Source organism: Ochotona curzoniae, unplaced genomic scaffold (assembly GCF_017591425.1).
Source record: "Ochotona curzoniae isolate NIBS_2020 unplaced genomic scaffold, NIBS_Ocur_1.0 scaffold_4683, whole genome shotgun sequence".
NCBI classification, from domain to species: Eukaryota; Metazoa; Chordata; class Mammalia; order Lagomorpha; family Ochotonidae; genus Ochotona; species Ochotona curzoniae.
Window position 1 is genome coordinate 29,278,906 of NW_024467121.1, and position 121,896 is coordinate 29,400,801.

A 121,896-nucleotide genomic window follows, 5' to 3' on the forward strand; every position below is an offset into this window, starting at 1 on the left:
CTCCTGTACGTCAGGGCCTGCCATCCACTCTCCGTCTTTTCCACCAAGGAGGACCAGTTCTCGCAAATGGGCCTATGGACCCCAGCCAGGTGACCCAGGCCATGCTGGACCCCCAGCCCTCAGGGATCACGGACCCAACAAATGCCTTTTAATTGGCAAGTCTGAATTATACAGAGAGGAGGAGACACAGAGCAAGATCTTACCTCTGATCATTCACACCCCAAGTGGTCTCAGTGGCCAGAGCTGAGCTGATCTAATACCAGGAGCCCAGGGGCTTCTGGGTCTCCCACGCAGGTACGGGGGTCCCACAGTCTTGGACTGTCCTCAACTGCTTTCCCAGGTCACAAGCAGGGAGCTAGATGGTAAGTGAAGCACCTGGGATTAGAACCAGTGTGCATATGGGATCCTGGTGTGCTCAAAGTGTGGACTCCAGCCACTAGGCTACAGCGCGGGGTCCCAACAAATGCCTTTTAAGGGGAAAAAAATTACCCTACCCAAGTCATCTTTATTATTTTACTTCAAAAATATTCATTTCGTATTTATTTGAAAGGCAGGGAGACACAGAGCTCTCTCATTGGCTGGCTCACTCCCAATGCCAGCTGAGCCAAGCCACTCCGTCCAGGTCTCCCACGTGAGTGGCAAAGCACACAGATACTTGAGTCTTCTTCCAGACCGAGCATTAGCAGGAAGCTGGAAACGGGAGCAGGGCCAGATTCAAAGCTGGGCAATCCACCGCCGATGTCAGCACCCCAAGCAGTGCGATGTGCCAGTGCATGCCCGCAGTATAAATTCCGTGGATTTATAGCATTTCTACAATCATGAAACCAAACAAGTTTTAAAACTTAAAAGACCGTGGCAGTAGGCAGTACTGCAAGACAAACACACACACAATCGTTTTGACAGAGGGTTGCTGTGCCTAGTGCCCGCTCCCCTTTCGCCAGGCTGAGGTGAATTTTGCCAACCACTTTTCCCAATTTGCGTCCAGGGCATCTTCCAAAAATATCGTGGAATTGTGTATTATGGAAAACTCCGCATAGATTTCAAAACTTTTTTATCCCCCCCCCCCCAAACTGTGCCAACTCGGACACCTTCCCAACTCCCTCTAAGCCAAGCCGGGCGGTGTCCGTTTCCAAGGGGCGCGGGACAAGCCCTGCCACCCGTCCCTCGGTGCCCACCACCCAGGCCCGTCCTACGGGAGGAAGGCACCGCGCTCGGTTCCCACCCTGGCCCCCAGGGAGCCGGCCGACTTGCTCTCCCGCATTCCTAGAGGACAGCTCGGGGACGCCGCCGGGAACACGCTGCACCAGAACTAATCCCTCATGATTCACAGCTCCCAGCACCGACACTCGGGCAGTCTCGGCCAGCTCCCCGGGGCCAACGACACGTCAGCCGGATCCCCCCACCTCCTAACTCCTGCTTCCCACAGGACTCCAAACTAGAGTTACTGGGCTTCTTCAAAACTGAGACGCCCCCCCCGTCTCTGCCTCAGTGGCGTTCCCCTTTCCCGGCTACGTGGGAGCCAAGTGCCGCTGGTCGACCCGCACTACCTAACTTCCCCCGCTGGGTGGCGAGAGGACGCCAGTAGGGATGCGCATGCCCGGTGCGGGGCCTCTGCCACCGCCGCGACGACAGCGCGTGCCAAGGACTATGGGAAATGTAGTTTCTGAGTCTCCGGCTTCTCCGCGCGCGCCCCCTGCCAGGGATCCGAACACGACTTCAGCTCCCAGCAGGCCGGCGGGCGCGGGTGGGGACGGCAGGAGAAGAGGGAGGGGCGAGTGAGAGAAAAAGGTGGGCGGAGTCGGTGGGAAGGCCGAGCGGAGTGGGTGGGGCCTCGGCCGGCTGAGCCGCCGCTGCCGGCGGTCTAGGGGGAGCCGAGACGCGGGGCCGGGAAGCGCCAGGATCCCCTCACGCGCCCCCGGACGGGTCGCTCGGCCGTCGGCCTCGGCACTTCCAGGTTCCCTTCCCTGTCCGCCGGGACGCCCGAGAGCCCCGCGCGCGGCGGGGGCGCGTGGTGGAGCCGGCGGGGGCGGCCAATGCGAAACTGGCTGGTGCTGCTGTGCCCGTGTGTGCTCGGGGCCGCGCTGCACCTCTGGCTGCGGCTGCGCTCCCCGCCGCCCGCCCGCGCCTCCGGGGCCGGCCCCGCAGGTGAGGTCCTGGGGCGGCGCGAGGGGCGGGAGGCCCGGCTGCGGGTGGGGTGCCGCGGACGGAGCTCCTCCGGGAATGGCTGCGGGTCGGGAGGGGGGGAGCGCGGACAGCGACCGAACACCACGAGACAGACCTTGCTTTTCTCCCTCGGAATCTGAACGTGGGACAGAACTTGTGGGATATTTGTTTTTGCGGGTCCTTGCCGCCGCCCCTCACCTCCCTGCTCCCCTTCCTGGCCCCCCGGGGCCGGTGCCCGCAGCGCGAGTCCTTCGGCTGTCCCCCAGGCCTCGCGTGCGGCGCCCCAGTCCTGCTCGGCCGGACCCGAGCCCCCCTCCCCGGTGCCCTGCAGCCGCTGCTTTCTGCGAGCTCGGGCTAGCAAGTTGTGTTTGCGTCTCCCGAGTTGTGGGTCTTTGCGAGGTCAAGACGCTGAGTCTGATAGCGCCGTGGATCTTGCCTGTGCGTGTGTGAAAAGGTGGCTGGGTTTTACTTTTAAGGAATAATTTTGCTGTTAAGAATGTTCTGTTTTGCATTCTTAGAAGAAGCTCGAAGTCGGTTAAACAAATCTGAAATAAGGCACTGCTGTGAGTGGAAATCTTCCTTTGAGTTTAGTTGCAGTTATGACATACACATGGCCATAAGCAGGTTCTCTTTAACAGGCGTGCCCGTTTGCTGTATTAACGCGATCTCTGTGGCAGTGAAATCTTTGTTCCGAAAGGTTGGGAACTTAATAGAATGCTTTGCCCACGGCGGGTGCCCAGGGCATTATTTTACTAGTGGGTTTCATCACCCTCAGCAGTAGGGGTTTTTTTTGTTTTGTTTGTGAGAGCTTGCCCTAGGATAGGCAGAAAAACCTTGAAAGCTGTTTTGGAGATGAAATAATAGTCATTTTGGGTTTTAGGCACATTCCCACAGCAGTTGTTTACTTATGTTAAGATTTTTAAAAGTCAGCGTTGATTATTTGCGGTTCAGCAGATGGCTCTGTGTCTTAGCTTACAAGTAGAGTACTTGGCATTCCTTGGAACAGTCTCGTTGTTAAATGAGATTATATTGGGGTTATTGTGATAACGATCTTTTTTTTCTTCATTAGACAAACCACTAGCTCTCTGAAAGCCTGTTCGCCTGGGGCCAATAGAATTAATTACTATTTATCTCATCCAAGTAAGGTGGTTCGATCTGTTAACACGTGTGTTTGGTTTAAGTTTTGTAAGTGGAGCTAAGAGGGCGTGAAGTGCTAGGCAATGCATTTGGAGCTGGCGCTATAGCCTGCTTGCTTATTGCACAAACCCTAGTGGAATGTGCTTGAACAGCCCTAAGATACTTATGACTTATATCACGTCTTGGAGTTCAATACAAAGGCAAAAACCCTACATCCCAGCTTACATCTAAGAAGACCCCCTGATAGCCTCTTCGTTTGAGGCAAATTTTTCCTATTCCCTTAGTGCTTGGAGGGTGCCTTTATCCGCCCTCCAGCTAGACTACCTACATGAAGGAAAGACATAGATCGTCTTAGATGCTGATTAATAAAGAAGTGAGAAGTGCAGTGCTAGCCATATAAGTTAACTTCGACTTGAATGCATATTGTATTTTTTTCTGGTCAGATAATCAGGATATTTTATTTTGAACTGAACCTGATGAGCTTTCCTTTTTTCCCCCTCCTTTTGTCCTTTCTGAGTTAAAACTAGTAGCAGCATCTTGATTGCTAAGTTTTCTTTTTTCTATGAAGCTATTATATTTAAATGAAAACATTTGGATGTTTTTACATCTTAATACACTTTAAGCCTGACTAGGAAGAGAAAACCCAAGATTTTGCGAAGTGTTCTTCCCTTAAATTGTCATATAAGGATTTTTTGTTTGTTTGTTTTCTCTCTCATCTGCCTTTGTTTTCAGTCTCACTAAGCCATAGCAGTAATTCTGGAAGGAAATTTACCTTTCCTGAGTATTGAAAAAGGCCTTCTGTCTGGCAGCTGATTTAACAGATAGTGGGGTACCTGCTTTGCTAGCTCCTGTTGTAGGAGTTACTGCCGTAATCAAGCCGAAGCACCTGCCCTCCTGTGGCTTACAGTCTACAGGGGAATAAGGAAATAATCACAGCTGTCACCAGGGGTGGTGATGAGTGTGCTGGAGGAGAGGGAAGGAGTGTGCGAGGATAGAGGATGAGGGGCGGCTGTGAGGTTGGGGAAGGACTCGCAGGGACCAAAAGAGAACGTGTTCTGGTAGGACCAGGATCAGGCGCAGGTGCGGCTGCACTGAACATCTGAAGCCGGTAAAGGAAGCGTGAGTGGCATCCCTCACACCTGTGGGTGCCAAGGGCCAGGGAGAATAGGTACAGCATTTCATTGCACCGCACAACTTGGGGGCAGTGCCTTAGCAAGAATGGCTAGTTTCTAAAACTAGCATGACAGGACAGGCAGAGTGCGTAAAGACGGTGTGATGTTTGGGACGCTGTATTCCAAGTTGGAGTGCTTAGCTTCAGAGTCCCTACTCCGGAGGCGGCTTTCTGCTAACAGGTGCTCTGAGAAGCAGCAGGTGATAAATGGCGCAAATGGCTGGGTTCCTGCTACCCATGGGGGGACCTGGGTTGAATTCCAGGGTCCTGGCTTTGGTCTTGCCCGATCCTTGCTGTTACAGGCACCTGGGGAGTGAAGCTGCAGTTGGGAAATCTCTGCCTGCCTGCCTGCCTGCCTGCCTTTCAGTTCTTCTTTCTTTTGTAGAGATTTAATTTTACTTGAAAGTCAGAAATACACAGAGAGGAAAAGACTGAAAGATCTTCCATCCACGGGTTCACTCCCCAAATTGCCACAATGGCTAGAGCTTGGCCAACCTAAAGTTGAGAGCCAGAAGTTTCTTCTGAGTCTCCCATGTGAGTGCAAGGACCTAAGACCTTGAACTATCTTCTGCTACTTTCCCAGGCCGTTAGCAGTGAGCTTGATCAGAAATGAAGCAGCCAGAACTTGAACAGGTGCTCCTACAGGTACCAGAGCCGCAGATGGAGGATTGGCTTGCTACACCACTGTGCCAGCCCCACCTTTCAATTCTTCATTATTTTTAAGATTTACTTATTTTGATTGAAAAGGCAGATTTACAGAGAGGAGAGACAAAAAGAACTTCCATCTGCTGGTTCACTTCCCAAGTGGCGGCAGTTGCTGGAGTTGAGCAGATCCAAAGCCAGGAGCCCTCTGGGTGGTCTCCCACGTGGGTACAGAGTCCCAAGGCTTTGAGGCATCATCGACTGCTTTCCCGGCCACATGCAGGGAGCTGGATGGGAAGTGGATCAGCCAGGACATGAACTGGCGCTCGTATGGTATGCTGGTGCCTGCAGGTGGGAGATGAGTTGAGCCATCATGCTGGCCCTGCTATGAAAGAAAATTTTAAAAAATGTGACAAAGGAGAATTTTCTTTGTAGATACTGAGAAGAAGGAAATCAAAAGAAAGGAAAAGAGCATTTGCACTCAAAAAATATCTAAGTGTCAGGTGTGGTGCTGAGTGGATAGGCCTGGCTCTCAAGGGGCTCACTGACTTTGGATGGAAATAGATGTAGGGCAAGTAGGAGGTCAAGACAAATTGAGCTTGTTTTGCGATTTTGCCTAAGGCTGAGTCTTCCCAAATTATCCTTAGATGCTAATTATGTCTCTGTGCTTTGGTTTCCTTATTTATCAAATGATGATCTCATAGGGCCATTGTGAAGATTGAATTAATAAAACACCCTGAACAGAGTCTGTAGTAAACACTGCAGGAAGCCTAGGCAGGAACGGCTCGGTGGCTGCCTGTGCTTGCTGTGATCTGGGAGCTAACTTCAAGATCGGGAGAGTGCACTAACCAGGGTGCATCGACCTGTACATTGTTTTTGGAGAGACAATAAAGACAGGTCTTCTCCTCCAGTGGCTGCAATGGCTGGAGCTAAGTCGATCTAAAACCAGGAGACAGGAGTCACTTCCGGGTCTCCCACACAGATGCAGGGCCACAAGGCTTTGGGTCATCCTCTACTGCTTTCCCAGGCATCAGCAGGGAGTTGGATGGCAACCGGAGCAGCCAGGACATAAATCATTGTCCATATGGGATCCCAAGGCATGCAAGTGGAGGGTTAGCCAATTGAGCGATCATGCCAGGCCCTTAGATGTGTGGTGGGTTTGCATATCTCATGTTTAAGATGTTGGCCTGTTTGGGGTTGGTGACATCACACAGCATACACATGGAAGTGGAGTCTCGGCCTGATTTTTAAAACTCCCTGGGCATGTTTCTGAAGCATTAGCGTTGAAGTCAGCCTTGCTTAGACTTTAATGTACTTTTGGATGTCCACTCTCATCAGCGCCCAGCAGGTTGCCAGACGCTGAGGATCTATTACATATGTCTTCAAGAAACGGGATGGCTGTGTCCCTGGGGTGATGGCTTGAGGTTGTGATTTGCTCGTGCCGGTTTGAAGACTGTTTGCTGCTGTGTTGGGGCCTTCTAGAATGGTGATCATACAAAATGGCCAGGAACTTAAATGAGTGAATCAAGAGAGTGAATGAGTTTTTCACCTATTAAGCACTTAACAAGCCATGATGACCATGTCATTTATTTTTTTTTTCTGAAACAATAACACAAGTTATTGGTAGAAATGTTTGAAAATTTTTAAAAAGTAAAACATTGCATCTAAAGCACACCAATGTAGTGTTCTGAGAAAATGAATGTTTTAACGTGTGTTGCTGTGCCATGTACGTTCTTCACGCATGTAGTCGTACAGTCTGGTGTCTCTTGCCAGACCTCACTGATGAGCACCCAGATTTTAAAGCAAGGAGATTGCCGGTGCCCTGAAGTGGTCTCCATGCTCCCCATTGCTGCTGCCCAGGGTAGCCACCATCAGCCTGCTCTGCAGCAGCAGCCAGTGAACTGCCTCTGGACATTGCAGGAATGGAAGCAGACAGTTCCATGGACCGTTCTGGCAGCTTGCTTTTCTGACTTCATTTGATGTTGAACACTACCTAATGATGTGCTTCTAGCATCATTTTAATGACCGCATAGTGTTCTATCATGTACTTGTGCCATAAGTTATAGAACAGGTCTCATTTCTTGTGCTTTGATACAGCTTACAGCCTTTTACTGTTAATAAGGAACACTGAAGAGTAGAGATCTTTAAGGTGACCTCTGCTTATTTCTTTAGGATAAGTTCTCAGCTATTGATTTGCTGGAAAAGACCATGCTAAGGTCCTTGGTGCACAGGGACTAATTACTCTGCAGAAGATTGCACCAGGTGACATTCCTTGGCAGCAGTGAAGCCATTTTTGAAATTGTTATCAACGTTACCTTGACATACCCATCATTTGGTTATGATTTAAGAGACGTTTGTCAGTCTGAATGGAATGTAGAAGAAAACTGGAATCTAACTGCTGGCCGTAGGTTTGATTCCTAGTGAAGTTGAACATTTTGTAATAGTTGTAGTCAGCTTCCTAGTTTGTCCTGTTTTTAGCGCCCCCCTCCCGCTTTTTCTGTTTCAAGGCATCAGTGTCAAACTAGGTACCCTGTGCTTGCAACATAAAGCAAAAAGTAATGAGAGTATAGTCCCGAATTAATAAGGGGAGGGGGGTCTAGGAGCTGGAGCTGAGTCCTTACTCAACTATGTATTCAACACACGTACGACATCCATTTTACACTGTGCATGTAGCACCCCGGAGTCTGTTGGACCAGTTTGCGTTGTTGGTATGTCGTCGAAGGAGTTTTTTCTGAAGCCTGACCCGAGGGCATCTGAAAGCAGTAGTTCTCCAAAAGGCCATGTACTTCTCTGCAAGAAACGCAGAAGCAGCTTAGACAGGGATTAGCAGCAGGGAGGACTGACAGTGGCCGAGATGGAGAAAGATCAAAAAGTAGTTCACCTCCACAATCCAAGGGATTTTCACATGCCACATGATTCTCTTTGTGTTTATTTACTCACTTATTTTTAGAAAAATCTTGGTTGGCAGTGATACGGAGAAGTCGGCTAGGGTCCGCTCTTGTGCTAGTCCAGATGGATGGTAACAGGCGAACGGGAACAGCAGCTAAAATTAATGACACACAAGGGATCGACTGGAGGAACTTGTCATTGAGATTTTGAATCATGAAGAAAAATTAAATTGTGTTCCATTCAGTCTTTCTAAATGATTTGTTTCCCATAAAAAGAAATAATTGTCATCAAGAGTGGTTCTGTTATTTTGAAAATTTGCTTTTGTACAGCAACTTTATTTTCTTTTTAAATACTGGTTCAGTAGGTAGGGGGAGTTTCCCATCAGCTGCTTCATTTTGCCAAGTGCCTGCAGCAGGTGGCGCTATGCCAGCAGGAAGCCAGGAGCACACGCCAGGGCTCCCTGGTGGGTGGCAGGAACCCAGAGCCTTCACTGATGCCTCCCAGGGTCTGCGCTGGCCAGTGTGGCCTGTGGAGCCAGAGCTGGGAGTTGCATGCAGGCACTCATGCAGGACAGAGCTGTCTCCTGGGCCCTTCACCTTCGTTCCTGATGAGAGGTACACCAGGCACTTAGGGGAAATGGAATTTTATTCTTTTTTTTTTTTAAGATTTATTTATTTTCATTGCAAAGTCAGGAAGAAGGACAGAGAGGAGGATCCTCCATCCGATGATTCACTCCCGAAGTGACCAACGACTGGTGCTGTGCCGATCCAAAGCCGGGAGCCAGAAACTTCCTCCAGGTCTCCCACATGGGCGCAGGGTCCCAAGACCTTTGGCCAACCTTAACTGCCTTCCAGGCCACAGGCAGGGAGCTGGATAGAAAGTGGAGCTGCCAGGATTAGAACCGGCACCCATATGGGATCCCGGCATGTTGAGCGGGAAGACTTTAGCTGCTAGGCCACTGTGCCGCCCTCCCACCCTTCACTTTTAATGTATTTGAAAGGCGGAGTAGCAGTTCTTTCATCTATGGGTCTGTCTTCCAGGTGTCTAATAGCCAGGGCCCAGCCAAACCAAAGGAACTCCATTGGAGTTTTCCATGAGGATGGCAGAGGCTCAAGTTCGTGGACCATTATCATCCCCTACCTGCCTAAGCATTGTTAGGAAGCTGGATCTGAAGTGGAGGTGTAAGAACCCAAGTTGGCTCCCTGGTGCTCGGGCGCCACAAGCTGCTGCCCAGCAGGTGTTTTGAAACAGATATAAGCAAAGAATATCCAGAGGCATGTCACCTCAGGCTAAGCTGCCAGCTGTGACGGGGCTGTGGCAGCCCCTCGGAGCAAGTCTCCAAGTCCTGGCTGCTCCACTTCTGGTCTAGCTCTCTGGAAGGGCAGTGGGAGAAGACCCGAGTGCTTGGGCCCTAGCCGCTCATGTGGGAGACCTGACTGTCAGGCTCCTGGCTTCAGCCTGGCCATCAGGGCCATTTGGGAAGTAAGTCGGTGGATTGAAAATCTCTCTGCCTCTCATTCTGTCTTTAACTGCCTTTCACAACTGTAAAGGGGGATTGGGAGAGCTTGGATATCTGTCTCTCTGCCTATGGATTTCAGTAGCTTTCTGTTGAGCTCATTCAGCATGTTGAGTGTGGAACCACTAGTATGGCCTGCATTTGCCCCTTTCCGGTCATTAGAATGCACTCTGTATTCCTGTCACACTGGGGAGGAGCAGGTCATTGTTGTTTCATGTCAGCATTTAGGTTCTCCCAATTCCGGCTCATTTAGAATTTCAGTGATAGATGCAACTTTCATGAGTTACATGTCTGAGAAAAAGATGTTTCTGGGCCGTGAATTCAGAAAAGTGAATGAGCTGACCCTCGTCTCCAGTGATCTGCTTGTTACTAGCTTGATGCTTGGCCTGCTGTTACCAATCAAGAGATTAGAGTTTAGTCCAATAAGTTACATTAAGCTGTATAGCTCTAGAATAGAACAGGGGTGATGATTGGAGCTAACTTGCCTTGGATTAAATCTTAGCCGAGCCATTTACTAGCCTTTTTTTTTTTTTTTAAGAAAAAAGATTTCTTTTTTAAAGATTTATTTACTCGAAAGGGGGAGTTAGATCTTCCATCCACCCATTCATTCACTCCCCAGGTATCTGAATGTCCAGAGCTGAGCTGGTCCCAAGCCGGGAGCCTTGTGTTTCTTCCAGGTCTTCCATGTGGGTGCAGGGGCCCAGGTGGTTGGGGTCATCCTCTGCTGCTTTCCCAGGCGCATTAGCAGGGAACTGGATTGGTAGTTGAACAGCTGGGAATCGCGCAGACATCTCATGTGGGTGCCAAAGCTTTACCTGCCAAGGCACTGGCCCTCTAGCCCTTCAGCTTAGGACAAGTAGCTGACTTCTCTGTAACTGTTCCATTTGTTTGATAAATAGTTCCTTCATAGGGTTGTGAACATTAAGTGGTACTTGTCATACATTAAGTGTTCAGTACGTATGATGTGTTACTCAGCAAGCTTCATCCATGAAAGTTTACATTGACATTGAAGATTCTGCTTTTAGAAGAATTCACTTTGGTACAAAACTCTTAGTAGGATAAAATAACAAATATCTTTGTTTAACTTGGAATTAAACTATCTTTTTGAACATTTATTTACTTGGAAGGCAGAGTTAGAAGGCGAGGTGGACACTGCTGATTCAAATAGCAAATCATGTGAATGGTTCATTTTTTACTGTCTTAAGGTCCAGAAGGTAGAATTTCAATCTCTAAAACATCCTTAGAGGGCCCGGCGCGATAGCGTAGTGGTTTAAGTCCTCACCTTGCACGCCTGGGATCCCATATGGGTGCTGGTTCTAATCCCGGCAGCCATGCTTCCCATCTAGCTCCTTGCTTGTGGCCTGGGAAAGCAGTCAAGTACAGCCCAAAGCCTTGGGACCCAGCACCTGAGTGGGAGACCTGGAAGAGGCTCCTGGCTCCTGGCTCCTGGCTTTGGATTGGCTCAGCTCTGGCCATTACAGCCACTTGGGGACTGAACCATCAGATGGAAGATCTTCCTCCCTCTCTCCTCCTCTCTGTATATCCAACTTTCCAAAAATAAATAAATCTTAAAAACCCAAAAACTTATCCTTAGAAAGAAGATGGGAAGATAGTTTGTCCTTGTTTTTCATCACCATTTTTAAGGCTTGAGAGCTACGTAATTATGTATGGCTCTAATGGGAAACCTATTTCATCTTTATTCAGTGGTTGGAAATGATCCAAAGTATCCACAAAAATGAATTATTGAAGTCTAGAAATCTTTGCTACATTAGCCACAATGTTTTTTTAATGCAGTAGGCTCTAGGTATTTAGTCTGCACAACAAAAACAGATTAAGATGTTTTCAAAGGACCAAATAAAGTTTTTTTTTTTAAAGTCAAGGAGCAGATTCTTATGCTAAGATGATTTTAGAAGATTATGACAATAGGGACATAGGAGTTTTTGCACAATTATTTTCTGCCATGGATGTGGCAAGGTTTTAGTGGCTGGTGTCATGGTATAGTGTGTAAAGCTTCTGCCTGTGACTTAGGCATCCCATACTGTCAGACCAAATTCTGAACACACATCCCTCCTCCTTCTCAATTGTTAGATGTGCTCTGGGTTTATGCGTAACTACAGTTTTTTCTTTGTCATCCTCTGTAAACCTAAGCATGTTCTTAGGAACTTTATTTAGTGTTACATGTTGAACTCACAGGCGTTGAAACCACCTATTTCTAATTTATCTTTTTGCTTATTTCTAGATAATTCAGCCTTATCACCACAGTGGAAAACTAGGCACTATGATGTGGTAGTGGGAGTGTTATCAGCTCGCAATAACCATGAACTTCGAAACGTGATAAGAAGCACCTGGCTGAAGCATTTGCTGCAACATCCAGCGTTAAGTCAGCGGTAGGTTGTTGGAGTCTCCCCTGTCTAGTCTGCAGAAAGAAAAACCCGATTTGAGGCATCAGGATTGTGACTCAGATAAGTGGTCTCTGTCTCAGAGATGTAGCCGTTGAATTTTGCTTTTTTTTTCTCCCCCCATTGTAGAATTGATTCCCAAAAGTAAAGTCAGCCAAAAATTTGAAACCAGAATTGGTCTCATTGGAGAATAGTAAGCTGACTAGTTCACAGACTTGGTATTTATGGCTAGTTGAATGTGGATTTTTTGTTTGTTTCTTTTTTGGGGTGGTGGCAGGGGGGCGGGTTGCTTTAGAATAGCAATTCTTACAAGATTCTGTTCCAGACTTGATTTCCGCTTAGACATGTGTATAAATCTGGGTTTTTTTCCACTACTCAGAAACTTAATTTTTTTTTTTTCAGTTTGAGTAGGTTTTTCTTGTAACATAGTTTTTGTGTTTGTTGTGTAGTAGTCTTTACTAGGTTGACCTGCAGTGTGTGTGTGACATGCCAGACTCTTTCCAGGCTCCCGTAAGAGAGCAGAGCTTCCGCAGCCCCTGTCCTGCCCATGTCAGGTGGCTCAGTCGTTGGTGGGGACCTGCAGGCCCGAGTCCATTCCCTGGGAGCCCAGCCTTGGAGATGTTATCCTGAGGCACAGGGGAGAGTGGCGTGGGAAGTCGGACTTGTCATTAGGGGAAGAACATAGGTGATGAGCAGAGAAAGCACTCTGGAGATTTTATCAAACTAGTGCTTTTGTAACTGAGGAGCTCTATAAGCGAATTGCTGTTGTGAATTATCTTGTCACCGGTAGTGAGCATTTATAGATTTCTCTCTTACTCCTAACAGCATTCATTCCTTTTCAGACAGATTTCTTCAGTTCAAGATCACAATGATAATAGAACGTAATATGGGCAATTGCAAACTTTCACCATTATTACCAGAACCCCTCTAAAACCTGAGCTTCTTTTGCATCTCAGATAATAGCTCCTTTCTCCTCACTGCCTGGACGATAAGCCCCAGTGCCATGTCAGGCCGTCTCCCTGGTGCTGCCTGCATTTCAGTTCCAGAACTGAACCTTTTTCCACCTTCATTCCCACCCTCCTGACCTAAGCCACCCTTGTCTCTCACCTGGATTATTACTGGGGCTTCTTATCTGCCCTTCCTGCTTCTGCCTTTGATCCACTCCCCCCACCCCATATTCTGTTTGGAAGAACACCCAGAGTGGTCCTTTTCAGATTAATCATGTCATGTCAATTTGCTTCCCATACTTTTCTGTTGACTTTGCTTTCTTTGTTCAAGTGAAATGCCAGGTTTCCTGTGGTCTGACCAGGTCTGTGCCACTGTCCGCTGCAGTGGCCACCATGCTGTGGTTCAGTACACTACCCCTGCCGCTCCCAGTGGCTTGGCTCCCGCCGTCCTGCCTGCCCACCCGCCCTACTCTTAGACTGAATGTCCCTGAGGCTCGCTTCCTTTGGGACCTTGGATGTCACGCTAACAGATAAGCCCTCTGTTAAATAGCATCCCAGTCCTGTTTTGTGTCCATCTTCTCTTCCTTGGCTTGATTTTTTTTTTTCTTTGTAGCACAGCCAGCTATCATATTTATTACATTAAGTTGTACGTATGAATCACTTGTCTGTGCCCATGAGAATGTAGGATTGGGGAGCATTGGGGGCTTTCCATTGTTTGGTTGTAGGAAGGCTGTGAAGAGTCCTCTTAGGAAAAACTGCACAAATTTCAATTTGATTTAAAGCACATCTTTCAGTTCCATTTTCCATGAACTTTTAAAAGATCCCCAATACCTAAAACCCACCTTGGCACAGAGAAAGGCAGATGACTCAAAACTAAAAGTAGTGAGTAAACTTCACATTGAGACATGCAGCAGTAATTCATTGCCATCATAGCAGTGTTGGTTTAATTGAAATTTAGTAAGTACAGCGTTTTCTTTTATGAAAATGGTGAATATCTATATGAAAACAGATAAAGCCAAAAATGACTTGGTGGAGCAGAGTAATTTTCAGAATGTGGTCAGAGGAATTAAGACAGCTAAAAGGGGGCCCGGCACGATAGCATAGTGATTAAGGTCCTCACCTTGCACTTGCTGGGATCCCATATGGGTGCCGGTTCTGGTCCTGGCAGCTCTGCTTCCCATCCAGCTCCTTGCTTGTAGCTTAAAAAGGCAGTCAAGGATGGCCCAGGTCCTTGGGACCCTGCACCCGTGTGGGAGACCTGGAGAAGTTTCCTGGCTCCTGGCTTCTGATCTGCACAGCACCAGCCGTTGCGGTCACTTGGGGAGTAAATCATCAGATGGAGGATTTTCCTCTCTGTCTCTCCTCCTCTCTGTATATCTGACTTTCCAGTGAAAATAAATATTAAAAAAAAAAAGCTAAAAGACAATTCTGGTGTAGCATATATTTAATAACTTAGCATATTTGTCCAATTCTGTCAATACCTTTATTTCAAATGCTGGTTCATAAAAACCATATAACCTTATTTGTCCATTATTAGAAGAAAGTGTGTTTCTGTGGTTATGGCACACTCTCAGAACTAATGTTTCTCCAGAGGAGCAAAAATCAACATGTATTTTGATTAACTTAATTAAGCCTAAGTCTTTGTCATAAAACCATAATTTTGTCAATTTAACATATTCACTGTGTGTCTGCAGCAGGCAGATTACATAGGTAGTGCCATGGAATACAAAGGTAGATAGATGTGTTATAACCCAGGTGTTTGAGGGGACTTGAGGTCAATAGGAAATGGATGTGATAGTGTATGTAATAAGGTGTTACATATGTTGTGTTCTAAAGAGGTATCGTGTGTCAAACTGCCAGCAGTTGTATGTACCTGGGGTCCAGGGAGTACCATTATGTTGAGAAGTGACAGAGCATGCACCGCGGAAGAAATGAGGGACAGAGAAAAGCAGATTACAGAAGGGCAGGACTGTGGCTCACACCCCACATATTGCCTGTGAAATAATTTGGTCTGCCTCTGCCAAGGCACCTGTAGGTGGAACTCAGTTTAATACCTCTACAGCAGACTAATTTTTAAGTGCTAGTTTTGTATGGCCTACAAGTAATGTTTCTAATATCCAAATGGCCTTTGGCAGAAAGAAGATTCCCCACCCCTGAAAGAGAGGAAGGAGGGCCTGTGAGAGATGAACAGTAACCAGAGCGTGCAGAAAATTCTGTGGAAGGTTAAGCAGAAGGAAAGGCCTTTTCGGACCAGAGGGACTGAATGAACGTGGTGGCCTCATCAGACAGTAAGGTCATTGAGCATAGAAGAGGAGGGGCTAGGTTGACTGAAGAGTCAAAGCCCAGTCAAGCCAGGACTAGATGAGGAGAGCGGGTTTCACAGGGAGACGTCTGGGTTGTCGGGTTGTTTGAGGTCCTGCAGGCAGCAGGATACTAGTAAATGTTTACTGACAACTGTGGAAAGAAAGAAGTGTGCTTCTATGTGTACATGCATGTTTACCATCAAGTTTATTGTTGTACATACTCAGAATAGTCAAAGCATATTTTTTCCTGTAAATTCCTTTAGTCACTTGATGCTTGTAAATTGCCAGGACGTCTTGCCTCTGATCAGCTTAGGACAGCAATGGAAGAAGTAGTACAGCTTTGCCCTAGACGATGCTTAATTTATGAGACGGGTCACCAGAGCTTCTAATGTAGTAATCATTCACGGTCTGTTTGAGGTCCTAGGATTAAATACATTGTCCGGAAAAGGGCGTGGAAGGAATGAGTAGATCGGGAAGACACAGAGGGACCCAGCCGTGACTAACAGCCATTTTCAATCCTGTTTTCTCAATTTAAGGCAGAAGCAGTGAAGCCGACGAGCAGGGCCACGGAAGACGGAGGGGAACGTTTTGGGGAGATCAGCAGTGTCACATCCTAGAGGGTCAGAGGGAGCAGTGTAGAACAGCAACCACTCCAGCAACATCAGCAGATGTCTCTAGAATAGTGGTTATTGAAGCTAAAAACTCCTGTTTTTTTAAAATGGGTGGGAAGCGAGAAACTACAGGCTGGCATTTTAATTAATTTCTTTATGGGACCTCAGTATAAGGCAGTAAGAAAGGATGGTGGGTTAATAGAAATCACTAGTAAGATTTCACGACATCTGACACGGAGGGAAAGCACAGGGGAAAATGACAGACATGGGTGCGGTTTTGAGAATTTTGGTTTCAAATGATCTGAGCATAGCTGTAGCTAGGCTGATCATATTCATGTTCCTTTCATGTAGTGTTGCAGTAGAGCTCTCATTCCTAAGTCACTTGGTAGTCAGCAATTTTGGTTTCTGATTCTCCCTTTTTGCTAGACTGGAATAAAGATAGAGAATTAAGCTCCCTAAGTACTGTGTCTCCAGGGAAAGCTCTGAGATGAGGACACACGCATGTGCAAAGGGAAGATCAGTAACTGACGTTAACGCTACCACTTCTCTCAGTGTGCTTGTGAAGTTCATAATAGGTGCTCATGGCTGTGAAGTGCCCGTGGAAGACAGGGAGGACCCTTACTCCTGCAAACTGCTCAACATCACCAATCCAGGTAGGTCAGCTTTTTCTTAAGAGCGCCATGTGCGAGTTTGATGCTGAGCAGAAGTTGCCAGGTTTAGTAGTATAGAGTCTGTTTTTAATAGACTACATGACTTACTTTCTTTAATGTTTATGTCTCATTCTTTTTCGAGTGATTAATCAGGCCAGAGCTTTTACTATTGTACATTACTAGTGAAGGAGCAGCACTTTTCATTAGTAGAAAATTTTCATACATGTATTGATAGGTAACAGAATTCTTAAAATGTTTACTTAAAACTAGGTTAAAATTGTAGCTAATTTTAGCTTTTCGATGATACAAAAAATCATTTAGAGTTACTTCTGTGCCTGGAAGTCTTAATGAGCATCACTCATGATGCCATGGGTGTGAGGAAAGTTTGGTAAACAGTGTTATCAATGCAACAGGATTTCCTATGCCTTGGTGGCTTGAAGTGCAGGGTGCACTTGTTTTAAGTAAAAATAGATTTAAAAAAATACTGCCGTTTCTTAACTGTTTGCTTTTTAATACATATTGTTCTTCTGTAGATGTTCTTATTTACTGAATATCTTAAAGCAAAAATTTTGTTATTATCCAGTACAGGTGTCATTTATGCTGTCCGTCAGTTCTTTGCCTAGCTCATGGGAAAAATCTTTTATCTTCCTTTTTTCCCTCTTGTTCATGTATGTAATTACACAGGAGCCATCGCTTCCCTGAAGTCATATTTGATTAGGCACCTACTAAGTATAAAATAGCTTGTAGGGACTCTACAGTGGAGAGTCAGGTGATCTGCGAGAGTGTGGGAAGAAAAATGAAGTTTCTGTTTATCTGAAAATAAGAAAAACGTAATCTATATTAATACTGAATATATAGGTTGAACACAACGCATGTGTATGTTTTATGAGTGTACGTATAGGATTTGTTTTGAATGAGAAAGCTGTGTAATCAACAATTGCTTAAAGACAATGCCACCATCATACAAGGTGGCTGTGAGGATGCGAGTTTCGTAAGGAGTGGCACGCAGTAAATAAAGGCTCACTGTGTTTGACAGTCTCATCAGTGTTTCATAGCAAGAAGTGTTCAGTGTTAAGTGATTTCTGTTAATTTTATATTATACCAATTGTCTGGCATATAGCATGTTTTGAACTGCCCAAAAAGAAGAAATGTTTTTGCAATTTGCAGAACAAGATCAAATTTTCTGATTATTTGTGACTTTTTATTGTTCTTGTTTATTCATGTTTTTCAAGTGGTTGCTTCCAGTTGACTTAAATATAGTATTCTGTGATGTGCACACATGTGTATACAGGAATACATTAAAGTAGTTCTGACAATTGAATAACTCATATCATATGTGTCAGAAAACTTCACTCTTAATTTGGAATGTTTTGATTTTCTGGAAGCAGGCATGTGTGTCAAGAATGTTTTATAAATTCTTGCCATGTGTGAAGGAAGTATAGCCAGTGTAATTGCCTAGATGATGCTGTCAGTTCCATCACGTGCTTCACGTGATGAATGTAAAAGATTCCGGTGTTTAGGTGACGCCTCTGTTGTCATTGTCTCCTTAGTTCTGAATCAGGAGATTGAAGCCTTCAGTCTTTCTGAAGACACCTCATCAGGACTCCCTGAGGACCGGGTGGTCAGCGTGAGCTTCCGCGTTCTCTACCCCATCGTGATTACCAGTCTAGGAGTGTTCTATGATGCCAGCGATGTGGGCTTCCAGAGGAACATCACCGTCAAGCTCTACCAGGCAGAACAGGAGGTGTGTACTGCTCCGCACAGCGTTTCCCCCATTTTTCTTTTTTAAAAAACAATGTTTTCCTGTGGTGGATTGGAAGGTTATATAATTCTGTCTGGTTGGGAGACTTCCTACAGTTTGTTCTTCATTGATTGAATGCATGAATGTATAGTATGTTATAAAGCTGGTTTGGGGGAGATTACCTACGAATACACGTGTTATACCTAGAAAAGAAGTTGGGACCAGCATTGTTTAAGTGGGTTAAGCTGCCAGCATCCCAGATTGGAGTGCTAATTCAAGACCTAGCTCCTTCACTTCTAATGTGACTGGGAAGGCAGTGGATTATGGTGTAAGTACTTAGGTCCCCGCCACTCATGTAAGAAACTTGGAGTTCCAGGTCCCTGACTTTGGCCTGGCCCAGCCGTGGTTATTGTCAAGAGAACCAATACATGGAAGACCTTCTGTGTGTGTGTGTGTGTCTCACAGTTTGCCTTTCAAGTGGATGAATCAGTCTTTAAAGAGAAAGAGTTGGTCTGGATTAGAAATTCTTAACCTAAAATCTTTTAAAGCTGAAGCAATTTTAAAACTTGTTAACTGATGCATAAAATGTTTAGAACTCTTAGGTTATATGAGAATCAATGCCTCTTCCAACCCTAAAAGTCTGGAAAGAAGACTAATAGCTGTTTCAGATCTCTTTTAAAATTATATTTATTTGCTTTGAAACAGACAGGGAGGGCCTGGCACAATGGCTCAATGGCTGAATCTTCTTGCAAGTACTGGCATCACCATATGGATGCTAATTTGTGTCCCAGTTGCTCCACTTCCCATCCAGCTCTCAGGCTTTGGGCCTGGGAAAGCAGTAGAGGATGGTCCAAAACCTTGGTCTCTGCATCCATGTGGGAGACCGAGAAGAGGTTCCTGTCTCCTTCCTTTGGATTGACTCAGCTCTGACCATCTTGGCCATTTGGAGAATCAACCAGCAGATGGAAGATCTTTCTGTCTTGCCGCCTCTCCATAAATCTGATTTTTCCTTTCCAATAAAAATAAATGTAAAGAAACTGATTACTTTTTTTCCTCTTGAGAATAGATAGCATTTTCCTGTGTTATCGTACGCCTAGAAACTTCAGATTATATCCTAGGTACAACAAATGGTTCATTGAGAGCTCTGGATTCTTGCAAGTGCTTTGGTTTTTGCTTTTTGGTTAAGTGTACTTGAAACCGTTTCTCCTTGAAAGGCAGCAGCTAACATCTCTATGCGGTTTTGGCCTTAGATGGGCTGCTTTGGTTTTGTCTTGAATGTGTACTTCATGAGTCAGCCACCGATTTGGGCAGAGTTTATGTGAAGAATGTGTGATTCTTTCTCTGATTCTTTCCTATCTGGGAAGTTTTCATCCTACTTTTTTTTTAAGGTTTATTTTATTTGAAGGCAGAGTTAGAAAGCGTTAGAGTCATAGAGGGAGAGAGAGCTTCATTCTATGGATCATAGTGGCCAGGACTGGGTCACGCCAAAGCCAAGGGCTTTATCTGGGCCTCCCATCTGGATGCAAGGGTCTAAGTGCTGCTTTCTCAAGTGCGTCAACAAGGAGTTGGATCAGAAGTGGATGGCTGGGGCGTGAATGGCTTACCATACGGGATGCTGGTATTACAGGTGTCACCTTTACTTGCTATGCCACCCCTCATTCTCACTTTTTAGCTAAGGTGTTTGCCATAACTCTTTGGTCTGATTTTTTTAAAAAGATTTATTTATTGGCACTGGTGGTGTGGCATAGCAAGTAAACCCCTTGCCTGCCACACCTATGTTCCATATGGGCCCCGACTGGTGTCCTAAAAGTTCCACTTCTCATCTAGCCCCCTGCTAATGGCCTGGGAAAAACTGCCGAATATTGTCCGAATGTTTGGCCCTGTGAAACTCATGTTGCAGATCCAGTGAAACTTCTTGCTTCAGCCTGACCCAGTGATGGTCATTGCAGTCATCTATGAGTGAGCCAACACATAGAAAATTCCTTCATCCATATTCTGTGTCTCTCGCACATACACATTTATTAATTAACTTTGAAAGAGTAACAGAGAGGATAAAGTCTTTCATACACTGGTTCATTCCCCAAAATTGCCAGAACAATTAAAGCCAGGAACTCTCGGTTGCCCAGGTGGGTAGCAAGAGCTCAAGTACTTGGGTCATCTTCTGATTTCCCATGCATGCTAGCAGGGAACTGAATTAGAAGCAGAGCAGCTGAGAATCAAAGTTGCATTTCAACATGATATGACAGGGTTGCAAAAAGAAGTTTAATGTGCTGCACCACAGTATTAACCTCTGCCCTCTAATAAGTTTTCATTGGAAATTGTATGCCCTAGAATTGTGCCTTCAGACTGGTGCTTGTGGGGAGGTGCATACCCCATGCTTTTCTCTTCCAAGAATGGATTGTCTTCCAGTTTCTACCTGTTTGCTTATTTAGTTATCTCTAGGAGAACTGATCTGTTATTACCAGAGGCAGCACCTCATTCAAGTTTTCTTGCATTGTTTTTTATTGATGTTGATTGTTAACAAATAGTGCATTTTAAAGCGTCATTAATTAATACACAAACTAAGATTACATTTCTTTTTTTAATCATTTTTCTTAGTCTAAAAAATTAGTTTAGCAAGTGTTCATACACATAAATAAGAGAACAAATTCTGATATTTGCAGCTGTTTGGATTACACTGAGAAGAGCTTTCTCAAGTTACTTGAGAATTTAACTGTGGTTAAGGTAGTCGGGAGTCATTTGGAATTATTTAACTGTAGAGTTGGTTAAAGATTTAATTAAAACTGGACCTCAGATAGATATTTGAAATAATATTCTGAATTTTGCTCATTTAGGAATTTCTGAAGTAGTTGTTTAATTTGCTTGATATAGTCTCTTTTAACTTAATAATGTCTCAATTATCAGTCCAGTAGTTTGGTTCATACCTGTTTTGGTTCTGTGAGTGGATATTTTCAGTTGCCATGTTTATAGCCAGAGAGAAGTTAATAATCTTTGTCCTCAAGAAAAGACTAGTCTAAGGTGTGTGCTGATGGGTTCATGGGTGGTGACAGTGCAGAAAGGACTTAATGCCCTTCTAAGGACTGGCATGCATGAAGGAAATAGACCTACTGCATTGAAGCATTCTTAACTTTGGCCTTTGGCATGCTCCTGGTATCTTTACCAGACACTTTGCCGTGGCAAGTTGAGAGTATCAGAGTTAGGAGATGTTCTGGCCTGAAGAGTGATGCACATGAGGAGCAGCCTCTAGTTGGTTTCACTCATGTTAGTCTGTGAAGGTTTTGTTGTTTTTGCTGTTTCTATTAAAGGATTTTCTTTTAAAAAAAAAATCTACTTGAAAAGCAGAGTTGGATAAGAAGATAACAGAAGTCTTCAATTCACTGGGTCTTTCAGGCTCCCGTGTGGGCCTTCTTGCGCTTCTCTCCCAGGTACATTAGCAAGGAGATAGATTGAAACTGGAGCCACTGGGTCTCGCACTGATGCCCTGTAGGGTGCCAGCACTCAGGCTGCAGCAGCCGCTTAATGTTTTGTCCCACAGCTCCCAGCCCAAAAGTTGTTTAATTTTTAACAAAAAATGTAATTGAAGGGCAGAAGTAGACACACAGAAATCTTCCATCCACTGGTTTCCTCCCCACTGCCCACAATAAATAAAGTTGGGCCAGGGTGACGCCAGACGACTACAGCTCAATCTGGGCCTCCCTTGTGTGTGTTGTAGGGCCCGTGTATTGTAGCATTCGTCACTCCCTGCCTCCGAGGGTGCACATTAGCAGGGAGCTGGGATGGGGAACAGAGCCAGGACATTGAAACCAAGCAGTTTAGTCTGCAATGGGAGCACCCTAAGCAGCATCTTAACCACGTCACTGCATGTCCCGCCCCACTGCCCAAGGTTGGTTGTGGAGACTCCTGACTACTAAGAGACCTGTGACCTTTCCCTTTATCCTCTGCCCCTGGAGGGAGTTTTGGGAGTACAGGAACTTGGCATAACTTAATAACACTTTTTATCTCCTGTGGTGCTTTTCATTGCAAGGTCAATTTATATATTTAAGTTAAGTGAGAAATGAAATGATGAGAATTTCATGACGACTTTAGTTATTTTTAATGTCTCTTTAATAACCACGAGACACTGGCATTGAGGCACAGCATGTTAAGTTACCACTTGTATACATCGCATCCTGTATGACAGTACCAGTTGGAGTCCCAGTTACTCTGCTTCCCATTGAGCTGCCTGGTCATGCACTTGGGAAGGTAGCAGAGGATGGCCCAAGTACTTGGGGGGTCTGCCACCTTTGTGGGTTTGGCCTGGTCCAGCAATGGCTGTTGCAGCCATTTGGCGAATGACCCAATAGGAAGATCTGTTTGTCCCACAATTTCTGTCACTTTCCCTTTCCAGTAATACATCTTTAAAACTGATAACCAGAAGACCCAAGCGCTCTTGAAATTCCAGAAGAATGTTAGTGTCTGGTTAAGGTCATTGTGGATGAAAGGTGTTTAAAAACTTACTGCATATGTAGAATATGACATCAAGTTTTTTTTTTCTGTTTCTTCTGCCTCTTCTCCCCTCCCCCATTTGTAGGAGGCCCTCTTCGTCGCTCGCTTTAGTCCTCCAAGCTGTGGCGTGCAGGTGAATAAGCTGTGGTACAAGCCTGTGGAACAGTTCATCTTGCCAGAGGTACGGGGTGGAATGAGGTGTGCCTATCTGCTCCTCCATGGAAATGGGACATGAGCTCTGCAAGGTGGGCACTTGGTGTTGTGCCCTCTCAGGGCGGCTCTCAGAGTGGCAGCTGAGGGGACCCAGCTGGATGTCCCCGAGTGAGGCACTCCATAATTGCCTCGTCAGAGAACTTGATACCTCAGATTGCAAGGTCACACTTTCTGACACGTGTGGCACGTGGCCCGTTTTTACTCTGTGGAGTAGACAAGTGCGTGAATGTTGTAATAGCAAAGGAGAAAACTAGTAATGGATTGACAGAAGACCAGAAAAACAAATCAAATAGTTTCCTTACCTGAAGAATGGGGGGAAGAAATCAGATGGGCCCCATTTCCAGGCTGGATAAGACCTTTCCTGCAGGGTGGGCAGTGGTGGACATTCTTAAGTAGATGTGTGCTGGCATCTCCCGGTGCCCTGAGCCCTGGGGTTAAACGCAGGGTGGTTGCAGGGACACATACTCTCTGAGTCTCAGCCTTCCCAGGCTATTTTAGTATGGTCTGCTTACATTCCTGAGTGCAGTGCTTTGGGAACCAGAATAGCGAGTCTGTTTACTGGCCATCCCTGAGATCGCTGTGGATGTGCCGTAGGGTTCCTGTTACAGCACCAAAGCTGAGTCAGGTTGTGAAAGCTGCACAACCAACTACCCTCCCGGCTAACTGGGAGACTTACTTCCACTCATCTTTTGGAATGTGCTCATATGAATAGGCTGCAGGTTGTCTCAGCTCAGAGTGTGTGTTTAAAGTTACATACATGAGGGCCCGGTGCAGTAGCCTAGGGGCTTAAGTTCTCACCTTGCACACACCAGGTTCTAATGGGCACAGATTCTAATCCTGGCAGCCCCACTTTTCATCCAGCTCCCTGCTTGTGCCCTGAGAAAGCAGTCGAGGACGGCCCAAAGCCTTGGGACCCTGCACCCATGTGGGAGACCTGGAAGAGGCTCTAGGCTCCTGGCTTTGGATTGGCTCGGCTCTGGCCATTGTGACCACTTGGGGAGTGAATCAGCAAAGGGAATATATTCTTCTCCGTTTCTCATTCTCTGTATATTTGACTTTCCTATAAAAAATTTTTTTTAAATCTTTAAAAAGTTACTTACATGAATTATGTGAATATGAGAGCGATCCCCTTTCTACGTGTATGTAAACCTCTATTAAAAACATTTAAAATACAAGCAAAACTGACGCACACTAGAAGATAGTGGAAAGCACGGATAGGCTAAAGGTAAGCATTAAAGATGACCAGGTTTCCATATTCCAGAGCTAATCACATTTACCAGTGCTGCTTCCGTGCATGTATCGATACTAGGACTGTTCCCGTTCATCCCATCTCACTACCTCCTTTCAACTTACCACAAACTTCTTTGGATATACACTCGTTATTTTATATTGGCTGCGCAGAATACCACTGTGTGGAAATACTGTTACTTAACCCCACAGTTGGATGTCGATATATTTCTAGTGCTTCGGTGCCTAGAATGAGGACTGAATGTACATAGCTGGCTATTTTCTTAGGAAGAATGCACATTTTTAAAGCATGCAGTCCTCCTCTGAGTAGTAGCAAGCAGTTTGTATCAGCCTGGCTGGCCCTTAGCAGTAGGTGAGAATACCTGTTTTCCTGTGTATCTAATTTTTTAACTTTCATATATGAACTTTACTGCCTTTTAAATATAGACTGTGCCATAAGGTTAATCATTTAACTAGAATAGTGGCTCCAGTGAGAGTCTTGTTGAGGCCCTGGATCTCAGTGTTTCAAAGAAGCCATTCTTTGACTTATTTACTCAGTGTATTTATGGAGAGCTTACTATGAGCCAAGCGCTGGGGCCATTGTTAAGATACAAGACCGACACCCTTGCCCCAAAGCAGCTTGTTCACTGCTGGAGAAAGAACTAACACTTTGTGCTGTGTGCTACTGTTAGCTCTGTGTGTGTGTGTGTGTGTGTGTGTGTGTGTGTGTGTGTGTGTGTGTGTGTGTGTGTGTGTGTGTGTTTAACTAATTGCTAAGTTCTTTTGGCACTGAGGCAAGTCAGCCTTTGCTTTCTGTTCCAGTCTCCTATGGGCACAATGACAAATGGTGTAGGAATCTCAGGCTAGCTGTCCTGGAAGTTGGGAGCTGGTACCTTCTGTCATTTCACAGCAGAAAGTCTTTTCTGGGAGGTGACTGTGGCACTGAGACTCTGCCAGTACAAGGAGTTTTAGAGGAAAGTAAAGTACATAGCACAGGTGCCATGGTTTGAATATCATTTCTTCTCCTACCTGAACTTATGCAGGAGTTTCTTTTTTTTTTTAAGATTTATTTTGTTTGTATTGGAAAGTCAGATTTATAGAGTGAAGGAGAAACAGAGAAGAAGATCTTCCGTCTGCTGGTCCACTCCCCAAGTGCCTGCAACAGCCAGAGCTGTGCCAATCCAAAGCTAGGAGCCTCTTCCAGGTCTCCCACTCAGGGGCTGGGTCCCAAGGCTTTGGGCTGTACTTGACTGCTTGCCCAGGCCACAAGCAAGAAGCTGGATGGGAAGTGGGGCTGCCGGGATACAAGTGGTGCCCAGATGGGATCCTGGCACGTGCAAGGCAAGGATTTTAGCTGCTAGGTTGTCGTGCCTGGCCCTTGATTTTACTTAAACCTCAGTCTACAGCCTTCCAAACCATGAGACATAAGGGCTCGTTTTATGTAACTGCTGAATTAGTTCAAACTTAATGTCTGCCTGCTGTCCAGTCACAGCCTTAAATAGGTGCTTTTCCCCGCTTGAACATTTGCAGTATCTTAGTTACCACTGTCCTCAAACTCCGCCCCTGCTACTGGGGTGACCTTGCTGAAGCTGGAACAGTGTATCACCCTGGTGCTTGCAACAACCCTCAGTCTTCCCTGCAGCCGGCTGTGGAGGTCAGAATAGCAGGAGAGGCAGACTGTTGCTTAGGCTGTGCAGCCTGAGCCTGCCTTTGATGCCCCCAAGCCCCACCGTTTCCAGCCTTAAGTCACGGCAGTGTGTCTCTCTCTCTCTTTTTTTTTTTTTTAATTGATTACATTGCATTATGTGACACAGTGTTATAGGCACTGGGATTCTCCCTCCCTCCCCCCCCCATACCCCTACCCATGGTGGATTCCTCCACCTTGTTGCATTACCACAATTCAGGTTCAGTTTCTAGAGCAATCCTGATGGTCATTACAAGAGAGGGTGGGGTCCCAAAGTCGGAACCAGGCAAGGACCAGAGAAAGCTCCTCTCCCTAGTCCCGAAGGAAGTTTTCTGCGGACCGCTCAGTGCTCCTGGTTGTCGTTCCAATGGCAGGATTTGGGCTTCTTCCATCCCATGTGATAGATCCAAATGGGGTGGGTGACCTCAGAGTTCTCGGCCTCCGAAGAGTGCCACTTTCTGAGTGTGTGTTGCTGTTGCTCCCACCTGCCCGGCTCTCGTGGTCATTGCAAGTTCAGGCTGAGATCCCCAGCTGGATGACTTTGTTCCTTGCTGCATCCATCATGGCATGTTCTAATCACTTGAGGAGTCACACAGGGGACCATTAGGACTTCAGCAGCAAAACAGGAAATGACTCCCAGCCCAAGGCACCCAGACACTTGCGGTAGCTAAACTGTAGAGAAGGGAGTTTTCATTTTTACAAGTTTGTAAGCCATTCAGCCATTGTTTCACATGAATTTGGATGTAGAAGTACAAGGCAATGAGGACTCATTTTCCTCATATCTGCTAAGCTAACATGAACTTATTTTGCTAATGAATCATCCTAGGGAACATGTGATGCAGTTGGGATTCTCAAACTGCTGATGACCCCATAATACAGTAAAAATGTTTTTGAAAAAGTTTAGCAATGTGTACCACAGCCCACAAAAATACCTCTTGTCTCATTAATGTCACTTCTGGTAAATTTTAAAATTTTTTTAAATTGAGGGACAAGTAAGCATTGACAACAGAATGTGCCAACATTATTTTAGTGCATATCTGATCACAGACCGGTGTCTGAAGACATTTGGAAATGTCCGAGTCAGTCGGGTGAACCTACCCAAGGCAGATTACACCGAGAAAAGGGATTGTTGACACCTCCAACAGTGTAAGAAAAGGTTTGGTGACAATAGGAAATGACCAAGAGCAGCATGCCAAATTGTCTCTTTATAATTGTATTTTAGAAGTATTTAGGGGCCTGGTGTGATAAAGTAGCAGCTAAAGTCCTCGCCTTGAATGCACCAGCATCCCATATAGGTGCCGGTTCTAATCCCAGCAGCTCCACTTGCCATCCAGCTACTTGCTTGTGGCCTGGGAAGGCAGTCAAGGACAGCCCAACGCCTTGGGACTCTGCACCCTCGTGGGAGACCTGGAAGAAGTTCCTGGATCCTGGCTTCAGATATGCATAGCACCTGCCATTGCAGTCTCTTGGGGAGTGAATCATCGGACAGAAGATGTTTCTGTCTCTCCTCCTCTCTGTATATCTGACTTTCAAATAAAATAAATCTTTTTTTAAAAATAAATTTAAAAAAAATCTTTAAAAAAATACATGGCAGCAATAAAGGAGTTAACTGACTGTTCATGTTTCCACAACAGAGCTTTGAAGGCACCATCGTGTGGGAGAGCCAGGACGTGCTGGGCCTGGTGTCACGGAATCTCCACAGAGTGACGGTGAATGATGGCGGGGGAGTGCTCAGAGTCATGGCAGTAAGGCGTCTTCAATATTATCATTTTTATATCATTTAGTAACTTTTTTTGGCTTTTTCTTTAACACATAAAAGTGCCTTATTTCATGTGAGTTTAGGCAGCATGAAGCCTTGATTATATATTTTTAAGCATATGTAGCATGAAATATTGAGTTGTCACAGTAATACCTAAAAATTTTTGATGTCCTATATGATTCTATATTAGGGAACATATAATTTTCCTTATGATTGGTGCATGTTTAAATGTAATATTTCATTGCTTCATTTTTTTCCTTTTTAAATTTGAAAATACAGAATGAGAGAGTGCTCCCATAAGCTGGTTCACACCCTAAATGCTGATATAGATGGGGAAGCTGGTTACACTCAATGAAGTAATTTTTGAATTGAGAACCAAGTTCAAGCATGAATACTCAAATAGTTACAGGAGGTTGAAAGATACTCAACTAACTGTGAAAAAAAAGCAGGTGATTAGTCTATTCTGAGAAAGCTCTTATGTAAAGGAAAATGCTGATCATAAATGAGTAGAGCAGAGTTTTTGCTAAGTAGTGCTGCTGTCTCTGCAGCAAGATGCCAAAAATATTTTAGGACCAAACTAAAAGCCAGTTTAGAGAAAAAAACAGTAAGCAGAAAATGCTACCATTTTCTAACCAAATGGGACAGTATGGAGTATCATACTAGAGAACAGCCTTTTACAGGAGGGGTTGCACGGTTTGGTCTTGGCATTGACCTGTTGTCAGTGTTCTGCAGCATTCTCTTCCAGATAATCCCCTTTCTTCCACGTTGAGTTACAAATTTTAAACTACATACGTGTAGTACAACTTGCAAATATTTACAAAAGAACCAAGCAATATTCCCTTAAATAGATGAACGTGTGAAAAAGCACTATGGAAAAAAAAAAAGCTGAGCCGTAACTGACCATTTGGTCGAGGTCATGGCAGCTAGGGCCTGGCTGTGCTACATGTGCCTGCTGGCGTGCGTGTGCAGAGACAGGCAGTCAGGAGGAACTTGAGGTGAAGAGAGGCCTAATCACCAAAGCTCCTTGTAGCGTAGGAGCAGAGAGGACGGTTGCTGGAAGTGGCCCGGTGTCTCTGCACCTGTTAGACCACAGCACTGATCAGTCCTCTGGCTGAACCATTTGAGACAAGTTTTTGAATTAAAAGAGCTTGGCCATTTCATTGTAAAACATGCCAAAGAGTGTTTGAACTCAGGAGAATTTTCACTCTCTACCAACTTGGAGGTGGCATTAGTTTGTTTTATTATAATTTCTTTTCTGATACGGGGTTGTAAACAGTTGGTTTTTGCACTGTGATGGTAGAAAGTACAAGAACATGCAGCTGGAATCTGAGCACTACTAATACCTGATCTTAGATAACAGAAATAGTAGACTGTGAGATGCCAGCCTGCTTTAAATATCCAGTGTGCCCGCAAATCTGACATGGATTTATCTGCTGCACAGGAGTCATCATGTGGCTTTTGTCCAGGCAACTTCAAAGTGGAGCAGGTTTTCTTTCAGTAACGGAGCACTGAGCACTTCCATTCTCATTTCTTTCAGGCTGGGGAGGGTGCACTGCCTCGTGAGCTCGTGGAAGGTGTGGAGGGAGTCGCAGGTGGTTTTATTTATACTATCCAGGGTAAGTTGGCTACCTGAAAGCATACTGAATCCATATTCTGTCTTACTCTGATTATCCTTTGGCATAACATGTTTTTGTCATTTAAACAATATTTTTATTGAAATATAATTCACACGTTTAAAAGTATTTAGTAGTTTATGGTTTATTCATAAGATTCTCAAAAAACTTCTCAGCCATTTCCTTTAATTTAAGGATGTGTTCATCACTGCAGAAAGAAGCTCCATGCAGATTTACTAGCAATTTCTCCCTGTGGTTTGCTAGCAGCCCCTAAAAACTACTGATCTGGTATTTTTCGTTGTCTTGATGATTTAAGGAAAGTGGAACCATACAGCCTGTGGTCTTTGAGTCTCGCTTCTTTGGTCTGACATAATGTTTTCAAAGTTCATGTTAGAGGTGTGTCAATACTTCACTTCTTCCGTTGATTGCACAGTTAACCCTCACTACGTTTTATGTGTTCATTAGTTGATCAATATTTGGATTACTTCCACTTTACAGTTATGAATAATTAATTCCCCAGTGAACATTCATATACAAGTTTTGTGTGGTGACATATTTTTATTTCTCTGGGTTAAGTGTCTGGGCTGTATGGCAATTCTTTGTTTCACCAACAGTTTTCCAGAGCAGCTGCCTCATTTCACATTTCCACGGTTGATCTGTGAGGGTTCCAACTTGTCCATGTCCTCATCAACACATAACTTCTGCTTTTCACAGTCCTGTCCTGGTGGGTGTGATGTGGTATCATGACTTCAGCTTGTATTTCCATATGATTAATGATTTTAAGCATATTTTCCATGTACTCACTGGACCTTTGTGTATCCTGCAGATAAATGTCTGTTTAGGGCCTCTGCTTATTTTTACAATTGAGTGATTTATTTTCTTATTTTTCAATTCTAAGAACTTTAAAAATATATTCTAGATATAAGTCCCTTATCAGATATAAAACTTTTAAATACTTTTGCCCTGGGGTTGTCTCTGCAGTTTCTTGATGGTGCCGTTTAACACATGAAAGTCGTAAGCTGTGATGCAGTCCATTATTATCACTTAGATGGTTGGAATCACATCTGAGAAATTGCTGAGATCAGAGGTCACGAGGATGTGTGCTGAGAGGCTGATGGCCAGCTCGTGCATGCAGGATTTTGTATGAAATTCATCCTTACAGACAGCATGAAGTAGAGGCTTACCTTTATTCCTTTGCATGTGGAGATCGGGGTGTCCTGGTAGCACTGTGTGAAAGCTGGTGACCGTAGGAATGTGAAGCAGTGCAGCCGCTATGGCACACAGTACATTCCATCAGACAACTACAAATAGAACTACCGTGACCCAGAGTCCCACTTCTGAGTATATACCTGAAAGATTTGAAATCAGTTTATTCAAGAGATCTCTGCATTCCCATGTTTTTTAAAACACTGTTGAAAACAGTGAAGTTATAGAATCAACCTAATGTTTCCTAACAGATGAATAGATAATGTAGGGCATGTGTGTAATGCAATATTATTCCAGCTTTGAAAAGGTAATTTGCATCCAGCTCCCTGCTTCTGGCCTGGGAGGGCGGTCAAGGACAGCCTAAAGCCTTGGGACCCTGTCCCCACATAGAAGATCTCTGTCTCCTCCCTATAATTCTTTTTTTAAAAAAAGATTCATACATCTTTTTTTAAAAAAAGATTTATTTATTTTTATTACAAAGTCAGATATACAGAGAGGAGAGACAGAGAGGAAGATCTTCCATCTGATGATTCACTCCCCAAGTGACTGCAATGGCCGGTGCTGCGCCGATCTGAAGCCAGGATCCAGGAACCTCTTCTGGGTCTCCCACGCGGGTGCAGAGTCCCAAAGTCCTGGGCAGTCCTCGACTGCCTTCCCAGGCCACAAGCAGGGAGCTGGATGGGAAGTGGAGCTGCTGGGATGGAAACCAGCGCCAACATGGGATCCCGGTGTGTTCAAGGCGAGGACTTTAGCTGCTAGGCCACACCGCCGGGCCCAAAATACATCTTTTTTAAAAGATAATTTTGCCTTTGCAACATGAATGGGATTGAATAACATGCTAAGGGAAATAAGCTAAACACAAGAAGGCATACCACACATTCTCATTTATCTGGAATTTAAAACAGTTGAACTCATAGAAGCAGAGAGAATGGTAGGTACTGGAGTTTGGGGAGTGTTGAGGGGTGGGAAGCTTGTAATGAAGAGCTACAAAGGTGGGACGAATATGTTCTTTTAGTTATTTGTATGTATTTGAAAGGGGAAGTGACATCTCACAATCATTGGTTCATTCTTCAGACAGCTGCTGTGTTTAGGGCTGGACCGGGCTGAAGCTAGAAGCCTGGAACTCCAGCCAGGTCTCCTGTGTTGCTAGCAGGGACCCAAGAACTCAAGCCATCCCTTACTGCCTCCCAAGGTGCACATTAGCTGGAACCTTGGTTGGAAAGGAGAGGCAGGACTCAACTCCAAGTATTCGGATGTAGGACACAGGTATCCTACGCAGTGACTTAACCTTTTTTCTTTTTTTGAGATTGATTCTTCAGTGTAGTGGAGATAGCTTATAATTGAATACTGAAGCCAGTATAATATAATTAGGCTAATCCACTGCTTGCAGTGCCAGAATCCCATGTTAGAGAGCCAGTTCCTCCATAGCAGCGCCTCCCTTTATAATTGATCTCTCTGTTAATGTGCCTGAGAAGGCAGTGGACAATAGCTTCAGGCACTTGGGCACCTGCCATCTGTTTGGGAGACCCTGTTGGGGATCTGGCTCCTGGCTTCAGCCTGGCCCAACCCCTGCAATAGCAGGTATTTGGAAGATATGGCGGTAGATAGAAAAAGTCTGTCCCTTCCTTTCTCTCTTGCCCCCCCACACTGCCTTTCACATATATACATGCATGCATTTTTAAAGAGATTTATTAATTTGAAACAGATCTGTTGGTTCACTGACTAGAAGGCTGCAATGGCTGGGGCTGAGCCAGCTAGAGGCCAGGAGCTTTTTTTCCATCTCACATGGGTGGCAGGGGCCTAAGCATTTGGGCCATCTGCTGCTGCTGCTTTCCCAGGTCATTAATAGGAGTTGCATCAAAAGTGAAGCAGCTGGGATTCAAACCAAAGCCCACCGGGAATGCCAGCATCACAAGCCAGGGGCTTTATGTGCTGTGCCACAACATGGACCGCAGTAAATATATTTTAAAAATATATGAAAGTCACTGAGAATAAATTTCAAATGCTCTTGACACAAGAAATTAAACAATTGGGATGACAAATGTTTGAGTTTGATGTACTCATTCAGATGCAAAATCTTTCCTTCCTTCCCTTCTCTCTAATTCTGCCTTCAATGAATATGGGATGATATTCCATTTATGTCTTCTCAGATAAATTAATGATTTGTTAACTTTGACTCCATTATAATTTAATTGTTCTTTAAATTTCTTTTCTAGATTGTTCATTTTTATATGGAAATGCAAATGATTTTTGTATATTGCTCTTGTATGCTGCAACCTTGCTTAACTCATTTGTTAGTTCATAGCTTTGTGGGTACCTTGGGGTTTTCTTTATACGTGATCATGTCTTCTGTAAATAGAGTTGAGTTTTTTTATTTGAAAGGAATGGAGAGAGGGTGAGTTACCTTCCATCCATTGGTTCACTCTCCAAATGGCCTCTGTGGCCAGGGCTGGGTCTAGAAGTCAGGAGCTCTTGGGGGCAGGGTCCCAAGCACTTGGGCTGTCTTCTGCTTCCCAAGGCGCATTAGCAGGGAACTGATCGCAAGTGGAGCAGCCAGAACTTGAACCAGCACCCTTATAGCATGCTGGCCCTACAGGCACTAGCGTTACCTGCTACAGTAGAATAATGGCCCTGCGTAGAAATGGTTTTGCTGCTGCTTGCAATTTGAATACCTTGGGTTTTTTTCTTACGGAATCATCCTAGATAGAATATACAGTAGAGTGTGTGGAGAAGTGGTTAGAGTGAGCATCCTCTCTTACTCCTGCTGTATTTACTCTTTTTGTTTTTTAAGATTTATTTTTATTATTTTTTTTTATTGGAAAGGCGGATATACAGAGAGGAGAGACAGAGAGGAAGATCTTCCATCCGATGATTCACTCCCCAAGTGAGCACAACGGCCAATGCTATGCCGATCCGAAGCCAGGAGACTCTTCCGGGTCTCCCACGCGGGTGCAGGGTGCCAAAGCTTTGGGCTGTCCTTGACTGCTTTCCCGGGCCACAGGCAGGGAGCTGGAAGGGAAGCAGGGCTGCCGGGATAGAACTGGTGCCCATATGGGATCCTGGGCGTGCAAGGCGAGGACCTTAACCACTTGCGCCACCGCGCCGGGCCCTGTATTTACTCTTATTTCAGGTTTAGCTTATTCGTTGAAAAGCTTATATTTAATTTCTTCTCTCATGCTGTTGACAACTATTTTTCTGCTAAAGTGATTTTGTCACACTTCCCTTTAAGTGTTAAATGATTTACCTGTATCCTTTGTTAAAGAAAGAATATTAACAATAGAATGTAAGGAGTCTAAAGGGATGAGACCTGCTTTGTGACTGTGCTTCCGGAAGCATAGTCTCTGACTCACCTTCATGGGGATAGCCAGTAAAAATAGGGTGGAGTCCAGGTAGGTCTGCTCAGAGGTGCGGGTGTCTGCGTCTCCCAGCCACATGGCTGTGACTGGGAGAACCCATGCCAAGCCTGGCTTCCTGCTGGGGATCCTAACTCCCCATCCACCGCAGCACAGCGGTGGGTGAATCCTGGGCTTGGGGGTAGTCAGAGTGACAGTGGAGCCAGGCGGTCTTGGGGGGTCTGGAATTACTGCCTAGGGACATCCATGGATAAGGCCATAGTATCTCTGCATACAGACCAGAGATGGACTCCCAGTGAAAGAATTAAAAGTCTCCTAACAGTAAGATGATGGACTCCCTGACAGTGCCCATGCCTACATTGTCGGGAAACACTTCACCACCACCAGGATGGACTTGGGACTGTTCATGAAGGACAGCCATTGTAAAACTAGAGGGGAAATCCATGTGGGGGCGGGTGGCATAGGAACCGTGGGGAAAGGCACAGGCAATCCCAAAACCTATGGAACTATATCATAAAACAAAATAAAATGTTAAAAAAAAAGTTTCCTAGGCCCTACCCCAGACCTTCTGGGCCTTCTAGCTTGAGGCCCAGGGCCCTGTGTTTTAGTAAGCATTCCTCAGAACCACTGATTTACCCAGATGGATGAGGATGTTGCAGCTCGGGGTTACTGGGATGCTGTAATGTGTCCTGTGACTGAGATAGTGGCAGAGTAGAAGTCAGGTATCCTAAAGGTCCTCAGGTCCAGGTATCCTAATGGTTCCACCCCTCACTTGCAGTTTGCGTGAGGAGTGGAGGGCCACACCACTTTCTCCTGTCTTCCCCCATGCCTCAGCAGCTGTTTATGTAGGAAGTCTTCAGGTCATGTTAATTATCTCACTGCTGTATTTTATTGACAAGTATACTGTAATTAGTGGCTGTTTTCAGAGATCTCCTTTAATGAATGAGACACTAAGAAAATTCTGATTTACTCTGCCCTAGTGAAAAAATGGCTGTCTTAAATTCCTGGATCCTGGAGTAATTCCTGCATACGTCACAAGTTACAAGAGATGTCTTTAAGTCACACTAATCATTGTTTCTATTATTAATGTCAGAAATGGGAAAGGGTCTTTTGTTAAAATGCCACTTGGAACGCCTGTGTCCCATCTCAGGGCCTGGGTTGAAGTCCTCTCTCCACTCTTCCTGGATTCCTGTTAACAGCCTGAGCGGCAGCGGGGATAACTGAGTAGCAAGGTTCCCACCACCCATGGGGACTTGATCGACCCATCTCTGGACTGTCAGGGGCATCTGGGAAGTGACCCAGCAGATGGGATCTCTCCCTACCTCATAACACACAAATGAGCAAACAAATTGTAATAAGTAAATTTCCTTTGAAGAAAATAGTGCTGTAAAACACATCCAGGTACCAGTTGCTCTGAATTAATACAAGGTAGTTTTGTGGTAGTTGTTTACAATTTTTTTTAAGAAATAAAACATTGCAGGTAGAGTTGAAACCTTCACTTTTAGTTCTCCATTCTCTGTTTCCCTTGGAGGGGGCGAATGCACTGTCCTCAAATTTATGTATACACTGTCTGTTATGCTACATATTTGCATATCTTAAGTAGTTTACAGTTGTATTTTACAAGGAATATCAATAGTATAACAGCATGTATACTGTCACTTAGCAATTTTCACTCGGTGTTATTTTTTTGGGTACCATTCCTTCTAACATGCACAGTCAGGTTAGACATTGTATACTATTAGGAGACTCTACCATGGTATGGCTATTTTCTGTCAGCATTGAGGTTGGTTGCATACCACCCCCATATTCTGTTTCCAGTATTACGAACCCGCTGCCATGAATACCATGTGACCATGTACAGTGCTGTCTCTGGGACTGGCACCTCCAGCCATCTTCAGGCCAGGTGCTGTCATGCTGCTCTGCAAAGCATCTGTGTCAGTTCACTTTCCCATTAGCCATGTGTGAGCATTCCCACTTCCCTCCCTAAAATGTCTAACAGATACACTGTTCTTGCAAAAAGAGCTTTAGTGTGCATTTAAATTCTGGGTCTTAAGTGTGCAATGCAAGCACTTTTCTGTAACTCTCCACTTTCCTTGCAGAAGGCGATGCTCTGTTGCGCAGCCTTCATTCTCGCCCTCGGAGACTCATTGATCACCTGAGAAATCTCCACGAGGAAGATGCCTTACTGAAGGAGGAGAGCAGCATCTATGATGATATCGTTTTTGTGGATGTAGTCGACACTTACCGAAATGTTCCCACAAAACTGCTCAACTTCTATAGCTGGTAGGTTAAAACTGCTGTGTTATTTACTGCTTGATCTTGTTATTTTGAAATAGCAACATTAAACCAGAAAGGAAAGTAAAGAAGTCCAAGACTGCCGAACCCCTGGCATGTGACCTGTTGTGCTCCGGCTCCTTGGGAACACATCTACAAACGCTGCTCGTGTCCTCCACTGACAAGGACACAGTGTGAAGAGCATGAACTAGTCAAAATCAAGGCAAAAAATGGATGTGCTGAGTCATTCCTGGACCCCCTGGTTGCCAAGCTCGCATTCACTGAAAATGCGGGTTTGGAAGTGGTCTCAGTTGTATTCATACAGATTCCCAAATGACCCACTTACTCATTTATGCCTGGGTTACTGATTTAAATTCTGTTCAACTGAGTTTCTACCTTCTACTTCCATTCTCTTGTCTACCCATTTAAAAACTGCCAGCCTTGATTCAAACCTTTTTTTAAAAGATTTGTTCATTTTTATTTGAGAGGCAGATATTACAAAGAAGGAGAGACAGAAAGATCTTACGTCCATTGGTTCACTCCTCAGATGGCCAAAAGGCAGGATCTAAGCTGATCTGAAGCCAGGATGGGAAGTGGAGCAGCCAGGACATGAACAGGTCCCCATATGGGATGCCAGTGCTACAAGTGGTAGATTAAAATTTGCTAACCTACCACGCCAGTTCCAAGTCTGAGACTCTAATGCAAAAGCACTTGGAAAAAAGTTTGTGGAAAATAAAAGATCATGATATTGGCTCAAAAAAAAAAAAAAAAGGATGGGGGGAATTCCAGGTGAATTAGGAGTCTTGAGAAAGTTCATGGAATGGGTGCCAGTGATGTGACTTAGTGAGTAAAGCTACTGTTTGCAGCACCAATATCCCATTTGAGTACTGCTTCGTGTCCTAGTTATTCCACTTCTGATCCAGCTCCCTGCTGATTGGCCTGGGAAAGGCAGGGTAAGATAGCATAGTGTGTGGGCCCCTGCTGCCCCCTAGAAGACCTGGGCGAAGTTTCTGGCTCCTGGCTTCCACCAGGCTCAGCCCTAGTTGTTGTGGCATCTGGGGAGCGTGCCTGTGGATGTAAGATCTCTCTCTGTCACTTCCTCTCTCACTCTTTCAAATAAATCAATCTCTTTTTTTTTTAGATGGAAAGTATATATATATTATGAAAACACTAAGCACAGATTTCAACATTTTTTTCTGTGATGCTTTAATTCCATGTTCCACAAAGCTTTTGAAGTAAGCTCATATAGAAGGCTCAGTGAAATTTAGCAGCCCTGAGAATCTCTCATCACTTCCCAGACCCTTCGGTGACATCACATCCTGTTTTGTCAACAGGACTGTGGCCACTATCAGCTTCGATTTGTTGCTCAAGACAGATGATGACTGCTACGTAGACTTAGAGGCAGTGTTTAACAGAATCACCCAGAAGAATCTGGATGGGCCCAACTTTTGGTGGGGAAAGTAAGTTAACCTTAGTACCCATTGGCACTCATATACCTGACAAAATGTAATTAGTACAGAATGAAATGTGCAAGTTACTTTGTCACAAGAAAAAGGTGATTAAGATATGAAATGTCCAATGTTAGAATACATTTGTGGCACATTTCTGAAACCATTTTCTGTGCTTCTTCAGGAATATGGATTCATGATCTTGGAGAGGGGGGAATCTGTGGTTTGGGTGTTTGTTGGGTATATACTAAAAATACACAGTAATCTGAATCATTCCGTGCAGCATCGATGATTATGAAATTAAGATGTGTTTTCTTGTTCATCTCACCCTCTGCAAGTATATGCCTTTGTAGCCACGTCATGTGGACTCTCAGTTTCAGGTTGAACTGGGCCGTTGACCGAACTGGGAAGTGGCAGGAGTTGGAGTACCCAAGTCCTGCCTACCCTGCCTTTGCATGTGGGTCAGGGTACGTCATCTCCAGGGACATTGTCGGCTGGTTGGCAAGCAACGCAGGCTGGTTAAAGACCTATCAGGTAACAAACATTCTGCCCTAAGCACTTACTCATCACCCCAAGTTTCCCCAGACCCACGTCCCATCCCCAAAAGCAGAGGCGGCTTCTTAGGGAGGCACTCGTCTGGGTGGGAGCCCTCTTTGGGTAGCCAGCCCTCAACCCTTGGCTTCCATCTATTCCTGACTGGTTTTCAAGCCTTATTCACCTGTGCAGTCCCCGAGAGGAATACAAATGCTTCTGTCCTTGAGGAAGAAGACTAAGGAGACTAGTACCTCCTTGCTGATGCAGCAGTGGTGCCGATAAACAGCTCTGTGTCTGTAATCCTATTAGTGCCTAAACTCTGAAGTTGAAGGTGCATGGGAAGTGTGGACTGTATTCTTGTTTTGTGCTGTGGGTGTTTCAAGTTAATGGCCATAGCTTTTACTTTGTGCACGAGTGTTCATCCATATTTGGCATTTCTTATAACAACAAAACAAAGCCATGGAAAGATTTTGTTATTATGAGAATGGCTATGGCATTGTCTTTACAACTGAAATAGCATGTAAACTTCTGCTTTTAAACTTTACGGAAAATGTGTAGGGTGAAGATGTCAGCATGGGCATCTGGATGGCTGCCATAGGACCCAGAAGGTACCAGGTAAGCAGGCGTGAGGAAGGGCGCTGGCTGAGAGCTGAGGAAATGGGGGTGGGCATCTGGCCACATGCTGAAGTAGCTGCTCAGAGTCCTGCATGCCTGTCATAGAAAATCTGCCATCATTATGCTTTTAAGTGACCAAGAGATCTTTCCATTGACTGATTCATCCTCAAGTCCCTGCAATACCCAGTGCTTGGCTAGGAATCCATGCAGGTCCCCTAGGTGGATGGCTGGGACCCCAACTCAAGGAAGCTGAGAGGGGATGTGGATGGCCTACACACCTCTTCACCACTCTGCCCAGTGCCTGCCCCTCACTCACTATTCTTCTTAGTTCAAGAAATGTTCTGAAATGGAAGGTTTACCATTAAACAGTAATTGAATCTACGTAGATTAGAATCTTCGCATCTTGAAAATGATAGAACCTGCTGGCTTGAGCTTCTGGTTGTAAAGCAGTCTGTTATCTAAATAAATAAATATAATATTGTAAGAGCATTTAAAACCCACTAACTGTTGAGCCAGGAAAAAAAAAAGTTGCTTCTGTAGAGAGCAAAGGGCGTGTGGGAGCTTGGAGGAAGCGCATCCAGAGCTGGCTGCCTTGGGCCTCATGTTTCTGTTCAGTTCTGGACTCTGGAAGCTGCACTGTGGCTGCTTAAGGGGAGGGCTTAGAAGGAACGTGCCAGGCCTGTGGGCAGGTCCCCTTCCCGGAGCTGAGGCTCCAGTTCAGTGCACACCAGGTCCGGAGGAGCACGGCACAGGCCCAGGGGCTGTGTGATGGCTTGGACAGTGCAGTTCCTTGGTCACTCTGTCCCCTTGCCGAGTTCTGGTATCTGAGGTTTTGCCAAATTTGCTTCTCTCATCTGTTCCTTCAGACCATTGTTTGTGGATCTGTGTTTCCTTATCTATTGAGACTTTAAATCATGACCTCATCTTTGTAAATGGAGAGGAGTATTTAAAATGTATTTTTAAGTTATTTGAAAGGCAGATTTACAGAGAGAGATCTTTCATCAGCTTATTCACTCCCTAAACGGTTACAGTGGCCAGGGCTGGGCCAGGAAGAAACCAGGAACCTGGACATCATCCAGGTCTGCATGTGGATGGCAAGGCCCTAATGAGAGTCAGCTTCCATTGCTTTTAGAGGTGCATTAGCAAGGAACTAGGTGAGGATTCAGCTGGGACTCAAGTAGAACTCACACAGGATACTGGCATTGCAGACAGCAGCCTAATTTGCCATATGACAATGTCAACTTCTAAAATGTATTCTTAATTTGTGGTTTTTTCCTGCCGTGCACCCAAGAGCCCCACTCTCTGATTGCTTTAGAGTCTCACTTGGTGTTTGGGGGCTGCAGAATATGACTGTCTGCTTGCATGGGTACAGATGCTCACGGAGGAGGCCTTTCTGTGCCATTCAGCAGGCCTGAGAAGGCAGAACCCTTCATACAGTGTCTGGTTTTCTTGGTGTCTGCTTTGTGGCACGCAGGCTAAGCCACCACCTGCACTACCCGCATCTTAGGAGACTGAGTCCTGGCTGCTCCACTTCCAACACTCTCCCTGCTGTAGCTAGGAAAGCAGAGGGTTTCCCTGATGTCAGGGCCCCTGCTACCATGTGGGAGACTCGGACGGAGTTCCAGGCTTCTAGCTTCACGTTGGCACAGCTCCACCCCAACCATTACAGCCATTTAGGGAGTCAAGAGCAGATGGTGTCTTTCCAACTCTACCTTTCACATTTCCTTCCCTTTGCTCATCTTTTCCTTCTCTTCCCTTTGCTAATTCACTCCCTAAATGGACATAACAGCCATTCCTTCACCGCCCCCCCCGTGGGTGACTATCAGATTGGAAGCCAAGTAGCTGGGACTCGGACTGGTATTTCCACCTGGCTATCCCACATTGCTGCAGTCTCTCATTGAATGGGTTTCTTGCTAAGTAGTCTGCTGTGTATCTGGATACAGATGCCATGTCAGAAATCTAGAAAGTACCCTAGTAGGTGAGCTCTTGCCCTCAGTGGTCTATAATCCTGCCCAGCATTTGACATCACTGAACTTAAGCAAATGATGTAACCTCAGTTTCTCATTTGTAAAAAGGAAATAATTCCGCCCTCACAGGGGTACAATAGGTCAGTTATATTTATACTTAACAACACTTGGAGGGCCCGGCGGTGTGGTCTAGCAGCTAAAGTCCTCGCCTTGAACGCGCCGGGATCCCATATGGGCACCGGTTCTAATCCTGGCAGCTCCACTTCCCTTCCAGCTCCCTGCTTGTGGCCTGGGAAAACAGTTGAGAACGGCCCAAAGCTTTGGGACCCTGCACCCATGTGGGAGACCTGGAAGAGGTTCCTGGTTCCCGGCCTTGGATCGGCGAAGCACCGGCCGTTGCAGTCACTTGGGGAGTGAATCATCATCCCCTCTGTCTCTCCTCCTCTCTGTATATCTGACTTTGTACCAAGTTTTTTTTTTTAATTACAGTCTAAACATTGCATTATAGGAGTAGCTGTTAATACTACTGTATTAATGAAACTCTCCACGTAGGGATTCCATTTGCTTGCCCTTAGTGCATGCACCATGTGATTTCTGTATTCCACAGCCATAGGATTATGGAGCTGCTCCTTCCCTAAAAACAAGAGGGACCAGCCGCACTCCTCCAAGGCAGTCACCCCAGAACCATCCTAAAATGCCTGGCAGCTGTTAGGACACAGGAAAGCCGCAGCTGTACACGCTGTGTCTGTTCAGACAGCGCCCAGTTCTCAAGTCAGCTTGTCTTGCTTTCCAACAGGACAGCCTGTGGCTCTGTGAGAAGACCTGCGAGACAGGCATGTTGTCTTCTCCACAGTATTCGCCGCAGGAACTGACAGAACTGTGGGAACGGAAGGAGTCGTGCGGTGACCCCTGCCTGTGTGTCGCAAGATAGCAGTGACTTGATGCCACCATGTTGAAAGTGGTGGTAGGCGAATGCTATGTGGAGGCTGGCTCCTGGTCGGGTGGTAGAGTGCGCAGCTTCTGGGCAGAGCATGAGCTGGCCCTGTCACCTGTACCCAGTGTGGTAATGCTGTTTGCATGGATGACCTTGGTAAGAACCAATGGATACTGTAGCTATAAGAAGTTTTTAAACCATATATTTGAAGATGCTTAGGAAAAGTACCAAATTATTTTATAAAAAAGATTTCTAAATGCATCATGGCTAATTTAGTAATAATTAATAATGATTACCTATCATTTTTGGTTAAAACTTGGCCTAGTTCAGAAAATCTCAGTATATGCAGAATTTTAGCATGAATGGTAGAGGAGCTTCATAAAGATAATTATGAACCAAAAAGAATGCAGCTGCCCTGTGATCACATAAACCAGAGCTGGAGAGAGAGATGGAATTAGTCAGATTGTGTGGGTCTCTGAAGTACAGTTTGAACATGAAAAAGAACCAATAGCATTCTAAGTTCTGGCCCATCCATGTAGTAGATTGGTAGCTATCTGTGCCATTTAACAAACCCGAAAGATGACAGTTTAAACAAATTTTTGTGAATAAGAAAAAGTAAGTACTTCTCAGGGTTTTTGGTGCCGTCAGGAAAGATATTTCAAAATCATTGGCACTTTGAAAGAATTTTTCCTGTCACTGCCTATATTTACATGTGTTCAGTTTAGTTGTAACTGTAGGGAAAAGCATGTGATTGGTTTTTAAGCTGAGAAAAGAGATAATAGCATATGTTACACCTGGTGGAGGATGGGACATTTCCCAGCAGGAACAACCAAATCATGTTAGTGACCATAATTTAATTGTTGGTTTTATCACAGACATTAACTATGTATTTAAATCTTCACATAATGAAATACAGTGGTGAACTTTAAATATGAAGATCAGAAAGCTCTTAAGGCGTAAAGCATTTATTATTACTATTATATACAAAGTCTCCTCCCCATAAGAAATACATCCTTTGTCATTCCCAAGCCATTGATTTCCAGGGAACCCTAATCATGATACAGCTTAGTCTCAATTTTATTTGTTGGTGTTACCGTCGCACTAATAGACAATCTCCACTTTCCACAGAATAAAACTGCAATGACTTTAAGTCATTTTCTAGTTCAATTTCTCTGCCCGGCATCTAAAATTAGAGCAAAGGTTGAGAGACAGGGTGATTATGGCAGATCTAACAAAGCACATTATATGGTTATACATATCCTCCATGTCCCCCCAAACAACCGGCCCGCGGATCACCCTATACAACTAATGGACACAAGATCTGCCTTGACCATCCGACAGTGTTAGGAGCAGCCTGAAATCGCTTGTCAGGTGTGCGGGGCTGGGCTTTACTTTAGGAACTTACTTTGGTACTTTCATAGGACAGCTGAAGTTCTGACACAGGAGCTTTGAAAAGACGTGAGAGCAGTCCTTTCACCTTCTGAATAGTCATGGAGTCTATCAAGAAAAAGAAAAACCCCATCAGTTCTCTCAGAATGACAGGTACTTACACTACAAGCTCACATGACCACACTGGCTGGGCTAACAACTGTGGCCGTGCTGTCTCCTTACCAGGTAAATAGGGACAAGCTTGAGTCACCTGACAGGCTGTGGGAAACTGACCCAAGTGCTCTTTGACAGTGAGGTTTCATACCACTCATTTTAATACTGCTTGTTTTGTCTTTACTCTGAATAAACCAGAAGTAGTGATTGCAGCACAGAAAAATCAAGGGTATGAAATCATTAATTTTCTTTCTAAACTTTTTTCGTTACTTCCTCATTGCTGAAGGAACGCATGGAGTAGCTGCCCCGAGGACCCTCAGTCCTCTATAAAATCAAAGTGTAGACCAAGCGGTCTGCAGGATCCCTTCATTCGTAATGATTACCACGTCTGTGTTACACAAGCGACTGCCTGGGAAGGGAAGCGGAGGAGTAGGTGCTTTGGTTTATTCAGAAAATGCTTTGAGTCTCTTTCCAAAGATGGTTGTGGTAAATACTGGCTATTTTTATTATGAGAACTATAATTTCTTTGAAGCTTTAGCTGGAGGTATGGCAATACAGTAGTGTGGTATTCCTAAAAAAATGTATTCAAACATATTTTTCTATCGTTTTTTAAAAGCTGTTTTTATGCAACTTGTAATAAATGTTATCTTTATTTTAGAATAAAATCTTGGCTTTTTCTTGTTTATATATTGGATACAGATCTATGTTTTTAATAACAATTTTAGCTGTGAATACATAAGTTAGCAAACCGCTGTTTGCCACACTGCCATGTCCATATCTGAGCCATGGTTCAAGTCCTAGCTGCTCTGCTTCCCTTGCACCTCCTTGCTCATGTAACTGGGAAGGCAGAAGATGGAACATTCAGGCCCCAGCTACCCACTTGGGAGATCCAAGATTTCTACCTAATTGTTTTTAACATTTATTTATTTTGAAAGGCAGAGTTACAGAGAGGAGAGACCGAGACCCTCCATCCACTGGTTCACTCCCCAAGTGGTTGCAGGGCCCCAAGGACAAAGTAGTGGAGGATGGCTCAAGTAGGAGGCTGTATCACAACAGCTGGGACATGAAGTGGTGTCCACAGCAGATGCTGACCATGAAGGCATAACCTGTTACACCACAGTGCCAGCTGCAAGAATATCTGCCTTTCAAATAAATGCATCTGCCAACTTGTACTTGATCTGCAGAAGAAAAGGACAGCTTGCATAGAATAATGTAAGTACTACTTGCAATATGGTGGTGTAGGATTATTTTAACCTTCAGAAAATAGGAAAACTGATGATTAACTTGATTGTGGAAAGGTAAAAAGGCAAGTAAAGTTTTAATGGGTATATTTCCAGGCTTTATTTCTATGAGGATATATATAAAGTTCATGAAAGCTGCCTATTTTTCAGATAAATTTTTAAAAAATTCAAGAGGAAGAGACACGGAGCTCTTCCACCCTAATTCACTCCCCAGATGGAAGGAGCTTCTGCCTTCAACCTGGCTATCTTAGCCAAGTCTCCTAACCTGAGTGACAGGGCCCCAGATGAACCTTTGGAGGTTGTCTTCTGTAATAAAGTTACAAACTAAGCTATATGAGTAAATCAACAGACACTTGAGGCTAGTGGCAGCCGTATTGAATATAACATATAAGACTTTTCTCCTTGATGCATGGTAGTATGCTGTATGGTTGTACCTGAGTTTATCTAACCATTCCCCCACTGTAAATATTTACTTTCTTACAGAGCAGTTAATATGACTTGACAAAAAGGAAATACCAGTTTTTCATGCCAGTCATTATTTTTGCTAATTTGATATGCATGATGTTTTGCCTAAGAATTAAGAACATATGGGACTGATATTGTGGCATAGCTAGTAAAGCCACTGCCTATAACTCCAGCATCCCAGAGGGTGCAGGTTCATGTCCTGGCAACTCCACTTCCGATCCAGCTCTCTCATGGCACAGAAAAAGGAGTGCCAGCTAGCCCACATGGCAGATCAGATGAAGCTCCTGGCCACGGCTGGCAGCTATGGCCTTCTCAGGAGGGAGCCACTAGGTAAATTACACAGAAAGGAGAGACAGACCTTCTGACTTGAAATAAGTCTTTAAAAAAGAAAATAAGAACCCAACTACTCGGTTTACTGCTGTTTACAGGTAGGATATAGAACTGATTCTGAATAGCTTACAGTGGTAATTATTACATAGAATTTCTGGAGATAATTCTGATAGTTCTACTCAAAGGTTCATGAAAATAGAGCATGGATACACAAGTAACCAAATCTGCAAAGACTCAAGCATCATGCAGGAGGAAAGAAGGGGAAGGGGCTGCCACCCACAGTCAGCAGCATGTCCCTACACAGGCCTGACCAGGCCTCTGAGCCTGCAAAGGAAAGCTAATGAAGGCTCAGGGACAACATTCTCAGGAGAATATTCCACGTAATCTGAAAACGGGAAAGGAAAAATGCAAAGCCACCTAAAGCCGGTGACGTCACCTAGGAGTCCTGGCCCTCTTTAAGTCATCTGCCCTAAGAAAGCCTTTACTGACGGGGGAAAATCGTCAGTTCACTATATATAAGAGCCAAGTATCCCAGGAATAAATTAGCAAATAAAAATGGAGAAGTAATGGAGAACTGGATGGTTCTCAGAAAGCCGATGAAGGACACGGCCTTCCTTAAGCACTATCAGATAAGCTTACTCTATCTGACTTAAAAATCAATGTGATTTTACTGCACTGACAAGCACATAAGGCTTAATCATTTGCTGGTCATTTAGGCTGATTTATATTTCATTTCGTCCTCACATCCTTACTGTTCCACATTGAACATGCTTGTATTTCGGCATTTATTTAGGAGCCAACTAATTCTTTGGATTTCAGAGTACCATGGCATACTCAAATGTAATTTTTCTTTGGAGAAGAAACTGAAGGTATAGTATGTTGATTTAATTTACTTCCATCAAAGCATTTTCCACATAACCAATTTGGTTCCAATAGAACAAATGTTCTAACAGATCTTTTATAGTATTTATGAAGCTTATTTCAGTGAGTCCATTAAAAGAGCATGTGAGAGCGGTGACTGCTGGGACCCCTAGCCAGGACTGCATGCAAGGAAAGGCATCAGTGTCCTGGGGCCACTAGGACTTGCCTGCTCCTTTATGCAGGGAAGAGAAGAATAACCTTACCCCAAAGTAACAATAAGAGGGGAATAACCCTAACCCCGTTAGGACTCAAACAGCAGTGGGCATGGGGCATTGCTGAGAGGCTGACCTTCTGCAAAGCCAGATCCATCTATAAGGGCTTCTGGTCTTAAACTATTTTATAAATAAGCTGACACAATTATGGGAGACCCCAAAGTTTGGAAGATAGGGGAGTGATCTTAACAAGAATCCTTCACATAGTTCCTAAAAACTGTGTGTCATGAAAAAGCAGTGCATGAATTTCAGAAAATTTTGCAACAAAATAAATCATTCCGTTTTTTCAGGAAGTACAGAATTCTAAAACAGATTGAGCTAATGAGAACTCCTCAGTTCTGCAGCCCACACTGCAAGAATTGGATGTTTTTATTCCCTTCTACTCGGGCCTCGGCTGGTGCTTCTTTCCCAAGCGCACAAAGGGAACATGGGTTCGCCCTTACCTGGCAGTTGCTTCTCTAGGACTTGCTGACCCACTTCATTCAGATATTTTATCTTCAGTGCTTTAAAGAAAAAAGGGTAATTAACATCTACAAATGTTTATATTAGCCATACAAGTTGATGATAAAGCTAGCTATTCAGTATATTTTGACTCACTCCTAACAAACAGATCTGATTTGAAAGTTCCTTCTAGAAATAGTCTCCTGAATCCCAGCAACCACAAATGCATGGACCACCATCGCGCAGCTCTCCTTTTCCCCTCAGCCTCTCTGCACACGGAGCTGGGTGTCCACATCACAGCTCAGGGCATTACTCAGATACCTCCCATCCTGGCCCACCACTGGGCTTAACGCTCGGGAGCTGCCGAACCATCCAGTGAATTCACATTCAATGTTTTAGAATTCTCTCAAACCCCAGGCACAAACGTGAGAGAAACATCTGTCCCCATTGCTGTCTGCATTAGTGCCTGAGGACTCTAACACAAGTGAGCTGTACTGCATTTGGGACTCTTACTTAGCAGCTGTTTTTTGAGCACAAACGGTTGTTGTGTTTGGAATTCCTCATCTTCAGGCGCACCGTACTCTGACAAGAAATGAAAAGGGAATGATGGTAAACCCAGTGCCTGGCAAGGACCAAGGCCTACAGCGAGGTGTTGGCAGAGCCCTTTTCCTCCCAGGACACATGGAGTGACTGCACACACGCTAAGCTGCGATCCGTTTCCTTCTACGCAGTCGTTTGGGCATACCCACCCCTCTGTCACTTGTGTGCCACCTTCTTGTCAGTTCGACAGGGTCCTGACTCCAATTAGCAGTGCACGGCTCTGCTTCCAGACCCTGCAGACGTCTGCTCCCTCTCACCTTAGTTTCTGGGAAACGAGTCCTCAGACCTGTCTCAGCAGATCCTGCAGTCCCAGGCTGGGGTCCCGGACCCCAGGGCACACTGACCCCCTCCTGCAGGGCAGCCTCTACCTGAGAGGGTACGGGGAGTGGGACAACAGCCTGTCTGTTTACCTGAGCCCCTGAGAATGCTGGCAATTACAGACGCAAAGCGCCTTGCAAAAGCTCATGGAAAATGGAATAACAAGCTAAGTTTATTTTGGTAGCAAAAAATGTTTTTGAAATGCATGGATAGTTCGTGATACACATTTTTTCATGTATTGTAGAATAGCTTATACCATAGTAAACTTGTAACTTTTTTCATTCCATTTTCCCTGAACCTTTTGAAATACCCCAGAGTACCAAAACTTAGATATACCATGCTATTTCCTAAGCTAATGTAACTTCCAAATCACAGATTAGTACAGCAATTACAATATAATAAAAATCACATGAATGTGGTCACTCACAATGTACTTTCATCTCAGTGGGAGCACTCCACAGCTTCTCTTTAGCATATCTGAGTTGCTGGCATCACTCCACTTGTGCTTTGGGACCATTATTAAATAAGGCTTATTTGAATACAGGCACCCTGACAGGCTGACAGTGACTTAGGTGGCTACAGGATAGGTAGGACACACAGGATGGACACACTGAAGGATTCTCCGTGTCCCAACAATTCAGCACGTCAGAATGGCACAATATAAAACTGCAGAAAAGCAGCCTCGGATGGGGTCAGATTTTCTTTGCAAACCCCCGCCTAGCTGCTCCCATCCTTGGCATTCTTAGTGAAACACACCTGCCCACTGCTGCAGCACCCCTACCCCCCACAGGATTCCGAATTCACCTAAAGTGGCCAGGAAATTGGGCCAGCTAATGGTGTAATTTGAAAGCAATTCCCTTAGGCAGCTTTTCTTCCTCAAATATAATGTTCCAGCCTGAAGCATTTATGCAGTGAGCTTCCCGCATTAGGAAATACATAAGAGAAGAAAATCACATAAAAGCAAAATATAGAATGATAATGAAGTCAAAACAAAATGGAAAGTACATTATGGACAAAGATTTCTGAGTGCTTAACCACCCTGCATACCAAGCACGCCCTCAGGACAGAGCTTAGGCAGAACTACGGGCTCCACAACTTTCCTGTGTCTTAGTGAATCCTTGGGCTTTTGAAACAAGGTCCTGGACTGCTTCCTCCCTAGCTGAGTGCAGAGCAGGACCCACTGCCTGCAGCCTGGCCTCTCTGGTGAACAGGTGACAGGAGAGTGACTTCTATTTAAGGGGTGCTTTCCCTTCACCAACAGCTCGTCTTTCCCTCTGGGGGACCTATGCCGTCTTCCTGCTCATCTGTGTGCACAAAGGGGCCTAGAGGTCATTTAGGTGAGAGCACATCATGCCAAGAAAGAGAAACAGAAGCAACATCCAGAACCTCCCCCAGTGCCCCAGGAGCACCTGGCCCAGCCCACAGGCAGCTGCTGGAGCCAGGCCCTCGCTCGCTTCCAGGTACATACTAAGGCAGAGAAGCTGGTATCGGGGGTGGGCTGCGATGAAGTCTCTGCTCGGTCTGTTTCTGTCCGGATCCTGATGGCCACCAGCCTTTTTCCAGTCATTGCCAAAGGCTTTTCGGTAATCCAGCTCGGCTCCACGCCTTTCCCTTGGTTCAATCTAGGTGCAGGTGAGATTCAGGCAAGTCTGTTTTCTAGTCACTTGACATGCAGCAAGTAAGAGGGAACGAATTCCAATCTTCAACCTCTTTTCCTGGGAGTGCCTGCCCTTGAGCCAGTTCCAGGACAAGGCCAGTTGCCTCAGGTCACCTCTCTAGCACCAGCCTGGAGTCCCCACCCAGGAGAAGCTGGCTCACTCTGGGTGGCACAAGGGTGCTGGCCAGGCAGGAGAGAGTGGCTGGGAAGCAGAGAAGGGGAATACTGCTCTGGTCTTTCCCTACATGGTCCCACAGACCAGGAAGAAGCGGCCAACCAGCCTTGCACTGCCTAAGGTACGAGGCCGGGCAGGGCAGAACAGCAGGTTTGCTCTGCAGGAATCTCACAAGTAATGCCTGGGCCCCTGGGAGTCAGAACACAACTGTTACCCAAAGGCACTAGGATCACATCCTACCTTCCCAAAACAAAGTGCAGGCCCTCTGCGACACTCAGGTATAACTCCTTTCCGAGTTTGTGATCACCTATTTGTCAATCTGAAAGGGACCCCACCCGAGGCAGGCGCTCACCTCCTGTCTGTTGAGTATCTTCAGCTGGCCAATCTTGGCGATGATGAACTGCCGGGCCGTCTGTGCGGTTTTGCTGTCTGGGACACCAGCCACGGGAATTCTCATGCAGGACAAGGTGTGCAGACTCTGCAGCTTATCCAGCTCATTGATAAATGACCACTGAAACCCACAAATGGAAAGAGAAGGAAGGCGCCACGCTGCAGGCTACACTGTCAGGGATCTGAAGTGGAGACAGAAAAGCCAAGGCCCGAGTTCTGATCCCAAGGCCAGGAATCCTGTCACGTCCTGTGCACCGCACCAGCTCTGCAACTGTGCCGTTTCGGGGCAGACTTGATGTGCATCATGCCCACTTCCTAAGAGGAATTTGACCTCTAAGAGGAGTTTCACTGTGATTAACTAAAGGAACCCACCAGCCCCACCATGAGAGCGGACATAAGCAGTACTAGACTCTGCATGCTGAAGACGCTCTTACTTGTGATATCGGGTTGTCATTTACTATAAGATACTGCAAGGACGGGAACATTGACGTTTTGCATCCTAGAAAAGGAAGAATTGAGTTACACAGTCAAAGTGAAAGAAATAGCTCAAGTATGGGAGAAGGAAACTTTAGCAATCTCATATACCAATTTCAGCATCTGGAAAATGGATGGAGGAAATTCCAGTGTTGGAGAGGTTTAGTTTTTCTAACCTGAAATTCAAAATGTTAAATTTTACTACACAGAACATTATAAACCACTGTAGGCTTATCAACCAGACTAGCTTTGCAGGTTTTTCTGTTTCTGTTTTTCCTATACCCTGTTTTTCCGTCTTTCCAGGAATGCATAGGAGCCACAAAGTCCATGTTTGGAAATGCAGACAGACAACATCCAGGTGATTCCACAGTCCTCTCTCTAACAGCTACGGGGAGTGTTGCTGCACCAAGTGCCAAGGGGTCTCAGGACAGTCCCAGTCTTACTTCCCTTTGGCATTTTCACCAGGGTCACAGCATTCATTCTTCCAGTTAGCTGGTACAGGCAGACTCTGCATTGTACATGGGTCCCAAGTAGTCTCTAAATTAATCCAAAGAAAAATTCCCCAAAGGAAATTTAGGAATTTTTCATCATTGTTAACCCATACATATAATGAGTGTGTGTGTATAATCCCATGAAAATTCATTCCCTGAAAATCGACTAAGACTAACATAAAAGGCATTTTTACCTGGGCAGATGTGCTATCAGAAACAGCTGATCCTCATCAATTGGCTGATTACAGGAAAGGTCTAGCAACTTGAGTGTCTGTAGAACATTGGTCGGCCTGTATGGAAAATAAATGTTTTCAGCTTGAATCACCCCTTAATCATCTCCAGATCACAGTCGTCCAGCACTGGTGTTTGGTGTGATAAGATGTGGGGGTGGGAGGCAAGTAGATCTGCCTACAGGACAACCTGGGGCATCCTGGTGGTGTGATGGGAATGTTCCTGACTATAGCCGTGACACTGTCCTGACCATGACACTAGACCAGATTTGCAAACTGTTCCCAGTGGGGAAACAGGGTAAGGGGTACAGAAGATCCCTATTATTACTTTTTTAATCCCTAATACTTCTTACAACTGCATGTGAATCTGAATGTGAGTCTATACCTCCAAATTATAAAATGTTTGATACCTGCATGTGCCTTTATAGTGAATAAAATTCTGCCTAAGTTTATTAAACTGAATCCTTTGATAACTTGCTGTAAATTTGCCCATGTTAAGTTCACTTCACATAGTAATTCAGTGATACTAATGAAAGGAGATAAGGCAGCCACACATTGGCTTAACTGAACACTAGCCTTAAACAGATAATTAATGACATTATTTAATCCCTACATCAGTCTGTAGAGCTTCCATTTGGCAAATGAAAAATATTTATGCAAAACAAAAAACTCATGACTGTGTGTGTATATAACTCAGGGCTTTAATGAGTTTCCCTCAATTCAAACCCACCAGTGACATTTTAGTTGACATCTGAGGTAGAAGCACAAGTTATTTGCAGACCTTCAAAAAACGAACATTTCCATAATACTGAACCATGTATTTATTCCAGATGACTAGATGTAAGTCAAGCCTTGTTACCTTTCTGAAATGAAGATCCCGTCTGACTTCAGACTCAGCTCCTCAAGGACGGGCCACCCGGCGGCACATGCCAGCACCTGGAGGACAATCTTGAATCAGGGGGGCAGGCAGCAGCCTCCACTGACCGTCCCTCCCCCGGCACCACACGTTAGTTACTGATGCAGAAACAGGGCACCTCAATACAGACTCCACACAGGCCCAGTGTGGTATGGGGATGGGAGAGAGATGACAACGTCCCAGGCCCACGTGCACGCAACACAGACGCACCAAGGTGGGTGTCGGGCGTGACCGGGAGAGACTGACTGATCACAGGAGCCGGCTCGGCCAGAGGAAGGAGACTGACGGCAAGCACCTGTCATTTCTCACCTGCAGCCCGGATGTGTAAAGAACGGACCAGACAGAAAGGATTTCTCAACAGCTCTGAATGCACGTCGTGTTCCTGCCCTCTGCACCAACTAAGTGCCCTTTCTGTCCAGAGGCTGACTCTGCACCTGCAGGGGTAGATGGTGTCTCCCAAGGAAGGAGCTGAGGCAGGGAGTGCCACGGCTGCAGTCATGCAAGAGGGCAGAGCTGCCTCTGGCATTTCATTCATGAGCTGGGAATAGACTTCGCTTGAACAGGGGGATTCACTAACCCCCTTGAGAAATAGGTGTGCCAGAGGTGCCCAGTGCCACTGGTCAATCACCTACTCATCCACTTTGAGCTCTGCTGAAAACAATGGCTTCTAGGAGCTGAACTTCAGACAAGGAATGGATGCGAGAATCCTGCTTTTTGGCCCTTGCCTGGAACAGTCTGCAGGGGAGCTCGGGGAGCCGGAGCTCAGGAAACTGCACAAGGGCTGTTAGCGCCCGGCGCAGGCCCACTGCACACCAATGGGGCGCTAAGACACCAGAAAAAGCAAAGAGAGAATGGGAATATGAATCCCTAAATGTAAAATTCTGTTTAACAGCAATGACTTAGTTCCTCTTTGTAAGTTTAACACAATTGTCCTTCATTCTTAAATCTAAAACTTTCAATTGTGTAATAAGGCAAAGAAACATGGATTACCTCAGCCCATGTTATTTCTGTTTGGTTAAGGACTAAAACCTTCAGCGTCGAAAATGTCCCCGTTAGAGACGGTGAGTCCGAAGGGAATCTGAGTTTGTTTTTGCTGTGAAGGAAAAAGACGACACGGTAAGCCCAGCACCGACAGGGCTGGCCAGCAGCGACCTGGGACTGAAGCGGAGGGGCTGAGCTTGTTGGGACCTCACAGTAATTAGTAAAACCGAGACGAGTCCAGGCCACCTGATGTTTAGGATGTGCAACTCACAACTTCTGGGTATCCGACAGGCAGCGCGAGGTGTTAGCAGGGCTGGCAGCCGGCGGGGGGAGGCTGCAGGCTTCATTAGTCACGTTAGCTCCCTGCTCCATGGGACACAGCTCTGGACTTTGCAAAACCAAGTCCGCCCTCAGATGTCAGTGATGGGGGTGGGGAGCTCCAAGTTACCTACCAGCCTGCCCTTCTGCTAAGGGCTGAGAGTGGAGGAAGTCATGACCCTCAGGAGTTCTGCCTGAGAGCCCACTCTCCAGAAGCACTCTATCTTGACCGACTCATTAAAAAGCATTACTCATATATCCAGAACAGGAGAGGTCCCCAGGTCAAGTGTTATACCCATTTCCCCTGCTTGAGGCACAACTAATTCAGGCTTGGCTACCTGCCTTCCCCAAACACCACTGACCTGGATACATAATGACGGCTCAAATATGAAGGGCATGGCTCAGCCCCTGGAAAATTAGGTTCTGAAATGGAAACATGAAAAGTGGGGCTGGGGCCTGTCACAATGGCTAATCCTCAGCCCTGCACGAGCTGAGATCCCATATGGGTGCCCGTTTGTGTGCCAGTGGTACCACATCCCATCCAGCTCCCTGCTTGTGGCCTGGGAAAGCAGATGAGGTTGGCCCAAAGCCTTGGGACCCTGAACTGCAGGGGACACCTGGAAGAGGCTCCTGGCTTCAAATTACCTTAGCTCTGGCTGTTGCAGCCACCTAAGGAGTGAATCAGGAGAAAGATTTTTGTTTCTCCTTTCCTCTGTAAATCTGCCTTTCTAATAAAAATAAATCTTAAAACCAAAAACAAAAAATTGGGGGCTGCTGTCATGTTGTAGGTTAAACCTCTGCCTGCAGTGTCAGCATCCTAAATAGGCATTAATTGGAATCCTGGCTGCTCCATTTCTGATCCAACTCTCCACTAACATTCCTGGAAAGCAGTGGAAGATGCTTGGACCCCACCATCCAGATGCGAGACTCAAAAGAAGCTCCTGGGTTTGGATACAGTCAACTCTGGCTATTGCAGCCACTTGGGGAGTGAAGCCTCCCTCTGTAAATCTAAAATTAAGATTAAAAAATTCTTCAAAATTAAGAAAAAAAAACTAAAACTAATCATCCTCAGTTTAGGAAGGCCGATGAAATGATTCAATCCTAATGCAATTAAATACTAGCAGCTTCCAAATAGACCAGCTCTTTTACAAATATCCCTCCCCTGTCCTTCTCCCCGGCTATGTGTCACCTCTCCCATTGTTCCATTTTCTCATGGTCAGGCTTACATACAAGAAGTATGAAGATCATCTAGCTCAATTTGTCAACTTACCTCACCTTACTGCCCACCCTATCACAGCAGGGAAACTTCCTGAGGATTGCTGCCTGGCAGCTGGTTACTATCAGGTGAATCCAGTATTGCAAACCTGCATTAGGACATCTGCCAGCTGGCAGCTTTCTCTCCAGCCTCTTCCCTATCTTGTTCCCCCAGAAACACCAGGAATGTTATGGCATGTGATGGGCAGTCCAGGAGACCCCGGGAATAGCAGGGCGTGTAACGGGCATGCCGGGAGACGCCGGGAATAGCAAGGGGTGTGACAGGCTGGAGTCTGTACCTGAGAATGAGAACATTCAGATGTTGGAGCTGATCCGCAATGCGTGTCACCTCCTCCCAAGACGACAGCAAGTTTTCTGATAAATCTAGTGTTTTAATATCTACAAGCACGTTAAGAAACAGCAATTAAAAGAATCATGGAACTGATATAAAAGCAGCTACATCTTAAAGATTCCACGCTCTAGAATTCAGTTTTCACTTCGTACCCTTTGCCTTCCTTTTGCTTGGAATTTTTTTCATGAACATACAGCACTTTTTAATCTCTTATGCAACTGTTCACTCAAAAACTAAAAGGTTTTTTGTCATATGCTCAAAATGTGAGGCAAAAATCTATCATCAAATGAGTAAGAACCAAAGTCACAGGTAAATTGTTAGCATTACTCAACAAAACAGGAAAGAACAGACACCTCAAGTGTGCCCCTGGGCCGTGCTCTCCGTACAGCTTGGCACCCACAGTCCTCACACCCAGCACATGCCCTGTGCCCAATGCATATCATTACTAAAGGAAGAGCATCCTCCGGGCAGGCACCACAGGTTAGCTTGGGTGCACATTCATTCAAGCAACCCGCAGTGCCAAGGAACCAGTTTGTATGGCCCCTGCTGTCCCAGGACAGGGAACTAACAGGAAGCACAATGTTGACAGCAACAGGATCAACCACCACTCCGGGGGAGGAAGGCCCGGAGGACCACTTCACCATCCTGGCCAGTCTGTAGATATGGCAGCCACCAGACGTGTAGGGTCAAACGCTAAACGTTGAGGGCACACTGGGCAACAGACTGCAGGGGAGCGAGGCGGTTCAGCGGGACTCCCCAGCCTGCCGGTAGAGCACATGCGGATCGCCTGTATGTGGGAAGGGACAGGAGGAGTCCAAATCACTCCATTATTTGGGACCTTGCAGTGGAGTTGTCAATTACTGAGAGCTTTCAGGATGGCCAGCTTTGGAGGATGTCATCTGGAACATGCTAGGTTTGACGTGGTACCCCACGTCAGGTACCCCAAAAGGGGCTGGGGAGATGAGTGTGAAAGGGAGGCTCGCTTGGGAGGAGAAGCCAAGGCCCTGGGACTGAGCTGCAGGGGATCCCGGGGCTGTGCAGCCAGAGAAGGGGTGTGTGCTGCGAAGTCCCAGGCCAGCAGGTGGGGGCAGAGGCCAGGGGGAGACCTGAGCCCCAGTAGCAGTCACAACACAGCCCCTACCCTCCTCACCCCACAACCAGGCATGATGCTGCTGTCCCCTGGTGGGGCGGGAGTGCTCTGGAAGCCAGGTAACGCTGTGCAAATTAACAATGTGGGGAGAAGTAAAACCCAATAGCCATTCAATTATACCCTTACCGTGACCTAGTGTCACCAGCCATGTCTGAAACAAAGGGAAAAGGTTTGGTTTGCTTATGGTTTTTGTTTGCTCCAAAAAGCCAGCAGTATCCTGCCCAAGCACTAGCTCGAGAGAAAACCATCTGGGGCAGGGACCAATCAGGAAAACTATGTTTGTGGCTGGGGAACAGAGGAAGGCAGCACACATGCAAGGGCCAGACGATGCAAAGCCTGGTTGGCTGGCTGGGCCTGGGCCCCGATCCAGCCAGCAGCTGCCTGGGCCATTACGGCTCAGGAGCTAAGAATAGTTCTTTATTTTTGGATAGTTACATTCCCAGTGGCAATACAGGTACCTACACAGTTCTACCTACTGCTCTCACAGGCCTGCAGTGGCCAAGGATACGCTCCCCAAGCCCTGATCTCAGGGTGACCTAATGGGGGGCCCAGGTGCAGCACGGAAAAGACAGCCAAAAAACCCGGGCTAGCAGTCACCCACAACCATGGGATGCCCTGTGCCCTAACGCCTGCACAGCCTACTACTGCCAGAGGAAAGTGGCAAGGAAAAGTCGGGCTTTGAGCTGTGACAGTCACAAGAAAACAACCAACCATCCAAACATGCCACATACAAAAGGGGACCAAGCAGGAGCCGCAGGTGCCGACTGCCCAAGAAATGAACACAGCACAGGTTGCCCAGGTCCCTGGGCTCCTCCCATCTCACTGTGGCAACACAGCTGCCCTGTGGCCTGGGGTGGGGGCGGGCAGTCAACGTGACCGTTCCTGCGCTGCAGCTCCAGGCTCACTGCAGGCTGACAGCCCGAACTCCTGACGTCCGTTCTGCAGGCTGTGGTGCTTTCGGCCCTGCTTCTGTCCATCAGTCCCACTGAGTGGCTCAGCAGGCTGCTCCAGAGGGTTGATGTCCAATCATTCTGCACTCACTCCTACTTCCTGTCACATAGGTGAGGGCCCTACGAACTGCTAGAAGAGCACGTGTGAGGAGTGCTGACAGCCTGAGTGACCGCTCAGCAACCACCGTGGGTGCTGTCTCTGGTCGGAACAGACCAGCATTCACTGTGCTCCTCAGCAGGGCTCTCCCACACCTCCTTTCTCACCCTCCCTCACTGCCACTGCTTGCCTCACCCACTCAGACAGCAGCCATCCTGTGCTGGGGAAAGATCTCCAGGCTGTTGCCTGTGGGGATGGCCCCTCAGGCACACAGACTAGGAAAGGTTTGCTTTGATTTCCTCAGGGCATCTTGCTCATCTGGTATCTTTCCTGAAGATCAAACCCATCAGGAGCAGCTAAGCTACCTTCAGCATCAACTGTCAAGCAGAGACCTCCTATATTTCTCATTTGGGGCATAAAAGCACCATGTGGCAGAAAACCCTCATCACAGAGTGGCTGTTAGGAAGGGAGGGGAGTAGAATGGACGTGGGTAGGGTGGCCAGCACAGGTGCAAGGCTCAAAGTCCAGCACCAGAGTGTCAGTAAAAAGGATACTGGGACATGTTTTGGCGATTACTCCTTCGTCACCGGCACAGCTGACTGTATGACGATTCAGACAAACTTCTTGCAACTTGCTCAGCTGGCTGCGTGAGAAACAAGAGTTTACAGGGACACATGAGCACCCAGGCTGTGTCCTGGCCCTCACAAAAAGTAGAAGGCATTTCAGACGAATAGAAAAACAGCAAAAACAATATGCCAACTCCAATCCCCACTACCCATATCAAGAAAGACATCACTGCCAAAATAGGAGGAGGAAGAACAAAGAGAAGAACTGAAGTCCTTGTGCCCTCTCCGTAACAGAGCCCTCACCTCCCCCACGCCACAGAGGCGCTGGTGCTTGTTTAATCTTAAGTTTTTCTTATTACTTTTGCTACATAGTTCCGAACTCCTAAACATTCCTGCACTTTTTGTAGAGTATACAACTTGACACAGATGGCATTCTCTATTGAGTGCTCTACAACGTGCCTTCCTCTCCCTCTACATTTGGCATTTGCAGCTCTAGAACATTCAGTTTCCCATCATGGGAATAGGTCAAAACCTATCTATCCTCCTCCTGCCATCTAGATCAACCCCAGCCATGTCCACATTATTTTGGCACTCCCAAGCGTGTCTCAAGGCAGGTCCCAGGGAGCATGCGCAGTTCCAGCCTCCCTACCACCCTATCTCCCTGCTCCCACCAGCTACTCACTCAAAGAATCCACACATTATGATATGAGGGGAACACAGAAAGCAGAGCCAGACCATCACGATGCTGAATGCAATCCAGCACCTCCTTTGCTTTGGGAACGACCTTCGTGCTCCCCGATCTAGAGCGCTCTGGTGCGTGTTCAAGTTCGCACACAGCAGCCTTCCTTACTCCTGACAGCCAGATGCTGGAAACAACCTGCACACAAAGTGCTTCATGCACACACTGGGCGACTGCCCTATGAAAGGAAGTTGTGGCACCACTGACACAGAGGACCCTTGAGGGTAGTGCACAGAGTTCAATAATCCAATTGCAAACAGAGAACTGCCTTTGGATCCCACTTCCCTGGGGTTCCTGGGACAGGCAAATTCAGTGACATGTAAAGGGGTGCAGTGGCGGGCAAGAGCCACAGGAGGGGAAAGGGGAGGGGGAACTGGGCGTTCCATGAGCATTGCTGAATTAGGACATATGCTTACAGAACCACTTACTGAATTCAGAAGCAAATTTTATGTAACTTATGTTCTGCTACAACTTTTTTTTTTATTACATTGCATTATGTGACACTGTCTCATAGGCTCTGGGATTCCCCCAACCCTCCCCCCATGGTGGATTCCTCCACCTTGATGCAGTATTACAGTTCAAGTTCAGTTAAGAGTCTTTCATTGCAAGCATAGAGTTCAGCATCTTATTATCCAGACAAATTCAAAGGTTTCTTGGGGAGACTATCTCTGGTCTGAAAGCAGAGCTGGCAGAATATCATCCCGATCAATTAAAAGCCACAACATAACATCAACATCAATTTACAACATTATGGAATTAACTGACATGATATTGAGTAACAAATATGTTAAAAAATGCAAAGTTCTTAACCACATCCTCTGACTACTTCATTGACATTTAAATTTTGGTTTATACACAGAACCAGCTGCTATACACCTTGAAATGGCTACAGGGTACTATTCAGCTGTCTCGTGACTATTTTCATTTTAACATTCAGCAGTTTATAGTGTTGAAGATTAATTTTGCTGAACTTGGCAGATTTTGGAATAGTCTAAATTGGCTTATAACTAACAAGGCATATGTCAACAGTTGAAGGGCAGAACAGTTTTGGGAGGGGTGTGCAGAGAAATCTTCAATACCTTAGTAAGGAGTAACTAATCTTTGTGTCCTACCTAGTAAGGCATGTGTGAGTCCATGCTGACCATTTCCTGTCTGGTTCCAAGCTTTCCTTGTTGTTCTCTGTCTGTCTATTCCCATTTGTGTGTGTACGTGCATGTGTGTGCGTGTGTTTTGGGGTGGGGGGCTTCGGAGCAACCCTGATGGTCACTGCAAGAGAGGGTGGGGAACCAAAGTTGGAACTAAGTGAGGACCAGAGAAAGCTCTCTCCCTAGTCCTGAAGGAAGCTTACTGTTCCGATGATCTTGGATCCTGCAAGGGTTTGGGCTTCTTCCATTCCATGTGGTAGATCCAAATGGGGGTGGATGACCTCAGAGTTCTTGGCCTCTGAAGACATTCCAGTTCCCCATGGTCTTCTTGGCAGTTGGGATGTAGTCCTTGGTGCCCATACTGAAAGTCCTTGGTGAGGATCTGGGAGTCCCCAGGGTTGGGATACAAACCTCCTCCTGTCCACCTACTCCACCCTGGGTTCCCCCCTACTTTGTGCATATGATCTCCTGTTAAGAAGTTGCAAGGATCGCTCTTGATTCCACCTGTATATCTTTGTAGTTTTACTATTGTCTAATGCTGATTTGAATCTGTTGTCTGTTGCCTGTTATGTTCCTGATAGGTTATACTTCACGTCTTCCTCTCACATTCTAAAGAGATGGAAGATTTCTCTGCTCTCCCTCTCCATTTCCGAGTAGCATAGGGTCTTTTTTTTTTTTAAGATTTACTTTATTTTTATTGGAAAGGCGGATATACAGAGAGGAGAGACAGAGAGGAAGATCTTCCATCCTATGATTCACTCCCCAAGTGAGCACAATGGCCAATGCTATGCTGATCCGAAGCCAGGAGCCTCTTCCGGGTCTCCCACGCGGGTGCAGGGTCCCAAAGCTTTGGGCCGTCCTTGACTGCTTTCCCGGGCCACAGGCAGGGAGCTGGATGGGAAGTGGGGCCTCCGGGATTAGAACTGGCGCCCATATGGGATCCCAGGCATGCAAGGCAAGGACCTTAACCACTGCGCCATCGCGCCGGGCCCAAGCATACGGTCTTAAAAGTATTTTAGGTTTTGGGGGACCCCGGCAGTTTGGCCTAGCGGCTAAAGTCCTCGCCTTGCACTCCCCAGGATCTCATATGGGTGCCGGTTCTAATCCCAGCAGCTCCGCTTCCCATCCAGCTTCCTGCTTGTGGCCTGGGAAAGCAATCAAGGATGGCCCAAAGCCTTGGGACCCTGCACCCGTGTGGGAAACCAGGAAGAAGTTCCTGGATCCTGGCTTCAGATCGGCATAGCACTGGTCATTGCGCTCACTTGGGGAGTGAATCATCAGACAGAGGATTTTCCACTCTGTCTCTCCTCCTCTCTGTATATCTGACTTTCCAATAAATAAATAAATCTTTTTTTAAAAAAGTATATTAGGTTTTACAATTCTTTGATGTAGATCATAAGCAGTCTGACTCATATCGATTGTTGGTTCATTGGTTACTTCACAATATCTTATTGCATGAGATACAGGCTGTTTGGGGCTGAAATAATATTACTGTTTTTCGGATTGACATCATTTCATCACAGCCACATCAATAACAACAACAACAACATCAACAACAAATTATAGCACCTGAAAAAATAACTAACGCGCCACTGAGTGACCAACACATGCATGACAAAAAGGAAACACAGAGTCTCTTGGGAAAAATGATGCCATCGTATACTTCATGAGCATGCGACGAATTCTACTAGAGAAGAGATTAATTGGAAGGAACCAAACTGAAATAAAAACATCAAAACATATGGGATACAACCAAAAAAGCAAACAAACAATAAAAAGGAAACTTAAAAATAAAGATGTAGAGTTAACATTTGTGAAGCTCTCAGATTGTAAGTTTTTCAAAAAATAAACCTGAAACTGACAACAACAGGGGAATACAAGACCAAAATGCAAGGCAAGAGCAATTACAATCCTCAGGAACTGGGAAGGTGAGACGGCAGCAAGGGCCGGCACTGCGGCTGCTGCTGAAAGTCAAGCGTCCCACATTACAGGGCCAGCTGCTCACGTACGATCTGGTGGCTCCCTGCTCATCTGCTTGGCAAGGCAGCAGCAGATGACCCAAGTGGCCACTGCAACCGCATGGGAAACTCGAATGGAATTCCTGGCTTTTGGTTTTGGCCGCACTAGTCCCAACCATCACAGCTATTTCTGGCATGAACCAGCAGTAGGAAGATCTGTCTTTCTTGCTCTGACACTTTGCCTTTCAAATAAAATAAATCTACAAAGGCAGCAGCAGCGTGCCAGACACAGCCCCCCGACACACACACCTTTCTCAGTCCACAGGGACCTTAGTGTTTGACTTTTTCATGGTGTTCCCAGGTCAAAATAACTAATGATCCAAGTTGGGGTATAATTAGGGCCGAACAATATCATGACAGCTACGTCCTGACAACTTAGTGTCTGCTGGGCACTGTACATTTCCCAAGCCTGCAACCAGATTAGACACCAAAGCCTCTATTTCCTCTTCCACACCACTGTTCATCATGGCACTTACCCAAAACCCAGCATCGTAGGCATATGACATCATCAAAAGGAACTGCAGAAATCTCACCAACCTGTGAATTACCTCAAACTAGTAATTTACACTGTGTCTGACAGGTGGCGCTATTTCCCTCTAAAATTTGAACTCTTCTTCCCTGGCAGACACTTGGTACAAAGCTTGGGAACCAAGGTCTCAATATGGGCATCACCCCAGAGACAAAAGTGTCTCCAAGAGAAACTACACACAACTGGTTTTCATTGAATTTCATTCTTTTCTTGTAGGAGGCTTTTCTTGAGGGACAAACTCAAAGCTGGTCAGATGAATATTAAAAGATAACATTTGGGGATTGAACCAGTGGATGGGGACAGCTATACGCCTTTCAAGTAGGATAACCTTTTAGAAGACAACGAAATGGGCCCAGTGCAGTGGCTTAGCAGCTAAAGTTCTCACCTTGAAGGAGCCGGGATCGCATATGGGCATCGGTTCTAATCCCGGCTGCCCCGCTTCCCATCCAACCCCCTTTCCTGGCCTGGGAAAGCAGTTGAGGATGACCTTGGGACCCTGCACCTGCGTGGGAGATTCAGGGGAGGCTCCTAGCATCAGACTGGCTCAGGTCTGGCCAGCTCAGCTCTGGCCGCTGCGGCCACTTGGGGAATGAATCATCGGATAGAAGATCCTCCTCTCTGTGTATCTGATTTTACAATAAAATAAATAAATCTTTAAAAAAAAAGACGACAAAATGGCTTCCAGTCGAGGTTTCAGTCCCTAATAAGAACACCTGCCATGAACTACACAGCAACACTTTTTTATTCACAACAGGGCCAACGTACTGGATAATATTTTGTAGCTGGCAGAACAGACCAGGAAATGAGATGTCTGGCGTGTGTTGCAGACAGAAGTGCCGCAGCTCTCAGCTGAACCGGGCATGCCTGACTTGGACCCTGGCTCCAGCCCCTCATGATTTCTTAGATGTATTTTAGCCAACATAAATAACAGTGTTGCAGCACCTCTGCTGGTTTAGCTTCTCAGTCAGGGAAGATTTTTAAACGCAAGAATCCTCAGTAGCAGAATTCAGGAGTCACACAATAGCTATGCATGAACCAGGGGAGGAGCATCTGCTGGCCCACAGGATTCTCTCAAAGACATTAACTAATAAGGAAAAAAAAATAACACCTGCCTTTTCGAGTCAAGATACTTAAATATCAGTATTTAAATGGAAAACTAAAGCAATGCTGTCCAACACTATGAACGCATGTTGGTTCCTGACATCCAAGTAAATCTTGGTAGATTAAACAGCAAAAACCCTTCACACAGAGTAATTTCTAGTTTCTAGTTAAATCAAGGTTTTTTTTTTTTAATTGGAAAGTCAGATATACAGAGAGGAGGAGAGACAGAAAGGAAGATCTTCTGTCCACTGATTCACTCCCCAGGTGGCTGCAACAGCTGGAGCTGAGCCAACCCAAAGCCAGGAGCCTGAAGCCTATTCCAGGTCTCCCATGTGGGTGCAGGGTCCCAAGTCTTTAGGCCATCCTCCATTGCTTTCCTAGATCACAAACAGGGAGCTGGATGGGAAGTGGAGCTGCTGTGATTAGAACCGGTGCTCACATGGGATCCCAGTGCATGCAAGGTGAGGAGGACTTTAGCTGCCAGGTTACCACGCCGTGCCCTCTAGATAACAGTATTAGCCATAACTTTGTTTTGATCAATTTGCATCTTCTAAATTCTCAAAAAAAGTAGATTGTTTTGCAATAAAGAACAAGTACTTTAAAAGTACTTTAAAATCAAGTACTTTAAAATATATGGATTTAAGATTTTTTTTTCCAACGGGAGTCTATGCTAAAAAAAAAAGAGGAGGTGTCAGCAAATGAATTTCTTCATTGTACTAATGTACACCTCCAGTTTACATTATGTTAAATTTTACCGACAACACACGGCAAGGAATTCACTTTGGAATAACCAAGAACCATACCTTAATTCTTTTCAGCAAGCAAAAAACTGCAGGCCTGTATCATGTGTCTACAAATGATTCCTCCCCACGGCCACCAGGTGTCACTACTAGGATGTCTCCTGTAGGTCAAATCCCGACACTGGGCATCACCAATAGAGCAGAGTGGTCTTTCCAGGACCCTGCACCCATGTGGGAGACCCAGAAGATGCTCCTGGCTCCTGGGTTTGGATTGCCTCAGCCTCAATCATTGCAGCCATTTGGGGAATAAACCTGCAGAGGGAAGATCTCTCTGTGTCTCTCTAAGCGCATGGTTCAAAGGTCCCCAGAGAATTAAAGACATGAAGTTAGTGGTAGGGATGACCGGATGGTTCCAACATGTGATCCAGGTAACAACCTAGAACAACTTGCATTCCTAATTTGTCATTCAACTGAAAATGTCACAACCCAATAGCAATGGACCAAAATGCCAGCATTTGTTACATAATAGTCAACACATAATCATGTGGTATAAGTATTGATAGTAACCAAATCAATGTTTGACTCTGTGGACTCCTCAGATTATCATTCACTATTAACATAGAAAGGATAAACTAATTTGGGAGCAAAGTTCACAGACTCCAAATACAGCCGAGGGAACTTCAACCCAGAACCTTAATGAAACCATGAAAAGCCAGATCTGTTGGGCCCAGCGGCGTGGCCTAGAGGCTAAAGTCCTCGTCTTGAACGAGCCGGGTTGTAATCCCAGCAGCTCCACTTCCCATCCAGCTCTCTGCTTGTGGCCTGGGAAAGCAGTTGAGGATGGCCTAAAGCCTTGGGACCCTGCACCCGCGTGGGAGACCCAGAAGAGGTTCCTGGTTCCCAGCTTCAGATAGGCATAGCACCGGCCGTTGAGGTCACTTGGGGAGTGAATTATCAGACGGAAGATCTTCCTCTCTGTCTCTCCTCTCTGTATATCCACCTTTCCAATAAAAATAAATAAATCTTGAAAAAAAAAGCAAGTTCACTTACCTTTGTACTTTTATTAGAAAGTCAAAACCAACAGTTTTGACGTGCTTATTTCCCCAAACAATTTCTTTTTTTCCATCTTCTTCTAGTCCATCTTCTAACACATACTGTCTCTTAACTGCAGTAATAAAGTCTGTTCCAAAATTCACCTTGTTTGGACGAATAAAAGATCCTCCAGTTGGGTGCCTGAGAATTGAGAGAAACAGAGCACAGAAAACATAGTCAGGCCTGGCTCAATAGCTCAGTGGCTAAATCCTCACTTTGCATGCACCAGGGTCCCATATGGGCACTGACCAGCTCAGGTACAGGCTGCTGCATCTCCCTTCCCTGCATACACAGGAGACCCAGAAGAAGCTCCTGGATTCGGATCAGCTCAGCTCCAGCTTTCGTGGCCATTTGGGAGAGTGAACCAGCAGACGGAAGACCTGTCTCCTTCTCTCTGTAAATCTGCCTTTCCAATAAAAAGAAATCTTAAAAAAAAAAAAAAAGGAAACCTAGTCCATCAGGGAAGGCCATAGGGGCGACTGTTTGGCCTAACAACTAGGAGGCTGCTCGGGACCCACATAACTTGTTGGAATACCAGGGCTCAAATCCCAGCTCAGCCTCCAATTCCAACTTCTGATATGGTATGCCCTTGGAGGCAACAGATGACAGCTCAAGTAGTTGGGCATCTAAGGAGGCCCAGCTGGTTCCCAGCTGTGGCTTTGACCTGGTCCAGCTCAAGCTGTTGTAAGCATCTTGGGAATGAAGCAACGGAATAGAGACTGAGACCTCCAATAAATGTTTAAACTGTATAAATCCAATGTATGAAGGTTTTCAAACACTTTTATATGCTAAAAATAAAATCAAAAACGGTCCAAACAAGAAAAGAGATGTATATATGGGGGCATATTGGGCAAGATTGTCACCTGGGATGACCGCATTCTATTTCAGAGTTTCTAGGATCAAGTTCTGCTTCCGCTTCTGACAGAGGTTCCTGCTAATGCAGAGCCTGGATGGCAGAAAATTCTGGACCAAGTTCTAGGCTCCTGATCTCTGTCTGGCCTAGATGTAGCTGGGGCACTCATTTGGAAAGTGAACCAAGAGGTGGAAGGGGCGTGTGTGTGTGTGTGTGTGTGTGTGTGTGTGTGTGTGTGTGTGTTAGATCTAAAATACATTTTAAAAGAGAAATAATAAAACACAATTAGTTTGCTTGATCATAAAGGATTATAAATTTATACAAGAATGCAAAATCCCTATAAACAACACTAGAAGCAGAATTGTTGAATACATGAGGGAAAGTTTTACTTCGCTAATGTTTAAGAAATTTAAATTCAATGACATTGTGGTATAGCACGTAAAGCAGCCATTTACAACATCAGCATTCCACATTAGAGTGCAGGCTATTGTCCCGGCTGCTCCACTTCTGATGTAGCTCCCTATTAATGCATCTGGAAAAGTATCAGATGATGCGCCAAGTACTTGGGTCCCTGCCTGCAATGTGGGAGCCCTGAATGGAGTTCCAGCCTCCTGGTTTCATCCTCACCCAGGCCTGGCTGCCGCAGTCATTTGCAAAGTGAGCCATTTGGAGGTGAATCAGTAGATAGAAAATGGCTCCTCTGCCACTTTTTCAAATAAGTTTTTTTTTAAGTTTTTTTTTTTTTAACAACAAGTATTTCCAACAAAAGCAGTACAATCACAGAAAAGGATAAACTTTAAACTTGAAGGCTGGGTTTATCTAGGATTACAGACTCTTCCTCCCAGCTTCCCTGACTGGCAATGCTCCGTTCTTCCCTACATTTCTCTCTTGGCTTATAGACACAAATCATTGGCTTATTTGTGTAAATGAAATATAACTCCTGAATTTAAACCCTAATTAACACACATTCCTAAAACTGGAGGTAGGACAGAAGGCAGAATGAGCTCAGAAGTCAGACAAAAGTGGATTTAATTCCTGGCCCCATACTTACAAGGTCTGGGTCTTCAGGTAACTGAATGTGTGTCCTCCACCTGGGTTTCCTCATTTGTAAGGCCCTATCCAATGAGGCCGTCTATGCAGATTGAAAAAAACCACTTCCTTAGCTGCCTACCACTTGACTGACTTATGAACAGTTACTGTAACTAACATCCTGTGAGAAATACACCTGCTTCTTTTGAAACACTGTGGTAACATGAAGGTCATACTCTAAAGCCGACCAGTGCCTCCCACACTTGCTCAGATAAACCCTGAAGACATGCAGCACCTGGGAGGACACAATCTTATCACATGAACTGTGAAGGCCTTTGCCATCAGAAAATACAGTAATAAATACAGGCAATAAAAAACAACAGTCTCAGAGAGAAAGTTGTTAACTGTTTTAGTTGCCTTTTACTACAAAACAACTCCCCGATGCATGTTGGGCCCATACCAGCAGGGAGCAGAGGATGGCCACGGATTGCCCAGGAAATGAAGTTTGAGATGTCTGGAGTAGGGGGTTGCAGAGGGAATATTTTACAAGGTGTGAAATGACTTCTGGGATCTTCCATTGACCAGGCCACAGCACTCTCAGGTAAATGAGGGAGATGAGACTGAGTGGTTTAACAGAGCGGAAACTGGAGGACATGTCTGGGTCAGAATGATGCAGACACCCACATGGGAGCCCAGGGCTGGGCTAGGTGGTACTGCACACCAGCACACACAGAAGCTAGCACTGGGGGCCTACCTGGAAGGGCTAGGACACATTACCCTCAGAGGGGGTCAGAACAGTGGATGGGCCACAAAAGGATGGGCCATGACACCAGTCCATGAGAGAACTGGATCCAAAAGCAGATTCTGTGGCGGATTTGTGGGCTCACCCCTGTAGAACTGTAGTACTCACTGGTTTGCACAAGAGCTGTGGATGGTGATGGGCCGAGCTAGGTGTGGCCATGGAACTCACAAAGACTCAAGGGAAATGGGGTTGGGAGCAGGCTGGGCTGGCCCAGGCTAGCAAGAAGGATTGGCAGCCATGTTTGGTGACAATCTAACATACTGCCCTACTCACTCACTCCATAAAAGACATCCCATTAAGCTGGGATTGCCCATCTCCCCATTCAGGCCTAGTGATCTCACTTCCATGAACATAAAATTGCTGAGGCAGAACACAGCCTCTACCACAGCTTGATTGTGGACTCAAAGCATACAATGTGCCCCAGTCTTGTGAAACAAACAGCAAGACAGCATCACAACTACCATGGGATTTGTATTAGCCAAACTTACAATCAAAAGTGAGCTACTCCAAGTCATCAATTTTAAAATGAGGAACAAAAACAAAGGATTTTTTCTAGGGCCTGTCAGTTGTCACAAACACATCCCATAGGAGTGCTAGTTCAAGTTCCAGCTACTCTACTTTCAACCCAGCTAATGTACATAGAAAAGCAGAAAAAGATAGCCCAAGCATTTGAGGCCCAGCACACACGTGAGAGACCTGGAAGAAGCTCTCCTGGCTTCAGACCAGCCCAGTTCCAGCCACACAGCTATCACAGGTGATTTGGGGGTGAACCATTTGGGGGGATGAACCAGTGGATGGAAGATCTCTGTATGTAAATACTTATTCCAGTAAATAAATCTTTAAACAAGATTTTTTAATCTTGTGAGCAAAAATTAAGAAATGTGGCATCAATGGGTCTGGCACGATGGCCTAGTGGCTAAAATCCTCGCCTTGCATGCGCCAGGATCCCATGCTGATTCTAGGTCATGCCTGGCTGCTCCACTTCCCATCTAACTCCCTGCTTGTGGCCTGGGAAAGCAGTAGAGGATGACCCAAAGCCTTGGACTCTGCGACTGCATGGGAGACACAGAGGAGGTTCCTGGCTCTTGGCTTCAGATCGATTTAGCTCTGGCCGTTGCATACACTTGCAGAGTGAACCAGTGGACAAAGATCTTTTTCTTTGTATCGTCTCTTTGCTTTATCAGCCTTTCCACTAAAAATAAATAAATCTTTAAAAAAAAAGAAATAGGGGGCCCGGTGCGGTGGCACAGTGGTTAAGTCCTCGCCTTGCACGCCCGGGATCCCATATGGGCGCCGGTTCTATCCCCGGCAGCCCCGCTTCCCATCCAGCTCCCTGCCTGTGGCCAGGGAAAGCAGTCGAGGACGGCCCAGAGCTTTGGGACCCTGCACCCGTGTGGGAGACCTAGAAGAGGCTCCTGGCTTTGGATCAGCATAGCATTGGCCGTTGTGCTCACTTGGGGAGTGAATCATAGGATGGAAGAGCTTCCTCTCTGTCTCTCCTCTCTGTATATCCGCCTTTCCAATAAAAAAATAATAAAAATAAATCTTTAAAAAAAATAAAATAAAAATAAAAAAGAAATATGGCATCACTAATCTGTAAACTTCCTTTCACTCAACTTTCTTACACAATGGAAGTGCATTAAACACAAGTGTTCTGGATGTTATATGAGAGCTTCACACCTATTGAGAAAATACTGCTGTTAACTAATTTTTTTTTTGAGTGCTAAGTGCCAATAATTGTGTTAAGTGCTATCATATTACAAATATCTCAATTTTATATGGGGCTCTTTTCTTAAATTTATTTTTTAATAATGATTATATGGTTGATCATGGTGGGAAGGATCAAGGTTTAGGAAAAATTGGGTGAACTCATTGCTTCCATATTTGCTATTTCTTTTAGCTGTTCCCAGAGGAAGAGAAAAGACAAAAGGGGAAACCATTCATGACTTTCCACAGGTCCCAGTACCCACGGATGAGGAACTGCCATCTTATATTAACCCAGTCTCAATGTGTACATAGTTCAAGGGTTCTGTCCAAGTGGTTTGGATAGTTCTGAAATGCTGCCATTTTCACTGATCAAAGGATGACGTCACCCTCCCAATGTCCACTAGCTCTATTCACCAAGATTTTTGCTGTCATAATTGTTTGGAGTAGTTGTCCATTTTGTTCTGTTCCACTTCTGTTATAGCACCAAATGAGCTGCCATATTATCCTTTTAAAACATGGCTTATGTCTACTGCTCCACCTTTTTTCATTAAGTAGAACATGTTCTTACAGGTGAGTCCCAGACCATGCCAGGTTACAGTACTGCCGGCATATATATGGGTCAGGGCTAGGAACAGACCAATCTGGGCCAACAAATAACACCCCCTGGCAGATCTGAGAACCAGGGCAACGTGCAGGAGGAGCCAGATTGGGCCGTAACTTCAACCAGTTCACATTAAACTAGGATAGCAATCAGGCTGGGCTAGGTTAGGCTGCAGCATCCACCAAAAGGAGCTGGAACAAGGGGCAGACTGGACTAGGCCAGGCTGCGCAGTAAGATTACAGATGCTGCAACCAAAATGCCCATCAACAGAGGACTGGATAAGAAAGCTATGGTTCTTTTACTCCATAGAATACTACCCAGCTATTAAAAAAAACGAAATGCAGTTTTTTTGTGGCCAAATGGGCCCAACTGGAAACCATTATGCTAAGGGAAATGAGTCAATCCCAAAAGGTTAAATACCACAGGTTTGCCTTAATATAAGATGAAAGGATGTCAATCCAGAAAATAGTACCCATGTATTGTAATATTATTTTAACCTCAAACAGCCTGTATCTAATGTATTAAGATATTGTGATGTATTCAATGAACATACAATTAATGTGAATCAGACAGCTTATGTTCTACATCAAAGAACTGTAAAACCTAATATACTTTTAAGACCCTAAGCTACTCGGAAATGGGGTGGAAGAACAGGAAAATCTTCCATCTCCTTAGAATGTGTGAAGAAGACGTAAAGTATAACCTACCAGAAACATAAAAGGTAATTCATAGACAACAGACTCAAATCAGCATTAAACAATAGTTAAATGACAAAGACATATAGGGGTCCCCAAGTGACCGCAACAGCCAGTGCTGCGCCAATCCAAAGCCAGGAGCCAGGAGCTTCTTCTGGGTCTCCCACACAGGTGCAGGGTCCCAAAGATTTGGGCTATCCTCGACTGCTTTCCCAGGCCACAGGCAGGGAGCTGGTTGGGAAGCGGGGCTGCCGGGATTAGAACCGGTGCCTGTATGCAATCCCAGGCATGCAAGGCGAGGACCTTAACCACTATACTATTGCACCTGGCCCTTAAATATATATATATCTTAAAAATACTAGTTACAACACTTCAATGATAGTCCCCCTTGCTTTTAAAACTACTATTTTTTTTCAGGATTAATTTTTTTATTGGAATGATTTATAGACAGAAGGAAAGACAGAAAGATCTTTTATCCACTGATTCACTCTGCAAATGGTCAGGAGGGATCAAGCTGAATTAATCCAAGGCCAGGAGACAAGAGTCTATTCCCAGTTTCCCACATGGGTACATGGTTCCAGGCTTTGAGCCATCCTCCACTGCTTCCCCAGGCCACAAGCAGGGAGCTCGATGGGAAGCAGAGTAGCCGGGACATACACTGGAGCCCATATGGGATGCAGGCATGTTCAAGGCGAGGATTAATAGTTGAGCCACTGCAAAGCCCCTAAAACTACTATTTCTTGTAGTGGGCATTTGTTGCAAGAATGAAAAAACCATTTGGAATTCCCACATCCCAAGGAAGCAGCAGAATTCAAGTTTGAGGTCTGCTCCTGACTCCTGCTGTGCTGTTGACATGTCCTAAGAGATAAAAAGTGATGGGATCAAAAGGCTGTGTATTTGCTACCCACATACCAACCTGTGAGACTCAGATGCTATGTAAAAGGCATTGGGGAATGAGTTCATTGATGGCACATTTCTGACTCTCCTTCAAGAAAATTTTTAGGTTTTGTTTGTTTTAGACTTATTTATTTCATTGGAAAGAGAGAGAAGGAAAGAACGATTTTCTACTCACTGGTTCACTCCCCAAATGAACAATGGTTGAGGCTGAGCCAATCAGAAGCCAGGAGCCAGGAGCCTCTTCCGGGTCTCCCATACAGGTGCAAGGTACCAAGACTTTGGGCCGTCCTCAACTGCTTCCCTAGGCAACAAGCAGGGAGCTGGATGGGAAGTGGACCAATTTTGCCACGAACCAGCACCTATATGTGACCCTAGAATTTGCAAGGTGAGGACTTAGCCACTGAGCCATCATGCTGAGCCCAATTTTTAGGTTTTTTCTTTTCTTTTTTTTTTTTTTTAAAGATTTATTTTTATTATGTTTTTATTGGAAAGGCAGATATACAGAGAGGAGAGACAGAGAGGAAGATCTTCCGTCCGATGATTCACTCCCCAAGTGAGCACAATGGGCCGATACTATGCTGATCCGAAGCCAGGAGCCTCTTCCAGGTCTCCCACGCGGGTGCAGGGTCCCAAAGCTTTGGGCTGTCCTTGACTGCTTTCCCAGGCCACAGGCAGGGAGCTGGAAGGGAAGCGGAGCTGCTGGGATTAGAACCGGCACCCACATGGGATCCCGGGCGTGCAAAGCGAGGACCTTTAACCACTTGAGCCACCGTGCCGGGCCCAATTTTTAGGTTTTTTCAAGGTGCACTTTCCTAAAGAAAATTTTAAACATTTGCCAAAGACATTTATGGCACACACATAAAATTCCTATTTTACAGTGCATTCAACAAAGCAGACACCAAGTTAGCTTTTGAAAAATGAGCAGTTTGATAAGACATCAAATGAAAAAATTCTACTATTTCTCCTCTACCAAAATCATGAAAGCATTGTAGCATACAAATTGCTCCAAAAATAGACATTCGAGATTTGATTATAGCCTTCACTTTTATGGTTTTCTTAAATATTTTTCAAATATGAAAGGCAGAAAGAGAGAGATTGATTCTCCATCTTCTGTTTCACCCACACCCCGCCCGCCAATAGCCATAACAACTGTAACTGAATCAATATGAAGCCAGGAGTTTTTCCCAGGTCTCCCACATGGGGTGCAAGGATCCAAGGATTCAGGACATCCTCCACTGCCTTCCTAAGCCATAAGCATGGGACTGCGCTGGGGACAGAGCAGCCAGGTTTAACCGAACCCATGTGGAATGCTGGCGCCACAGTCAGAAGCTTAGCCTACTGTACCACTATGCTGTCTCCTTATCTATACTTTCGAATAGTGCCTCTTTTTTTTTTTTTTAAGCTACTTGCTATTACTTGAATATTCTTATTACTATTGAAAAGGCAGATCTACAGAGAAGGATATACAAAGAGAAAGTTCTTCGGCCCACTGGTTCACTCCCCTAGCAGCCACAAGAGATGGATCTAAGCCCTCTGAAGCTAAGAGCCAGGAGGATCTTCTGGATTTCCCAGGGCTTTGGGCCACCCTCCACTGCTTCCTAGGTCACAAGCAGGGAGCTAGATGAGAAATGAAGCAGCCAGGATATGAAACAGTGCCCACATGGGCACCCCAGTGCATGTAAGATGAGGATTTAGCCACTAGACTATCATGCTGTATCCCTCTCCCTTTTGCTTTTCTTTTTTAAGATTATTTTTACTGGGAAGTCATATTTATAGAGAGAAGTTGAGACAAAGATCTTCCATCCACTGGTTCACTTCCCAAGGGGGTGTGTGCAAAGCCAAGTTTCTTTTGGGTCTCCCACATGAGTGCAGGCTCCCAACACTTGGACCATCCTCTACTGCTTTCCCAGGCTACAAGCAAGGAGCTGGGTGGGAACACTAACCAGCACCTATGTGGGATCCGGGCACCTGAAAGGTGAGGACTTTAGCCACTAGGCTATGGCGTGGAGCCCAATCAGTTGAATTCTTTACCTAATGGAGAGTTAAGCCTGTAATTATGAAGTTAATTGAAAGTATGCCATTGTAAAAATGTTTTTAAAAAATAGAGGTTTGGAGGGGCGAGATGGGCAGCGATTCATAACTGGTGAACTACTGAAACCGCTTGAGCGAATATCTCAGAGCATGCCCCACATGCGGGACCTGGGGTGGGTGGGAAACCGGGTGGGGCTTCTCCCTCAATATCCCCCTTTACCTCAGATACATGAAGGAAACAATATGGAAAGAATAGTATTACCCACTTTCCTGTAGCCCTTGAACCTTTTTACCCAAACTAACCATGTAAAGATTGTCAAAATAAAAAAAGAATTTGGGAAAAAAAAATAGAGGAGGAGGAAGGAAGGAGACGGTTGGGTAAATAATTCCAGCAAGAGGGAAGGGTGCATAGTATCATTACGCTCCTGAACCTGCATTGTGAAGTACATGAAATCTGTTTCCTTCTACAGATAACAACAAAAAAAAAAAAAAGAAGAAGTAGTATAGGTCAGCATGGTGGTGCAGGGGGTTAAGCTATGGCCAGCGATGGCAGTCCAAGTCCTGGCTACTCCACTTCCTATCCATCTCCTTGCTAATGTGCCTGAGAAAATACAAGATAACTCAAGTGTCTAGAGCCCTGCCACCCATGTGGGAGACCCAGACAGAGTTCCTGGCTCCTAGCTTTGGCCTGGCCAAGTACCACCATCATGGCCATTTCATGGAATGAATCGGTGGATGGAGAAGGTCATGATGTGTATCTTACCCACTCTCTTTCAAATTAACAGCTAAAAAAGTAATAAAGCAGCATAGACCTGCCAGCTGCTCTACATCCCAACCAGCTCCCTGCTAATGTGTTTAATAAAGAAAGCAGAGCATTACCCCAAGGACTTGGATCCCTGCCACCCTGTGGCAGACCTTGCTCCTGGTTTCAGCATGGTCCAACTCTACCCATTGCAGCCATAGAGGGTGAACTAGTGGATAGATCTGTCTCTACGATTTCTCTGCAAACCTTTCAAATAATCAAACTTTAAGAAATAAAGCAGCGGGCCCGGCACAGAGGCCTAGCGGCTAAAGTCCTCGCCTTGCACACTCCGGGATTCCATATGGGCGCTGGTTCTAATCCAGGCAGCTCCACTTCCCACCCAGCTTCCTGCCTGTGGCCTGGGAAAGCAGTCAAGGACAGCCCAAAGCCTTGGGACCCTGCACCCGCGTGGGAGACCCGGAAGAAGTTCCTGGTTCCTGGCTTTGGATCGGCACAGCACTGGCAGTTGCGGTCACTTGGGGAGTCAATCATCGGATGGAAGATCTTCCTCTCTGTCTCTCCTCCTCTCTGTATATCTGACTTTCCAATAAATAAATAATAATTTAAAAAAGAAACAAAACTCAAGATTATTTAAAAAAACAGCATAGGAAGCATTGTTATTGGAAATAACAATACGTATCCAAATTACTGATAAAGTAGTACAGGGGCAGTATTGTGGCTCAAGTGGGTAAAGGTGCTTGCTTGGTTCATGTTCAAGCTGTTCCATTTCCAATCTAGCTCCCTGCTAATGGCCCGAGAAAGCAGTAGAAAATGCCCCTAGTGCTGGATCCCTGACCACACATGTGGAAGACCCAGATGAAGCTCCTGGCTTTCATCAGGCCGAGCCTGGCCATTGAAGCTATCTGCGAAGTCAGTCAGCAGATGGAAGAGCTCTCTCTCTCTGTAATTCTGATTTCCAAGTAAAGAAATAAAGAAAAACTCTTTAAGAGAAGATAGAGTGGTATATGATTTAAACAAAGGTTATTTTTCTTTAGGAAATTACAAAGATCACTTCTATGTTAGCTCCTTAAATTTTCTATTATTACAACATGCAAACAGATCTTAGCCTTACTGACAATTAAGTGTGATTATTTAAAACACTTTAATTTATACAAAAATGAGATAAATACCATAACATGTTGTATGGTGTTGGAAAATAATCCCAGACAATTTAGAATGTCAGTTTATATACTCTTATCTATGTAAATATAGACAAATGAGTTTTTCATCTAATAAATTCTGTTTTTATACTAGTGAAACAAACTTTTGTCCATGGAATAGAGGTATCTAAAATTTTAGTGAAATAAATTATTTAGTATATAAAATTTATAAAAGAGTACTAGTTTTTTTAGAGGCATAACATGGAATGTACAGAACTTGAAATATGAGAATTTAAAAGATGGAGAGGCCATCTTGTTGGGAGGGGCTAAGGGGAGTTCGACTTCGGGGCATGGGGGGAGGGAGTTCCCAGCAGCGTAGGGGCTGCTGGAGGTACCTGAACCAGGCTGAACTCAATGCTTGCGACCCTAGCACCAGCCACCACTGCCAAGTGGTGAGAAAATCCTTGCCTAGGCCTGAGAGGTTTCTCCCTTCATGTAAATACACTGTAAAGGGATCTCTCAAGAGCTCAGGTAAGCCCCTGGTTCCACCCACCACCACCATCTTGGCAGGGGGGGACAAGGGAAATTTGGCATTGGAACTTGGGCAGAGGGAGCTCCCAGCAGGGTGGGGGTTGCTGGTAGTACCTGAGCCAGGTCAAACTCAATGCTTGGGGGCCTAGCCCAGCCACCTCTGCCAAGTGATGGGTGAGTCCTGGGCTTGCCTGAGCCTGAGAGTTTTCTCCCTTCACAGTGAGTACACTGTGAAGGGATCTCTCAGGAGCTCAGGTCGGTCCTTAGCTCCGGCCGTCGCCACCATCTTGGGCTTACCAGAGACTTGAGTGCCAACTAGCACCAGGCTCTGCCCGCTGGCCACCCAGCAAGCTCTGGCATCTTGGGGGGCGTGAAATTGCTGCCTAGCAACATCCTTGGATAAGGCCGCTATGCATGTAGGTGAAGAATGAATCTTGAGGGACTCCCAACTACTTGCAGGTACATAAGGGGACTGAGACTGGTGGTTTGGAGGGGAGAGACTAGAAGATCTGTATGGGTCAGACTGATTCACCAGCCCACATAGCAGTCCTGAGTAGAGCTTGTTAGCATGGAACATTGCTGACCACCACATGCCAGTCCACTCAAAAGCTAGGGCTGGGGACCATTCTAGCAGGGCTAGATTGCAGTACCTGACTCAATGTCAGAACAGGGAATGGGTCATATTAGGCCATGACACTAACCAGCACATGAGAGCAAGGTCTGGGGGCAGATAATGTGGGGATGTGTGGGCCCAACCCTGTGAAAATACAAGTACCACTGGTTAGGTCAAAAGTTGGGGTGGGAATGGGCTCAGATAGGTATGACCATGGAACCTGCCATCACTCTTGGATACAGGGACTGAGAATAGGCTGGGCAGATCCAGGTAGAGCATGTGCATCCTAAAACAGGGTGTGGGGTGGACTGGGCCATAACATTCACCAGCAAGTCCAAGATGGAGGGGCAGGCTATGCTGGGCAAAAGACTAACATGCTCTGGCATGCATGAGATCTTGGTCTGGGAGTGGGCCAAGTGCAGGTACATGGGAAACTAATCTAGTGGGTCATAACTTTCACTGGTGAGCACATGGTCCAGGTCTGGGGGTTGGGTAATCTGAGTAAGGTAGTTCCAATTGTTGACTCATGTGTGGGCTGGTTTTGGAAGGAGGCGGACCAAACAGGGCTGAGCAAACCTTAGCTCACCACCAAGTGCAGAAATCCGGCTAGAGCGCAGGTCATGCTGGGATAGGCTGTCACAACTACCAGTTTGCATGTGCCAGGGATGGGAGCAGACTAAGCAAGGCCAGGTTCTAGCACCCTCCAGTGAGAGCTGGGACTGAGGGCAGGCCGGGGTCAGGTCAAGCTACAGCATCCAAAAGCAAAGGTCATGACAGATGAGGGACTATGCCAAGCTGGGTCAGAGCAACCACTGGTATGCAAAGATCTACGGCTGGAAAAAAAAAAATTTAATTAAAAAAAAAAAATCTATGGCTGGGGAGCTAAGGGTACACCCTGGCTGGGCTGGGGTTTCCACTGGTGAGTGCAGGAGCCAGAGTGGGAGTTGCATTCTGGTATGGATATGGCTGCAGTGTCCCTCAGCACAAGTGTGGACTAGGCTAGACTTCAGCACTCACTAGTGCTCATGAGAACCAGTGTAGGTGTAGGAAAGGCTAGGCTGGGTCTTTGTCCCTGTTGAGCCAGGTGTGAGCTGTTTCTGGGTGTGAACCAGGCTTGGCTGGACTGTAATACCCAACAATAAAAACTCGAATGGATTGAAAGACAGTCAGGAAAGGCCACTGTTCCTGCTAGGACAGGAGGTGGACTACGTAGGATTGGTTCATGAACCCACCCATGGGCCCGAGATCTGGCACTGAGAGTTTCTGATGGAGAAACTCCGCTGTCAGGACACAGTCCCTGCAGGTGAGTACAAGAACCATGATAAGGAGCATCCCAGATCAGGTTAGGGAATGGTATCCACCGGTATACATTTTGCATAACAGGCTGGACCAGTTCACATCACACACTGGTGGGTTCAAGCACCAGAATAGAGTTGGGCTGGGTTCAGCTGCAACACATGCCAACTCACCAGTTGGATCACCACTCCTACTGGAGAGCGTGAGTTGGGATGGGGGCAGACCAGACTGCGTAGGGTTACAACACCCGTTGGCCTCACGTGAGCTAGATCAGGGAAAAGCCAGGTTAACTGTTCCTACTGGTGTATGCATAAGCCAAATTGGGTGTGGGTTGGTTGGGCTTTGCTGCAGCATTAGCTGATAGCTGCTGACACTGGCGGAAAATTCTGTCAAGTTAAACTGCAGACCAACCTGGAGAATGTAAGATCTAAGAGTGAGAGTGGGCCCAGTAGGAAAACAGTGGGTATCTCCCTCTTAGGTTGCCATTCCCACTGATGAGCAAGAGAACCAGGACTGGGGCAGACACAGGCAGACAGGCAGTAGCACCTACCGGCATGTGTGTGGGGTGCATAGTGGGGCTAGTTGTATCAAACAAGGCTTCAATGCTGAATGAAATGTGGGACAGATTAGACCAGTCTGCTGTAAATACTGGCAAGCATGGGAACTAGGGCAGGGGGCAGGCCTCATGCGGGTTATTGTGGGTCATTCTAACTAGGCTGCAGCTTCCACCAGTTTGAGTGAGGATAGTGTGTGCAGTGGGTAGGATCTGGCTGGGCTGTAATATCCACTGGTTATGCAGAAGATGGGGCTGGAAACAGAACTGACACAGCAATTACAACCACCAGCATGTGCATAGGCTGATTGGGGAAACCGACTGTGGCGGACCCTATATTTCGCAAGCACACACAATAATCAGGTCTGGGATCACTTCAAATGAAGTGTCTGGGAATTTCCCCAACTGATTTGCTGGACTCAGAACTCCAACCACAGAGAGAATTGCAGTTTCCATGGTCTGACTGTGGAGCGCATGAGTTAGATCTGGGACTCCTCTGTGGCTTAGATGGAGCAGTGGACAGCATATCCAGGTGCACATGGAGGATATGGCAGTGCATTGGTGCCTGTGGAGGACACCTGCTACCAGAACAGAGGACGGAGGAAAGAACAAATCGATCAGCTACCCCCAGCCAAGTGTTGGCACTTGGTGGACTATATCAACTAGTGGATTCTGGAGAGATTTCATCATGCTTGGAGAGCCGAGATCAGCAGTAATTCAGAACTATTGAACTATCAAAACTTCTTGAGCAGGACCCTTAGATCATGCCCCATATCAGGGACCCTAGGGTCATGCTGGTGGCTGTCTTCCATCTCAGGGTACAGAGGCATTCTGTGGCTTCTCTGCCTGTTGCCCCTCTTCCCCAGATACAGGAAGGAAAAAAAGAAAATGTGGAAATGGTGACCTCACCCATCTTCCTGTAGCCCTTGATCCTTATCACCCTAATTGACTATCATAAAAAATAAAGATGATGAATAATTTTTAAAGGCAGAGAAAAACAAACACAGACAAAGAGAAACCTATCAGCTGGTTTACTCTCCCAGTCGCCACAGCAGCTGGAGCTGGACTGGTCTAAAGTCTGCAGCTTCTGACATCCATATGGGATTCTGCTAGCACAGGCAGTAGCTTTACATGCTATACCACAATGCCAGCTCTGGGGAAAAAAAAATGGCTTTAACCATTTTATGGTTTAAGTGAGACAATAAGCATAAAAGTTCAAGAATATTTGAGGGACCCAGTGCAGTGGCCTAGTGGCTAAAGTCCTCGCCTTGCATACCCCGGGATCCCATATGGGCTCCGGTTCTAATCCTGGCAGCCCTGCTTCCCATCCAGCTCCTTGCTTGTGGCCTGGGAAAGCAGGCAAGGACAGCCCAGAGCCTTGGGACCCTGCATCTGTGTGGGAGACCCAGAAGAGGTTCCAGGCTTCTGGCTTCAGATTGGCTCAGCTCTGGCCGTTGCAGCCGCCTGGGGAGTGAATCATCGGATGGAAGATCTTCCTCTTTGTTTATCCTCCTCTCTGTATATCTGATTTTGCAATAAAAATAGATAAAGCTTTAAAAAAAAAAGAGAGATCATTTGAACAGGTTGGAGCCAGTGCTGTGCAGTAGTACACTAAGCCTCTGTCTGCAGTGCCAGCACCACACATGGGGGTCAGTTCAACTCCTGGTTGCCCCAGTTCTGATCCAGGTCCCTACTCATAGCCTGGGAAGGCAGCAGAAGACAGTTCAAGTCTGTGAATCCCTGCACCCATTTGGGAGATCCAGATGAACTTCCTGGCTTTATATTGGTCCAGCTCTGACTGCTACAGCCACTTCACAATATGAAGCTCGCTCGCTCTCTCTTGCTTGCTCCTCCCTGTAAGTCTGTTTAAAAGATTTATTTGAAAGGCAAACAAACTAACAAAAAACCCTTGAACAGTAGACAGGCATTCCATCTAGTAGCTGAGATGTTCACCAGGTCCCCCATCGGCGTCCCTAGGTTCAATACAGGACTCTGGTTCCGACTCTGGCTTTCTGCTTGTCAACACGGTGGGAAGCAGTAGTGATGACTCAATTAATCAAACCAAATGGGAGACCAAAACTGGGTTCCCAGCTCTTCGCCTTGGCCCTTGCCCAGCCCCAGCTGTTTGGATGTCTGTAGAGTGAGCCAGCAGACAGGAGCTCTCTGCCCCTCAAGTGAGGTAACCAACACCTAGTAGTTTCCATAGGCAGCCAGACGGCAGCTGGGGATGAGGCTCAGCCAGTGAGCTAACCTACAGAGAGCTCCTCAGTTATTCACATACAAGGCCACCTCCATAGGAGCTAAGGAATTACTAAGCTAAGATGCACTAAAGGAGGCAGCAAGCAAAGTTGCTTGAATCACCTCTCCTTCAACTAAGCAGCACAGTACGGGGGTGGGAAATGTCTCCCTCTTAGGGGAGGTGGGGAGGGAATGAAATCCAGCTCTTAGACTCAAACTTCAGTGCCAGACAGGGACCAAGACCTCCCTCTCATGCCTGCACCCACACACTGAGCCCTGGGGCCCTCCTTAGCCAGGTGGCCAAGGTCCCATCCAACACCCTTCTCCCACTCTCCAGCAGAACTTTGAACAATGCCACAGCTGATGCGAAGTAGAGGAGGAAATTTAGTGTCAGCCTGTGTGGTCAAGAGATTGCATCCACCACTCCTCCCTCCCACAACCCCTGGCAAATGTCAAAAAGAAACAGGGCCAGTGCTGAATCCCACATAAATGCTGGTTCTAGTCCTGACTACTCCATTTCCAATCCAGCTCTCTGCAAATGTGCCCGGGAAAGCAGCTGCAGATTGTACAAATGCTTAGTCTCCTGCATCTACATGGGAGACACAAATTAAGTTCCTGGCTCCTTGCTTGGGCCTGGCCCACTTGGCTGTTGAGATCATTTGGGAGTGAACCAGGAGATGGAAGATTTAACTCTACCAATCAAGTAAATAAATCTTATTTTAAAAAAGAAAGATTGGACTGCAGGAAAGCAGGACAGGAAAGTGAGATCAGGGCTTTCTGTTGTAACTCAGCGCCAGGCCAATAGACCCCAATATTGCCCAGATCCAAACAGATCCTGTCTGCAGTCTAGTGCCTGTGGCCAGGGCCTCTAGACCTGTCCTGCTAAGTAGAGAGAGACCGTGACCCTGTGAACTGAAATCAAATCACGGGTACGGTGTTGTGGTAAAGCTGGCTCATCCCCCACCTATGGCACTGCCATCCCTTATGGGCGCAGGACGTTTTTCCAGCTGTTCCACTTCCTGCTCCCTGCTTTTGGCGTGGGAGGGCAGCAAAAGATAGGCCCCTAAGCCCACATGGGAGACTCAGAAAGAAGCTCCTGGATTCTGGCTCTAGATCAGCTAAGTTCCATTCATTATGGCCATTTGGGGAATAAACCAGTGGACAGATCTTTCTGCATCTCCTGCTCTATAAATCTGCCTTTCCAATAAACATAAATGAAATCTTTTAAAAAATGAAAGTAAACATTTTCTGGGGCACAGCAAGATGGATCAATGACTAAATCTTCACTTTGTAAGTGCCAGGATGCCATTGGGGTGCTGGTTTATGTCTGCGCTGCTCCACTTCCCTTCCAGCTCCCAGACAGTGGCCTGAAAAAAGCAGTAGAGAATGGCCTAAGATCTTGGGATCCTGCACCCATGTGGGAGACCAAGGAAGAAGCCTGTGACTCCTAGATTCACATTGGCCCAGCTCTGGCCACTGCAGCCACTTGGGGAGTTAAACAGTGGATGGAATATCTTTCTGTCTCTTTCTTTCTATAAATCTGACTTTCCAATAAAAATAATTTTTTTTAAATGCAAGACAGAAAATTCCTCATTTATTATAAAAAAAATAAAGATAAGGACATTTCAAGACAAGCTAAAGCAGTTCTTCACCACAAATTGCCTTATAAAATATGCCTAAGGCAGTATACAGAGCAAAAAAGGTTAACTACAAACATGAAAACACTTATTCCTAAGTGAAAACACAGATATGCAAAAGAAATAATCAAATATTGTCAATACAGCAAACCACCAAACCACATAGATGAGCAAAATAAGGGAAAACAAGATATGCAAAATAAACTGAACAAGTTTCAAATAATAACTTACTACTTATCAAGAATAATCTTGAATGCAAATAGATTAAAAGATACAGACTGACTGAACAGATTTTTATAGAAACCCAACTATAAACTGCCTGCAAGAAATGCACTTCATCAGCAAAGGCACACACCAAATGGAAGTAAAAGAAGGAAAAAGATATTCCATGCAAAGAAACTAGAGGTGAGCACAAATATTCACTGGTATCAAACAAAAGATGCTTTTATCTTAAAGTTGTAAAAAGAGCCAAAGAACACTTTAGAATCATCAAGGGATCAGCAAAGACAAGAAAACTGAAAATGTATATCCATCTAATGTTGCAGCCTCCAATTTTACAAAAACAAAACAAAACAAAACCAGCATCAGGGGAGACTTCCACATCCCACCTTCATCAATGAACAAGAATCCATGCAGACATTAGAATCAAACCCCACTCTTAATCAAATAGACCTATCAGAACTTTGCAGACTATATCACTCAACAGCTATACAATATACAGTTTCATGCATACGTGAAATATTCAAGACGAGACCATAAAACAAGTGTCAGCAGATGTCAAAAACACGAAGATCACATGTATCTTTTCCAATCACAACGAAATAAAACCAGATAAATAAAAGACACTCTAGGAATTACACAAATACAGAGACTGAACAACATTGCTTCTGAATGATCAATGAGTCATTCAAAATATCAAAAAGAAATTTGTTGAAACATTAGCCAGGGTGAAGCAGAGAGGGCACATTCCAGGAAATAGGAGGACAGACAGCAGAGGAACACCTGGAGACTGACACAGGAAAGCAGTGAAAACAACTGTGTAGTATTGCATTGACCAGACATCCAAGCAGCTTTCAGCCAGTAGCAATCTGAACTCCACCGGCAGTCAGAACCCCACAAGCAACCAGGTGAAAAACAGCCATTCACCGGGAACTCAGGAGGTGAACCCAAAGAACTGCCAGTCCTGTTGATTTGTATGATTTGACCAGGAGCAGTGACAAAGCAGCAGATCCCAAACAGGAGGTGCAGGAACAGGGTTGATTTAACAGCTCAGACCCCCAGTAGAGCCAAATCAGACGCCATTTTGTACAGGGAGGCAAAGGCTATGGGTAGGACTGCACATGCACTAAGGACCTGAGCCCCTCAAATCTCCTAGCCCTGGGACTCATGAAGCTGACACCCACCTAGAAGGTGACCCACCAAACCTAGCTCAGGTGACCCGAGCCCTGCCAGATCCCACACCCCTGGGGCTCACAAACCAAATACCCACCTAGCAGGCAGGTCCCAAGACCCAGGCCAGGAGACCCAAGTCACAGCAGATACCCCAACCCTAGGGTTCACAAAACCAACACCCACCTAGAGGGCAGGGCCCCAGGATCTGGGCCAAGCAACCCAACCTTCACCAATTCCCTCACCTCCATGGCTCAGGAACCCAATCCCTATCACACAGGTGGGCCCCAGAACCTGAACCAAGCCACCTGAGCCCTATCAGATCCCCTGTCCCTGGAACTCATAAACCTGGGCCCAACTGGGCTGGCATGACTCATCTCACTTCAGCATCTGTAATCTTATTGCAGAGACTGGCCTAGTCCAGTCTGCCCCTTGTTCCAGCTCCTTTTGGTGGGTGCTGCAGCCTATCCCAGCCCAGCCTGATTGCTGTCTCAGTCTAATGTGAACTGGCTGGCGTTGCAGTCCAATCTGGCTCCTCCTACACGTTGCCCTGGTACTCAGATCTGCTAGTGGTGCAGTGTGCACACTACTTCCAGACTGAGGATGGACTCCCAGTGCAACTGTTGGATGTTTCTTGACAATGGTATTCTGGATTCTTTGCCATTGTCCACACCCACAATGATGAACTTATAACTATGAGGAGCTATGCCACTGTATGATATGGGACAACTTGGAATGGGGTGGAGCTTGGGGTGGGAGTGGCGGAAATCCAAGGGCCTATGGAATTGTATCATAACATAATAATAAAAAATAAAATTATGGGAAAAGAAGAAATAAAGTAAAATCACTTTTAAAAAGAAATTTGTTAAATTCCTTCAAACAGATGAAAACAAAAACACAACACTAAAACGTACAAGATCTGGCAAAGACAGCAGTGAGGGTGCATACATAGTAATAGGCAGCTACATTAAAAAGATAGATATTGAGGGCCTAGCACGGTAGCCTAGTGGCTAAAGTTCTCGCCTTGCACGCACCAGGATCCCACATGAGCATGACTTCATATGCCAGCAGCTCCGCTTCCCATCCAGCTCCCTGCTCATGACCTGGGAAAGCAATCAAGGACGTCCCAAAGCAAAGTCTTGGGACCCTGCACCTAGATAGGAAACCAGAAAGAGGCTCCTGGCTTCAGATCAGCTAAGCTCCAGCCATTGCAGCCACATGGGGAATGAATCATCGGATGGAAGATCTTCCTGTCTTTTCTCTCTCTGTATACCTGATACTCCAATAAAGATAAATAAATCTTAAAAAAAAAAAACATAGATACTGGGAGCTAGTGTAATGGCTTTATTGGCTAATCCTCAGCCAGCCAATGCTGGCATCCTATTTTGGGACTGGTTCAAGTCCTGGCTGCTCACCTTCCCATCCAGCTCCCTGCCTGTGGCTGGGGACAACAGCACAGGGTGGTTCAAATCCTTGGGATCCTCCACCCACACAGCCCACTCAGCTCTGACCATTGCAGCCATCTGGGGAGTGAACCAGTGGATGAAAGATATCTCTGTCTCTCCTTCTGCCTGTAAATCTGCCCTCCCGATAAAAATAAATAAAACTTTAAAAAATGAAGCACAAATACACATCAAGGACTTAGATATCCAGAACAAACCAAATTCAAAATTAGAAAGAAATAATGTCAGAGTAGAAATAAATTAAGCAGAGGTTTAAAAAACAAAAGATAGATGAATAAAAGAGCTGGTTTTTTTAAAAACTAAATTATAACTACACTAACTACAAAAAAAAGGTGTAAACTTAAAGAAATCAGTAAATGTGTGGACATACAGGTTATTAAAATTAAATTGTGAAGACAAAGAAAAGCTGAACAGACTTTTGAGTAATGAGTAATAAACAGAATCATGAATAAAATGTCAAGAAAGAGGGGGTGATGTTGGCCATGCAGCTAAGATGCTAGTTAGGGTGTCCGTATCCCCATGTCAGAGGAGCAGGGTTTGATTCCCGGCTCAGACTCCTGATTCCAACTTTCTGACACTGCTGTTGGCTCTAGTAATCGAGCTGCTGCTACCCACACGGGAGGCCTGGCTTGAACTCCCAGCTGCCAGCTTTCTCTCGGCCCTGCTCAGGCCATTGTGGGCATTGAGAAGGCAAATTAGTCAACAGTAGCACTCTTTCTCCCCATCCTCTTCATCTCTAATATTTAAGTCAGTGAAGGCAAACTCAAGACCACATGCTTCACAAATCAATTCTACCAAACATTAAAGAACTAACATCAATTATTCTTAAACTGTCCCAATACCTGAGAGGGAACCCTACCAACCTCACTCTACCGGCTAGCATTACCTTGATTCCAAAACCAAACAAGGACACAAAAATACTGAGAAGCAGTATCTCAGATGAAAAGAAATGCAAAAATCAACAAATCAGAGCAAACCTAATCCAGCCAATCAAAAAGCTCATTCATCACAATCAAGTGGAATATATTTCAGGGATATAGAGATTGTTCAACACGTGTAAGTCAAAACCACACATCACATCAACAGAATGAAGGCTCAGTCTCATATGATCATCTCAACAGACTCAAAAACTTTGGTAAAATCCGCTCTTTGGCTCAGGCCCATGTGTCGGCAAGATGGGCAAGTGCCGTGGCCTCCGTACGGCCAGGAAGCTCTGTAGCCACCGGCATGACCAGAAGTAGCACGACAAGCAGTACAAAAAACTTTGGTAAAATCCAACATCTGTTTTAAAAATATCAGCAAGTTACAGAAGTAATTTACCTTAACGTAATAATAAAGGCTATATATGACAAAGCCATATCCAACATTAAAATGAATGGAAAGAATTCAAGGTATTTCCTCTAAGATCTGGAAACGAAAAATGTCAAATCTCACAGTTCCCATTGAATATAGAATCAAAAGTTTTAGTCAAAACTATTATGCAAAAGAAACAAATGCAAGGCAAACAAACAAAATTAAAGAAGCTAACTTATTTCCGTCTGCAGGAAATATGAATCTATATCTATATGTATATATAGATATAGATATAGATATAGATATATCTATGTGATATAGATATAGATATAGATATAGGTATATAGATATAGAAAACCTAAAGAATAGAGCCAGTGCTGTGGCATGGTAACCTAAGCGTCCACCTGTGGCAATGACATCACTTCTGGGCACCAGTTCATGTCCTGGCTGCTCCACTTCCAAACCAGCTCTCTTTTTACAGTATGGGAAAGCTCAAGCTTGATAGCTCAAGTCCTTGAGGCCCTGTATCCACAACAGAAACCCAGAGGAAGCTCCTGGCTTTGGATCAGCACAGCTCTGGCCATTGCAGCCATCTGGGGAGTGAACCAGGAGATGGAAGCTCGCTTACTCTCTCTCCTTCCCTCTGTAACTCTACCTTCAAAATAAAAATAAATCTTTAAAAGAGAAAAAAAAACTAAAAGACTATTAGAGTTGGTAAGGTTTTAGAATGCAAACTCAAAATATAATAGCATTCTTTCAAATCAGTAGCAATTTCATATACCAATAAGGAACTCACAGAGGAAGAAATTATAAGAGCAATTTCATTCACAGTAGCTATCTAAAATTACATTTAAAATCTCATAAATTTAACCAAAAATGGGAATAACCAATAAAATGGCTATTACAAAACAAAGAATTGAGGACAATGGGGAAAAAAGCTTTGCCATATCCACAGATTAGAAGAATTTTTTTCAAAGATTTATTTTATTTTTTAATTAGAAAGAGACGCGCGCATGCACGCACGCACACACACACACACACACACACAGATCTTCCATCCACTGAGCCACTCTTCAGATGGTCTCAACAGCAAGCATTAGGCCAGGCCAAAGCAAGCAGCCAACAGTTTCCTCTAGATTTCTGACATGAAAATGGCCCAATTGTCTAGATCCTGCTATTCTATTGCTTTCCCAGCTCATTAGCAGGAAGTTGGATTGGAAATGGATCAGCTAAGATACAAACCTGCACCCATTTGGGAGGCAAGAGTCACAAGAAGTGGCTTTACCCCACTTCATCACAATGCTTCCCCAAGAATTATTTTTTAAAAAGATTTATTTTGGGGCCCGGAGCAGTGGCGCAAGTGGTTAAAGGTCCTCGCCTTGCACGCCCGGGATCCCATATGGGCGCCGGTTCTAATCCCGGCAGCCCCGCTTCCCTTCCAGCTCCCTGCCTGTGAAGGCAGTTGAGGACGGCCCAGTTTGGGACCCTGCACTTGCGTGGGAGACCCGGAAGAGGCTCCTGGCTTCGGATCGGCATAGTATTGGCCCATTGCGCTCACTTGGGGAGTGAATCATCGGACGGAGGATCTTCCTCTCTGTCTCTCCTCTCTGTATATCCGCCTTTCCAATGAAAAAATAATAAAAATAAATCTTTTAAAAAAATAAAAAATATATAAAAGATTTATTTTGAAAATCAGAGTTACAGAGGGATACACATAGAGAAAGAAGGGTAGAGAAGAAGGGCAGGAAGGGAGATCTTCCAGTTGTTGGTTCAATCCCTAAATGACTGCAACGGCAAGGGCTGAGCAAGTGCCATCTCCAGGTCAGCTATGTGGATGGCACAGACTCAAACCCTTGGGCATCCCCCACTGCTTTCCCCAGGCCGTTAGCAGGGAGCTGGACAAGAAGTGCAGAAGTTGGGACACAAACAAGTTCCCATATGGAATGCCATCTTTGCAGATGGTAGTTCAAATGCTATGCCACATCACAGGTTCTGACTGGAAGATATATTAAAATATTCATACCACCCAAAGCAATCAACAGATTTACTGTAATCCTCATCAAATTACCAAAGACATTCTTCAGAGAACTAGAAAAAAACAATTCTAAAACTCATGGAAGCATAAAAGATCCCAAGTAGTCAACCAATATTAAGCAAAAGAATCAAAGCTAGAGGAGTCACAACACCAGATTTCAACAAACATTACAGAGCTACTGTAACTAAAACATGGTATTGACACTGAAAAAGAGACATGAGGCTCACGCCATGGTGTAGCATTTTAAGCCTCCACATGAGTGCCAGTATCACATGTGGGTGCTACTTCATGTCATGGGGTTCCATTTCCCACCCAGCTCTCCGTTTATGGCTTGAGAAAGCAGAGGAAGATGGTCCAAGTCCTCAGACCTCTTACCCCACATGGGCCCACAGTAAACCTCCTGCCTACTTGCGTCAGACCAGCCCTGCTCCTAGCATTGCAGCCATTTGTGGAGTAAACCAGCATATGGAGGACCTCTCTTTCTAACTTTGCAAATAATAAATAAGTCTTTAAAAAGATTAAAAAAAAAAAAAAAGACAGGGTCCAGCATGGTAGCCTAGTGGCTAAATCCTCACCTTGCATTTACCAGGATCTCATTTGGGCACCCAATTCCTTTCCAGGTTGCTCCACATCCTTTTCAGCTCCCTGCTTGTGGCCTGGGAAAGCAGTGGAAGACAACCCAAAGACTTGGGACCCTGTACCTGCCTGGGAGACCCAGAAGAAACTCTTGGCTCTTGGCTTCAGATCAGCTCAGCTGCAGCCATTGCAGCCACTTAGGGAGTGAACCAGCAGGTGGAATATCTTTCTCTTGGTATATCTGCCTTTCCAACAGAAAAAACTTTTTTTAAAATAAACACATATTAAAAATAAAAATACACACCAATGGAAAATAGGAGACCCAGAAATGAATGCACACATCTACAGCTAACCAATTCTCAAAAGGTACAGAAAAATATACTTTGGAAAAAGAACAATCTCTTTAATAAATGGTGCTGAAAAAAATTGGATGGATATGCAAAAGACTGAAGCCTGACAGCCACCTTTCCCCATATAAACACTCAAAATGCATTAATTACCAAACATAAGACATGAAACTACTCAAAAGTAGAGGATGAAACACTTCAAGACATTGGTACAACAATTTTTTAAAGAAAGTTCATGAAAGTACAGGCAACAAAAGCAAAACTAAGCAAGTATTTTAAAAACAAACATCTTTAAAAAGGAAACAGGGCAAAGGAAACAAAAACGCAGCAATAGGACAGGAGAAAAGAATTACAAACTAATCATCCAAGAAAGCACTGACCTCCAGAATATAAAAAGAATTTTCAAAATCAATGAAGATTAAAAACTATTTAAGAAATGGACAGTAAATCAAAATATATTTTTCAAAAGAAAATCAAAATGGCCAAATATATACAGAAAAATGATCAGTATCCTTATTATAGAAATACAAATGAAAACCACAATGAGAGGGACTGGCACTGCGGGGTAGCAGCCTGAGCCTCCATCTGTGGCATTGGTTCAAGTTCTCGGCTGTACTACTTTGAACCCAGCTCTCTACTAATGTGCCTGAGAAAGCATCAAAGGATGGTCCAAGATTTTTGGCCTCTGCACCCACTTTGGCCAGACTCATTCCTGACCGACTCCACTGGGGAATAAACGAGCAGATATAAAAGCATAAATATAGCTTCTATTAAGTTTTTAAGAACAAGAAGATACTATCTCACTGTAGCTAGGACACACTCCCATATCACTGTAATCCTATTCGTAATTGCCAAGATACAGAATCAACCTAAATGATTACCAGTAGACAAATGGATAACAAAAAAAAATGTGGTATTTATATTCAATGGAATACTAACCTGATCATAAAAAAAAAATGAATCCTGGGGCTGTTGCTATAGTGCCACAGGCAAAGCTGCCTGCAGAGCTGGCATTCCTAATGGGCGCAAGTCCAGCTGCTCCACTGCCAATCCAGCTCCCTGCTAATGGCCTGGGAAAGCAGAATACGGTCTGAGTATTTGAACCTTTGCACCAAATGGAAGATCCAGATGAAGTTCCTGGCTTCAGCCTGGCTCAACCACAGTACTACCAGGCATTTAGGGAGTGAACCACCAGAATGAAGGTTCCTTTTTCTCTACATAATTGCCTTTCAAAGTTAAATTCTTGAGGAAAACATCTCTTTATTTGAAAAGTAGTGACAGAAGAGAGAGAAATTTTCCATCTGCTGATTCACTCTCCAAATAGCTGCAATGGTGGGAGCCAGGATATTCTTTCAGATCTCCCACGTGGGTGCAGGGCCTAAACACTTGCACCATCCTCCACTGCTTTCACAGTTGCATCATCAAGGAGCTGGACAGTATGTACAGCAGCTGGGACTTGAACCAGCACCAACATGGGACAACAGTGTTAAAGGTGGAGGCTTTGCCTGCTCTACCAAGGCACTAGCCACAAATAAATCAATCATACAAAAAAAAGAAAAAAAGAATGAATCCTGACATTTGCAACTGAAACACTGTGAATGTGGAACTGAAAGACTGAAAGGCAATAAATGTAATAGGATATACATGGATGTTCTCTCATTTGTAGAAGCAAAAAGAAAGAATTGACCTGAACTTAGGACAGTGGCTAGTAGAGACTAGGAGAGTGTATGTGTTGTGGGGGAGGACAGAGGTTTGAATAATGAGCATCAAAACCCAGATAGGTGGAAATAATAGGTTCTGTTGATCTACAGCACAACAAAGAAGCCAGCTTCCAATAATTTGTGCCCACATGAAGAACTGGAAGTGAGGATCTGGTGGGCTACAAGCATAAAAAGAAGTTACAGTAAATGGAAACGTTAGCTGCCTGGTTTGATAAGTTTATGCTATATATATATATGGAAATACGGTGCCCTATAAAAATGTACATTTTACTGGCACACTTATGATGAGTAAACATCAACTGCAAAAATACAAAAGGCATGGTTTACAGCTGTGTCCTAAATTTACACTTAAGATAATGTACACTTCAAGTAGTCAAGAAGAGAGCTTTATTAGTGTTTCAACGCAAGCAGATAAAAGGAAAGTTAGGAGTGGTATTAGGTGATTGCAAAGTGTATGCTCTGTCCTTCACAGAACAAACACTAACATCAAAGACTAACCTTTCCTGAGTAATCCCAGCAGGTTTCTCAGAAAACACCACAGACCACCAAGTCATCAAAACACCAGCTGACTGGGTACATAGTAACAGTGAATCTCCAAAAACATGTAATGATTTACATAGACTGCACACTGAGATCCTATACTGACCTAAAGCCATTACATCTGGGGGCTCACTGTGACTCCCCAGAGCACACAACTGGGCCATGGGCACGTCCACCCAAGTGAAAATCCCAACACTCCAAGGCCACAACTACTGACTAATGGGTTCCCACACTAGGTAAGCTGAGTTAGAGGCTCTACTGATTTAAACATCCTTTAAAAGTGGTTTTCCTGACACTTTACCCTCCATATTCTCAATTTAGTTGGGCAGCTTACATAGTTTTTTAAAAGATTTTCAATTATTTTCATTTTTACTTACTGTCATTTTTTTTAAAGATTTATTTATTACAAAGTCAGATATACAGAGAGGAGGAGAGACAAGAGAGGAAGATCTTCCGTCCAATGATTCACTCCCCAAGTGACCACGATGGTCGGTGCTGTACCAATTTGAAGCCAGGAGCTTCTTCTGGGTCTCCCTCATGGGTGCAAGGTCCCAAGGCTTTGGGCCGTCCTCGACTGCCTTCCCAGGCCACAAGCAAGGAGCTGGATGGGAAGTAGGGCTGCTGGGATTAGAACCAGCATCCATATGGGATCCCAGCATGTTCAAGGTGAGGACTTTAGCCGCTAGGCTATGGTGCTGGGCCCAGATTTTCATTTATTTTTGTTGGAAAGACAAATTAACAAAGAGGAAGAGATATTGAAAAAAAAAGATCTTCCATTGGCTGGTTCACTCCCCAATGGTCGGTGATGAGCTAATCCAAAGCCAGGAGCCAGGAACTTTTTCTAGGTCTCCCACAAGAATACAGGGCCCCAAGGCTTTGGGCCACCCTCTACTGCTTTCCCAGGCCACAAGCAGGGAGCTGGATGCAAGTGGAGCAGCCGGGACATGAAACAGCACCCATTTGGGATCCTGGTACATGTAAAGTGAAGATATAGCCACTGAGCCATTGCAATGGGCCTGCCACTTCCATTTGAAGCAAGAGAAAAATCTAACTAGATGCCAATGGTGTTGCTGTCAAGACCAATGCTAATGTGAAAAAGACAGATGGAGAAGAGAGAACAGACCTGTCAGCCCATGCTCAACTAGCTTATCAGAAACAACCTGGGGTCTCTGCCAAGGGGTTCAACTGTCATCCAAGAAACAAGAGGTTTTGCCTTTGCTGCATACTGCACTCCCACAGAATTGAGTGGCTCAGCCTCAGTCTGGCACTGGTAAAGCAGCTGCTGTTTTGTTGGCCGTGCTCACCCAAGTACAGCCTATGCCTCCACCTGACACATGAACTTGCCTTCCCAATGGGAAATGTAAACAAGCAGATGGACAATTTTTACCCTGATCTAAGGCTAACTTACATTATTCAAGACAATAAATGTGGGAAAAGGTCAGAAGTTCCATGACCAGATCATCACTGGCACCTTGGAGACTACTCTAGGCTGATGCTCCAAGGTCAAGTTCATTGGTCCCTCCCCATCACCCCCCAATAACCAAGATGTTCTAGAGGAGGCAAACACAGTAACAGCTCCTCAGGGTCACAAGGATCAGAGCCATTTGTTGCCCAGGAACTGCCTGCCAGATGCTGCTTTCCTCTGCTATCTTTGAGGATTCTGAGTGCAAGCTTACCCAGAAAGTGGTTCCAGAACCAAATGTTATCAAGCTGAAGGGTTAGGAAGAAACACCAGTCATCTGTCAGCAGCATTACATCGTGTATAACAGAGACAAGAAGTTTCAGGCTTGGACAACCTGTACAGGGTCACCATCACCTCTCCAGGCCGTCTATTCCATAACTGATAACAGCAAGCAGGCAGGCAGCAGGCTTTGTTGAGATGCAAAAATGGTGGAACTGAGACTACCTGTGACTGAGCACTCCCCAGCAGGCAAAGTGACCACCAACCTGTGTGCCTGTGCTGTCTACGTAAAACAAGTGTCTGTTGTCATCAGCTTCAGCCTTCCTGTGGACACGTATGGGAACCTGGATGAGATCTTCCCACCATGGACGGGGTGTATCAACCAGCTAGGCAAGAGAGGCCTAGCACGAACATAGCCAACAGTAAGCAGAGCATAAACATCCCAAACAGAATCCAGGAGTACCGCAATAATCAGAAAGATTAAATAGGGATGACGTGGATGAGATTTGCAAAATGACCAACTGAGAAGCTCTGCCTGTCACTGGTGGCCACCCTTAGCGTTGTCCCTGCCAAGGAGGGGCAGACTTTCACAGCAAAATGAAAGTTCACAGACAAACATTTTAAATTACATTTTTGGACTTGACAAAAATGTATGCACATAACTGGGAATGGCAAAATTGCATGCACCAGCCTACAAGGTTAAACATGACTACACAGAAATTACCTTTTAAGGAGGAAGTAAAAAGATGTACATCTGAACACTGAAATGTTTACCACTGTCTAAAGAAAAATGGGGGGCGGGGGAGGGTGGAGAATATAGGAAGGAGAATTCACAATGTTATCTTCAAAGAATCCAGCTTTATCAAGTTTCTTCCCCCTTCACCCTCCAATTACCAACACTAATAACAAAAATCAAGGTCTTGACCATGGCCCTCCTGGAAAGGGTCACAACGCCATTATCAAAACTGAGTATGCTCTGCATCTCCAGGAGGGTTTTAGACAAATTTTAGGAGCTCAGCAAAATTTGCATTACAGATTAACAGCAAGCTACTTCTTAGTATATTTCTATTGGACACTTTATTATACTTAAAAAAAAAAATTGCTATCTACCTGAAATCCAAATTTCATTGTGCATTTGGTGTTTTCATTTTGCAGAATTTGGCAATGCTACACACATGTAAAGGTTCCCCAGCAAATTTCCCAGTGCCCACAGTAGGCTGCTGTGGACTTTCTGACAATATTGTTTAATATTGATATGATTTTTTTTTCTAGGCATAATTAGAGCCATTTCAGCAAGATCACATAATCACTATTCATGATAAATCTGTGCTTTCATGCTATAATAATTAAAAAGCTGCTCTGTAAGGCTGCCTCTCCATTGGGCAGGGGAAGGGCAGGGGGAATCAAATACTAGACAAGTTGTAGACTGAGTGATCCAATTATGATTTCTCCCCAACTCAAGGGAGGCTTTCAAAAACAAAACAGGGGGCCTAGTCCAGTAGTACAATGTCTAAAGTCCTCACGTTGCATGCACCAGGATCTCATATAGGCACCAGTTCTAATCCCAGCAGCCCCACTTCCCATCTAACTCCCTGGGAAAGCAATCGAGGACAGCCCAAAGCCTTAGGACCCTGCATCTGCGTGCAAGTCCTGGAAGAGGCTCCTGGCTCCTGGCTTTGGATCAGTTCAACTCTGGCCATTACGGTTACTTGGGGGGTGAGTCACCAGACAGAGGATCTTCCTCTGTCTCTCCTCCTCTCTGTATATCTCACTTTGCAATAAAAATAAATAAAACATTAAAAATGAAATAAGGCCTGGTGCAATAACCTAGTGGCTAAAATCCTCACCTTACATCTGCCAGCATCCCATTTGGGCACTGGTTCTAATCCCAGCTAATCCACGTCCCTTCCAGCTCCCTGTTTGTGGTCTAAGAAAATAGTGGAGGATAGCCCAAAGCCTTGCGACCCTGCACCCATGTTGGAGACCCAGAAGAAGCTCCTGGCTCCCAGCTTCAGATCGGCTCAGCTCTGGCAGTTGCAGTCACTTGGGGAGTGAATCAGTGGAAGGAAGATCTTTTTCCTCTGTATCTCCTCCTCTCTGTAAATCTGAATTTTCAATAAAAATGAAATAAATTTTTTAAAAAACGGAAATAAATTTTTTGGGGGGAGGAGTTGTGCCCTACCTGAAAACTCTCATTATATTTGTCATTTTTGTTTTTTAAATACTCTAATCGTTTAGACTATATCAGAAGATTTTAATACCGATCCATAAGGCACATCTAAAAGCGTCCAAATAGTTTCCAACAACCTTCTGACTCACACACAATGAATAAAGCAAGGGCTTTATTTCCCTGGCTGCCCAGTTTCATGTGCACAGTCTGGAACAGTCCGTTCTCTCTGATGTCAAGTATTAAAGTTATATTCACTCCTGGTACTGAGGAAAAGCCAACTTTAAGATGTATTTCTCACCAGAATTGAGAAATTTTCTCATTGCTTGGGAACCAAACTTTGAAATAAAAGCCGAGTGGGTGGAATACTGACCCACACAGTTCAGTTTAGAATACCCTCAGCACTTCAGGTTCAAAGAAAGAAACTGGAAATCCTCCCAGCTCGGAACAGGCAGTGAGGCCTTCCAGACTGATAAATGAATTCATCTCTCTCAATGCCCTACGATCTCTGGGAAAGAGGCTGCGGATGGGGTCACGGCCATAACTTTGAATGCAATTATAAGCAACTACTAGTTGATAATGTTATAAATATAACAGTTCAGCAGATTGCCATATTTAGCAGGTTAACACAAGCAAAAATAAAAGATCAGAGAGAAACTAAAGTCACATAAAAACATTAAAACCCATGCTTAAAGGAGGTCCTAACTCAGTGTTCAGGTCCTTTATCTAATCTTTTTCTGACAGTATCCCACGAACTAGTCCAGAAAAAAAAAAAAGCCCGGCTTGCTTTTAGAAACCTAAAGTGAAGAGTAGTCTACAACCTGGACTTTTGCTCAATCTAGATTTTTTTTTAAAGATTTATTTTTATTATTTTTTTATTGGAAAGGCAGATATACAGAGAGGAGAGACAGAGAGGAAGATCTTCCGTCTGATGATTCACTCCCCAAGTGAGCGCAACGGGCCGATACTATGCCGATCCGAAGCCAGGAGCCTCTTCCGGGTCTCCCACGCGGGTGCAGGTTCCCAAAGCTTTGGGCCGTCCTCGACTGCTTTCCCGGGCCACAGGCAGGGAGCTGGAAGGGAAGCGGGGCTGCCGGGATTAGAACCGGCGCCCATATGGGATCCCGGGGCATGCAAGGCGAGGACCTTAACCACTTGCGCCACCGCGCATTTATTACTACTTTATTTGGCCCCCGAAGAAATTAATAATACCAACTGTAACTACTTCAAAACAATTGGAGTAAGGAACATGTGATGGAATATGAAAATACTGATAATGAACTATGAAAACTATCCATTCCATGGGTGAAAGCCCGTGAAAACATCATTGTCTATTCCTAAATTGTTTACTGGAGACCCAGAACCCAACTGGACAACAGAACAGCATCCATACCAGACACTGGGAAGATCCATGACCAGACCTTCCACACCACACCTCCTGATATTCTCTACAAACTAGGAACTAAGTTTCCAGTTCTGTATGTCCAAGTCAACAGCTACATTATTATACACCCAACATGCCATTAGCCATGAAATTAAGACATACTTCTATCTGTAGGACATCAATTTTTTTTTTAAGAGCAGAAAAACAGAAATCCTTTATCATCTAGTTCACCCTCCAAATGCCTGCACAGTCAGCGTGGGGTGGGCTGAAGCAAGGAGCCCAGAACACAGAGTCTCCTACAGGAATAACAGGAACTCGACTACCTGCAGCATCACCACCTGCCTTCAAGGGTACACACTGCCAGGAAGCTAAATCAAGCTAGAGGCGGAACTCAAATCCCAGGCTCTCAGGGAATTTTAAGCAATGATTTCAACAATAAGCCAAATATTCCCTGAAACCTGACCATTTTTGACTCAGATTTTGCTTATTTGAAACAGGTATATCTTGAGAAAACATAGAAATAAAAGAGGATGAGGATGGGTGGGGAATGTGGGCAAGGGGGAGGCTACAGTAGGAAGTATCAACAAGCTCCTACATCGGTATCATTAAATATGAAATCTGCTTGCTTTATATAAGTAATTTTTTTTTAAATTAAACATGGGTATACCACTATTGTGCCAACTATTTCATAATCATATCGAAAAAAGCTATGATCTGATAATTTTAAAAACTTTAAACCTGAGGCTGACACAGTGGCACAGTAGGCCTCCATTCCAGCATTCCTACAGCCTATATGCCCAGCTGTTCTATTTCTGGTCCAGCTCATTTCTAATGACCTGAGAAAGCAGCAAAAGACAGTCCAAGTGTTTGGGCCCCTGCACCCACGTGGGAGTCCCAAAGGAAGCTTCTGGCCAATGCGGCCATTTGAGGAGATAGAAGATTTCTCTTTCTTCTCTCTGTAACTCTTTCAAATAAAATAACAGAATGAATCTTAAAAAACAGCAGCAACATTTTTAAAACTTCAATAAAACTTTTCAAAATATTGTTATGACTCCACAAGAAAAACTTAATATTTTGTAAAATAAGAAAGAATCAGGACCAGCATGGTGGCCTAGTGGCTAAAATCCTCGTCTTGAAAGCGCCAGGATCCCATATGGGCTCCAGTTCTAATCCCAGCAGCTCCACTTCCCATCCAGCTCCCTGCTTATGGCCTGGGAAAGCAGTTGAGGATGGCCCAAAGCTTTGGGACCCTGCACCCGTGTGGGATACCAGGAAGAAGTTCCTGGCTCCTGGCTTCAGATCAGCATAGCATCGGCCGTTGTGGTCACTTTGGGAGTGAATCACAGGACGGAAGAAGTTCCTCTCTGTCTCTCCTCCTCTCTGTATATCTGACTTTCCAATAAATAAATAAATCTTTTTAAAAAAATTTATTCTTATTGGATATATAGATTATTTCTCAGCTAATACATGGTCAGCTGTTAATGAAACAATAAGAAAGGCTGATACTAATCCAATTTTGAAAAACTGTTTAAAAAAAGCAACCCCACTGATACTACTGAGTCAGAATTATAATCTCTATAAACAGCAATGATTAAGGCAAAATATCAAAAAAGTACCATTTTAGAACATCTCAAATTCTCCACTATAACCATAGCATAAGCCAAACAATGTTTCTTCTTCATTTCTCCTTATTTAATGATTAAATATTATATTGATCAAATTTCCATGCCAATTCATAAGAAAAATTACCTGCATTTAAAATACACCGTCCCTTCATGGCTCCCATCATGTTTTCCTCTGTTGGGGTTGTCCCATTCTACGCCCAGCCAGAGTCCTAGAAGGATAAGAAAAGCCAGTTGAATAATAAATAATGATAACAGTAAAGTTTTATTTTCCTATAAGCAAATAGGATTTGCAGTGGAAACTGTATCACACACACCATGGAAAGAAATGTTTTGTGAAACAGACAAGGTAATATTACACTCAGAACTTTAATCATCATGAGGAAAGAACAGAAATCTGCAATGCAAAAAGCAAGTAAAACAAATTATCAATTTGTATGTGCCTAAATACTATCATACTATCATTACTATAGTAAGACATTGGTGAGACTTTGATAAGAGACTGTACTGAATACATAGACTATCACTGTTTGCGGAAGACTAACATTTTAACAATATAGTGTTCCCGTCCATGAATATGGGATATCTTCCACTTTCTTTCACCTTCTTTCCTTTCGCTGAGCAATGTTTTCTTTCTCCTTGGTTCATTTCTTGTTATGTTATCCTTTACTGATGCAGCAAATGCACAGAAAGATAAGACATTATGACACACACATACCACAATGTAGATGTATCATGAGGACATTAAGCTAAGTAAATTAGTCACAAAAGGAAAAATTACTGTGTGGATGCATTTCTATAAGGCATTTAGACTAATCAAATTCATAGAAAGTTGAATGGTATCAGGGAATGGCAAATTGTTTAAAAGGTTTGGCATTTCAGTTTATTAAGGTAAAATTGTTTTGCAGATAGATGATTATAACAGCACAACAGCATAAATGTAATACCACTGAACTACACATTCAAAAATGGATAGGCAGCCAATTGTACGTTACACAAATTTTACGAGGACTGAAAAAAGTTTAGGTGAGATGAATCACAAAGAGTATGATCCCAGACCACATAAAAATTTAGCGAGAAATCAGTAATTAGAAAATCCTTACAGCTAGGAAGTAAACAATACCATTGCAAATCACATCAAAAAACAAATCACAACTTAAGTCAGAAATATTTTAACTGAATGATGAATACATATCCAAATTTGTGGGACACAGCCAAAAGTTGTGGCTAAAGACATAGAAAATGGTCTTACATGTACATATCCAGTTGAGAGGCACCGGGACATGAAAATGAAGCCCATAGAAGATAGAACAAAACATACTAAAGAGCAGAAATGAGTAAGACTGGAGGTTTTTTTATTTGATGATTTTTTATTTGAAAGGCAGAAATACAGAGAGAAGGTGGTGAGGGGAAGACATCTTCCACCTGCCGATTCCCTCCCCACATGGCCACAATGGTCAGTGTTGGGTACATCCGAAGCTAGGAGCTAACAGCTTCTTCCTGGTTTCCCACATGGGCGCAGGGGCCTAAAACCCTGGCCATACTCTGCTGCTTTCCCAGGTCACCAGCAAGAGTTGAATCAGAAGTGGAGCAGCTGAGACAGGCAATATGGGATGCTGGCATTGTAAGCGAAGGATTAGTTTGCAAACGCCACCGTGCCAGCTCCTAGATCACTTTCTAACAGGATAGAGACACCTGGCAATAAAGGCAAACACAGATATTACAGAAACACAGAAAAGGCAGTTAACACTACTGGGGCAGGATATGGGAAAGACAGAAAAGCAGTACTAACATTTTAGGTATGCAGTAGCAACTCCAAAGAGAAAAGACCTGAGATAAACAGTGTGAGACTTCTCCATCTGCTTAGGGAACTTCAAGAAGTTCAATATAGCCAGAGTTATCACTCAGAACCTGGCTTCTATGCTGCTCACAGAAACCTGACTCAATAAGCATGGACAGAAATGATTTTTCCAAAAAAAGAAACTCAAGTTCAAAGAAAATGTGTGACTTTCCAAAAATAACAAAAATACCAAGGGCTCGACACTGGACTAGCACACATGCACACACACATGCACACACACGCACACACACACACATGCACACACAGATTGTTCATGTCCTACTACACCTATTGGCAAATCAAGGCTTTTATCTGTATAAGAAGTACAATTAATGTTAGTCATAATAAAAACTATCTGGAGGCCCGGCGCGATGGCGTAGTGGTTAAGGTCCTCGCCTTGAACGCCCAGGATCCCATATGGGTGCCGGTTCTAATCCTGGCAGCCCCGCTTCCCATCCAGCTCCCTGCCTGTGGCCTGGGAAAGCAGTCGAGGACCGCCCAAAGCTTTGGGAACCTGCACCCGCGTGGGAGACCCGGAAGAGGCTCCTGGCTTCGGATCGGCATAGCATCGGCTGTTGCACTCACTTGGGGAGTGAATCATCGGACGGAAGAGCTTCCTCTCTGTCTCTCCTCTCTGTATATCTGCCTTTCCAATAAAAAATAAATCTTTAAAAAAAAAAAAAACTATCTGGGATGATGGATCTTAATACACAGTCCCATACCACACTACTGTTCCACGTGGCGCAGAACAATTCATTTCTCAAGCTAATGTGCATAGAGGAAGTAAGAACTAGGGTGTAATTAGCTATTAACTCATGAAAAATGTTTATTGTTTGGCAAGCTCTTACCAGGAAGCCAGCCCACTGATGCTAAGGTAGGAAACACAGAAGTCACACAGTGGGTAGTGACAGAGATGCTATCTGGGTGAGACCACCTCGCCATTCAGGTTCTAACAGGGAATAATCCAGGCTTCTTGCCACAGCCCAGGCTCATGCTCCAGTAACCCAGGCTAGCAAATTCAATGCACAAATGAATGCAGCAGACAGTAGAATACAACTTTACTGATTTACAACGTTAAATAAGCTGTTGTGGGGCCAGCGCAGTGGCCTAGTAGCTAAAGTCCTCACCTTGAATGCTCTGGGTTCCCATATGGGCACTGGTTCTAATACCCGCAGCTTCACTTCCCATCCAGCTTCCTGCTTGTGGCATGGGAAACCAGTCCAGGACAGCCCAAAGCCTTGGGACCCTGCACCCACATGGGAGACCTGGAAGTAGTTCCTGGATCCTGACTTCGGATCGGCACATCACCAGCCATTGTGGTCACTTGGGAAGTGAATCATGGGACAGAAGATCTTCCTCTCTGTCTATCCTCCTCTCTGTATATCTGACTTTGCAATAAAAATAAATTAATTAAGACAGAGAGAAAGATTTTTTAGGGCAGGCTTTTCCAGGAATTGGTGGAGAGTTCTAGGAATTTGATATTTTCCCCATTTCTGGCATTGCAGGAACTCTCAGAAGTGTCCTGGGATCAGGCGGACAAGGACAGAGAATAGCAATGTCTGCTATGATACTTTACTGTAATGTTATCACAAGCAATCCTGAGCAGGTGGCCATCTCCAAGGAGGCACTGGTTCTGGGGAGCAGTTCTGCAGCCAATAGCAATTCAGGACGCTCAGCTAGGGAGGCACTCTAGCGGTCACTCTAGGGGACAGTCCAAAGCATATTTCCTTCAGCTCTCTGGATCCTGGCGTGTCTCCTTACCTACCTCAACATTACCTATCTGCTTCATGCTCTGCTGACTCCCACAGTATTATTCTCAGAGAAATCATCTCTTCAAAGCCAACAGCTGAAACAAAGCCAAGGTTTCACTATCTCTACAACTAGAATCAGGTGATTTTGAGATTACTCTCAAAAACACACAATGAGATTACCAAGGAGGGTTTTTTTTTTTAAAGCACTATCCTGGGCTGTCAGGTTAGGAATGTTCTAGTGTCTTCTAGGGGAATGTGGGCTCCCCTGCTGGACAACTACTTCCATTGGAAAGCATGAGTTGGGATGGGGGCAGTTCAGACTAGGCATGGCTATGGCACCGGTGGGCCTCATGGTGAGCTGACTGTTCCAAATGGTGCGAGTAAAAATTAGAGTGGGTTGAGGGGTGTTTGGGCTTAGCCACAGCATTAGCTGGCAGAGGCTGATACTGGGAGCTAATTCTGTCAAGTCAAATGCCAGAACCACCTGGAGACTGCATAATCTGGGAGTGGGTGTGGTCTAGTAGGGAAATAGTGGGCACCTCCCTCAGGGTTACCACCCTCACTGGACAGCACAAATCCAGGATAGGGGCAGGGATGGCTAGACAGAAAGGCACCTGCCAGTAGGTGTATGGGCTGGATAATAGGTTGGTTGGGTTGAACTAGGCTTCAATGTCCATTGACGTGTGCGAGAGATAAATGGGATGTGAGACAGACTGGACAAGCCTGCAGTACATACTGGCAAGCATGGGAACCAGGGTAGGGGGCAGATCTGGTAGGAGTTTTGGGGAGTCGCCCCAACTAGGCTGCAGCTCCAACTGGTTTCCATGAAGACCGAGTATGAAGTGGGTAGGATTGAGCTGGACTACAACAGCCGTTGGTTCACAAGGAAGACGGGGCTGGAAGCCGAATGGACCCAGCAATCGATCCAGCAATCGCAACGACCAGCATGTGCATAAGCTGATTGGTGTGACAAACGGTGTTGGAGTCTGTACTAGCAAACTCACTCAAGAATCAGATCTGGGATCAACTCAGATGAAGTTTCTTTGGAGATCCCTCCAACTGAACTGCTGATCTTGGAACCCCATCAAGAGACTGTCAGCCAGTGGACTCTGAATAGGTTTCATTGTGGTTGGGACGATGAGATTGGTGGCAATCCAGAACTGATGAACTATCAAAACTGTTTGAACAGGACCCTTGGAGCACGCCTCATGTTGGGGATTGGGGATGGGTGGGAGGTTGGGTGGGGCTTTTCCCTTTGTTACTCCCCTAACCCCAGATATAAGGAAAAATGATTATATTAGTGTGGAAACAATGATATTACCCAATTTCACCCTGTAGCCCTTGACTCTCTGTACCCTAATCAACTAAGATTATTAAAATTTAAAAAAATTTAAAAATAATAAAAAAATAAGAAACTATCTTTTAGCATATTCTTCAGCTCATAAATATATTTTTTAAAAAAAGGAATGTTCTAGTGTCTTCTGGAGAGTTTTTTTAAAGATTTATTTATTTTGGGCCCGGCGCAGAGGCCTAGCAGCTAAAGTCCTCGCCTTAAAAGCCCAGGATCCCATATGGGCGCCGGTTCTAATCCCAGCAGCTCCACTTCCCATCCAGCTCCCTGCTTGTGGTCTGGGAAAGCAGTCCAGGACAGCCCAAAGCTTTGGGACCTTGCACCCACGTGGGAGACCTAGAAGAGGTTCCTGGTTCCCGGCTTTGGATTGGCACAGTACCGGCCGTTGCGCTCACTTGGGGAGTGAATCATTGGATGGAAGATCTTCCTCTCTGTCTCTCCTCCTTTCTGTGTGTCTGACTTTGTAATAAAAATAAATAAATCTTTGAAAAGTCAGATATATACAAAGAGGAGGAGAGACAGAGAGGAAGATCTGCAACGGCTGGTGCTGCGCCGATCCAAAGCCAGGAGCCCAGATCCTCCTCCAGGTCTTCCACATGGGTGCAGGGTCCCAAGCCTAGGGCTGTCCGGACTGCTTTCCCAGGCCACTTTTCCAGGGAGCTGGATGGGAAGCAGGGCTGTCGGGACTAAAACCGGTGCCCACATGGGATCCAGGCGTATTCACAGCGAGGACTTTAGCCACTAGTTCACCGTGCCAGGCCCATTCTTGCTTTTATAATCTGTAACTTGAAAATGTCTTTTAAAGATTAACAATAACTTAAAATTTAAAAAAACAGGGGGCAGGCACTTGGCATACTGGTTAAGACACCACTTAGAAGTCCACATTTCCTGAGTGCCTGCGTTCAAATTCCAACTCTTCCTAGTTGCTACTATTATGCACTCATGGACCAGGCACTGTGGTACAGCCAGCTGAGCTGCCCCTTGGAACACGCACAAACCACATGGAAGTGCAGGTCAAGTCTCAGCTCCTCTGAGGAACAGACCCAGGTTCCTGTTCATTTCCTGGTGAGTCAATGGGCAATGATGCAAGAAGTTGAGCTTTGGGCTCAAACCTGGCAGACCTGGATAGAGTTCAGGTCTTATGCCTGGCTTGCCCCAGTTCTGAGGGCCTTTGGGGAGTGAATTGATGGATAGAAACCACTCTTCATCTCTCCCTCTCTATTGCTCTTTCAAATAAATTTTTACATATCTTTAAAAAAAAAAAAAGTAGTAATGTGCACTGTGGAAGGCAGTAAGTGATGGCTCAAATGGTTATGTCCCAGTCACCTATCGAAGGACTTGGGTTGAGTTCTCAGCTTGAGGCACTCAGGGTACATCAGTAAAAGGGGCTCACTCATTCTCTGCCTCTCAAAACATTTTTTTTCACGAGAAGAAAATTGGTACTAGAAGATCAAAAGCTATTGACAAAATAAAGTGAGGATGAGGATGGGAGGGGAGCAGTAGGCAGGGAGATGAGAAGTATTAGCAGAGAACAGTTTTTTTAAAAAAATCAATGAAGTATAAAATGCGATGCCAAGCTTCCTTACAAAAAGGAAAATGCAGTGCTAAAATCAGTTCATTAGATGCAAACATTTCATTCATTTCATCTAATAGTAACCTATCACAAGGAACCACACGACTGCTCAATTGGCAAACCCTCTGTCTACAAGCACTGTCATCCAAATGGGCCCATTCATGTCCCAGGTGCTCCACTTCAGATCCAGCTCCCTGCTCATGGTCTGACAAAACAGCCTTGGACGACCTAAGTCCTTGGGCCCCTGCTCCCATGTAGGAGACCCAGAAGAAGCTCCTAGCTTTCAGCTTTGGGTCAGCCCAGCGCAGGCCAATGCAGCCATGTGGGAAGTGAACAAGCAGATAGAAGACTCCTCTCTCCATCATCTCCCCCTCTCTCTGTTACTTCTACTTTCAAAAAATAAAAAAGTACATGGAATAAGACATTGACACATCACATTTATTCACAGGAGTTATAGAATTAGTTGTCTGCTAACTCAGGCCTCAACAGCACTCAGGCTAGCCAGCTTCATTGTGTGAGAGGGCCCAGATGCTTCTATTTAGCTTACAGGTGATGTCACTTTTCACAGGAATGTTAACTTAAGGAACAATAACTGAACTATTCTCGTAGGTAGGCACCAGGATCATCTAGGGAGCATGTTGGAAACAAGGAGTCGGGCAATCTGACTCAGACCTGCCCCTTAGACTCTGAGCACAAAACCTGAATGCTTCAGTTTTTATACAATCAGATGTGACAGGAACAACAGATGGCCAACCCTAACCCTAAGTATAACAATACTCTTTTTTCAAAGCAGGTTGATAGAATGCAGATGAACCACACCTGTTTCTTCCTTCCACAGAACAAACGTGTGCATATGTGTTTGAATATGGTGGTAACAATGGTTTCTAAGGTTCCAGAAGTAGAGCAAACAGCTAAAGCATCACACTTCCCTTCCTGAGAAGACACTGTTTGTACCAACACTACCTACAATTACATACCAAAGATTTCAATCTAAAGTCACTTACAGTGAATTGAAGAACAGGTTTGCTTTACTGATAATATTAGATACTATGCCCCGGTTGATCTGAATCATGGCTTAGTCTGAGAAATAAAAATCACCTTTTCTGGCCTGGGGGGTCATATATTGCAATTCTATGTTAAATCAACTTTCTGACAGGTGGCAAGAAACCATCATATGCTAACAAATATCACTACAAATGGAAATAAAATGACTTTTAATGTGACTAAAATATTCACCACAGCAAAATCAAAAATCTCTAAATACTTAAAATGCTCGTATTTCCTGTCATCATTCTGAGTGCTTCATACATATGAGTGCACCTCTGATGCAGACCACTACGACATGACTGTGAGCTTTAGAAATAGTACTAACTTGCAAGGGCAGAAAAGCTAAAGGAGCCGCAGCACCAGTCTTGTGGTGCAGCCAATTAAGTCACTGCCTGCAACTCGGGCTGTCCTGGCCCAGCCCTGGATGTTGCAGACATTAGGGGAGTGAATAATGGACAGAAGCTCTCAGACTGTCATTATGCCTTTTTAAAAGGTTACAAAAGAACTGCTCACCAATTTGACAGTAGAAACCAAAACTTAAGTTTAGAATGTACATGTACATATACCTAATTTTAGAAATGCAGTTTAGTATTTTGGGATGAAATACCACTGTAAACATAATTTTAAACACTTAAGCAAAAATAAGGATGAAGTACATATGGCAAAATGCTAAGAATTATATTGACAAGCATATAGATATTCATTGTAATACTTTCTCCTGTCCTACACGTTGCAACCTTCTAATCTGCAATATATCCAGGAGTTAATCCTAGAGACCACCCATTGATAACGCCTAGAAACAATGACCAATCCAGTAGCAAAGCTGCCTGTTACCTCCAAGTGCTATTTGCCACTTTTAAAGAGAACAAAAAGGTAAGGTAAACGTTACACGTTGGTGACTTCCCTACCTGGAAGGGTCTTCCAGCTTCTGGTGGCTGCACACACACTCCTAACTCCTTCCCATTCCACGCACTACTCTGAAACTGACTCTGCCCCCTCTTTCGGTTCTTAATATGCCTGTGCTTACATTGAGCTCACCTGGATAAAACAAGAGAGTCTCCCAATCTTATTAGCAGTGGATCAACCACCGTAACTCCACCTGCAACCAATTCCCCTTTGCCACACAACCTAACATAACCACAGGGCCCAAGGATATCTTTCAGAAGACCTTATTCTGCACACTTCAAAACAATTGGCTAATTCTTCCTCCATAGTGCTGGGGTCCCATATTGGTGCCAGTTCTAATACCTGGTGCTCCACTTCCTATCCAGCTCCCTGCCTGTGGCATGGAAGGGCAGCAGAGGATGACCCAAAGCCTTGGGACCCTGCACCAAGTGCAAAGTGAGGACTTTAATCACTAGACTACCGCACTGGGTCCAAATTTAAGTAATTTCTTAAAAAAAAAAAAAACAGATTTATTTATCTATTTGAAATACAGTTATAGAGTTAGGGGGAGAGAGAGACACATAAAGAAAGAGTCCAGGACCCAGTGCAGTGGCCTAGTGGCTAAAGTCTTCACCTTGGGCGCGCCAGGATCCCACGTGGGTGCCGGTTCTGGTCCCGGCAGCCCCGCTTCCCATCCAGCTCCAAGCTTGTGGCCTGTGAAAGCAGTCGAGGACAGCCCAAAGCTTTGGAACCCTGCTCCTGTGTGGGAGACCTGGAGAAAATTCCTGGTTCCCGGCTTCGGATCGGCACAATACCGGCCGTTGCACTAACTTGGGGAGTGAATCATCAGACGGAGGGTTTCCGCCTCTCTCTATCTGACTTAGCAGTAAAAATAGGTAAATCTTTAATTTAAAAAAAAAGAAAGAAAAAAAGAAAAGAAAGAGTCCATCCACTGGGTTCATTCCCCAAATGGTTGCAACAGCCAGCAATGGGCCAGAGTGAAGCCAGGAATCTGGAAATCCATCTAGGCCACCCACACGGTGTCAAGGGCTCAAAGGCTAGGGCCATCCTCCATTCTTTCCCAAGTATATTTTCAGAGATCTGGACCATTAGTGAAGTATCGCTTGCAGGCAATTATAAATAAAAATTAAAATAATATGTAGGTGTTCATAGGTGTTAAAAGCCATGCAAGAGCATCCACCCATCCCATATATTTGCATCTGTGATATACCAAGCTGTATTCATTTTACTTCCTTGACATTACTGCCTAAAAATATGATTTACACATTTACATTTTATCATCTATTCTAATTAATCTATTATTATTTATTATCTATTATTTAAAGCACATATACAAGGGGATTTGTAGATTATATGCAAATACTATATGATTTTTACATAAGGGACTTGAACACCACCAAATCTTGGTATCCATGGAGGCATAGGGGAGGGATCCTGAAATCAGAGGGATCCTCTGAGGACGCCAAGGAGCAACTACAGACACATACACACACACACGCACACGCACACACACTCTCTCTCTCTCTCTCTCTCTCTCTCTGAATTTACCTGCCACAGGAGGGACGATGCCAGAAAAGCGCACTGTTGCACGTTCTCCATTAACTTCTACTCTTCGGCCAATGACATCTGAGGTGCAACTGTCAGTCATTATAGTGTAGCCAAAATATGAGTTCTGCGAAAGAAATTATAGCATTGACAAGAATTTAATAAAATTCCTTTAACAGGTTTTTTCTCTCTTCATGTAGGTGTTTAGTGCCTTTGACCAGCTCACACTTCATACTAGATGAAGACATGAACGTAGTGACCTGAACCTTACTTAGCAAAACACTGATTCTTCCTTACTATTTCAGTGTTTATAAGCATTTTTAAAATCTTACATCACTCCAATTAGATCACAGCACATGACCTCTCAATTACTGGAAGTGGTGGGAAGGAAAGAGAACTAGAAGGGAGCAGGCTAAAAATGAAAAAACAGAATGTACATCATGGGCAATGTTCTCTCCCCACGAGGGGAAAAAACAAACCTATATTATAGGAAGCAACATACATAACAAATGACAAGCAAACAATAAACTCTAGTGTAGATACAGAATGTTAAGAGTAGGGTGGGCACTGTTCCTGGTAGTTAAGACTCCAATTAATTTACCTATATCACATATCTAAGTGCTGGCTGCAGCGTCTGGCTGCAGCCACTCATTCTAATCTCCTGGGAGGCAGCAGTGATGGCTTAGGGAATTGGGTTCCTAGGACCAGCATCATGTGGAATAGCAGGGAAAGCCTTTGACACTGGCATCCCATATGGGTGCCAGTTCAAGTCCTGGTTGCCCTACTTCCAATCAACCTCCCTGCTAATCTCCTGGGAAAAGCAACACAGAGGAGACCTGGAAGAAGCTCCTGGCTTTGGGCTGGCCCAGCTATGATTGTTGCAGCTATCTGGGGAGTCTGTCAGTGAGTGGAAGATCTGTTTCTCCTCTCTGCAACTGACTTTTACATCAACAAACCTTTAAAAGAAGGGAAAAAGAGACAGAAATTGGATTCCTGGGACCCACTGGGGAGACTGGCTCAAGTTCCCAGAGCCAAGCTTCAACCTGGCCTAAGCTTACGGGCAGTGAAGGGGTGGTGAGATTGTGTCTGCCTCTCTAATAAGTTGTTTTTCATTTTGGTTTTTAAAGAGAGGTCTTTAAAGGCACCTGAGAACAAGTTTTCATCTCTATAGAAATGACTAAAATAACTGATTTCAGAATTTTTGCATCAGAACAAAATTTAATTCCAGTCTTCCACAGACTTTTGTAATACTCATTTTCTAGAAAGTTGCATAAACTTCAGTGGGAAAAAAAATGACTAATGCAAAGCTCCCTTCACAGAGGATGGGGATTTGCTGAATGACACTGCCGTGGTGTGGTCAGCTGGAACCCAGACCAAGTGGAAACCCAAAAACACAAGTCATTTTCTTCAAGATAGGAAATCCAAGTGAAAAAGAATGATGGAGGGAAACAGACACTACAAGAAATTGAAGAAATACATTAGAACTTGGCAGTTTAAGTTGCCACCTGTGATGCAGGCATCATATATGGGCACTTCACTAGCTGCTCAACTGCTGATCCAGCTCCCTGCTAATGTACCTGAGAAGGCAGGAAAAGATGACCAGTGCTTGGGCCCCTGCCATTCACATAGGAGACCCAGATGCAGCTTCAAGCTCCTGGCGTCATCCTGGCAAACCCCCAGCTATTGTGGCCATATGGGGAGTCAATCAGCAAACATTAATTATCTCTCTCTCTGATTTTCAAATATCTTTTAAAACAAGAAATCTATTTATTGCAATATAATGATTCTTATTTAAAACTTAACAGAAAAAAACCCTGCAAATAGGCTCTTAAATAATGAGAAGGTTCAAATTTTGAACAAGGTATATTTGATGCTAGTAAAGAATAACTTAGGAGTTCAGTTGTGGGGCTACTGTTGTGGCATACCAGGTAAAGGTACGATATGTGATGCCAGCATCCCATATGGGCACTGGTCTGTGTCCTGGCTGCTCCCCTTCCAACCCAGGTCCCTGCTAATGGCCCAGGAAAAGCAACAGAAAATGGGCCAGGTGCTTGGTCTCCTGCCACCCATGTGAGACCCACAGGAAGCTCCTGACCTCAGCCTGACCATTTTGGCCCCTTGAGGAGTGAGTGATGGCCAGATGGGGAAAAGATAACAGTTCAAGTAGCTGAATCCCTGGCATCCACCTGAGGGACCAGAATTGAGTATCAGCCTCCTGGCTTTGGCCTACGTGTTGTAGGCATTTGGGAGTGAAAAAGCAGATGGGAGAGTTCTCAGCCATGTTCTGCCTTTGAAAATAAACAAAACTGAAATAAAAGGAAAAAAAAAAGCAGAGGGTATTAGTAGTTTGTTAGAAAATTTGGGGGCCCGGCGCAGTGGCACAAGTGGTTAAGGTCCTCGCCTTGCACGCCCAGGATCCCATATGGGCGCCAGTTCTATCCCAGCAGCCCCGCTTCCCTTCCAGCTCCCTGCCCGTGGCCCGGGAAAGCAGATGAGGGCAGCCCAAAGCTTTGGGACCCCGCACCCGCGTGGGAGACCCGGAAGAGGCTCCTGTCTTCGGATCGGCATAGCATTGGCCGTTGTGCTCACTTGGGGAGTGAATCATCGGACGGAAGATCTTCCTCTCTGTCTCTCCTCTCTGTATATCTGCCTTTCCAATAAAAACATAATAAAAATAAATCTTAAAAAAAAATTTGGAAAGAATAACATTGTTACTCTTATAATACTATAAAAAATAGCACTATAAAAATAGCACAAAATAAGATAGCACTGTGTTGGATTTCACCTGTGTAATAACAAAAACCTGGTAGCAATCTAAGCATCCACTAGTGTCAGGACTGGTTAAATATGGTGGATATTAGCTCACCACTTTTGTTTCTTGGAAGACAACAAAGACTAGCCCAACTTCTTGCGTCCGTGCATCCATGTGGAAGATTTGAAAAGAAACTCCAGGCTTTTGACTTTGGTTCAGCTCAGCCCTAGCTGCTGCAGCCATTTGTGGAGTGAATCAACAGACAGAAAGTCAATCTCTCTCTTTTGGCCATCCTCTATTGCTTTCCTAGGCCACAGGCAGGGAGCTAGATGGTAAGTAGGGCAGCCAGGACACGAACTGGTACTTATATGGGATCCCAGCACATGCAAGGTGAGGATTTAGCGACTGAGTCATCCCACACATAGGTGCTGGGACCCAGGCACTTGGGCCAACTCCCACTGCTTTTCTAGGCACATTAGTCAGGAGCTAGATCAGAAACCTAGTGGACAAACCAGCATCTATATGGCATGCCAGCACGGCAGGCAACACCTTAACCGGCTACACCACAGTGAGGGCCCAACAACATTAACAAATTCTTAACACTAAATAATATACAACTTTGTGAAGTGCTTTTATTTTTTCTGTGGTCTATTAGTCAAAAATTATAATAATTTTCCATTATTTTAAGAGTGAAGGGATCTATGGTGCGTACTGTGATGCAGCAGCTTTAGCCACAACTTGGGTATGCACATTCCATTCTAGCATATCCAGGATCAAGTTTTGCCTCTACTTCTGACCCAGATTCCTGTTAATGCAATTAGGAGACCCAAGTACTTGGGACCTTGACACCCCCATGGGAGACCCTGGTGGTGCTCCTGGTTCCCACCTGTAGCTATCAAGGGCATCTGAGAAGTGAAACAGAAGGTGGAAGAGCTCTTTCCCTGTCACTTTACCTTCTAAATAAATAAAATTCAAAAAACAAACAAAAGAAAACAGAGACTGACTTCATGGCACAAGGGATTAAGCTGCTGCCTGCAATGCCAGCATCCCATGTAGGCATAGGTACTGGTTCAACTCCTGGCTGCTCCACTTTCGATCTAGTTCCCTGCTAATGTGTCTGGGAAAGCAGCTGAGGATGACTCAAGTACTTGGGTCCATGTTGCAGATACAGTAGTTCTCAGCACCTAACTTATGCCTGGCTCAGGTCTGCCAGTTACGGCCATTTGGGGAATCAATCAGCAGATAAAAGATTTCTCTCTCTCTCTCTAACTCTGCCTTTCAAATAAGTAAAAATTTTTAACGATTTATTTTATTTTTATTACAAAGTCATATATACAGAAAGGAGGAGACATAGAGAGGGAGATCTTCCGTCCGATGATTCACTCCCCCAAGTGAGCGCAACGGCCAATGCTATGCCAATCCAGAACCAGGAGCCAGGAACTTCCTCCAGGTCTGCCACATGGGTGCAGGGTCCCAAGGCTTTGGGTCATCCTCGACTGCCTCCCCAGGCCACAAGCAAGGAGCTGGATGGGAAGTGGAGCTGCCAGGATTAGAACCAGCACCCATATAGGATCCTGGCACGTTCAAAGCAAGGACTTTAGCCACTAGGCCACGCCACCGGGCCCAAAATAAGTAAATTTTTTTAAAGACTCATTAAAAAAACAAACAAAAAGACCACAGAAGGAAATTGACCTGGAAAGTTCCACCTGTACTATTAAATTGGACCTCGAGTATGTTCTGCCTGTTTCAGTCTAGCCTTTTTTTGTCCGGTGCACTGTTCCTACCTGGTAGGGCAGTCACTGCTCACATGGGTAGACATCATATGTACTTGTATGTCCTGGACATCCAGGACAGCCCATTTGATAGTTCCTCACCTCTAACTCCTTCTGTGAAGCAACTGACCCATATGTGAACACTGTGACTCAGTCAGTCTTCTGGGAAATTACACTGCCCCCTTAAGCAACAATTCATCTCTCTCCTAAGACCTTCAAGCAAAAACACTACTTCAACCTGGGTTAACTGAAAGGTACTCCGGCAAAACAAAAACCCTTATCTGAAAATAAGCACAAGGAGTTGACCAACAATGACTAAAAGCTTTCATTATCCTAGTTAAGCCAGTTACTACTCTTTTTTTTTTTTTTTGGTTATACCAATTTGAGCTTGGTTTCTTTCTCCTGCAAATCAAGGGTTCCTGAAAAACACTCAAGATTTAGGTGATATGACTTGCCAGGGAATGCCAATGTGGGTATTTTGTACAGCCACTCCACTGGGTAGAAACTTACTGCTCCCACCCCATGCTAGCTATAGTAATGGATGACTTAAACTTTCTCTTTTAGTTCTTTTCATCTGTAAAATGCAGGCAATATTTGTGTCCACTTCAGGGCTGTTGTGACAATTAAAATAAATATTAATTTAACAACTGATACACAAGATAAATATTAACAACTGATACACAGTTAATAAGTATTGGTCACTAAGACTAATTTCTTAGATGCTATATTTACACAACGGAAAAATTATTTGTAAGCCCAAAGAAGTATGCTACAATTTCAGAATTATAGTAGTTGAGAATAAGCATACTATTTACAGCAGGTACGGGCTTTGGTATTTTGGCAGCACATTTGCTAACTTCTTCCACCACCATCAAGAGATGCAAAAGGCTTGGCCTAACTAGGTGATACAGCATGTTAAGCACCTGGGAAAGCAGCAGATGGCCTATGTGTTTATACCCCTGCACCCACATGGGACACCCAGCCTTGGTTGTCCCAAACATTTGGAGAGTTAACCAGTTAATGGAAGATCTCTTTTTCTTTCTCCCTTTCTCTCTCAAAAAGCCATCTGATATATGGCAGAAAGGTTTTAAAATATTAGCACTGGGACCACTGTGATGATGTAGCATGCTAATCCTCTGCTTGTGGCCAGTATCCCATATGGGTGCTGGTTCAAGTACAGCTGTTCCACTTCCAATACAGCTCCTTGCTTATGGCCTGAGAAAGTTACAGAAGATGGCCCAAGGTGTTTGGCCCCTGCATCCAAGTGGGAAACCTAGAGGAAGCTCCTGTCTCCTAGCTTCAGACTGGCTCAGATCCAACCAATGGTCTTTTGACAAGTAAACCAGCAGAAAGAACTCTGTCTCTCCTGCTGTTTGTAACTCTGCCTTTTCAATTAAAAAAAAAAAATCTTTAGGGCCCGACACAGTTGCCTAGCAGCTCAAGTCCTCGCCTTGATTGCACCGGGATCCCATATGGGTACCAGTTCTAATCCTGGCAGTCCCACTTCCCATCCAGCTCCATGCTTGTGCTGTGGGAAAGCAGTTAAGGACAGCCCAAAGCCTTGGGACCCTGCACCCGCGTGGGAGACCTAGAGGAGGTTCCTGGTTCCTGGCTCCTGGCTCTGAGCGGTGCAGCACTGGCCGTTGCAGTCACTTGGGGAGTCAATCATCAGACAGAAGATCTTTCTCTCTGTCTCTCCTCCTCTCTATATACATCTGACTTTGCAATAAGAATAAATTTTTTTAAAAAATCTTTAAGACAAAAACCCATAGCACTGTGTAAGTATCAAAAAGATTTTTCAATATGAATTCCATTGTACTTTTAAATTTATTTTCCTAAATCACTCCAATGTTTGTTCAAAGGTTTACCAAAAACACACTTAAAAGGCCTGAAGTACTGTTCATACACTGACATTATTTTTGACACTACTCAAACAGGAAGAAAAAAATAGTGACACTTAAATGAGATTTAGGGGCTCTGGGGCAATAATCCTGGCTCAGGCACTGCAAAGTGCCTTTATGTCATGCTGAAGCGTATAAGAAAGTAAACCCAGGCTCTTACAAGTAGTTGAGTCTCATTAGGAAAGACAACTAACAGCAAAAAATTTTAATGTCTAAAATTAGGAATGCACGGATTAAGTTCAAGGCAGATGCGTAAGAGTGAGGGAAGGCTCCACATGGAACTATACGATAGTTAATGTGAATGGGCAGCTTCCACAGCAGCAGAGAGCAGTTTTCCCAGTGTGAGCTCTAAGAGGGCTTCACTGAGCAAAGGTTCATGCTGAAAACGCAATGAAGAGTGTGGGAATACCCATAAACATTTATGGGGCAAGGTTACTTGTTTTACAATTACCAATAATTAATAACTTCTAAGGATTTAATTCTAACTTTAAACAACTCTATTGCTATCCTATTTAATTGTCTAATAAAATATACAAATAATCATCTTAATCATTTTAAGGCATACACTTCGGTTATAGTTACATACAACCAATCTCCAATTTTTTCATCTGCAAAACAGACTCTATACCCAAAGCAGAAACAACTCGCCATTTTCTTTTTCTCTCAGTCCCTACTTTGTTCCCGAGGTTCACTACTCTCCTTACCTACTGCAAGTGGAATTATTTGGCACGGTCTTTTAGAAGTTTATTCCACCCAGCACATTGTCGGCTATTCTTTTACAGACCTGGTACCTGTTGCCAATGCCTGTGTAAAACCGAACCATAAACTCACAGTTTCCTTCCCCTTACATATTAATTATCTCACATCAAATCTGGGCAAACAGAAACTCTAAGGTAGACTATATCAGCCAGTGGATTCTGCAGCGATTTCATCATGCTTGGAATGGCGAGATTGACAGCAATTCAGAACTGTTCAACTATCAAAACCTCTTGAGCAAGATCCTCAGAGCATACCCCATATCGGGGACCTGGGATGGGTGGGAAGCTGGGTGAGTCTTCTCCCTTTATCTCCCCTCCTTACTCTGATACAGAAAAAAAAATGTGGAAACAATGGTCTTTTCTTGTGTGGGGGGCGGGTAAGACTATTATTTCCACCTTGTTTTTTTCATGTATCTGGGGTAAACAATGGTCTAACCTACTTTCCTATAGCCCTTGACTCTTTTTGCTATAATCAACTATGTAAAGACTATCAAAATAACTAAAAAAAAATGAATTATCTCACATCACATAGTGAATTTTTTCCTGTCATTTTAAGTAGCATTTCCAGAGCCTGAAAGCATATCTCCAAAATACCATGACCTAAATCCACACCACACAATTTTATGATAAAACTATATCAAAGGCACTGCTGTACAGTGAGTTAAGCCACTATCAGCATTGCCAGTATCCCATACAGGTATTGGCTGAAGTGGCTGTTCCACTTCCAATCCAGCTCCCAATTAATGCTCCTAGGAAAGCAGTGGAAGACGGTTCAAGCCCTCAGGCCCCTGCAAACCCCAAGGGAAACCCAGAAGAAACTCTGGGGTCCTGGTGTCAGCCTGGCCCAGCCTAGGCTGTTGAGAACATCAGGAATGTGAACCAGCTGATGAAATATCTTCCTCTGATTTCACATAACCTTTAATAAACAAATAGAGTATGGGCCCGGGGGCATGGCCTAGCAGCTAAAGTCCTCACCTTGAACGCGCCAGGATCCCGTATGGGCGCCGGTCCTAATCCCGGCAGCTCCACTTCCCATCCAGCTCCAAGCTTGTGGCCTGGGAAAGCAGTCGAGGACGGGCCAAAGCTTTGGGACCCTGCACCCGTGTAGGATACCTGGGGGAAGTTCCTGGCTCCTGGCTTCAGATCGGCATAGCATTGGCCGTTGCACTCACTTGGGGAGTCAATCATCGGATGGAAGATCTTCCTCTCTGTCTCTCCTCCTCTTTGTATATCTGACTTTCCAATAAATAAATAAATCTTTAAAAAAATAAATAGAGTAAAAGTAACTAAATGTAGCATTAATACTACTAATGTACTAATATACTAATGTACATTACAAACTAATGTACTACTAATGCTACTAATGCTAATGTAGCATTAAGTTTGTGAGTCGGACCTGGTACATTGGTTCAATAGCTAAATCTTCACTTTATAAGCACCAGGATCCTATATGGGACAAATTTGTATCCCAGCTGCTCCAATTCTTTCCAGCTCCCTGTTTGTGGCCTGGGAAAGCAGCAGAGGATAGCCCAAAGCCTTGGGACCCTGCACCTACATAGAAGTCACAGAAGCAGTTCCTGGCTCCTGGCTTCAGATCAACTCAGCTTTGGCTGCTGTGGCCATTTGGGCAGTGAACCAGCAGACAGGAGATCTTTCTGTTTTTCCTTCTCTCTGTAAATTTATCATCTGCCTTTCCAATAAAAACAAATGTCTTAAAAAAAAAAACTTTGTTACTATCTTTGCACCAACAAATCTTCCAAATTCATTCCAGTTACTCCTTAAAACTGGCAAACTACATGCTCCTTTTTTGGTAGTCTCCATCTAATTTCTACATAATATTGATTTCGCCTTTAATAATATTCTTATCACATTGTTTTCTAATTGTCCATCCTATACATATTACCAGCAAAATGCTAATACAATGAAAGTATCACAAACCTTTTGAAAATTACTAGGTATACAATAAATATCCTATTAAAATATATGATAAGCTTAATTCACCAAAAAATGAAACACCAGAAAATAGTAGTAATTACTAATTTTATTGTGGAACATTCACATCTTACAAGAATTAAAATCTGAAATGACCCAGAAAATTTGATTAAAATCAACAACTTAAATATTAAATCAAAAATTTTCTTCAGGATTAAGTTTCTGATTATATTCAGTTAAGTATGCACCGTAAATTAAAATCAAAGGTAAGCCACTGTAAGAACACGAATACATATCTTACAAACAAGCAAATGATGAAAAGTGAAAGCAGGGGGAAAAAAAACCCTCAATCCAGAATACAAAAGCAGAAAAAAGGCACAGAAAGTACAAAGTATAAAACATCAGGAAAAAATCTAAATTCATTCACTTGACAATCACAGATTTTTTTTAGGCACTAGGCATACATAGGGAAGCAAAAGTATAGAAAAATAATTGCCCTCATTATGTTTCTATTATAGTGTGGGAAACATAACAAATGAGAAAAATGAATACACTACACAGCACATCTTATGATGACAAGCACAAGGACAAGGCATCCCACGGAAAATGTTTAAGGACTGAAGAAGCCTTCAAGATACCAAACCTTGAGGACAGTCAGGGTGGGGCTATCACAGGCAAGGGTAGTAAGAGCAAATACCCTGGGGCAGGATGTGCCTAAAGGGGTCCGAGACCTGAGCAGATAGGGCCAGAAGCTCAGAGCAGCGGTGAGGCATGAGGCAGCCCCCATCACACTGGACCACACTGAAACCCTGGCCTTCACTCTGAGTTACAGAGGTAGTCCCTGGAGGACATTTTTTAGAGCAGAAAGATTATTTATTTCCTTTAAAATGATCAACCCAGATGCTGTGATACAAAGACTGAAAAAGAAGCAGAGAGACTAGTTAGATGGCTAATGCAGCAACACAACTGAGAGACAATCACATTAGATCTCAGCCGAAAGGCCGAGAAGCTATCAAGAGACAATCAGAACTTAGATTAATAAACATAAGAGTTGAGAGGGGCTCGTGTTGTGGTGTAGTGGGTAAAGCCACCATCGCCACCAGCATTCCACACGGGTGCCAGTTCAAGTCCTTGCAATCAAGCTGGCTCCCGGTTTCAGATCAGCTCAGCTCTGGCCATTGTGGCAATTTGGGGAGTGAACCAGACGAAAGATCTCTGTCTCTCTAGCCTTCTCTCTTATAAATCTTTCAAATCAAATAATTAAATATTTTGTAAAAAATTTAAAGATTTAGGCCTGGTGCAGTGGTGCAGTGGTTAAGGTCCTCGCCTTGCACGCCCGGGATCCCATATGGATGCCGGTTCTAATCCCGGCAGCTCCACTTCCCATCCAGCTCCCTGCTTGTGGCCTGAGAAAGTAGTCAAGAATGGCCCAAAGCTTTGGGACCCTACACCCGCAGGGGAGACCTGCAGGAAGTTCCTGGCTCCTGGCTTTGGATCCGCAGCACTGGCCATTGCGCTCACTTGGGGAGTCAATCATCGGACGGAAGATCTTCCTCTCTATCTCTCCTCTTCTCTGTATATCCGCCTTTCCAATAAAGAAAATAAAAAAATAAAAATCTTTTAAAAAAAATTTAAAGATTTAAATCTTTTTTTTTTTAATGATTTGTTACTTGAAATGCAGATTCACACAGGGAGGGAAGATACAGAAAAGACGCTCCATCTGCTGGTTCACTCCCCAAGTAGCCCTACAGCCAGAGCTGAGCTGATTCCAAGCCAGGAGCTTCTTCCGGGTCTCCCACACAGGTGCAGGGTCCCAGGCCCTGAGTCATCCTCCATTGCTGTCTCAGGCCACCAGTAGAAAGCTGGATGGGAAGTGAAGCAGCCAGGACATGAACCAGTGACCATATGGGATGCTAGTGCTAGAAGGTGGAGGATTAGCCTGTGTGTTACCAGGCCAGACGCTAAAATAAACCTTAAAAAAAAAAAAAAAAAAAAAAAGGAGCTGAGCATCTGAACAACTTTGAAGATAAAGCCTACAGGATTTGCTCAGAGTGGATATGTCAAACAGCTGAGTCAAGAATGACTCCAAAGGTTTCGCCCTTAACAAGTATCTCCTTTATCGTCATGAATGTAATACAATAAGCAGCCTAACAGTCCGGTCAAAGGACTGAAACTATGGCTTGGATGACAAAGCACAGAAAAAAAGAATCCAGCGTGGACATCGGGCAGCATTAAAGCCCTGGCTTGCGACACCTGCATCCCCTACTGCAGTGCCGGCGTTTGAATCCTGCCTCCAGGTCCAACTCCAATTTCCTGCCGACCTGCACCTGTCAGTTGCACGGGAGACCTGCACGGAGCTCCCGTGCTGGCCTGGGAATGAACCCATGCAGGATAGCTAGTTCTGCCACTGCTTATTTCAAATCACTTTAAAAACTCCACCAACATCCTCTTATAACACAAAAACACGAGCATAAAGAAAAGTCAAAACAAAGTGACAAGTTGGGGCCAAGAGCAACAGACGGTATACACACATTAAGTCTGACAAAAGAAACGCCTCTCCTCTCTCTGCCTCCTCCTGTAACAGCTGGCATCTGTTAGCCCTGTCTTCCCCACAGGCCGGACCGGGCGGCCACACCGGCAGGTGTAAGAGATAACCGCATCTCAGAAGAGTCTCCGGTGGGCAGGAATCCGAGTGTAAGGAGATTCCTTCCAAAGGTTCTTAACATTCTTTCGCCCTTCGTGTTAACTGCCTTGGAAGGACCGGGGCTGGTTCTCCAAGGTGACATCAAGCTGGTCGCCAGTGCCCACTTCACCTCCTCCACGGTGCCAACCCAGCCCGCCCCGGGCAGCCCCGCGCCCCCAGGCCCTGGCACTGCCTCCGGACTGGACAGCAAAAGGCAGGCAACGCCCAACTCGGGCATTCTATGATGGCTTAAAATAGGAAAGAAGACCTCAAGAGCACTGCATGACATCGCCTGGGCACGAGCGAGCCAGCAATGCTCGGAAAGCCCAGCTCCTCCATCCCCTCAAGCTCACCTTCCCGGGATCAAGCAAGTAGTGAGTGCGCCGCCTCCCCGCGCACGCGCCTTCCCGACACGTAACTTCCGGTGAAGTGGGAAGTGTGACACGACAGGAAGTCCCGCCTCCACGGAAAGTGAGCGACAGCCACAGGCCTTTTGACCCGCTCCACCCGCGCCCAGCCCCGTCCCCGGGCCAGGCCCCGCCCCTGGACTCGGCCCCGCCCCCGGGCTGAAACCAGCACAGATGCATCCAGTCAGCCCTGCAGCGTTGCAGCATGCCAGGCCTCGCGGGGAGCAAGTTATCTTACACACCTGTGAGATTCACTGACGTATTTCTTCATACTGTCACGCAGGAGGGATGTGGTGGAGACAATTTTGATGCCTCTAAAAGTCGGGGATAACCACCGTTGTTTTATCATTAACACCTAAAGCAGAATTAAAGTAAATGCCATCGTTAAAAAAGGGGGCAGGGAGGCTTCTACAGGGACAGGAGTTGGACCAGTGATTAAGAAGCCTGTTGAGTTGGGAGCAGTGCATTGAAGGATGAGTTAATCCGCCAACATCCCACCCTGGGCGCGCTTTGGAATTGCAGCTGTTTCACTTCCCATCCACCTCCCTACTTGTGACTTGGAAAAGCAGCAGAGGACGGACCAAAGCCTTGGGACCCTGCACCCAAGTGGGAGACCCAGGGGAAACTCCTAGCTCTTGGTTCAGACTAGTTCAATTCTGCCCATTGGAAACCACTTGGGTAGCGGATCTGTGGATGCAAGACCTCTCCGTCTTCTCTCTCAGTAACTTTGTGCTTTAAATGAGACAAATCTTACAAAAAAAATGCTTGCCAATAAAGGATGACCTGTAGTGTGCACTATTCAAAACAAACAAACAAACAAAAACAGAAGCCAACTGGGAACCCTGCTTCCCCTAGGGGGCTACTGGGTGCTCTGCTCCCAGGTTGCACTTCCTGCCAATGCACCCCAGGAGGTGGCAGGAGATGGGGGTCCTTGACACACAAGTAGGAATTCTGGGCTTGATTCCTGCCTTGGATAGAGCTAAATATACCAGCAGGTTCGGGGAGCTCTCTCTCTCTCTTCTTCCTCCTTCCCATTATTGAAAGTTATGGAAAAAAAAACTGTAGCCAAATTTGATTTTAACCAATGTATTAAAAAGAAAGAAAGGAAGAAAACTACCCTAGAATTTCATTCCTATGCATCAGAATACTCTAGTGTTAG

At 44.9% G+C, this 121,896-nt stretch overlaps 2 protein-coding genes across 5 annotated transcripts; one reads left to right on the forward strand and one right to left on the reverse strand.

The window, feature by feature from the left end:
• Nucleotides 1-1,893: 1,893 nt before the first annotated feature.
• On the forward strand, nt 1,894-43,240 carry B3GALNT2 (beta-1,3-N-acetylgalactosaminyltransferase 2). Its single transcript, XM_040968236.1, has 12 exons — nt 1,894-2,145; nt 11,758-11,905; nt 16,331-16,431; nt 17,979-18,172; nt 22,740-22,835; nt 27,413-27,523; nt 29,075-29,153; nt 35,809-35,992; nt 37,318-37,443; nt 37,806-37,965; nt 38,524-38,580; nt 41,344-43,240. Exons 1-12 carry the CDS (start codon nt 2,034-2,036, stop codon nt 41,476-41,478), a joined length of 1,503 nt encoding a protein of 500 aa, XP_040824170.1. The 5' UTR covers nt 1,894-2,033; the 3' UTR covers nt 41,479-43,240.
• Nucleotides 42,042-120,765, reverse strand: TBCE (tubulin folding cofactor E). 4 transcript variants are annotated; one of them, XM_040968234.1, is made up of 17 exons: nt 120,684-120,765; nt 108,536-108,659; nt 98,647-98,731; nt 64,875-65,057; nt 57,541-57,629; nt 54,737-54,836; nt 52,875-52,977; nt 51,828-51,904; nt 50,933-51,028; nt 50,359-50,423; nt 50,208-50,272; nt 49,736-49,894; nt 49,020-49,173; nt 47,147-47,215; nt 46,636-46,695; nt 42,887-42,978; nt 42,042-42,664 (listed from the first exon to the last, which is right to left on the reverse strand). In XM_040968234.1, exons 2-17 carry the CDS (start codon nt 108,633-108,635, stop codon nt 42,572-42,574), a joined length of 1,590 nt encoding a protein of 529 aa, XP_040824168.1. In that variant the 5' UTR covers nt 108,636-108,659; nt 120,684-120,765; the 3' UTR covers nt 42,042-42,571. The 4 variants fall into 4 exon arrangements, 2 of the variants coding, with proteins under 2 accessions (XP_040824168.1, XP_040824169.1); XM_040968235.1 differs by lacking the exon at nt 120,684-120,765 and adding an exon at nt 115,662-115,801; XR_005882518.1 differs by having other exon boundaries at nt 42,419-42,664; nt 48,961-49,173; nt 120,684-120,746.
• Between the last annotated feature and the right edge of the window lie 1,131 nt (nt 120,766-121,896).

Bases quoted from the DNA above. Each gene is read 5' to 3' on its own strand.
- TBCE (XM_040968234.1), bottom strand. From the start codon at position 108,635: ATGACTGACAGTTGCACCTCAGATGTCATTGGCCGAAGAGTAGAAGTT. The intron at 65,058-98,646 runs GTAATTTTTCTT...CTCAATTCTCAG, and splicing joins ACGGTGTATTTTAAATGCAG to GCACCCAACTGGAGGATCTT. The intron at 54,837-57,540 runs GTATCCTTTTTA...ACGTGCTTGTAG, and splicing joins AATCGCCAAAACATGTCCCA to ATATTAAAACACTAGATTTA.
- B3GALNT2 (XM_040968236.1), top strand. From the start codon at position 2,034: ATGCGAAACTGGCTGGTGCTGCTGTGCCCGTGTGTGCTCGGGGCCGCG. The intron at 37,444-37,805 runs GTAAGTTAACCT...GTGGACTCTCAG, and splicing joins CCCAACTTTTGGTGGGGAAA to TTTCAGGTTGAACTGGGCCG. The intron at 38,581-41,343 runs GTAAGCAGGCGT...GCTTTCCAACAG, and splicing joins TAGGACCCAGAAGGTACCAG to GACAGCCTGTGGCTCTGTGA.